This window comes from Thermobia domestica, chromosome 8, assembly GCF_964235325.1.
Source record: "Thermobia domestica chromosome 8, izTheDome1.hap1.1, whole genome shotgun sequence".
Taxonomy (NCBI): Eukaryota; Metazoa; Arthropoda; class Insecta; order Zygentoma; family Lepismatidae; genus Thermobia; species Thermobia domestica.
In genome coordinates this window covers 110165555-110296757 of record NC_137461.1, presented here as the reverse complement: position 1 = coordinate 110296757, position 131203 = coordinate 110165555, and the positions used below count along the sequence as shown (strand labels likewise).

The window sequence follows — 131203 nt, the reverse complement described above, 5'->3', positions numbered from 1 at the left end:
AATCGAACCCGGGTCTCCCACGCCAAAGGCGTGTACGCTAACTGCTTAGCCACGAAGGAGTTCCCTCCTCCTTCGAAACAAAAACACAATGTCAAGCACATAGTGTCCGTGAGATTTGTTGCTTGTAATTGTAAATTGCAAGCTAAATTTTAAATGTTGCTTTATTAAAAATTTCGTAGTTTATTTCTGTCAGCAGCATTCGCCTCCCTTTTCACGTTATCTCAGGTTCGAAACCGGTGACCAGTGTTGCCAACCCACGGATTCAAATCTCAGTACCAAGCGCTCAAAAACTTAAGTAGATATGTTTAAAAATTAGTAAAACATCGACCAAGCAATCTGTAGACATATTAAAGAATTTCGGAGCTATTTAATTAAATAAATTCCCACGATTCCCACTGCATCAACTTGTATATTTAATTCTAAACTAAAAACTATACATTTTTCTTTTTCTTTTCTTTCTTTCTCTTTTTCTTTTTTCTTTTTTTTTTTTTTTTTTTGTTAGTGGGTGGTAAAGGTTTTAAGAAAGATGGAGTACCTTATTTACCTCTGTTATTCATACCACCCATCTCTCCCATTTATTCTTCACCGTTGCAGCAAAGGGCGCCTATTTTCCTGTAACTTTCGGGGCAGGGACGTACGCAGGGGGTGGGTCCTGGGGGTCCGGATCCCCCACCCCGAAATTTCGATTTTTGTGTAAATTTAGCCTAAATTTAGGGGCAATTTTAGGAATTTTAATATAAAATACCCTGATATTGAGTTTGGACCCCTCCCGAAATAAATTTCTGGCTATGTTATTGTTTCGGGAGGAGGTACTCAGGGATGTTAGGATTTAGATTTCTGGGCTGTCGGCATCTATGGCCATTTAGCCCGTCATGTATGGGGGATGACGTCACTCGGCAAGCACACTATCCGGAGAAAGGGAAGGAAGGAAGCGGCCTGGGACCTATAAGTTAGGTACCACTCCGGCATTTGCCTGGTGTGAATGACGAAAACCTCATTCAGGATGGCTAGCCTGAAAAAGTTTTCTAAACTTTTTCCGAGTGCTCCCACCGATAATCGAATGGGCCCATTCAGATATGTGTTTGGTTGCAGACAAGAGACAAAGACAAATTGAATTCAAATTATGCCAAGTATTGAATATTCATAAAAAAAATACATATAAAAATAAAAAATACTTACAAAAATAAATATTCATAAAAATACATGGGGTCCACATGAGTGTTGGGGGGCTAGCCCCCCAGGATCGGCGCTCTTTAGGCTTTCTTTCTCATCCTTTTTCTCAATGTACAGTTCTACACTTTTCTAATTGAATTTGTAACTAGAAACGAATAACATTTGGAGTTTGAAAACAGCCTCTTGCTGTGTAGTGTTTATTAGGGCGGAGGGAAGAATTTAGATTTCTGGGCTTTCGGCATCTAAGGCCCTTTAGCCCGTCACGGTTGAGGAATGACGTCCCTCGACGAACACACTATCCCGGAAAAAGAAGGAAGAAAGGATTGGGGACGGAAGGAAGCGGCCTGGAACCTATAAGTTAGGTACCACCCCGGCATTTGCCTCGTGTGAATGAGGAAAAATCATTCAGGGTGGCTGGCCTGAAAAAGCGTTTTACACTTTTTCGACCGAGTGCCCCCTAGTGTTTATTAGGATCACGTTAGTGGACCTTATTAGGATTTTAACATTAGTATGTCCATCTGTCCGTTACTCATACGAAAACCCTTGAATGAAAGCAAATTTTTGAGTTCTGTTTCTTACAAAGATAACTAAAGCGATTATCTCGACTGTCTTCACGAATATTGATGACTAACGGACGTGTGTAAAGTTGCCCCAAGTACTTTCTTCGAATCGAAATATTTTTCACACTAGGAATTAGTCCCAAACTACTGCTAATTGGTGCCCGAGTCCCAAATTTAGTTCTGATTCCGTTGAGAAGTTAGGACCCAACAAAGTTGACTGAGCCAACTTCTCGCTGACCACTTTCTCCGAACCCAAAAATATTCATCCCACGAAATAATACCGAACTAGTGCCCGATTCCCAGCATTAGTGTTAGCCTCGTCGAGAAGTTAGGGCTGAACAAACGTAAGGCCAACTTCATGCTGTCCAAACCATTTTCACTGACTAGGGAAGTACATGAAGTGGTACACAAGGATCTACATGAGTTATATATCGTTATAAAGGTCACACCGAGTATACCTCACATGTGAAATATCTCGCTTGAATGGGGCCTGTAAGGGGCGTGGCGACCATTTGAAGATCAAAACAAGGCACGTTCCGAAACACAACAAAACGTGGACAAAATAGAAAGCTATGATGTAATTGTTTTCAGACATGGTATATATAGATTTGATAGGTAGCTGAATACGAATCTCACATCAAATGTTTACAAATCAAAATGGCGTATCCAACATGGCAGACAAAAATTACAAGAAACAAGCAATGGATCTGAAATTGGATATATAGAGACACTCGACGTCGCTATGTATGAATCAGATACCAAAATGTAAAATTAAAAATGGCGGATCCAATATGGCGGAGAAAATGCGAAACACTGCTATGAAACTGAAAGCAGATATGTATAGGCTTTGGTGTTCGCGGAGTACGAATTTAATGTTGAAAATGCAAAATGCAATATGACGCATCCAATATGGTGGACAAAAGGTGCAAAAGTACTTAATGGACGTATGTGTATCTAGACAAGCCTGGGCTCCGTCTCGGTTTGGAAAAGCACATTAGAGATGAGACCGAGAAAAGATCGAAACCTTTCTTCCTTCCTTCCTCCTTTCTTCCTTCTTTTTCCGGGATAGTGTGTTCGTCGAGGGACGTCATCCCTCAACCGTGACGGGCTAAATGGCCTTAGATGCCGAAAGCCCAAAAATCTAAATTCTCCCCTCCACCCTAATAAACACTACACAGCAAGAGGCTGTTTTCAAACTCCAACTGTTATTCGTTTCTAGTTACAAGTTCAATTAGAAAAGTGTAGAACTGTATGACAATGAGAAAAAGGAGGAGAAAGAAGGACTAAAGAGCGCCGATTCTGGGGCTCGTCCCCCCCTAACATTCATGTGGACCCCATATATTTTTATGAATATTTATTTTTATAAGTATTTTTATTATTATATGTATTTTTTCCAAAAAGATGAAGTAGAGTGATAACAATATAAGAAATGAATGACAATATAAGTATTCAGTACTGGATAATAAAAGGGTTCAGCGAGGACTCTAAACTTGGGGGCCCCAAAAATCGGGAAAAAATATTACTAAAAATGACGGCAATTTTAAAATTGACAATTATTTTCTCTCGCACTTAAGAAATGAGTAATAAAATATAAGTTCAGTAGCCTACTGAGTAATTAACGGGCTCGGCGGGGCCCCGGTGCGTTGCACCGCTTGCATCGCCCATTGTTACGGCACTGCTGCTGTTCATGATTTTACTGTTTTCAAAACAGTGAAAATGTAAGAATTTACTACCTCAAACAATAGGATACATTAATACAATAATTTCCATTCTAATGTAAGTAAGTAGTTACATAAAAACACGGCGTTTAAAATATGTATGGCTGGTTCAGGGGCGTCATTTAGGGAGGGCAGGAGGGGGCAATTGCCCCCCCCCCCAAGGGTTTGAAGAATACATATGCTTTAATCGATGTCTACTAATATACTAGTACAAAACGTGAAAGTCTAATGTCGATGGTGCTCTTGTCCCCCTCAAGCGAAGTCTGAAATGACGCCCCTGGGCTGGTTGATTTAGGTGGAAGCAGAAAAATACTTACACACACACACAAAATCAAAAGTGAGCAAAGTGCCTCGTTGAAATTTGCAGCTTATATCATGATGCTAGGTATTTTAGGAATTTGCTTATTACATACGAAGGCAGAGCCCACAGAATGTCATACTTTAGAATCAAGCTTATATGCATACTGCTATGTTAGGTTTTCACAGACAGACTAATGAAAACATTCCATTAAAAGTAAACTGAACTTATTCTATTTATTATAATAGATAAACAATCTTATATATAAAAGAGAACGCACAAATCCTTTGTTACCTCATCACGCTAATACGGCTGAACCAATTTCTTTTATTTTTGGGGGGTTATTAGGATTTGGACCCTAGATGGTTTTTATCATATCACTTTAATTTTTAATTACCAGTGTCTTGAGATAATTGACCATTCAAGTGTCCATAACGTACAAATCCTTTGTTAGTTCATCATAGGTAAAAATAAACGTATTTATATGCAACCCGCATGACCGTGTCACTCGGCGGGTTAACATAAATGACAGGCGATATAATGTTAACATTTACTGCAATCTACTATGGTTTTTATCATATCACTTGAAAGCGAAAAAGTAAAAATTATCTAAGTAACAAAGTTTATTGCGTTCCGGGGTGACCGCAGCGAAGCGGGGCGGGTTAACATAAATGACAGGCGATATAATGTTAACATTTACTGCAATCTTCTATGGTTTTTATCATATCACTTGAAAGCGAAAAAGTAAAAATTATCTAAGTAACAAAGTTTATTGCGTTCCGGGGTGACCGCAGCGAAGCGGGGTGAACGCTGCTAGTACTTAATAGCTATCTTAATGAAGATGAAATCAATGCTAATCTGTAGAAATTATTTTAACCTAAATGATTTTCTTCACTCTCACAAAAAAAAAAAAAAAAAAAGTAACACTTCAAACACTTATAATCTACACACTTTCATTACCTTTGTAAAATTTTAATACACAAGTATTATAATTATTATGTGACAATGGAAAGTATTTTGTGTTGTGAAAACAGTAGAACGGCCAGTATTATTTCAGAAAAGGTGGAAGATTATAAATTTCAGTAACAGCGCTTCGTCTATAGTATCCTGCTAATATAAACTAATTTCATTTAGGTGCTTGACAGCTGTAACACATAGAAGGATTGATCAGCAGCAGTTTGCAAATATAAATCTGCGATTAAATTGGGTTCCATGAACTCACTGAATGGAATCTATGGACCAGTCCCACAAACTTCTGATATCTCTCTGATTATTAAACATGAGATAACATAACGGGATGACAAAACCTGGTCACGGGAGTAACTACCACTTTTACACAAAATAACATTACTGTCACGACTAAGTTGTATCATCTCGGTATCTTACTTGATGGTTAGTAATCAGGAGATTGTAATACTGGCTCTGTAATAGACTTTGGAATTTCTCAATGTAGTAGTATTTTAAGGATTAAGCTACGGTTGAAATCTTTAAAGGAAAATACTTCTGAACCATTTATTTACAAAGAATCGCTTATTTTTACTGGATTTCCCCAGGTTTTAGTTACTAGTACAGATCCAATCAAACGCTGACTGTTTTCCTGGAGGTCGCTAGTATCGCTTGTTAACATCGTAGCAGAAGGTTTCTACCAGCGCTAGTAAACTAGGCGTAGACTAGAGACAAAATCAGAATGTAATAGAGAGGGAGAACTAGTATCGGTAGCAAATAGCAAGTATTGGTAGTATTCAGTATCTTATTTTTCTCAAACAATCGAGATATTAACAATATTAACAAGAGAGAATGATCACTTCAGAAATAATGAAAACTGCTCTCTTCTTTTACTATATATTAAACAAGACGGCTCGATATTAAGATGCTTTGATAATAATAATAATAATAATAATAATAATAATAATAATAATAATAATAATAATAATAATAATAATACCAAATTATTTAATGGATGCTATGCATTTGTTCTATGTCACTATAATCAATGGGAATTAATTACTTAGGGTACGAATTATAATAAAAGGAAACTTCTTTCGTCCAACGCAAGTGTAATGTTTTACTGCAGTGTGTGTTATTTGTAAGTAAGCATATCATATTTTAGTATGACATTCAACATTGAAGCGAATGAGTGGTTCTTTGTCGAAAACAAATTAGATAACTAGATAAGGGACAGAGGTTAAAAGGAATGTTCAGGTGGTGAGCTCAATGCATATGCACCCCACAGATTTCGGTGAATTAGATCTTGCTGTACTACAAAACGAGTGAAACTATTTACTCGGAACGCAGACTATTGCAACATATAGTATTCTGCAGTTGGTAACTGTTGTCGAGAGATGTTTTGGTAGTAGTTTAACTCGTGACCACGACCCACTCACCGTTTGTCGACCTATAGCAATATCACTCTCTGGGGGGCACTAGGGGTGACAAAAATTTGAGCAAGGGGGCCTGGCCCCCCTTGGACCTCCCTTGGCTTCGCCACTGTTTTGAGAGAGTGATTCCAAACTGCCGTTAGTAGAGAAAATATTTTAGGCTGTAGACTCTAATGCTAATATACTGTAGTAATGTTCCAATTTTATTAGTGTTTAAGAAGTCAACAGAAATGATTTCTTATCAAACTCCATGGGCGGTATTCAGAGAGAATTCGTTAGTCTAAGGTTAGTCTCAGACTAGTTAGTATGCATACTAACAATTTACTAAGGGAGGTGCACGTTATGGTATTCAGAGTCTACTTTGAGTACAACTAAAATGTTGATTTGGGTATGATTAACATATATAACCCTAATGCATCGGGTGAGAAAAATAAATGTGGCAACTACGGAGAAGTAGATGAGCACATGCGTAGTCTGTAAAAATGATAATATATGAAATACGAAATATGAAATGTTGTGTCGCACGCTAAACCGTGGGTAAAAGATTAGCCTCTGCTCTAGATTAATTAGTCACATGTGATTAACTTCGTCAAATACTACGTCCTAATCAGACTCTCTGGGCGGTATTCAGAGAGAATTCGTTAATCGACAGTTAGTCAAGGACTAGTTAGTAAGCATAGTAACTCTTTACTAAGGAAGATGCATTTTTTGGTATTCAGAGTCTACATTGAGAACAACTAAAAAACATGATTTGGGTATGATTAACTTACACAACCCCAATGCATTGATGAAAAAATAAATGTGGCAACTACGGAAAAGTAGATGAGCGCATGCGTAGTCTTTAAAAATGAAAATAGATGAATTACGAAGTCCGAAATGTTGTGTCGTACGCTAAACCGTGGGTAAAAGATTAGCCTCTCCTCTAGATTAATTAGTCACATGTGATTAACTTCGTCAAATACTACGTCCTAATCAGAGACTCCGAATACAATTTTGATAACCATCCTTTAGTCAAACCCGTAGTATGTCTTTAATCAGACTTCAAAAGACTGCATAAAGCCCTCTGAATACAATTTTTATAACCACTCTTTAGTCAACCATGTAGTATAGCGTTAATCGAACTTCAAAACGACTCTGCATAAGGGCCCGTATGTTTTGAAATATGACTAGCCTCATACTAAAGGCAGACTACTGCAGGAAACATATGTTAGACGAACTCTTTAGTATGGTACTAATCACGCGTCAGAACAACTCTACGTAAGGTCCTCTATGTTTTCAAAACGTTACTTTCTTTTTCCTCACCTCCATAATTGGATGGTTACTTAATGTTCTTCGTTATATATCATGGAAACTAATCCACGAAATTAGACTGTTATTTTACGCAATAAAATTAAGCTTATTATAATTTATTCATTCATTTGCATGTATCATTCATGAAAATTAAATTCCTCATAATTTTGAAAATGGAATCGTTTTCAATATAAACAGTCGCTGCTTTAAAGCACGGGCGTCGTTAGCGCGGGATCGGGGGGAATGCGTCCCTCCCAGATTTTATTCAAATATATTTAATGGAACTATACTACTTTGTATATATAATTTTTGTCGGAAAGAGGATTTTGTTTTTGATTCATCCCACCCTCCAGACTTAAAAAGCTAACGACGCCAGTGTTTAAAGGCACATGTACTATTCATTGCAAAAATTTTCAGACTGTAGAAAATAAAGAAAGCTAAATAATACTTGGTTATAGATACGCATACACAACTTTACATTCCGTGGGGAAGGAGTTTCCAGACTCCAGACCAAAAGGGCAGTCCAGACTCCAGACCAACTCAGTATTCATAAAGCACTTAAGCGTCATTCTTCGGGTGGGCCCTTGTACTCCCAGTTCGCCTCTGGTCGAACGCCGCTGCAGCGGGGCCGAAGATATGCCAGGCCTTTGGTGAGTGTGTCGAGACTTCGCGCACAGTACAGCGGTGGTTTAACAACTTTAAGAACGATGACGAAACACTCGAAGACGCACCACGTGCCGGAAGAACAACAGATGTACAAAATGAAGTTCTTCAGTCACCAATTTAGGCGAACAGTGGTCAGACATTGAAGAACTGGGATTACAATTCAGTGTAAGTGGGGAAACCCTTTGGCAGCACATCCATCAACTTGGGAAGCACCACAAGTTGGGTCGATGGGTCTGACATGATTTAACTCCGGGGCAGAAGACAACGCGAGCAGACACCTGTGTTTCATTGCTGTCTCGTCTGAGGAAGAAGTCCTTTCTGGATAGGGTGTTGACATGTGATAAGAAGTGGAACCTGTACGAAGCTTCACGGCGCCGTCATCATTGGTTAGAATCCCATGAACCGGTTGGTTCCAAGACATCCGAAACCAGCACTGCACCAGAAGAAAGTCCACCTGTGTCTGGTGGACTGCTCGCGGCATCGCGCATCATATTATCAGCTGATCAGAGCATTAATGCAACTGTGTACTGTCAATGTCAGCAGTTGAGCCGTATTCCATAAAAACTCAAAACTCTGGAGCCAGCACTTCTGAATCGCAAAGGGGTCCTCCTGTTAGAGGATAACGCTAAGCTCCACGTTGCTAGGATGACGCGGGACACCAGTCTACGTCTATGAATTTCCGACAAAATTGTACATGAATTTGATATATATCACTTGCACCTATTCCCGTTTGAAAAACCGAAAGTTGAAATCAATATGGTGAATCCAAGATGGCGGCCGCGGTGGGTGACATGTGTCAGAGAAGCACTAATTTGTTTAGCATTTGCCCACATTCATGTCCAGTTACATCTAAAGAAACTAAAAGCAATTTTGTGTCGGAGCGTTATAGTAGTGTATGATTGAATTCCGGACATATGAAGGCCCATAAATATGCAAATTTCTGTTATGGAGCGCTAAAATTAGTACAATATACATTGGGCCGCATAGAACTTTGCATTTAAATCAATTTTACACGAATCCTGAGGGGACAGTTCGCGAATGTACCTGAGTAAGAAACGTGAATATCCATTGAATTTTGAGATCGATTTTTTTCGCAATAACAGAAGTTTCCCCACTCGTATTGTCTTTTGAAAGTAAATATATAACACACAAGAAAAAGATAAATATGTCTGCAAACTCAATTTATACGTAAGGGAAACTGTTATCTAATAAAATAAATATTCTACGTATCAGCATAATCAATCAGTAGTTCCTTCTGTAAACTTAGTAAATTAAATAGTGACTGTGAACACCTCTATTCGTTCAGTGCTCCAACTTACTGACTTTTTCCCGTTCACTCTGGCTGCGAATATATTTCGAATTTTTAAGTCATTTGGAGACTAATATTGCAAAAATACTAAATAATTGTAGTAATATGATTGCAGTCCTATTCTCAAAGTGTACAGTAAAGGATGTGTAAATGAGCTCCTCCGTGGTAAAGCGTTTAGCGTGCGCGCCTTTTCCGGCGAGAGCTCGTGTGGTTCGGATTCCACGTTAGTCAGTAGGTCCATGTCTCATATAGCCTCGCTGCTGAACGGGACGTTAAATTGAACTCTACAAAACAAGGATGTGTAAACTACCGACTTAATTACAGATTATGAGCTTTGAAACCATTGGGATTTTTTGTTTCGAAATATGCTATATTTCTATCCATAATATATTGGTTGGGATATTGATAGTCTGCATGTTACGGTACTGGAAATAATGAATAGTTATCGTTGTTGTAGCTACTGCCTTAAATAATAAAAATACAGTTGACTTTACAAGCTCCAGCTGCGCTTCGATAAATAGGACCGCTTTAAAACGGTATAGTAGCACCGGAAATAGCAGAATAGGCAAGGGAAAAATAAAGTAGGATCAGATTAGCTTAGGTTTAGGGAAGTTTGTACCAATTTTACCAAAATTAATCGAGTGCTGTTCCAGTTTACGGTTCACGGTTTTGTAAATTTTACGGATGACAAGTGAAATATGATTTCGAAAGAGGAATATAAGAAATCCGAATATATGTGAATCTTACCTGTATTATGCGTAAAACGCAAGAATTTCTAATACAAAATATCACTTGTAAGCACATAAGAACGTACTGTTAAACATGGCAGTGATAATTGGCAGTATTGTAAGTAGTGATCCTTAATGACCAAAGTAGTCGAAAGAAGTCCAAAAAGTGTACGACTCATTACAGTGAGCTGTCTGAAATAACGTACTGGCAGTGATGATAGTGTCCGAGAAGAGTATTAAGGTATGATACAGCGGAACTGACTGATATCATGTTCAAAATCATAGAAAATTAAAACAGCAATTTGAATTACTTGACGTGATAAAGGATAAAACATCAGAACTTCAAGGAATTCCTAATCTTCGATTCCTCATATCCCTAGGCTGTAGGGAAAAGACCATAGTTAAAGTGAACAGTGAAAGATGAGTAGAAAATTTCCAGCTTTCTGAGCGATACATACAACTGATCTATAAATTATCGTTCCTTATAATTACAACATAATCCCTCTATTGTCGCTAATATTAATTGAATTCTACTTGTGCCCCCGTAAATACATATCTCAGAAATGAATACGTTGATTATTCAATTCCATAAATATTTATAAGTTGTTTTCATGTCAAATCGCAAAGAAAACATTTCGAATCTCGTTTTTTTTTATATATTTTTATTTTTACAAACTACGTATGCGCCGTCAAGATTTTCGTAGTTGCTGCATTCATTTTTCTCACTTGAGGTATTGAACTTATATTTGTTAATTATATCCAAATAAACCTATTAGCTGAACTCCAAGCATACTCTGAATACAAAAAGTACATCATTCTTAGTACAGAGCTAATATGATACTAATTGTGTGACTAATATTTGATTAATAAATACTCTCTGAATACCGCCCTCTGCTCATTTTACCTATGTTTGGCCCCCGAATGCAGAATTATCCCGAAAATAACAGTTATCTTCCATATGCACTCATTTATTTTAAGTCATAAAGCAGTTTTAATGATTTTACACTAGTAAAACTATGCTTGTAAACATGAAATACAATTGCATTAATTATTTAATTCTGCTATTTGGTCCTTATTAACGTGACTTAGTATTGAATTTTACTTGTAAATTTTGCATAATGTAGTGTGCCTAAACTTGACCAGCATCCTCAATACTCTTATGATTATGTAAGAATTGTTTCAATTTCATTGGAGACTCTTGTTCAAGTGTCTTGAACAATATACCTTTGTACGTGTAAATTTGAGGGATTGAATGGTCTTGCTCAAATTTTCTTAGACTGTGTAGAAACCGCATTACTCAAGTGTGATGTCATGTGTCAGAAATGCGACGTGAAATAAGAGAAGGAAATTGTGAGTGAAAAAATACAGAGAAAAGAAAGAATTAGTAAAAATTCCAATAAATTAGTTGCGTTGTCACATAAAGTTTACGCGCATACTCAGCCTCGCTGACCCATCTGCTTCCTACAGATGAACCCCTACACTATTGATCAGGACCTCCGGCTGTGTTCCTGCTCCGACTCGGTTAAATAGCAAGAATGCATATTAGCTGCACCTAGTACCAGGAGGGCGATCGGGGCGATCGCCCCCCCCCCCCAGAAGAGGAAACTATTTTATTTTATATATATAAATAAAACCCATCCCAGATTTTGGAGCCCTTAAAAGTAGCAGTATGACAACCCACCGTTCCCCCAGAAGTCGGTCCTGAATCCGCCCCTGCCTAGTATAAAATGATTTGTGTTTTTAAGTTGCTTCATGCTTTATAACTCACCCTCCTAAAGTAAATCTGCATCTATCATTGCAACTGCTTCGTTAAGAAATACTATCTAAGCTGTAAAAGAACAATTCCTGTTAAGAGACGTTCATATTTAATTAATATAAGTATGCTCCCATAATATGAGATATCACGTTAAATCGAGTGTAATTTCTTCTGTTTGCGTAAGAATACCAACTGTTGCGGGCATTGTAGTTCAACCAAATTTTTATTATTTTAGTATCGTTTCACCTAAATTTCCTTTATTTTGCAACCTTTATCCATAGCTCGATGGAAATAAAATTACACACTGCTGGTAACACTGATGCACAGTGTATTGTTGATTTCATGAGTGACGGTGGTGTAATAGAATTTCTGTTGTCTGTTCCCTTTAAAATATGTTATACGTATAAAAGTATATGAAGTATACACATGTTGGTTAATTTGAGTTAATGTCTATATAGATATTAATTACAAATTACGAATATTAGTGTAAGTGCTTAAATGAAAGATTTCACCATTAACAATGAATGTATCTTCTGATGGAAATCACATTTCGTATAGTATTCGTAATATGTAAAGACAGCATGTCGAAAGAACTTACTACCCCAAAGGCTGGTGAAGGTGCCTTAATCGCTCATAAAGCGAACGATGTTGACATCTTCAAGCAGCCTGGATTACCAGCGCCGAAGCGTTTCAAGCACGAAAAGAAAGTATTGGATGAGGATTCATATATACAGGTAAGTATTAAGATGCCGTAGTTTCTCTTGGTACTACATTATCTACATTTTTGACAGTTTTGGGCCTAAGTTCCGTTAACAATTGCCAGGCTAGGTAGGTTTAGGGGTTCAGTTTTACTATACGGATCCATAGATTTATAGAATTTCTAAGAATATTTTAATAAAGTAGTGTATAAGTAATGGAAATATGGTGTGCACTTACCTCTTGAGATGCGTATTTACGTGAAAATATAGAAATTAAAGTCGAATCTGAAATGCACGTAATCATCAATAAGCTGCCATAAACTTTTGAAAAGTCTGTGATTTCCCCATTTTATGTCGAGAACAGAACCCAATGAACCCCTGCGGGGCTTCTAACCCGTTTCTTCTAATGCCACTATTACGACACCTACTCTTTCTCTTACTACTAAAGGAGGCGCGGTGGCTCAGTGGTAGAGCGTTCACCTCCGGTGCTTGGGGTCCCTGGTTCGTTTCCAGCTTGCGCCGGGTGGACTGTGGTGGACAAATACCATGCTCGTGGGTTTTCTTGGGGTTCTCCTGTTTCCTCCCACTTTCTTCATACCACCATTTCATTCATTTCATTTTACTACTATTACTACTAACTTCTACTACTACTGCGGTTAGCGTACGCGCCTTTGACGGGAGACCCGGGTTCGATTCGCGGCGGGAGCTCATGTTCGGATTCCACGTTAACCGTCCCGTAGGTCCCGTCTCGTATAGCCTCGCTGCTGAAAGAAACGATAAACTCAAAATCAATCTTACTACTACACCTATTCCTACTCCTGCTACCACATACTATGTATCTTTAGGGTTAAATTCCAAAGTTGGGCGTCCATTTCCAGCGAAATTTTTAAAATTTACAGGAAAGATATGGATAATTTGATCGTTTGTGTGCTTGATAATATATAAGAGTCTAGAAAAATCTGTTTATTTGTTATATATAAGCGGTTATAAACATGGGACTATTCGGCGAGCGAAGGGAACTACTTGGGGCATTTATTCCGAAGTTTGGCGTCCGCTTTCGTCACGTTTCTTCGCTGTTATCTCCTTTCCACACTTTCTGCAATTTGGTATTAGGTTCATTAATCCGTGCTCTTCACAAACTTTTAAAAGATTTTGCTCGTTATCAACGTATTGCTTCACAAATGTTAAAACTGCTAGTTCATTGCCCTTGTACATTCACCATGTTGATAACATAAATGCTCTTTTCTTTCCCACAATGCAACTGTTCGGTTACCTTGCGCCAAGTAGGGGTTAAGTTCCAAAGTTGGTCGTCCGTTTGTAGCATGAAAATTTACCGGGAAGAAAGGGATAATTTGCTCGTTTGTCTGCTTGATAATATGTAAGTAAAGCGGAAGTTGTATTTATTTTTCTTATAAGCGGATATAAACATGAAACTATTTGGCAAGCGAAGAGATCTACTTCGCACAAGGTTACCGCCTGGTTGGATTGTCGGGAAGTAACGAGCATTTGTATTCCGAACATGGCTGCTGGTGTACAGAGACGTTGTACTTGATGTCCTTATGCAGAGACGAAAAATTACACACTATTAATTTCGACCAATTGGGTCCAAAATTCCCTAATCCTATCCTATTTATCCTCTACCCTACCCTACTGTATTATACCCTTTTAAGGCAGTCTTAAAAATTAATGATTTTAAAATTTTCCTGGCTGTTATTACGTTTTCTGTCAAAGACCAGGCAGAAGACCAACTTCGGAATAAATGTCCTTAGTTGTTTCTTAGGGTGTGCAGATTCACTTCACTAAGACTTTTCCATGTGAGTATAAATGCGCGTACGAACGTATACCATTCACACGATTGTGCAGGAAACAAACCGACTTGTGCTAGATCCCCACTAAAAGCGAAAATGCCATCCGAGTCAAAGCATGAGAGCAGCATGGGGGACCCTTCTGTAGCATAGGAGTAGGCGCGTCAACGATGAAGCGCATGCGCCCAAACGAGGATAATACAAGGAAACACTTGATGTTACATACCTATTAGTATAGGTTTGTTCAGATACGTTTAAGTTTAGTTCTGTTTGGTTTACAGTGACATAAGTAATCGTGGTGAGATTTAACAGAATTCAACACCAGTATTGTATGATTTTGGACTGAAAACAAATCTGGCCTCAAGTTGTTAAAATGTGCATTAAAGCCATTTGAAGTACTGTACTCTTCATGGTATAAGGTTAGGATTGGTGCATACCGTTTTCTTGCTTACATTTAACGCGAACTCATTTTTCTTTGTGACAGTGTGAATATGGTCCCGGTGCATTCGACACAGTAAATTTTCTTACGCTCATGTATATTTCGATTTTTAATACGGATGCACAGCAGTAGTGGATGTAAATTTTTCCTTTTTAATGCTCTTTTTTTAACTTTCTCCTAATGACGTATATTTCACTTGAGATTTTACATTCACATGGTAATCGCTATAGTTTTGCAGATCTAATGTTTAGAGATAAGAAATGGGTTAACTTTACACCGTCCTGCTTCGCACTTCCTTGACGCGGATTAGATGGAGTGCTATCTAGCAGTAACCATCTAGCACATTTTGATGGTCTTTTTCACACAGTTTCACCAAACATGTTTTATCTGTAATGATCCAATTCTATCTTATCTAACGGCATCTATCTTTACACTTCGAAATCAGTCTTGCTTTTCTTCTCTGCGTAAGGATGCCAACTGGAGCGTGTAATGTAAAGTTAACAACAGAAACACTAGGATACAAAGTTACTACTGATAGATTTGAAACCTTATCCCGTTAACAGTTTGATTTTAATACTTTAAACATATCGTGGAAAGTGCCCCCCCCCCAAAAAAAAAAGAAAAGAAAGAAAAGGGGGGAATTTAGTTTCTTCCTATTAACTCGAAATTTATACATTTTTTGAAGAAAATATTTGTGAGGAAATTCGTAGCTTTTAAAATTCTACACAAGAAAGGTTCTTAGTGTTTTTTTGAATCAATCTCTCCAAAGATATAGACTGAACAAAAATAGGATGAAATTTTGAACCTGAGACTGCAGAATATCTGGGAAAATAAGCATTGGACCTAAAAAAAAAAAAAAAAAAAAAAAAGTTTGATATAAAAAGTTAATATTTGACAAGAGGAAATTTATCTGTAATAAAAATTAACCCACTCCCACCCGTCTTGAGAGAGGGATAACTTTGAAAACTCAAGTGGGAATCCATATTTTTATTGCAGATCTGAATTCTGCGAGGAAAAATAAGTAAATTCTATTTGAAACATTTCTTCTCGATTCGTGATACATGGCGCTGTAATCAGTGAAAATTCGTTTCACGAAGATTTATTTCAATTGGAAACCCCACGTTTCATTCCAGAACATATCTCAGGTAAAGAGTATCAATCTTTTGTCTTATACTTTTTCATGGCTTGTGATAGATGGCGTTCCGTTCAGGAATACGTAGTTTGGTTTCATTCTTTCAATAGGAAGTTTTATTCAGTCATATCTCACAGTTGATCAAAAGTTGATGTGGCGTTATCTCAGTATATGGATGCTTGTTTTCAGTACTTCCTGTGTCTCTCATTTTCAGGTTACAGTGAGTGCATAAATTGACTACCTCCAACTTCCATGCATTTATTGATTTGCACTTCGAAGGATTATACACAACTTAAGACCAGTGTCCAGGGTTTGCCCAAGTGGTCTCAGTTCCGAAGACTACGTAACGCATACTATTTCAAGTGCTAAATTCAAACTTCCGTAGTACTGGGAGTTTCGATGTACAGTAAAGAAAGCTACATTTTTGAGAAAAACCCTTCGTGGAAGAAGTGCTCGGGGGAAATTCCCGCAATTGAACGTATAAAGCATCGGAAGTGAATACTTCAACAATAAAACTATTTATTTTACGCTGAAAGACATTAAATTCCATTTAACACATTTTGAAACATTTACTTTATAAAATATGAATTATATCTTTGTTAATTTTTTAAAATTAATTTTCTGGAAAGAACAGTCTTGCAACAAGTGCTCGGGAAATTCCCGTGATTAAACGCACAAAGTATCGGAAGTGAACTTCAACAATAAGACCATTAATTTTACGCTGGAAAATATTTATTTCATATAAGACATTTTGAAACATTTATTTTATAAATCATGAATTATATCGTTGTTTTAAATTAATACGTGTTGGTATTCATATTTGGCGAACGTCACTGAGGCTCCTGGGATGGCTCGATTTACATTTGTTCGTTTGTCTGCCGTTACTGAAAAATGAAAAATGAAATTTTTGAGTTTTACGTTCCACAGTTATGCCGGCTAGGCTAAAGGAGACGCTGATTTTACTACACACGCTACAGGGTACAACTTTCGGTCTTTTAAGTTTAAATTTTCGGGGAACAAACACGAGACACTGTAAATTTCGTGTTTGATTTGATTTTGAGTTTAACGTCCCTTTCAGCAGCAAGGTTATATGAGACGGGACCTACTGATTAACGTGGAATCCGAACCACATGAGCTCCCTCCGGGAGTCGAACCCGGGTCTTCCACGCCAAAGGCGCGTACGCCAACCGTTTAGCCACGAAGGAGCTCTGTAAATTTCCTGTATAGATTTTGGCGGCATACGTAAAATTTCAAAATGGCGACTTTTTTTTAAAATCAAAATAGCGGGTATCCACGCTGATTTTTAGTCTTTTAAGTTGAAATTTTCAGAGTAGAAGCACGAGACACTCCTAGCTGTATATATTTTGGCGGCGATCCAACGTAAAATTTCAAAATGGCGGTTTTTTTTTTTTTAATAGCGGATATCCGCGCTACTGTGTGCAATTTTCGGACTTTTAAGTTGAAATTTTGAGGATAGAAGCACGAGACATTCTAGATTTGCTGTATAGATTTTCTCGGTGATCCAGTGAGAAATTTCAAAATGGCTGTCATCTTTTCAAAACAGCAGTGAATAGAGAATTGTTGCAGGTTGTGACAATAACAGTCTTTAAATATAAATCACATTTTAACACTTTTACCCCAAAGGCATTGAAATATTTGGAAAAAAAACAATTAAACCCGAAAAAACTCCTATGGACCCAGGTGGGTTGGGTTTTTTCAAACCCTGCCAGTGTTGCACATTGACCAGATTCAGGACAACCAAGCTGAGGCAGAGGGAGACAGTAGAGGCTGGGGAGGGGGAGTGGACCGTGTGTATCAATCACTACACTAGAGAGGCCTTTGTCTTGGACCTGTTCGAGTGAATGTGCAGTACGAGCCTTTGCTGTATTGCTCACAGCTCTAAATATCGCCTCGGCTGTCCTGTCCTCTGGTCAAGGTGTAGCCGGCCTAAAAGTGTGTACAGAGTAATTCGCTCCATCACGAGTTTTTTAGTCACCTGGTAAACTATCTTTTAGGAAAACCCACTTAAAGAAATCTTATAATGTAAGATCCTGTCAGATTGTCAATAAATCAGAATCTTTTCAATTTTATCTTACACGAGCAGATAATCCATACTTGTGGAGTGATGACAATACAGAATATAACGAAACTAGGAAAACTAGTTCAGAAACAAGAAATGAACACAGTACAAAATAAGTTAAACAGGTCAACGAATGTAGTAAAAAGTATCCAACTGAATGTAGGTGTAAGTAGCACTCAAAATGTGAAATAACATATACTTCAAAACTAATACAACATAAATGAATGAAACTACTCATAAAGAAACCTCTAGAGCAATTAGATCATTTTCTCAATTAAATAAGTGAGTGTCAAATAAAAAATATCTCCAGTAAGCCTCTAATGTACTATCTGTTTGAACTACGGAGAGATGCAACCGATAAAATGCTTGGTAGCCAACTACGATCACTACCGCACTCTGCACCTGATTACACTGCCAAGAGAGAGACATCTGAATTCACACCGAATGCAGAGCCAGCTTTCACGCCACCTACCAAGTCGAGAAAATGTCAAAAAAAAAAAGTGATCTCTTTCATTACTGATTTATTGTGGAATCAAACATAGAGGCTCCCAATTGAAGAAACCTTAGTGCAACTAGTTTTTGCTGATTACAACATTATCTATCACGAATCGAGAAAAATCTTTCGAATAAAAGTTACTTATTTTTCCTCGTAAAATCCGAATCTGCAGTAAAAAAAAAAAAAGGAATTCTCTTTAAGTTCCCGAAGTTACCCCACAGGTCACTCCCAGTGAGAGCTGGAGAGGGCTAATTTTATCACAGGTCAGATTCCTCCTCCAACACATTAACATTTTATTTCAAATGTTTTTCCGTCCAAAGTTTTTTTTTAGATATTTTGCAGTCTCAAGGTAAAAGCCTCACTCTGTCTCTACTCAGACATAATTCAGTCTATATCTTTGAAAAAAAAAAAAAAAAAAGTCTAAGAACCTTTTTTGTGTAGAATTTTATAAGCTACAGTTTTCATCATGAACTATTTTCTTCGAAAAATTTATAATTTTCGAGATAATTGCAAGAAAAGGTATCCCTTCTCTTTGCCTTAAAAACTGCACAGCTCAAATTAAGAGTACTTTCCAGGATATGTTTAGAGCATTGAAATAAAGGTCTCCAGGAAAATCCAACAGTTTTTTTTTTCTTTCTTCGAAATCAAGTCTTATTGGGTTTCATAATATACTGGAAACTGTGGCAACGAGAGGGATAAGACATTCGAGTAGGAGACAGAGTTGTGGGTGGGATTTATTTCTTTAATTTATGATACGTCTAGACAATGGAAGAAACGTAACATGGATATATTTGTATTGTGATTTTAATTTCATATTTTTTTATTAGAGGAGGTGAATAATGTTCACATAATTTATGAGAAATTTTGAAAATGATACTTTTTCAAGCCTTGCTAGAAGCTTGCTTATTCTGTTTTTTAACATTCGGAGAAATTGAAATTAAATCCCGCCGCCAATCATGATCATAAACACAGCTTATATGTAGATGATGATGACGACGTATACGCAGTTCCGATCTTACAGGAATCCAAAATTAGTTTGTAATTTAATTCGACGTAACTTTATGTGGAAACTACCTGAAATATAGACGAGTTGACAGTATTCAAATTTGACATAAACCTATTTAATACATTTTGGCCAATTAAGAACTCACCTTAAAATAAGGATTGTAATAATAATAAGAGTTCGACATCACCTAAGTGTCTGAGTAACAATTCAATCGCAGACGTTTCAGCGATAAATTTTCTCAATCAGTGCTTTTTTTAGGAAAAAAAAAAACTTACATTGCGTGGAGAATTACAGTTTTAATAATAGTTGAAAAACTACATCTTTGATAGTAGTGACTTTAGGATTGATAACTAAATTTCTTCTCTTACCGAAAAACAATGATGGGCTAGTAAATATTCTTTCTGAGTTTCCATGTTTTATACTCTGTGTTCTCTTCGCATTTATATATATATATATATATATATATATATATATATATATATATATATATACAGTCATATGATGAATAAACTTGTATATATTACACTACTGTGTACTGAAAACTTTAAATCAGTCAACACCATTTTAGTTCTGAATGGCATATATGTAACTGTTTTCACTGTTTATGAAACATTAACTTCTGTGAAAATTTAATTGATGAGATAAAAACAGTTGAACGGCATTCAGGACTAAAGTGGTATTAGACGAGTTAATTTTTATTATTTAATAATACTTAAAATTTACTTGAATGATGTTCCTTTCATGTGTGTTTTTTAACCTAGATTTCAAGTGCTTCCTGCGGACATTTTTCATCAGGGCTTAGGCGTAAGACTATCTTCTATACAGATCTTCACATAGCTTTTGTAACTACAGTAGTGTGTATATATAGTATAATGTGGTTAGATGCATCATGTTGTAATACATAATTATACTCAACCGAAGATTACAGGATAAGATTCCTAAAAATTACAAGAAACAAGTTTTAACTAGGCGTTAATGCACTAACCACATTACGCGTATGTATGTACACACTACTGTAGTTACAAAATCTATATGAAAACCTACATAGAAGGATATATTAAAGCTAAACAGTAATGAAAAGTGTCTGCGAGAACCACTTGAAATATAGGGTAAAAAACACATAAAAAGGAACATTATTCAAGTGACATCATCATCATCATTATTATTATTATTATTATTATTATTATTATTATTATTATTATTATTATTATTATTATTATTATTATTATTATTACTATTAGTGTGTGTGTCATATGCTTAATTACCAATTTATTTATTTTCGCAAACCCTGGGTACAAGAAATGGGAGCACAAGTTATAAGGCAAGAAAACTTAACAGATATGATTCACTAACCTATAACCGTTATTTCTACAGAGATGATGATTTATCAAAACTGAAGTTCTTAGACCTACGTAATTTAAAACACGCACTTCTGGTGAAAGCGTTGAAAAGTTAGCGATTGAATTGTTACTTGGATGCTTAGGTGAGTGTTGAACTTTTGTTGTTGTTGTTATGAAACACTGGTGTATAATAAAGTAAAATAAAATATTTACGTTCGTGCATTGCTTTTTTGTTTCCTCACCCGATATCTCAATAACCATTTGGCTGTTACTTTTTTCAAGGGACGTGAATTTGAAGAAGACGTGAAATACGGGGTGAGGAAATTTAAAAAATAGCAGTGTACGAAGGTAAATATTTTATTTTACTTTATTATACATTAATATACAAGTGTGTAAAAAGACTAATGTAGTTTATAATTCGTATAACGTGCTACTGTGTATTACATGTATATTCCCTCAAATATACCAGTGCACCTTCAATTCAGTTTTCTCACCATGTACACCAAAAGCATCTAAATATGTGGAATTTCATTAAACAAACTTTACTTAATGTAGGTCATTCAAGTTAATAAAAATAGACTAAAAGTCACTATTTGTAATCACACTTTCTCCTTATAAATTTTCATGGTTACATAGAATTTTTCATCTTCTAATGTATGATCTCATCTGTATTAATTTCAGTTGTGTTTAAAGTGTCCAAGATTGCATTATTACTCTTTTCTTTACTAAAATAATAATTGACCTTCATTTAATTCTGAATTTTTCTGCCTGTAAATATTTCCAGTGTAATAACAAGAAAATATAACAGTGAATTAATTAATACAACGCATATAAAAGTAAATCGTTTTATTATTTAAATGTGTTGTTTATTTGAATTCATCCTGAATCAGTGTTTTTCTCGAGTTTTTTCTTTAATCGGATGTGAAGGTGAGGAAAGTATACGCATTTACATACCCTGAGAAGAAGTTACCTTAAGAAACCAGTCCCCTTATGTCCATACCTGACTCCAGAAAACATCATAAGTGCTCGAAGCTTTCGACAAATTAAAATTAAGAGCAGAGAGCGTAGCAGAATACATTTAGGAATTTAAAATAATCTCTGCATATCAGTTACGTGACATTAGTGGATTTTAGTTAATATTTTTGTAAGTTAATAGTTAACGAATTATATTCTTCTATTTGCAGGAAATGGGAAAAATCATTCAGCGAGACTTTTTCCCAGACCTGGAGAAGTTAAAGGCTCAAAATGAGTACTTAGAAGCTGTTGAGAAGAACGATATCCAGAAACTACGTGAATTATACACAAAATACAGTTCAGGATCAAGGCCTCCAACAGAGAGATGTAAGGCATCTGAACATTATTTTACATGAGATAATTTTAAGAATTTGCCATGCCAATGACAACATATATATTGTTTTTATAAATAAAAGTTTGTTAAGATTGTATATTTTGCTCGATAAGATTCAGTGATACTTAGTCTTAATTGATTTTGTCTCTATCGCAATACAAACTGTTAATTTTTGTTAACGCATAATCTGGACAAATGACAGAAAATAAAGTTGTAATGTTCTTTAAAGGATTGAATCTGGTTCCAGTTGATGGTCAGAAGGTAATAATATTGTTTGATCGCATGCTATGACGAATACTTTATGCTAAAGGTTTAAGGAAATCTTTTAAAGTTCTATGTTGATTTGCTAACGAATAGTTGATGAATGGCTAATTGATGAAGGTATTCTGATTGGTTAATTTGTTCAGAAGTCTTTTTCAAAAGAAATCATTGTTTTAATATGATGTCATAAAAAATAAGTTCTTTCTTGTTTGTCTTAGAGCGATCACTACTAATACTCCTGATCACTATTTGTCAGGGGGAGTCCATACATTTCACATCTTTATGATTTATATTTACTTGCATCATTTGTTGCTTGTTTTGTGCACTTTACAATTTCATTTTCATCTTCCTTTTTCAGATGCTAGTCCAGCAACTTTCGAAACGCCAATCGATACTCGACAAGGTGAAGAAGAGAACTTGACTGATAATTCAGGGAATGACAAAACAGAAACAGCCGATGACGGTAAAAAAGAGGGAACGAAAGGTAAGAAGCGCAGTGGAAGACGAGAATAAGTTACATACAGGATGGTCCGGAAGTGGGCGTACTCCCCCTTTAGTTTCAACAGTATAGTGCTAATTATGGTAGAATGCCTGTACATAGTTACCTTGAAGTCTTAAGAATCATAAACATCGGTATGATCATCATCCATATCGTAACAGAGCTGAATTCTGCGCCAAGTTTTCGCAGATGTTTTGCAGAGATACTTCGGAGTCACGAGGGTGAAGGCGTATTCCACAGCTGTTCGAAATTCCTTCATTGTGTGATATCGAGGGTTTCTTACTTGTTGCTTTATGAAACCCCAGAGAGAATTTGTCTGGTGTCGTCAGATCGGGACTTCTTGGACGCCAGGCAAAGGAGGCTGCTGAAGATGCACAACCTCTTCCAATCCAGCGGGCTGGAAACATCTGATTCAGGTAATTGCGCCCGTGAATGGCGAAGTGCGCTGGTGCTCCATCCTGCTGTATCACAATAGTGCCTTTGATACCATTGCCAAACAATGCCAAGCAATGTTACCAGACAAATGTGGGTAAAACCTAAAACCGTCAGAAAACACCAATTAGTTGTACGTCTACTTCCGGACCACGCTGTGTAAGTAGAAAGTATAATAATGTGAAAAATATACATATGAAAATTCAACAAGGATAAAATATCGCACATTTATATTCAAATCAAACAACCCTCTCCTCTTTCATGTTCCTAGAAAGCGTTTGCTTAGAATAATTTCAACAGTTTTTTTTTTTATTTTTTTACCGTCTTTGTCGATAAAAAATTAATTAAAAAATATATTTATTATAAATGTTATATTTTCCTCTTAAGTGTAAATAGCAATTTTGCTCAGCTCCTTCCCAGAATCATCCAGGGAAAGAATAAACCTAATAGCCGTCTAAAATAGACCTGTACAAAGAATCATACACGTACAAAAAGAATGTAGAAATTGCATTATTTCTCGGGAACTACATTATATATTTATGAAGTTAAATGTAAGAAATATCTTTGTATTTATTATTCTTTGATGCGTTCTTCTCTTAAGTAATGTACACTAAGATCGTCATTAATCTTATCAAACCATCCATTCATTTAACAGAGCAGTCAGTTTCAATTCCTGAAAAGGATTCATTCTGTCCCCAACTACCCAACTAGGTAAATCTAATGATCTGTCTTTGCCGTAAGCTTACTTGAATAGACGATTTAAAAAAAAAAAAAAAAAAAAAAAAACACTACACACCGAGAGAACTAAATCGATCCCAAGTTGTAAAGAATATATATCTATTTATCTCCAACCTTTAAATCGGCAGCTTATTCTGCTGGATTAAGAAATCAAATCTAGAAGATGATTCATTCGATTCTCGGTTGGTTAAAGAAAATCCACAGCTATACATCATTTAGATAGCTAAGTATAAAATAAAAATAATCTAAAGAAGTATCTCCTGAGTCGACATCATTCAGCCAACTAAACAAACAAACAAAAACAAAAAAGTTGCGTCCTCTCAATTTAGAGACAAATGTTATTAAAATCCATAGCTGGCGTCATTTAGCCAATTTAATGAACCAGGCATTGTTAAAAGCAAATAAGAATAACGTCCTCTCACTCAGTACACAGTTCTTGAAAAAAGTATCTATCTGGTTCGTCGTATAGGGACCGCCATCACCTACCAAATTAAGTTATAGGTGAGATTTCTGTATCCAATTTTCTCCTGCCCTAAATTAATCCAAAAGAATAATTATCATTATTCAAATAAATAGACAAAACTGTATCTATCATTCAAAAGAACTGTATCAAATTTTACACAAATAAAAATAGACGTCCATCACTCAAGAACAATCTTATCAAAATATATGAATCCACTTTCTTCATTCCACCATTTCATTTATATCTCATCATCACCGTCTCCTTTAGCCTAACCGGCATAACCGGGGAACGTAAAATTCAAAGATTTCATTTCCAAATAAAAGTAGGTTCCATTATTATGGGAATCTACTATATATATATAAAAATTATAATTTTTTAGCTAATTTTTATAATGCGATTTAAACTAAAAAATAAAGTAGATTTGATTTTGATATTTAGTGTTCCCTCAGAGCTGGTTATTTATTCTGTCCGAGAGAAAGTGTATTGATTCATCCCTGCGACCCTTCACTATGGTGACGAAGCTGAATAAGGTTCTTTGGGAGATGTTTAAAACGCAGTTTTCAGGAAGAGAGTGATTCCTCCTTCCCAAGCAAGAACCGGTTTTATATGTTCTGCCATCTTCCCGACCAACCCACAATGTGTCCCAGAGCATGACAAGGGAAGGAAGAAACCGTTCCCATGCCACTCTTGTTTCTAAAACTTCTGCTAAACTTCAGACTATAAGAAAAAAAGAAGTTAAGTACAAAGCAAAAGTATGAAATTAATTATTTAGAATTTTCAGTAAACAATAACTTCACCGTTACTGACTTTATTAAAATATATAAAGTTACAATTATTCAGATCCATTATTAAATATACATATACGTTTGATTATCGAAATGATGAACATCTCCATCAAGAATTCACATGTTATACTCGTATAAACCCTCTTGTAACAAAACAGTAAAATTCTTAGTAATTGTTGTAACTTGCAGGTCAAATCTTCAAATTCTAACAAACACAATCGAAATAAATATTGATACAGACAGAAAAATAATATTTACAATATGAAACTATGTACAGAACTCTTCAATCTGCCCCCTCCACTTTCGCTTTTTTAGTGGCTAGTGTACATGTCTTTTGTGGACGAAGTCCCATGTTCAATTTTCCATACAAGTGCATTGGAACATAACACATAATTGGATGCCCACTTAAACTGTACGTCCACTAGATAATTAATCACTTATATATATAAGCCTTTGGCTAGCTGGGCGCTCCGCCCCAGTCCCCCGCGTTTGCTCGGCCTACGGCCTCGCATCTCTTACGTATTAACCTTTGCATCAACAGTGAATTTCCTGCATTTGCTCTTCATATTTCCTGAATTGAAATTCTTCATCCCCCCTTTAAAGCCCCTAAAATTTAAAAATATTAACTTTTGGCAATTTTCCTGACGGTTACTTCCGGAAAGCTACAATTATGTCAAATTTCAACTTTCCACGTCAACCGGAAATACCCTTTTAATTTATATCAGTTAATGTAGTTTTATATATAGTGAGGATTATACTCTTTAGACTAAGATAGATGGTGAAAGTGAATGATTGTAAAATGAATTAGTGTAATAAGAATGTGGGAGGAGAAAGGAGAACCCTAGAAAAACTGTGGACAGGATATTGTGCACCACGAACTTAAGTGATCTGATTAAACCAGGGACTACTTTCATCAGAAAGGGACGCTCTGCCACTAAGCCACCGTGCCCCGGATATTTCTTGAATTATATTTTGATTCTTTCTTGTATGTCTCTTGTCTTTCCTTAGCAGATTGTGCTAAGGATAAGGATTGACACCTGCCATTTAATCAGAACTTTAATTGTATTTATGGATGTCATTATGCAAGACCTTATGCGCATAATGAACATTCGGCTAACACCTTATCCCTATGCTAAACGACGCATGCTACGAGAGATACTCGTGTTGAAGGAGCCGAACATTGCTGTCTTCGACCATGCCTACACTGTTTTGGGTTTCTTTAGCTACATCCACTGTTCGCTTGGATTTTCCAAGCAGTTTCCTCACGGTACCATGGTTAGTGGGGCTCTGTCGAGTTGAAAGAGCTTGAAATACCCTCGTGCTACACTCTTATGCCATTAACATTTCTCCTCTTATGCCATTAACATTTCTCCACTCCTTGTCAGTATCAGTATCACTTGGAAGTACGTTGCCTACGACAAAAGAAGGGAAATTACAGCCTCACTACGATCGATTTGGTTAGTTGTGTGGAACCCGAATCACCAAAATGCGTTCAAATTTCAATGTTCTCTCATAGTGAAACGCACCCAAGACCCTATGCACCAAAGGTGTGCAGTCGACATTAGAGTTAAAACAAGTATAGCATTGAGCTCATGACAGAATTTCCTATCGAAGTGAGGTTCATAATCTGTGGTGAGATTTAAAAATTCACTTAAATTTCAGATGATGAACTTCAAGACAACACCCCTGTTTCTCGATATCTATGAGCCTATTACAAATACAAGGTGGTGCAGGGAAATAAGAAGTTTTCAATCTAGGGTTATCAAGACTAACGTCAACATTTGTTTGGAACAGATGAGACATCATTGAGAAGGCTTTGCTATTTAATAATAACAGAACATTGGTGTTATGTGCAAGGTGTGTTTACTTTAAAAGCATTTGACAAGAACGGTGATACTCCATGGGCTCCGAGATTCCCTGAGCTCAGTAAGCACAGCGTTTTCCTGTTAGAGTATCTCAAAGACAAAGTGGGAGGCACATGTCTTGTAACCATCGCTGAACTGAGACGGAGGCTTGAAAAAGAAATGGCTCCCATTCCTTGAAACATGATATGCCGAGCATTTTAGAGGTTTCCGTACTCTGAAATGGGACGTATCATTCCGATGTTACCGTCGACAAATAAAGTCACATGTAACTGCGATACTTAATGCCAATTTAAATGGCATACTCTGTAGTGTATTTCCGTCTTTAAATGCATTTTTCCTGTCTTTATATATGCAGTTTACGTCCATTGAAATTTTCGAGTTTCCCTGCTCCACCCTGTACATACGTGGGGTCTTTATTAAAGATGTTCTCTAATCCACTTACCGTTGACTGGGATAAACGAACTTTGGTACAGACATTAGTCCTTCTCTCCAATATCCACATACTCTTCCAATCGCTTTATGCACTTGTGGAAACCTTGTTTGTAGAAGTCCGCAGATTATTCCAGAATTCTTACTCAACCGCAGAAATCAACGTTTCATCGTATTTGAAATGCTTTCCCTTCAAAAATGACTTCATGATGAGGAAGATGAAAGTCAGATGGTGCAAGGTCAGGGAAGTACGGAAAATGGGGAAGGATTTCATTCCTGCAAGATCATGCTTCTGTCTGGGCAACATACGAGTTTAAACTGGAGCGTTGTCTTGAAGGATATGGACACCTTTGGTCAGCATTCTACGCCTTTTGATTTTAATAGAATCCCATAATTTCTGCAGCAGTAAAGAATACATGTCCCTGTAATTATGGTACCCCTTGCCAGGAAATCCATCATCACTACCTCATGTTGGTCCCAAACAATTTTTCAGCATGATCTTGCCCAGTGATTGTAGATACAGGCTTTCTTTGGAGTTGGTGACTAAGTATGGTTCCAATGCTTTGACTAAGTCTTAATCTCTGGTTCATAATGATAGATCCACATTTCATCCTGAGTTATTAATCTGTCAAAAAAGTCCTCCTGGTTTTCGTAGTTAAAAGTTCTTGGGAGAAAGTGACTCGTTTGTGATTTTGAAAAAGTGTCAGTAGTCAGAGAACCCATTGGGCAGACATAGATTTGTAAATGCGCATGGATTATTTTTTCCACATACTCCTCAGTTATCTTGTCATCTTCAGCTAGTTGGCGAATATATAAGCGGCTATCCTTCAAGATGGCAACTTCCTTTTGCTCAATGGTATCTTCCATTTGTCCAATGGTGTTTTCATTAATGGTGAACTGAGGTCGCCTGTAGTGGGAGCTGTTTCTACGGAAACCTGACGAACTTGAAGATGCCAGTGATTCACATCGTATGATGGGGTTTCCTTTCCATAAGGCACTTTTATGTCCTCAAATGTTTCCTTTGATGTGCGGCCTCTCAATTTCAGAAACTTGAACACCACTCGGGATTCAATTGGACTCACACTTTCGCTCAGTTTGGTGCCTGTAACACAGAAGATATTGGGAGTTAAAAATGAAATATTCTTCATAACTTAGAGAGATTTATTTCAATAAAACTGTGAAATTTCATTATTCTACACTAAGTACAAGTAGATCAGGGGAAATCTTTTATTCATGTCCCATATACTGTCAGATTTGCTCATTTGTGTTTCTTTATTATTATTTTGAATTTATGTATCGCCACATTTTCGGACTACTATTCTTATATTTAAAGAGAATGTCTGAAGTTAAATTTTTCTCCATTCCGAAAGTGAGATCTTGAAAATATTTCATTCTATGCGGTTAAGGGTACTGTAAATTCTGGATAAATATGTTGCAGGAGCTTTTAACCCTTATAGGATTTCCACTTTTTGAGGTAAATTTTAGACTTTACACTCAAACAGCTACTGCTTCCTTACTATTGATCATAGCATCATGGTTCATACTTTTTTTTTTTTTTTTTTTTTTTTTTTGTAAGGATAGATTATGTTTCAACGGCACCACACACTTGTTCCTATTATACACAAAAAACGGGAAAAACCGGGAGAATTTTCGAAAAATAATTTTCGAACTCTTTGCGCCCCTCTGGCCCGAGCCTGGGTTCACGTAGGGATATGATTTTTGTTAAAACAATACGTTCTTGTGTATATAATACGTGTGCAAAATTTCAATCATATATCTTAAAAACTGAGGTCGGGAGAAATTTTTGAAAGTCTGAAGGTGACCCATTTTTCATATATACTAAAAAAATGTACTGAGTCATTACTATTTAACCTAGAGTCATGGTTCAAACGCCTTTTTCTTCAGTAGAAAGAGCCCTCTCCAACGGCATCACTCATACACCTAAACCGGAAAATTCGGGAAAAGCCCAGAATGTTTTTTTGAAAATCCTCCAGAACAGTTTGCCCCTCTGGCCCGGGCCTGAGTTCACGTAGGGATATGAATTTTATTTTTTTAAAAATTGTTATGTACATAATACGTGTGCAAAATAAAGGACGGAAAAAAAATTGTTGAAAGTGAATTTAGGTCCTATATACATAAACATATTATAAAAATTTACTGCGTCATTACTATTTGGGCTAGAGTCATGGTTCAAATGTCATTTTCTTTAGTATAACGAGCCCTTTCCAACGGTACTATTCACATGTCCGTATATTACACCTAAACCGAAAAAACCGGAAATTTTTCTTAAGAAAAATCACCTCCTCGGTACGCTTGCGCCTCTCGGGCCCGGCCCCGGTTACACGTAGGGATTTCAAAATAAAAATTGAGAAATACCCAAAGGTACTCACAATCCGTATGCAGTTTCAATTTGATATCGAAAGCTGAAGGCGTGAAAAATTTTTGAAATTTGCCTTAAGAAAAAATAAAAGAGTCACCCCCCTCCGCCCACACTTGGCGCCGCCAAGTTGATCATCCAGTTCCAAAACGCATCTGGGGTGCCCTTTGGTCCATCCTTAACTTGACCAATAAAAAAGGCTTAAATACCTGCTATAGAACATAAATAAGCGGTCAAAGACGATACTACGCCAAGGTAACAAAAGTTACCAAAAATCCTAAAAGGGTTAAATGTTTTGAATAAGTCAGTGTCGTCTTCTGATTTATGTTTCTGGGTTGATGTTTAATATTCTGTTTCTTTCAAAAATCAGAAGTAGATATTAGCGTATTTACCTTGTTCAGGAAATTCTGATTTCACATCCTAACTTCCAAGTTAGTATATACTTCCACTTTTCAATATAAGTTTGTCACCTTTAATTCTTGTAATATCCATAACTCATAATGTGCTTACAACGTCTGTAGACACCTTGTGCACCTGAAAAGAAAACGACAAATTATTATTTATTGTTGGAAACAAATTTAGAAGGTTGGTGCAGGCAGATGTTAGTTTAAGGCCTCATAACCTCGTCAAGGTCTCCACCGTCTGTGAGGGCCTGCTTTTGACTGGAGAGGGATGTAAGATCATATGGATCATACAATCTTACGTTGGAGAGCCAGATTGTAGCAAATTCATTGATATTTCACTGAGCAAACCCTTTGGAATTCCTTGATATTTCACTGAGCAAACCCTTTGGAATTCCTTTAATGCCAAAGGTTTTGCTGCAATACTTCATCAAGTAACTTGCTAGTGAATGATGACGAGATGAAGAGTGGGAAGAATTCTAACAAATTTCCTTGGTATTTCACGACGCAAGCGCCTTAGTATTCTTTCAATCCCAAAGGTTTTGCTGCGATACTCTGCCAAAGAATTAATATTAAAACAATAAAAAGAGAAGGACAGAGTAGGTGAAATAGAGAATGCTAATGTGTGTGTAGAAAAATAGTGATAATGAAGAAATAAGGAAATTTCGAAGAAAATGTTCTATGTGATAAATTAAGAAAGTAGAAAGAAATGAATGAAATGTTGCTATGGTTATAGAGGAATATTGTTGCAACAATTCTCTTATTTCCTAACATTAAATATTCTTTTCTCATTATTGTTGATATATTTTCCATAATCGACATCAAACACCTCAATGATTTAATTAAAACATGTTTAAAATTTTGAACAACTGTTGGTTTATGTTTGTGTTAGTAGCAAAACTGAAGCAAACATCACTCAAATAGGCGATCAATACTGCTTTCGAAGAAAACTCTTCCGAGCTAAACGAAACATTCTCATCTCTAATGAAGGTGATCTCCATGTGTCATATCCGGCCTCACAGAAATACGTGAACAAAAATATTACAAAGAAATAAACCAATAACAAAATTGCAAGATATGTTACTTTTTATATAGTATACTAGCTTTGGCTAGCTGGGGTTCAGCCCCCAGGCCTCCGCGTATGCTCGGCCTACGGCCTCGCATCTTACGTATCAACCTTCGCATCAACAGTGAATTGCGTGCATTTGCTCGTAATATTTCCTGAATTTTTCTGTCGGTTAGTCCCAAAAAGCTACAATCATGTCAAATTTAATCATAGTAGCCCTACGGAAGTAAATAATTTTGGGGTGTAAAAGATGTCCCGTATAAATAACCTAGGAAAGATTTTTCAGTTTTCCATAAAACCACTATAAAGTTAGAAATTTTTATTTTTACTGATTTACTTTGGTATGCTAATGAAAACGTACAATCATACCGAATATGAAGTTTTTATTATAATTCCAAGTACCTAAAATATGAGATTATAGGTCCAGAAAAAGACTCACTTAAATAACATGGGGAAATCCTTCATCCCCCCTTTAAACCCTCTAAAAATTAAAAATATTAACTTTTGGCAATTTTCCTGTCGGTTAGTTCCGGAAAGCTACAATCCTGTCAAATTTCAACTTTCCACGTCAACCGGAAGTACCCTTTTAATCTATGTCAGTTCATGTAGTTTTATATATAGTTAGGATTATATATATATATATATATATATATATATATATATATAATACTTTTATTTATTTATTTTAATGTGCCTCGGAGCCTAAACGGAAAATTAAAATACTACTTAGAATAAAACTAACAAACTATTAATGGCAGTCACAATTGTTGAGGCTGCCTTCATCCACAATTTAACGTTGAATGTTTAGTTCTAATGTAGTGAGTCATAGGTTACTCAAGCGATCGTGAATCCCAGGACCTTTAATTATTTATTATGCTTCTTTTCCAGCTTACAGTACCGTAGAAGTACCCCACTATTCAGCCCAACATAATCAAACGGGCCTGTCTACTTATTTTTCATTCCAGCTTATAATACCGTGGGCAAGAAACTCACTGCTCTGCTCAGCGCATTTAATTAAACAAGAATAGCTACAGCATTCAAATCTCGGTGAAACCCATCTCATCTACTTGGGCCTTTTGCCCTGGTCTCCTACTTATAATACTATGCTGGTTGGGGATACAAGAATAAACTCACGTTCAATAAATACTTCTGCTAGTCACAGCTCCCTGTAGGCCTTCACAGAAAAGCCCCTCTTTCCGACTTTCATCCAAGCACTATTATACTCGCGAAGTGAGGACTGAGAAATTCTTCTGCTCGGGAAAGAGGAAAGAAAATCAAAAAAGGTCCCTTGATTTCTACAGACAAAAATAGGGGAGTAAGCTCACAAGGCAACACATGCCAAAGATTACTCGGAAATGTACAAGAATATACAACCAGCTATTTTCAGTGTTATAACGACTGTTAGTTACAAAAATTTGCACTCAGCATTTAAGAAAGAACACCATAATCGCTTTCACTAAATACAGTAAGCACAGTTTGTCCTAACCAAAACAACTTTACATGCTTTTCCACACACAATTTATTGTGGGGTACCCGAAACAACAAATTCTCCTCTGCCCATCACCACTCAACCTTTCCTGTAGCTTCAATTACTAGACATTTACCTAGTATGAATCCACAGCCAACCAGCACTTGGAACTATTTCTACCGTCTCTAAACAAGTGCTCAGACTAATAGTCCTTCTCCAGTTATACTGTCACCTTCCTTGATATGGATGTCAGACTTCAGGATTTCGTTTGAATCAACTAGCAGTATGGAATATTTCCACGTGAAAAACTACCACTCATACAAAAACTCCTTATTCTGTGCTTTGGTCATTCGGTTGTAGTCATCGTCCGTTTACTAACTTCATTAACAGTGTCTATCGGTCACGAAATCAGAAAACGGTCATGAAAGTAAAGAAATTTAGCTTTTGGGTCACGATTTTTTTTTTTTTTTTTTTTTTTTTTTTATTTATTTATTTATTTTAATCTGTGCAAATATAAGTGTAGAAGGGAAAATTTTGTTCTATAAAACGTTAAAATTCACCACAAAAAATGCCTCTTGTCGGCTTTAGATGCTACCAAATCACAATCAAACCACGCTTCTATCGCATGCATGAAAATTCGCACCCAAATTTGCTCTTGAAAATGTTACTAAATTTTATGGTTTGGAAAGAAAAAGGTCACGAAATTTCATTTTGGAATTTTAGTAGACACCCTGATTAAGATTCACTCGTTGGCATTATCCGAATGAAAACACTCTTCAATAATCAAATAATTCCACAGAGCAAAAAGTCCACCGAAAACAAAATATTGTGATAGCCTTGTTGATCCCGGCTTTCCAAACCTACCTCAAAATGATGTACCAAAGGCGTCTCAATCTTCATATCCTTATTTTGAAAACTAGCTCTTTGAAACATTCCGTACCCATCAAAGAAATGCCCAGATGTAAAACTTGTCTTATATTTTACCTTACTCTGGTTTTCAACATTCTGCCAGGTATATAACATACGTACATTGCCTCTTTCGTGCTGTATCGACAATCACTGGTGCTCCTGCAGTGTCCCAGAACACACAGCTTATCGTAACACTACATTAAATCACACCTTTCACGTAAGTAGCTTGTAAAATACTTCCCCCAGATTTTTCAGGTTCCGCAGAAATTAATAGGTAAGCATTTAATTACCATGCATTTATGAACCATTCCCAGTCTTAACCGCCAATACCTCTCTTACGACACTCACATAGCTTACCACGTTTCTACTTTGATCTTTATTAATTCTATTTCCCCGTCTTTCGTACACTGTTTTATTTTGTACGTATCTCATTATTACTTATTTTTATGATTATTTATTATGCAGTAATAATAAAAAGTAATAAAAATAAGCAATTATACTGCATAATATACATATTTTTGTTAATTTAAATTATGTTTTTCATTCAATTTACATTTTCCAAATGTATTATTTTATTTTACCTTAACGCACAATAAATTTGTCCATTCATTTTATCTTTCCTTCTACTTTGAGTGTCCTTACCGATGATTCATTCGTTCCATAACTTTTTATCTTTCTTCACTGAACTTTCATCACTTTCACCCTGGTAGAATTGTTGCATAATTGCATTTCAATGTGGCGCGCAACTAGAAGCTGCGCTGCTTCTTTTATGTTCTTAATCTTTCTCTTGTTCCTTACTCCCCCCCCCCCCTTTATATCTGATGAGGTATTTAGCGAAAGCTCTAATACAGTGGCTCCCTCCGAATAGTGGACATGATTATTAAGTCCTAAATGAGAGATGTCGGTTACAGAGGAGTTACGCAAATCTAGATTACTCAGAGCTCATGCAGCAAATATGTAGTTATAGGCTAATATCAAAATGCTGTATTCGATGTTGGAGCTGATGAGGTAGGAAATGCCTTCTTGTAAAAATACAAAAATATCACTGGAAAATGTGTTTGTATGGGTATGTACTAGGGATGGGCAAAACCGGTTTTATAAAAACCGAAAACCGGTTTCTATAAAAACCGACACTTCGGTTTTCTCCAAACCCGGTTCGGTTTTCACCGAAACTGGTTTCGGTGAAAACTGTTCGAAAACACACAAAACTATTTCTGTGGAAATGGATTCGGTTTCCGGAGAACAACGACACACTATTCTGGTCAGAAATAGAACAAATTTTGAAAAAAAAACGGAATCGGTTTTGAAGAAAACCGAAACCGGATCAGGTGGAAAACCGAACCGGTTTTGAAGAAACCCGATAACCGGTTTCGAAGAAAACCGAACCGGTTTTTTTGAAAATTTTCAAAAACCGGTTTCGGTTTTTCTAAAAACCGAAAACCGAAAAACCGGTTTTTGTGCCCACCACTAGTATGTACTACATGCTGCATGTATTTGTGGTATTTTTTTTCTCAGGTACATGTCATTCTGTTGTAAAAGTTTCTTAATTCGCATACTGACTACGTAAGTAAAAGCGGTGCAGTAAGGACATGCAGCATTATTATTACTAAAAATATAGATAAAACTCGCCAATCATAACGATTTATGGATTTCTTGGGAATAGCTTTACAATACTTGCCTTAAGTGTACATCTTGTGAACACTAGTTTCTGCTTAATATTACAGTAGCCTATACTACCATCTGTAGTATATCACAGATTTATTTTTAAGTTGCGGAAAGTATTTTATGTTCTGCACATGAATTAAGAATAGTTCCTGTCCGTTATGAAATGTTGGGGCAAAGAAGACTTTCTGTGTCCGTAGAAGAGTTCTGTCTTCTAATAACCCATATATGTTTTAGCGGAACAATAAAAAAAATCACTATAGTATATAGAGGTGCTCGTTAATAGAGGTTTCATTCTATATAATACTTTCTTGAGCATTGTGTGATAATAGTTTTACTATTTTCTGGTTATATATTTGATACATATTATATGTGTGTGAGAAGTGAGTGATAGATGCTAATTTCTTATCGAAGTATTTTATTATGTAAATTTCACTATGAACAATTTATCGTTTCAGAAAACAAAAGAAGCCTTGATGAATATTTGGGGATGCATACGAGTGAAGACAACCAGAGTTTTGAAGAGATAATGGAACAGTCTGATTTTAAACATAGACACAAGGTATGTATGTTTAACGAACACAACTAAATATCTGCTTGAAATATTTAGAATTTCGGAATCCACAGAACTGAAATTCAGAAATAGTTGAGAACAAGTGGATCGTACTACCTATATTCATTAGGTTAACAGCAGCAGTAAAAAGTTATATTCAGTTCAATATTACTATAATCGTAATGGAAAATAACAGGTCTCTGTGGTTAAATACAATTGGTAGAAAGGCTATATAGGTACAATCAATTGAAATCTTAAAGTACAGGAGAATATTTTCGGGATCCAGTAGTAAAGTACTAGTTCCAGGTTTGCGGAGACACATAAAATGAGCATAAGACAATGTTGAAATTCAAATGATTTATAGATACTAACAAATGTATAGATACTAATGCAAGATGAAATAAATGTGTCTTCTTGTAAAACGTTCGTGCCAAAGGGTGTGGAAGTTTTTTAAGGCTCTTACAGAGTTTTAATCGTTAATCATGTTCTGAAAGAAAACTCGCCGCAATCTGGCAAAGTATTACTCTTTATTGTTATTTGTTTATTATCTTAGAAGGTAATACGTAACAGGTATCGATAACTGTACACTTCGAAAGTGGACGAAGTATTAAACATTTTTTTTTTTTTTTAATCGATTTGTTCTCAAATTACGTATATTTATTTATTTATTTATTTTTCTTTTTTTTAAGAAGGAAATAAGGTATTAGTGTGTGCAAGGTAATTTTGTGTTCGGTTTTAGTTTCGTTTTATTCCAAGTCGAAAAAAAAAATAATAATTTGTGTCACCTTCTGTACAACAACGATCCAACCATGAAAGAGAAGGAATGAAATATCAATAGTATTTCGCGATATGATCAATTAAGTTGTGTGAGAGATTCTGTCTTTAGCCCCAATATGAAGCTGGTGGTTATCTCGAGAGACTGTATATGATGCTCCAGGCATCCTACAAGTGCTCAGTAGAGTTGTGGAATCTGAGCAGTTTGGGTGCCATGAAAGATGCGGGAAATCCAGTTGACCAATATTATATTGCATAGGATTGTGTGATGGCTAGATACGTTACTGTCCTAGAAGATAACATCGACATGGAGGAAAATGTAACGTGATGGAGTGAACACAGTCTGACAGGAAATTTTCATCAACGAGGGACACTAGGAAAATTTGGAGATGTGGACAACTGAAACGCAGGAAGTGAAACATTTTTTCTTTGAAAGGAATTCCCCTCCTTTACCAGTCACAATCATGCCACTCGTTAGGAAGAGCAGTGTTCCAAGTTGCTGCTTTGTCGTTAGTTGAGCTTCAGCCATGAAGTTGGAAAAGTGAGCTTTTCGTGCAATGATTTTGTACGAAAAAATAAATAAATAAATAAAAAATAAAAATAAATGAATCACAGTGCCTTGAACGTTTGTCTGCTGCATTTAGGGATAGTGTATCATCACGTGCAACAGTTTTTCGCTGGTATGCTGAATTCGAACGGGGCCGGGCCTAGTGTTGTGAAGGCCTGAAAAAAAATGGAAATTTTGGGTAATTTTTTTTTTTTTTTTTTTTTTTTTTTATTTACCGAGCTTGGATAAAACCTTAAAGTTTGGGAAAAATTGAAATTTTCTAATATTTTACTGTATTATGCTTTTAAAATGAACACTATTTTATATTTACTAGTTTACAGTTAAGATTACTGAGTACTTATGTCTCTTGTATTAGATTAGAGAAATTTCGGGCAACAAATTTATGTGTACCACTCATCCAAACACTTCAAAAATAGCACCATGATAGAGTGGAATTATGGCTACAAGAGAAACTAAAATATAATTCTAGTTAGATTAATATAGACGCATTTAAATTATCTTAAGCAATCTTATGAAGTTCCCGCTTGATAGCAAGGAAGCGTTAAAATAACGGGTCTAGAATCATTTTAGTTAATATGTTAAATCAAACATATTTTATAGAGATATCTTCCTTGTGATATGCAAAATTTCCGGAAATTTTGAACCGATTAGAAAAAAATAATTTGTTCCGAAATATTGGCAAAAACCGGAAAATTAATTTAAAACTATTTCTTCACCTGGTGCTAGAGACTTTCTATTTCAAGTGTGCCCCTGCTGGCATTGCTGTCGATGAATGTTTTCCCATATCTCCCTCGAAAGAGGAGGGACAAGTTGCTATGGCCGAGATTTTTCAATAGTTGAATGCGGACAGGATTCTTTCACCAAATCAAAATGAAGGTTTCCTCCGTAGAAGGTCGGCAGGGGTGAGGCCGAAGAATGTTTCACTTTTTTCCGAGGGCACACTTGAAATAGAAAGGCTCTATCTTACTTGATGTAACCTGTGTGCAGCGAATATACAACGTATTTCGCTAAAAGGAAAAAATACTTAAAGCAACAGGTTTTAATTTTATTTTTTAGTTTTCTGATTTCTGGTAAAGTCTCTCTTTATTATTTGTATATTTTTCGAATAACTCAAAAAGAAGAGCTTATTTACACATACACACATATACCCCACAGGTGAGTAAATTTGAGCAGCGAGAAATATATATTAAGAAGCCTCATCCCGGCGAAATTAAAATACCGCTAATTTTACAGTAATTATGTGATATCTTCAAATAGATAAAAGATAATTAAAATGTGAAACAAGAGCGCCCTAGACAATATTATTTTGTGTGAGGTACCGTTATTACAAGTCACTTAGTGGCTTTCCGTTTTCAGCCGTTTACAAACGCGAAAATAAATGCCGATTTTCAAAAGACTCGAAATCGAAAGCAGAAAAGTGAGTCGTGATAACGGTATTTCATGTAAAATGATATTGTCTAGGGTGCTCTTGTTCAACATTTCGATTATCTTTTATCTATTTGAAGATATCACATAATTACTATAAGATTAGCGGTAGTTTAATTTCGCCGGGATGAGGCCTCTTAAAGGGTTGAATGTGTGAAACTTCTGTTCGTTATTATTACAGACTAGCAGAATACTCGTTTTTCGCACGGGGAGAATACGTTTTATTTTGGACATAAAGGGCACCAAAAAACTGCTACCAATCAACTTATGGACCCCCAAAACTATGAATTAGACACTACAGTATGCGGCAAAACAAACAGTACTGAAATTCGCGTACGGATGGCGCGCAGATGCAACATGGTATAAGCTGTGAGCGCCACACGTGTGCTCAGTTGTGTGCGTAGTGTGTAGTTGGCGCAAAGATAATATTACTTACAACAGAGGAGAAGGTGTTTATTGACGAGCACTATTTCCGCTCATACGATGTGGAGCAACATCTCACTGCAGAAGATGAGCGCGCACGTCTACTGTATTGCTCTGGAGCTATGGCATATGAACATGAAGTCTTCATTAGTAACATATAGTTCAGTGATAAAAGCCATGTTTACCTTGATCGCTACATCGATCGCCAGTTGATTATTGAGCCATTCTTGCATCTTTTGCGAGGTTTCCGCCGCACCAAAAATCTGTCGTTACAATAACAATGGATGCAGAAAGAAGGAGCTACCGCCCTCATTGGAACTGGGTCACTTGTTCTTCTGTCGACGAGAGTTTGGACATCACTTGATTTCCCGCAAAATGAATTTTCCATATCCTTCCCACTCCCCTGGCCTCAGGGCTCCAGACGCCTGCATATGGGGTATGCTGAAAGAAGCAATTTTCCGAACAGATATCCCCTACCAGTATACCATAGTTCAAAGAGAAGATTCGCTCATTATTCTGTCATTCCAGCAACTCGTGTTCACTAACATGTCCATCGATCTATAGGACCACTATGAAGAGTGTGCGCGATGTAATGGTCAACATTTTGAACACATGATATGCAGGCATGAGTCTTCTTAAATTTACAGTATGGGTTGAGTAACGTTTAGTTGACATCCATTTGACATTTCTTATGTTTCATTATGTTGTACAAACAAATAAATACATAAATAAATAAATGCCAATGATGTGATTTTAGTACTGTTTGTTTTGCCGCATACTGTAATATCGGTCATTCTCAGTTATCTTTACATATCACCATTCCTCCCCTTAGCAGTAGCCCTAATAATGGGGCTAAATTTGGATATAAACGGCATCGGCTGTTCATTTCAGCGGGATTCAACACTAATATCGGTCATTTTCGATATAGCTCTCTCTTCCCTTTCCTCAAGTTGCACCTTCAAAGTGAAATAATAAAAAAACATCCCGAACCTCATGTATGTTGAAAATTTTATCGAGTTCGATCGCGAGGTTCACGAGTTATTAAATTACAAACGTAGCCACTTTCATTTTGATATATATACAGATAACTTGTCGCACTAGAAAATAGGAATTGGTTTACATACAGGATTTTGTACATAAGTTTATATAAAAATCTAGTTTAGAATATTAAATAATAGTAATTATATGTTTTAGTGCATGAGTATTAGTGAAATTTGTCTACTGCTCTTTCATTTAAGAAGTAATTTGGCTAAAATTAACAAAGCTCAACCAGATCAAAGAGGGGCGTCATTTAGGTAGGGGAGGAAGAAGCAATTGCCCCGCCCCCCTTCCCCGAAGAGTTTGAGGAATACATATACGTACAGTACTTGAATTGGTTGTCTGCTAATATGCTAGTACAAAACGTGAAAATCTTATGTCGGTAGTGCTCTTGCCCCTCCGAAGCGAAGTCTGAAATGATGCCCCTGGATCAGAGAGCATATTACGAACTCAGTTTCATTCAAGAAACCTATTTGTTGCAACAGAGACGCTTCATTATGGTAAGCTTGTATGTAACTATAAAAGTTCTGTAACTAATGCACATCCACGAATAAATGACTAAAAAGCACATAACTGAAAAGAGTGCAGACTATTAATTTTCAAAAATAATTGCAAGAGTTTTATTTTCGATTTTTTTTTTTTTTAATCCGCAATATTGAAATTTCTGAACTTATAGTTTTCACGCGTTCGAAAAAAAAAAAAAAAAACGGTCTCATTACTAGTGAAATTAATCCTAATACAAAGATTTTTATTTTTTTCCATTTTCCGGAATGAAACCGGAAAAAAACTGTTTTTTACCAACAGGTTCAAAATTTCCGGAAATTTTACAACACTAGCCCGGGCCTCGGTCGATGATGAGGGGCGCAGTGGCAGGCCGTCCACAACTGTCACAGAAATAAACATTGATGCTGTGGAGATGATCAGAAAAGAGGCGCGTGTAACCTATAATGACATGGAGTGTGCCTTTGCTATTAGTTCGCGGGAGTGTTTCAAACAGTTTACACAAACGCCTGCGTGTGAGGAAGGTTTCGTCATGTTGGATGTCCCACAACTTGACAGATGCTCAGAAGTAGACTCATGTCGAATGGTGTCAAGACATGCTCCAGAAATTTAACAATGGCAGGGCTCATAGCGAGTCACTTTCTAAACTAAAAGTTACTTTTTTTTTTCAAGTTGGTCACTAAAAGTTACTTTTTTTTTCAAATTTGTCACTAAAAGTTACTTTTTTGGGAAGTAATGTGACGTTTTCGTGTGATTTATGTTTTGCATTGGCAGTTTTCTAAGAAAAATATAAAAATAAATGGAAAAAGGCAGAAACTTGTTACTCATTACTCTTCTGAAAGCTTCAGTACTTGCTGCCACATGTGAAACAGTCAGCTTTATTCTCACTTCAGCTTTTATTCTTTCTAAAGCACAGTGGATGGTTGGTGGATGCTTAAGCTCTCAAGGTGGGGTTGAGAACCCTTCTGTGTCTATTCTTTCTTCTATCATAATAGTCTTTTAGTTTTCTCTCGTAATAATTAACGGTCCGCTCAACGTTGTGTGTATGTGTTTGTGTGATTCATCATGTTTGTCGTGTGTTATGTTTCTTGTATGGTCTTCTTAAGACTAGATGATGAATTTGAATATTTCACAGCTTTGAGAACTCTCAATGCTAAGTTAAATATAATGTCTGGGATTAAGAAATTCGGAAATAGGCCAGAACTGGTTCCATTTACTCAGAAGCTTCTTACTTTCTGCTAAGTCTGCTTACCGTAACTACAAAGCATACTTAGAAAATCTAAGAAAGGAGGAAGCTCAAAAAGAAGAAATAAATAAGAAAAGATGAAACAAAACAACAGAGAGACGATGGAGAAATTGACAAAGGAAAAAGGGGCATGATGAGAGTTTGGTCACTTTTTCGTGTGTGCTTTTGGTCACTTTTCATTAATTTACAAGAGACCAGACCACTATGAGCCCTGCAATGGTGATTCTAGGAGGGTATCAAACATAGTTACTGGTGACGAAACATGGATATATATATCAATTTGATCCTGAAAGAAAGCGCCAATCGTCTGTGTGGTTGTTTCCTGGTAAAGAAGCACCCGTAAAAGTCAAAAGATCAAGAAGTGTTGGAAGGAAAATGGTAGCAACATTTTTCTCACCATGTGGCCACAATTCCTTTGGAAAATCAACGAACAGTTACAGCAAAATGATACATAAATGTTTGTGTTCCGGAAAATCCATGAGATACGTCCAAGAACTGGCCTGCGAGACCATGACAATGTATCTCCTCACTCAGCGAACATCACAGTTTAATTCATTGAAGACATCCGTGTTGAAACTTCTTAGCCACCCACCCTACAGTCCTGACCTGGCACCATGTGACTTTTTCTTGTTTCGTACGATGAAGGATAAACTTCATGGACGTAGATTTCTTTCCCCTGAAGATGCTGTCACTGCTTACACAGAGCAGTTAAGTGCAGTACCTGGAGCAGACTGGCGCCAATGCTTCCAGAATTGGTTTAGAAGGATAAGACTTTATGTGGATTGTCATGAAGAATAGTTTGATAAAATGTAATAGCTATAATAAAGTTTTGCATACCCAGAGACCCATGTCTCAAAACTTTCTTAGTGTCCCTCATATAATCATCAGGGGGATTCAGTTCTTGTTATACCAATATGCCCTGCACCATACACTGGCGTGAACTTTTAACGCCGTTCGCGAGAGCTCCAGTGCCTCGGGAAATTCCCGCCAAGTATATTCATGCCCACCCATTCGCGGAGTGCGTAAATATAATGACTCATAAGATAACCAGGCTGTCTTCTACTTTTCAGTCGTCTAATTCTAATGGTGGTTGCATGAGGTGAGTCTGTGACATCGCTGAATCCAAGTAAGGAACGAGCACGAGTCTTTATTTCGTGGCTTAAGTCTTATCTATTACTAATTCTGTTTCATTAAATTTCTTACTAATAGATAAGTAGTATCCTTCACAGGTGTCAGATGCAGGAAATTTGATACTTGCCGCCAAATCTCTGCGCAACAATGAATAATTACACGGAAAATGCACTTCAAACAAAGCGACTCTGACCGACTTTCAGTCGTCCCTAATAGGTCGTGATAACAATATTGTATTGTCATCGTAACGACCATACAGCATCTACAATCATACCATAGTGATAAAAGCATTCATGTTGAAGAAATTATGTCTATTTATAAACCGTCAAAATCGAAGTACTGAGACGTGAAAAAAGAAAGAAAAGAAAACGTACTTTGAAAAGTCTTAAACGTCACTTTGCAGCCACGCTCAGAAATGATGTTCCCTTCATCATTTGTTTGTTAATACTAAATGAATTGAATGATTAGAAAACAAGTTGAACGATCGTAAAGCTAACCCTTATGTATTTCTAATAGCTTAAAGCTAATCCTTTTGTATTTCTAGTAGTTTAAAACTAACCATTTTGTATTTCTAGTATCTGACATAATCTTTCATATTTCGGATACTATGGCGAGTGTCGGTTTTCAAGGACTAGAGAGGTTTAAATTATGTTACACAGTAAGTTCTTCATATGGTTTTAACTTCAATATCAGAAGAAATTTTAAATTTATATACGAAGAAACGTATTTAAAAGTGACATATTCACTGACATTAACTCCAATTTAAACTTTATACATTCATATTTTCGTAATGCTTTTTGTATTTAGCCGTTGTTTATATTTACGAATAGAACGGGAATACATTTTACAAGAGAAGAAATATACTAACCTTTTCTTATATTTCTGGCAGCTGAAATCATTTCCTATTTTACTGCATAATATGATTTAAGCCTCTGTGGTCCTTGAAAATGGATACTCGCTAAAGTATCAGAAATTTCGAAGATCATTTCAGCCACTAGAAGTAGAAAGAGGTATACATCTTTTTACTTTAAAGCAGTAAACTGAAAAGGTACTTACTTTACTCCTCCGAATTACCATAGGTTGTTTAAAGACTTGCATGAAACGTCTAATTTTACTTACATGAAAGTACGGAAATTTGTTTAGACTGATAAATAAAGACATCTTGCTGTTTCACAGAAAACATACCTTAAATCTGTGTGAATTGTTCTTGTTCATTGGTTGATAACGACGGGGAAGATGTGAATGACATTATTCCAACTTCTGTGCAAATTGTTATCGCATACAGCGTACCTTCCATTGTGAAAAATTTGACATTTAGTATGATTTCTTTTAAACAATTTATGATCATTTGAAAAAAAATAAAGTAAATACCTTTTTTTTTTTTTTTTTTGAGTTTCTTGATACTATTCACAGCTTGCTTTATAATTTTTTTAAACAGATAAGATTATAATTTTGTCCTGAATTCAATTTTTTTTAAACGTCTCACGTTATGCAGCGAGACTAAGTGATGGTGATGAAGAGATACGTGAGAATGGCAGAATGGCGAAAATGGGAGGAAAGGAGAGAATCCCGAGAAAACCCACGCACACAGTGTTTGCCAGCCACAAAACCCACTTACCGGGACGTACTAAAATTATTAAGGGGGGGGGGCATGTTCTACTAATAGTCAAGATGAGTACTTTTTGAATGTGTCAGTACATTAGCATTTAATGCTTCGTTTATTGATAATTCAAGAATTGAGTTGTTAGATTACAGGTAATGTTTTCATTCTTAATTCTCTCTCTTCCAGTATGCCTGGTTGTATGAGGCAGAAGAGAAATGCAATGAGGAACGGAAGAAGTTACTTGAATTGCCGTCATTAGAGGAACAAGCGAACGGAATTGAGAGGCCTTTGAGTTTAGATACGTGGGGATATAAAAATAGAAACTACATTATGTATGTGCCAGATGGTAAGTAGCATAATTTTTAAAATTAATTTCTCTGTAAACTGATTGTTACGTATATGGCTATCTTGTAAACTAATAATACACACTTCTTCAGTACGTTTCGTTCGAATGACACCACAAAATCAACTGAAAACATAGAATTGTACTCAACATTCGTGTTGCACTAAACACACAACGTTTCAAAACTTACTTGTAAGACGTCCTCAGACACAAAAAGGAATGGGATGGGAAGAATACTACAGGGAGAATGTGCGTTGTTCAGTCTCACGTGTAGACGAATTTTGAAGCCAATTCCAACGGAGACCTTGCCTAGATGAACTTACATTATTTCGTGACAACCCTGTTATTTGGCGTCAATTTTCGTTACCACGTTCTGAACTAATCGCAGCTTCGTACATTCAGAAAATTAAAATAATAATAATAATAATAAATAAAGTATTCAATTGCAGTAGTTTCTAATTGGTTTCTGTCCAAATCCCGAAGTCGTAGTTTTAATAATAATAATAATAATAATAATAATAAACGACTTCACATTACCGACATTTTCGTAAATCTATTATTTATTTTTTATTTGTGTCTTGTTCCTTTTTAAAGTTGCGTCACCCAGTATTTCACAATCATTTATTAAGCAACTGTGTAGTGTAACTGATCTTTCTCCCGATTCTATACAAAAAGAAGAAGAAAAAAAAAGTTATATTTTATACATTGGTTATTGCAAATACATTTTGAATTTGAGCATCCTCAGTAACTGAAATTAAAGTAGATTTTTTTTTCTTAAGGGCTTTGTTGTTCGTTATGCCAGGAAAAGTAAATACAAAGTAAAGATATTAAATATATCTTTGAAATCACGAACATAGGTTTACCATATTTTCAAGCTTAATACTTTAAAAAAGTGTTTAAATGGCTCGATTTAAATGTAACTGTAAATGGCTCGATTTAAATGTAAACCAGAAATAACGTAGTAAACTCCTAACCAAAAAGTATTTTTCGAATATCAAATTGAGAAATCTGAGACTCACCATTCAAATATATACATAAGTTCTACTCGACTACATTTTTCAGAACACATCGAACTCTGTATTCAGGTGCAAAAATTAAAGGAGTGGTTAAAATAGTTAAATAAATTACGAAGGATCCTTATCGTGACCTGATAATCTTAAAAGGAAAACCTGTACCTTGTATAAGCAGAGGCACCTCTAAAACTATGCTGTCTTCTGTACATTGGTACTCGTATTTCTTTTTGTAGGGTGTATTGCCTTATTTTGAGTTCTAATGTGTGCGCTGGGGTTCCCGTATAAAGCTGTAATGCATTCCAACCCTTGTCCAAAACTGGGTAAGCGTATTACCGAACTCACATTATTATTATTATTATTATTATTATTATTATTATTATTATTACTAAAAATTGTGAAGTAAATATGAAAGTGAAACCAGAGTATGCACATAGAAAATCGTTTAATCCAATAGAAGTTATCTGACGGAGCGGAAGTAATAAAACCCATTTGCACATGTAATGAATCTTACATTAATAAAGTAAAACAAATATCAACACAATAGTAAGATAATATATAGAGATAGTAGTAGTAATACTTCCAGCAGTATCCGAACATTCAAAAAGTATTGACCGGCGTGACGTAAAATAAATTGTACAAAAATTAGAGTAACATTGAAAAAAGAAAATATTGCGAGATGCTTCTTATAAAAACAAAATTCTTAAACTTGGACTCGGGTAATTTGGACAAGGATTGGAACCCAGTTATAATTTATACGGAAAATCCGGTACACATTACACACCCAAGAAAGCCTTTGCAATTGATGTTAATATATAAGAACAAGAAGCACATAGTTATTAGAGATAAAATGATATATCAATCACCTGTGGAGGACAGAATGTAGAATTTTATTTCAGAAAAGGTCATGCACTTCTGATTGTTATAAATTAATATGGTTTGCGAGGTTTTCTCGGGATTATTTCGTATATCCACTTTTTTTTTTTTTCTATTACCAGTTTTCAGTTGTCTGCCTCAAAGCATATACGACAGAACCATTCGCATTAAAATAAAATACTCCGAAAGAAAGCACTCTTTATTTTTGTCTATTTCTTTGATTATTATTGTTATTATTTACAATTATTTATCCTACAAACTTTTCATCCTGTAATACCTTCTTTTTTTATGAAATTTTATTTAATTAAAGGAGCTCAGTTTATCAACTGAAACTCTGTTATATATTTGTTCGTCTGGGAAGAACAAAAAATCTCAAGAACTACCTGACCAATAACCCATCAATTTTGTTCAGGATGTAAAGGGTTAAAAGTTAGGAATCGAGATCGTGTCCATCGATCCATCCAGTAATCCGTCCAGTTGATCCGAAGATACGCTCTTCCGTATATTTCCATAGGAGGTTATTACAAATTGATTGTCCCTTGATAATATGCAACCTAGTTGTACCTACCATCAGTTACTCTCAATATTCTAACCAAACTCCTTGACGTGGGGTACACCTGACACTGCTACTTGTTTATTACTTATTTATTTATATTGATTTCTTCATTACTTTATTATATAGAGTATCTAATATCTCATTCGGGTTACTCGTATTTTTATTTTGCAATCTCCTTTTCCTGTATTATACACACGTGTCCAAAACTTAAGCATAATACAGAAAGTTGCATATAAATGGCGGGAAGGTCATCGCGAGCACAGAAGTTTTGGTGAGTGGCGTGTATTGCTTGTGAGGAGCATTAAACCGGCTATGGCGAACGTTCGCCAGGCCCCCTATGGGAAAAAAATCGAAAACTAGTACTTGGATGCAAAATAGGTGCCTTCCGTGTGTGCAGTGAGTGCAGTGTTGTAGTGAGCGGAAGGTACTGCTGAGTTGAATGTAGCAAGATATTAATGAAATATGGCACAAAGACGTCAGTTGGATGCGTTTACCAAAGGTCGAATCATTGGGCGCTGGGAAAAAGGTGACACACAGATAGCAGTAACACGAGCCATCAATGTGCCACAAAGTGTGGTGTCTTGGTTGTGGAAACAGTTTTTGCCACACCGGAGACTGCCGCCGTAGGCCCGGTGGGGGACGTCAAAGGATTACAACTCCACAACAGGACCGCTACTTAACCACAACTGCGCGTCGGAACTGGACCCTGCCTGCAAGACAACTCTGCCGTGTCGTGACAAAACGCTGTAACTTTGGCGAAGAAGTTTTGCGAAAATGAGCCTTAAAGTTTTCATCCGAAAATGTGATCTGTATCGTGTAGAAATAGTGTATCTTGACTTTGGAAACACGTGGTTACATGTAATGTTACGTAAATGCCTGTTGTGTGATTAAATTTGGTGAAAATTGATTGGTTGACCATTATTGCCTAGTTACACTGGTTCTACACGATACAGATCACACTTTCGGATGAAAACTTTAAGGCTCATTTTCGCAAAACTTCTTCGCCAAAGTTACAGTGTTTTGTCATGACACGGCAGAACTGTCAGTGGAGCTTGCAGCCGCCTGAGGGGTGCGAGTGTCACGCCAAACTGTGTACCGGAGACTGCGTGCCAGTGGTCTGTATGCTCGACAACCACCAATATGTCTTCCACTGACGCAGGCACACAAAAGATCCCATTTACAGTGGTGTCGGGAACATCACCAGTGGACCTCCAACGAATGGAGCCGCGTACTGTTCACTGTTGAATCCCGATACAGTTCCCAGAGCGATTCCCATCGCAGTCTGATCTGGCGCGAACAGGGAACTCGCTTACATCCCACGAACATTGTGGAACGACATCGATATGGTGGTAGTGGAGTACTGTTCTGGACAGGCATTACGATGAATGGTCGTACTGACCCGTACATCTTCGATGGTGGGTCTATCAATAGTCAGAGGTACAGAGGCGAGGTTCTGCAAGCCCATGTGCGTCCGTTCAGGGGCGCAGTGGGCCCACAGTTTCTGCTCATGGAAAACAATGCCCGTCCCCATAGGGCCAAACTGGTGGAAGAATACCTAGAGACGGAAGACATCCCACGTATTGAGTGGCCAGCACGTTCTCCAGATTTCAACCCAATTGATCATGCGTGGGACGCATTAGGAAGACGTGTTGCAAGCCGCCAACCGCTCTCCAGGACACGCCAGGAGCTCTGTACTGCTCTTTGTGAGGAGTGGAATCAGCTACCCCAAGAGCTCTTCAACAACCTAATTTTGAGCATGGAACGTCGCTGCCAGACATGTATGGCTGTTCGGGGCGACCATATCCCATAGTAACCTGTTTTTGATGCCGCCAGTGTGTCTCACAGTGTTTTTTTGATATGCCTATTATGGTATCACGTTGTGAGTTCGTGTTTCGTGACCCCTTCTAGCGAGTTTTCTTTCCAATTTGGCCTGTTCCGTGTTCGTGTGGCCTTTACGTGTCATACGTTGGCTATGGTGGTTCCATTTGGTGTGCCTTCTTGACGTTCTTCGTCCCCTATGTACTTAAACAGTCATTATGCTTAAGTTTTGGACACCTGTGTATAACGTGACACTATATTGCAACATGGTGCTTATCTAGACGCTTCACACTTCTAGGTGATTCTGTGCTTTTTTGTCTTTTCTTTTCTCACACACTATCTTATAAAGTATTTAGAGGAAGCGCTTGTAGCTCACTTTTTTAGTGTATGTGATTGTTTTTACAGCTTCCTAGATTATATATATACAAGAGGCTCGACAAATTACATTACCTTGATTAATATGGTGTAGGACAGCATGTAGTCTTTTTCGAATGGATACTTAGAGATCCTGTATGTTTATCAACGAAGTGTTATCCTATTCTTACAGCAAAGCGTTGTCCAGTTCCGGTTATAAATAATGATGGAGGTGAATGTGAAGACCATGGCAGATGAGACACTTTTCCTTCGTGCTCAGAAAACTTACCCTGGATTATGTAAGCTATGTGTACAGAGGTTTTGTCGTCTTGGAAAGCAACATAGCTCTTGGGTAATGAAGTTAACACTATTCGATGGATCTGGTTGCTCAGAATGGTCATATGCCAGATGATAGTGACATGACCTTACAGAATAATAATAAATTCGACAAAATAGTGCAGTATGGCTGCCCAGACCGTCATTGAACCCCAGCCATGTTTCACTCTTGGGGGAAGCAGTCCAGATTGTACACTTGAGATGTCGATCTGCACATAAATTTGACGCTCTCGCCTTTGGTGCAAGCGGTCCTGGGTTCGATTCCCGGTAGAGATATTCGGTCGAAAATGCGTAACAGCTTTCTTACGTCAGCCAACCTGAGTGAGGTTTTTCTAAGGCTTTCTTCATTCACACTAGGCAGATGCCGAGATGGTACCTAATATAAGGCCCCAAGCCACTTCATTCCCTTCGTCCCCCTTTCCCGGATAATGTGCCCACCAAAGGACGTTATCTCTCATACATGACGGGCTTAAGGTCACAGGTGCCGTTAATGCCTAGAAATATACCTAAAATTAAAAAAATGTAAATTTGGCCACAAGTTGCTAACATAGTAGAAGTTGACTCATCTGACCAAATGACCGTTTTCTATTTTCCATACTTCAGGTTTTATGACTTTGACATCGACATCACTGTCTCCTCTTAGTAACATTTCTATCATGTTATGAGTTTTGATCGAATAATAAGTGTTTTTTGCATTGCAGCTCGTCCATAAATATCCTGCTTATGGAGTGTTCTTTGTACTATTTTGATGCTTGTAGGATTTATGAACACAGAATTTACTTCAGTAGTCCTTTTGTAACTTTAGTCTTTTCATTTCTGTCACAATCCTGCACGATGTTCGTCTGTTTCTATCTCTCAGCACTCATTTCCGTCCATGTTGGTATTTCACAATGCAGTGTTTCAAGTCGTGTTGTATGGGTTTATAATCTTTGATACTGTGCCTCACTATACACCTATTTCCGGTGGGAGCTCATGTGGTTCGGATCCCACGTTAAGCTGTAGGTCCATGTCTCATATAGCCTCGCTGCTGAAAAGGATGCTAAACTGAAAATCAAACTCAAACTGTACACCTTACACATCCATTACCTTGGTAACAGAGACACCCACCATACAGATAGCAGTAATCTGCTCCCACCTGACTTCTGTCAAGTTCTGACATGACTTATTGATAATGCAAAGAACGCTCTCACTACAAATGAAGTTTGTCATGTGTTGAGGTTGTATCGGTTGTTGAAGTGAGTAAAAAATGGCAACGTCACCTGCATAAAGTTACTCCGTTATAATAAACATGTGAAATCTTCGCAAGATGTTTCAATCTTTGTGTCCATTTCCTGTATCCTTTTCTCCATCAAAAGCTTACTCAACTCGTCTGACTCATTATGCCATAATAGCACGGCTAGGGATGTTTCAAAATAATAAATTTGGAAAGAAAACGTGTAATTCACAATTATAAGTTTAACCAACTTTGTAACTAAGCTAATTTTCTTTGTTCATGAACTTGAAATTCTTGTACTCTGATAGTCCCACAATGAGCATGTAGGAAAATCTTACAAGAGAAATCTTATTCACGACCAAATAATTCGAGAACGTTTATAGAAAATATATCTTTAATACAAAATTACTTGGTTCTTTTTAATAAACTCTTTACTTGCAAATACAGAGATTGTATATTGCTCTCAAATACTAATAACAATATTAATAATACACTATACTATCAAATTCCGAACTCGTAGTTCTCTGTTCTAAAGTTAAGCGTTTTAACGCAAATCGACTATGGCTCCATCTTCATATATTTCTTATACTAATTGAATGATAGATCGGATATCCCCAAAACACATAGTGCCGAATTTTATGTTAAATATTTTGTGTTCGTAGTTATTATAAATAAATATAGTTTCCATAGTTACTCACTTTTCAATTGCTATTATTTCTATTTTGTGTGCTTCAGATACTAAACTAAAAATTAATAAAAGTAAATCTAGATTTTACGTATTACTAAGAATTACTAATTCCTCTTGTATTTCAGGTGTACCTTATACACCAGAAGAAGAAGTGGAAATGGCAAAGAAGAAACGTGAAATTGTGCATTCAAACACGCGTTTTACAATATGTCCATTTAATGAACAACAAAACAAAGAAGTGATCCAAGAACTAGCTCAGTCTCAGGCCAGGACAAAAGAAGGCAGAATAGGGGTTGATGGAAAAGAATTGACATCTACACCCAAAGTTAATGGTTATAAATTCGTAAAAACTCCTTCCCCCGCACCAGGTAAGTCAGAGCAAATAAGATTCGTTTTCCAGAGTTTTATCGTGCAGCAATAGCGTGTGATTCAAATATTTTAATATGGTTTTGTTTTTGTTTGTGGATTCGTTCACTTCTCCATTTAAGATTATTATGTGATTAGATATGGGATGTTTCGGCACAAAACATGAAAAATAGACAGGCAAATAGCCACTTAAGATTAAATAAATAGGCAGTAAAATGACTAAAATTCAATTCAAAATATTGAACAAAAATTGAAATTAAATAGCGAATAACGTTCGAAGGATCAAGAAACGTGATCCTGATCGTTGTTTGTAAAGAACGTGAAAAATGAAGTTCTTTCCGTGTACAGAGGGCCGCGGTGACTCAATGGTAGACCATTCACCTCTGGTACGTGGGGTCCCTGGTTGGATTCCATCTCGCGCCAAGTGGACTTCGTGGTGGACAAACACCGTGCGTGAGTTTTTCTCGGAATTCTGATCTCTCGTACTCCTTTCATTTCATTCAGTCGCATCATCACCGTCTCCTTTAGCCAAGATGACATAACAGCAGGACGTAAAACTGAAATATTTCATTTCATTTCTTTCCATGTACATCTAATTAAAAGTCCGTTAAACTTTATACAACAATCGAAAGTTTTTTCAGTACGTTTCACAAAACAGTTATAAAATACATTTTCATTCAGTACATTTTAGCTGTTTGTTACAAGAGATATAATTAATTGCAATTGTACATAACAGGATACTTTTCCAAATTGCTCATTCCAGAAGGTGCCCACGATAAGATAATGGACTTCCACCCCCCAACGACATTTAATTGCCGTTTTATCCCGGTACATTACTGGTTACATTGGGGCCTAGCCTTGATAACAGCATCAGTTGAGCCAGTCCATGAAATGATAAAGGTAACAGTAATAAATTTCTGGAAGGCGTTCATTTGTGGACCATCGTAGCCAACCAGCAATACTGAAACGATGCGAAGAAGGTTTAACATACAACGGTTCCTTAATTATTGAGCCATTAAAACACACCAATTACCTTTTACACACGTGGTTTAATAATTATATAAGAGATGCGTACAGATTACTTACAACACACCTTTTCAAGGTGTCTGTTTTTATCAACTGAATAATTCTATTTATTATATGTTGTCATGACGACGACCTCGAGATTAGATTACATAACAACATTTGAATATCTTCATATATTAACATTATAACCATATTATTTCTTTCTCTTCTTCTAATAACAGAATCAGCCTAGTACATATTTAAAATACATCATGGCCCAAAATTACAAGCAAATAATAATTTACAAGTGAAATAACAAGTAAAAATATACAACATACTGTTGTAAACAAAGCTGGCGTGGATTTCATCATCCAACTATGTCCCAAACAGGCTTCTGAGGTAGGTAATCGACCAGAAATTGGGAGAACACAGCCACAGTCTACTCCAACTTCCAACACAGTATGTGCCATGAGGACCGTAGAGAGAGGAGAACGCTCCAACTCTGAGAAGTTGGACTATATGACGTTGTATCTCAAAGGTATAGTTTCCAACATCCAGAGAAACCTCGCATTGGAAGCTCTAACCTCTCCTCACAGAGAACCTCATCCAGGAAAGGTTCACAAACGCCAGAAAACTGAATGAAACATACCCCCGCAGAGGACAAATGAAAATGCGTTTGTACCCGGGATGAGTGGTTACTGTACCTAGATGAAATTAACAAGAGTTCAATCCATTTTCTATCATCAAACAGACAAAAAAAAGATTTTGAGGTGTAATACAAGGGAAAATGTTCTAAGAGGTGGGTAGATGGAGCGGTGGTGGTGGGATATTGCAGTCCCAATCGAAGTACCGCTCGTCGAAGTGCATTCTAATACCAAAGACAACGTAGCTTACTTCCAGGAAAATGCACATCCTCATTCGTACGTTGACGAAATAACGAATATATAGGCAAGGCCTCCAGTCATACTGCTTGATCACCCCATGCATTCTACACAAGGAAGGCAAAATACACGAGAATTCAAATAATTCCATTTTCGTCCTTTCCTGTGAAATTTTCTGAATCCTTGCTATTGCATTGTTGTGTGTAGAACACCTCAAGTACTTGGTCGACGCCATTCCTGAACCTTGCACGGTCTTTGAAAGTTACTAAAGCGATATGGGGAGACATTTCCCTTCCCATTCTACGCTGACTGGGGATCATTTGAACCGGCGGCCTTCACATTGAACACAATCGATGGTGGAAAAAGGGGATTTATTAGCCAGATAAGTGATTCAAAGTCGACTTTTTTTTCGTGGGCAACCTTCTGAATGCTTTTGAATTACGTCTTGTCCAGTGTCTTGTTGTACAACACGTTAATATATATATATATATATATATATATATATATATATATATATATATATATATATATATATATAATCTGCTTCTATATATCCAGGAATGTAATCGAGGCATATTTAAAGCAAGGAAAACATTCAGATCAAATTCAGTTGGTATATATTCACCTTTGAGAAAAGTAGTTCGTTCTTGGTAGTCTCAACAGTTCACTCGCATTTTTTGCTGCGACATTGTTTTACATGTACCAGGATCTTATCACAGTTACTTGGTATCATTGTTTTGGAACCGGATATGTATATGCAGATGTATATGTTTCCGAAACTTATTACCCCGAATTGTCTCGACGTTAGAACTTTTTTTTTTATTATTATTATTATTTTGAATAATGGAACGAAATTTCCGAGATCTCTTCAAATAATATATGCTAAAACTTTTAATTGAGGGACTATTTCTGTCGCTACTTCTATAATTTTGCTTCATTTATTCATTTTCCGTACAAACTTTATTATTATTGCTTGCTTTGTGGCTTTCTTTTAAAGGCTCAATTTTTGTACGTACAGTCTAAACAAGCTTTATCGTGATATGTGTTACAACTAACAAATGTTAATCCAGCGAGGATTAGATATTTACTGGGTAGCAACCAAAAGTACTTTTTTTTTTTCTAGTAATACTGAAGAAACTATGTGCTTACTTAATATGTTACATTGTTTGAATAGTAAATGTAATCGCTAGTGATCTTCTTTACGACATCTTCGAGATAGCAGGTAGGCATTAGAGCCGGTAGTAATTTATACGTATCCACTAGGAGATAGTAAAACACTATCACAAAACTTAAGTGAAAGAAGTGAATTATAAGCTTTCGCTCTCTAGGCGTCAATATGTCGTCAATACGGCCATTACTTTTCTGTAACTGCTTCTTTCCTTTAATATTCCTTTGTGCCCCGTCCCTTTCCTGTCTCCTGAAATGTTTAGCGACAGCGTGCCACACTACCACCACCACTTCAAACTTGTCATAGCAGTTGACGAGGTTTATCTTCATCCCCTTTTTCCCGATGAGTTCATTCCTTCATATTTCCATGGTGTTTTTTTTTTTTTTCTTCATTTCATTTCATAAATTTCTTTCTTTTGATTGGGTCTCATCATTGTCTATTAAATGTTTTGGTTTCTATGTGTGCATTTGACACTGAAAAGTAATGGCCGTATTGAATTTTATCATACTAGTGTATTTCGGTGTAAGTTATCATAAATCGTTGGTTTGCCTGAGAGCTTCTATTCCTTAGCAACAGCATTACTGATTTGAACAGTGTTTTAAAAGTAGTTGACTATCCGTCCAGATGGCGAAGAAGTTTAATAAAAATCAGTCAAGGTAAAAGCCCAAAACTGAGAAATGTCAATATGATCCTAGAAATAATATTAATTACCCGTGAGCTAAGGAACAGAAGTGCAAAACCCAAGTGCAAAGTACTAGACCCGAAGTGACCATGGTCGTAGATACTAGTGCACTGGCCACCTTAGCATGCACCGTGTGTTTATTCGTATAGCGAATATTACTCTTGAACGGACTGCTCACGGAATCTCAATCTTTGAGACTCGAGCAACAAACATACAAATAAAAAGAACGATTTTATATGCAGAAAGTGAACAAATGCACGACTGAAACGAGATTCGAACCGGGTCTTGGTTAATGCTTTAGTCACTAGAGTATCTTGTTCGCTTCCTAAATAGTTATTCACTCTTCCATTTGGGTACTCAGCCAGTCAGACCACTAGACTGTACGATACTTGAGCACTGACATCAAGATTAGAAAAATGTTTAATTGTTCAGGGAGCGGAATGGGTAGCATAGTGATTAACACATTGGCACGGTAAGCCGGAGACCGGGTTCGAATCGCGGTCCAGTCGTGTAATTTTTCACTTTTTGTATATAATTGAATTCGCTTTTATAAAGGAATTCGTGTAATATAAAATGAATTATTTCCTCCATTTCTCTGATATAATAAAAATAGAAATAATTCTCTTTATTGCGACAATAAAGAATTAATGTTTGTCATAAATGCTGTAAATCTAGAAATTAGATCAGAATTTTGTGTTATGATAAGCGAAAGTGAGTGCGATCCCGGCATTAAATTCCATATTTTCAACCAAGCATATACGTGGGTTAAACTTGAATAGTGGCAACACTGTTAAGTGCCGAGTCTTACCCCATACACAGATGAAATTATTGAAGAATATCAGTGCAGATTAAGGAGAAATAGATCAGCAATTGACCAGATGTTTACTATTTGCCAAATACTCGGAAAAGAAGTGGCAATACAACACTATGTTACATCAGTTATTTATTGCTTTCAGAAAGGCTTATTACTCGGTCAGAGGAAAACATAGTACAGTATTCTCACCAAATCTGGTATACCAAAAAACTAGTTAGATTGATTAAAATGTGTTTAAATGAAACCAAAGTTGTGAAAGATTTTTTTTCTCTCTCTCTAAGAAACCCAGTCCAGTGGATTTTGCTGGGCAACATTTGGGATTTATTAAATTTTGTACGTATTGCATTCAGGATTTGAATCCCTAAGCCAGTCGTTCTTACAGAAGATTCCATCAGTTTCCCTCCAAACACGCCAGGCAAATACGGGAATAATACCTCAAGGTCAAGAGTCAGAGATGAGAAAAAGCCACTTTATTAAATGGACGTTTAAATAAATAAATATGTCAGCTTTTCTGGACAAACTGAAATATGAATAGCCTTTTTTAAAAATATTCTCATTTCCAGTTGCCAATGTGCTTTCTTGCAATAGGTTTTACTATAAAAAGACCTTCGCAACATTAGATAATTGTAGTATGCGACACATACTTCACCAGATACTTAAGAAGAAATCGGGAATTTTCGGATCTCCTTTTTAATTCCATTCGCTTTTTTATGTGTATAGTTGTTCAACTATAGTGTTGAGAAAATAGAGATAGATCTTTAGTAATTTTATGTGTTAAATGAAGCCTTTCTAGTATTTTTTATTCAAATTAGAAATTTAAAAAAAGTAATATGTGCATCTGTAATTATCATAAGGGGTTTTTGTTTCCTTTTTAATCCAGCTCCTTTTCGTTTGTATGTGTGTAATTATTCAAGTGTAGTGTTGAGAGGTATGTCTTCAGTAATTTCCTTATTTTATTGAAGCGCTCTTGATTTGTACTTGGCAGACACATGTAGAAAGACATTTTATTACAGTGGAGTCTCGTTAATTCGAACTTGGATAATTCGAAATATTGGATAATTCGAACAGAAGTCCATTCCCCTTGAAAACTGTATTGAAAACAATAGTGAAAAATCGTGGATAAATCGAACTTTTGAACCTAAGTTTTGGATAATTCGAAGTAAATAACAAGTTGAAAATTTTTAATGTTAAACAGATAAAAACAGAAAAATGCAGTTTTAACGTGTTTTCAGTTATCCAGATGCAGCCATAGGGAAGAGTAATACAAAAGATAAATAGAAAATCTATGTAATGATGTAGAAGGTGAGTTGGGAAGAAGTAAAGATAGAGAACGTGTGCCAATCTCATCTTCTTTCAGAATTTGTTGAAAATTTAACCCTTAACAGTTCACTACCTTTGAAAATTATCAAAAAATTATGATATTTGCAGTATGTCGTCTATTTGGTTTGTATATCATTTGAAAGTAGTTTTCTAAATTTTCCCGCCAATAGTTTTCGAGAACTGAGTTGTGTCCAAATGGTTACATTGCACAGTTTTCCGCAAAGTGATTTTTGAGTACTTTAGCCGTATAGTAATAAAGAAAATTAGTCTTATAAGAAAGGAGAAATAAATGAAACATTGTAAGAGTTGTTTACTTTATAGAATTTAATATCTAAATCTCGAATATTAATTTATAAGAAAATGTAGAAGTCCACATAGAAAAAATAATAATATTTACATTTCGCTGAAAATACAGATTGAATAAATATGATATTCGAATATATGCGTAGTTTTATAGAATATTCTTCTTTTTTATTTCATTTTTTATATTTTTAAATTGAATATATCAACGTAGTGTAACAGTGACTTAGGGTCTAGAAAAGATATCAATTACCAAGTGACAAAATCATTCCTTATCGTGATACATATACACAGATGGAACTGCATAAAGGAATTATTTAGTGAGCTTGTTACTCCCGACTTACAAAAACGACATCTTCCCTTAGATGTGTGGGCTGGCCAGTGAACAACAAACTCTTTCCTTGTATTATCACATGGTCACGTAGCAACAGGTCGACATATATTCACATGAGGTTCGCCCAAGCTTTCTAAAGATGGTCTCTCTTGTTTAGGCTTTCTGCATGATACTAGTGCAGATGCAGTATCAGCCCGAAACACTTTAAGATGTCTGGATGATTTCCCAAGTGCGTTACACTTTCTTTTGTAAGGTAACCAGCTGTTTACAACAACTAAATCTAACATGTACCCAAAAATTCAAAGACACCATCGTTTTGATTTCATTGGTGTACTGCAGAGTTCTATGAACATGTTTGACTTGTCTACACTTCTCATGTGTTTGCCTCAGAAGATAAGAAAAAAAAAACTTCTGCCTCGTAAACGATTTTATCTCATTATTGGAAGAGTTGAGATTTTCATTACATCCTTCAAATATTGCATTAATTTCATACTTGTAAAAAGTTATCAATGTACACGACTAAAAACTCAGACTCCTCTATCTTGAATGAGGACGGTGATTTCCCATAATTTTTCAGCAAGACGGAGTTCCACCTCACTATGCCTTATGTTCACGCCAATGGCTCGATAGACCATTTCCGGGACATTGGAATGGGCGACGGAGACAGATAGAGTGGTCCAGATTTTACGCTACTAGCTCTTCCTCTGCTATCATCTGAGGAACCTTACCTATCAAGAACCCATCCATGATATCCACCATCTGACGCAGAGATGTTTGCAATGTTGTGAAACCTTTGACATGCTGTTGCGAATCCATGCGGATTGACAGAGGCGCTTTGCAGTTTGTCTTGCTCAAGAAGGATAGCACATAGAGCAAATAATGTTGTAATGCCAAATTTTCACACTTTGTGACAAAATAACTTCTGAACCAATAACGGTAGGTGAAGTAGTCTGTATCACTGTTTCCCTGAAATTGAGGTCATATCAAATGATACCCCACATATCCCCTTCCATTTTAAAAATCCAAAGTTGGATCCAAGATTACGGCTTCCAAGATGGCCGCCAGGGCAACCATGTCAAGCAATATGGTCCATTACCCACCCGAAAAACATATACCATGAACCAAATGTGAATGCTAAGATGCTCCTGTGTTACAGGAGTCTTAACTGACTGATGCCTCACTCTGTACTGTATCTCCGGTATATAATCTGGATCTGAATCACTGAAAGTAAGATCAGGTTCTGAATCCGAGGTTCCAAAATCCGATAGATTAGAAGAGAAAGAGACCACTACTGTTGGCCTTATGTTTAGTTTCCTTCCATAGGATATATCAACGGAGGTAAGTTCTTCATCCATGTTTGACGAAACACAGTCACCTGCAAAAATATAAATAGCCTATCACAATATTTTTCCTTTGCATCTGACATGAGATTTCACAGTAAAACTTATTTATACACACGTATAGATTTACATATATATATATATATATATATATATATATATATATATATATATATATATATTCCATACTGAGCCTCTGTATGAAATTTAAAATTTGACTAATAAACAGAGTACTATGTATCTTTTTCACGTTAGATTTTCTATAAAAATATCAAATGATACGTCAATATAAGCTAGTCCAATATATTGCACTTTTTCCTGTACAAAGTATACGTTTGATCCGTTACCGGACAATGTAACCAAATGGTTACGTAGTATATTTTTATCGTAAATAGTAATCAATTTTTGACATTATGCCGTTTTCATAATTGCACATTGTTGGGCAATGACTTACAAACAAGAACATATCGAGAAAAATAAAAAAATAAACTGCTTACCTTCAGTATTTAATATTTTCTGTCTGCTTCCAGCACTGCTTGCAAAATAACAACATATCCGCACACTACTTCCCGCATAAAATTCACCAGAGCTGTCACAAGGGGTCAATAGCTGCTCTCCCATCGCAGAAAGTATGTACACAAATAACTACAACGAACAATACGGAAATATAACACTCTTCAACCCAATAGGCAAAATCAAAGCATGTGTAACCAAATGGTTACGAAAACTCGTTAAGGGTTAAGATGAATTATTGATAAAGTCAACCAAATGTTATTAATACCGTATTCCACGCAATACATGAAATTCAAGATTTATTGACCGTACAGAAACAATCAAATTTAAGCAAATGAGGTTTACGACTTCTTAAAAGTGAGAACAGAATATTCAAATTGTTACTGGTATTTAATTGTTTGGGCTATTCAATGTATGTTGTAGTGTTGTACATAAATATATTTTCCATTGTACACGTAGTTCGAATTATGTGGAGTCAATGTCGTTTGTTAGTTTGCGGTATTCGATCGCGCAAATAATAAGCTGCTTTAAAGGTAAAGTCTACACCATATGAATATGTTTTTGATGCTCAGTACTTTGGTTTGTTTGTTGTAATTATAACCGCTACCAGGTTATAGAAGTATTTTTTGTGGACACTCTGTATATTTCGTCAAGACAGTGATCATTATTTTCAATTTATACTTTATTCTGCAACGCACATAAGTTCTTTCTTTGGTGGGAATTGCTTCTTTCCCACACAATTGGACAAAGAAGTCTTTCATCATTTTTTCATATATATATTTAAAACATTGATTTTGCTGAGAACATTTCAGTTAGTGACTAACCATTTCAGTGTTTCTCCCTGACTTATTATATGCACAGTATATATTCTACAGTTGTTTGGAACTGAATTAAGTGCTTTCGTTAATCGCTTATGGAAACATTACAATAGATTAGAGAAATACGGGCTGACCAGATGTCCCAGTAGCCAAAGTGGCACCAGCCTCACAATTTTCGTAGCCCGTTATCTGTACTTTCTCACGCCAGTGTTATCGCCGTGTCTAGTGCATTATAGGCAGTTGACTAAAATTAACATAAATTGTTTTCTATATTCTGTTTGTATGTGCATACAGGTGAGTTAACGGAGTGATTTTTGAAATGAACTGCCAACACTTTTCCGTTGATCATTGCAACCCGTAGCTTGAGCTTGGATGCTCAGGGAGTTTGATTCCAGGCCTGGAAGATGCAACCACGCATCTCGCGTTGAACTTCAAACATAAGTTGTGTTAAGGGGCACAAGCTATTTAGCCGGTGAAGGACGATTTCTTACGGCTAGCCCCAATCAGTGAAATCCCAGGTCCTCAGACCTTGTGCGTTTAAAATGTTATATACGCGCCCTCCAATATCTGTATTCCATTGTGGAGATCTTCTTTTGTGTGTTTGCTGAAGATTCACCTTTACGCTGCAGGACTATTCAGCGTAACAACTGGATTCATCGTGGGACGATCCAGACAACTTTTCCCCAGCGCGAATCCCCCAAGTGTGTTAATGGTGTGAGCAAAGTATTTATAGTGATATCTGAATTATAATCATATATATATAAAGGGCTATGTTTCCCGAAAAGGACCAAGCGTAATTTCAGCGGCAAAATTTATTAGTGTCCAGTGGTGTATTCATTTCTCTTCGTTATTTTTTTTTTAAATAGTGTTCTAATAAATAAGTATAGTGTCAATTAATCCAGTGTGTTTTCGTTGTTTGTATGAGTGATGTTTGTGTGCGTTATGGTCTGGATGACCGTCTGATCGTCCGTAAGGTTTTCGAGACGAGACACCCGAACCTCTCGGCGCCTAATGCTCATCTCATTATTGAGACCGACGAGCTGTTTGGGAAACAGTTTGTAACCTTTCTTGGAGAGGTCTTCGTCGTCCTGTCCAGGTAAGCTAAAGTATCAGGAGTATACTTATTGGTAATACCACGAGCCGAGGACAGCGAACAGAACTACAGGCGGTTACAAATAAATGGCGCCCGAACAGGGACCACGAACTTGAGATTGGTTACATAATATATGTGAAAATGAATGTTGTTGGATAATTCGAAGTTTTTTCGTGTCCCCTTGGACTTCGAATTAAAAAGAGTCCACTGTATTTATTTCTGTACTAATACACGAGTAGGTATTTAAAAATAAAAGGAATGTAGACGCGTTGCTTTTTCTTCAGGATTACAGTTGAACACCGCTACAGCGAATTTGATCGAGCGCAAACAAAATTCGTTACGCATGATTTCTTTACGTTAGATATTTCTAGTATTCTATTCTGGAAGTCTCTTGATAAATATACAGCAATTATAATTATATTAAGGATATCGACATTTCAATTCAAGTTTTGATGTATACTTTTAGAATTGGGTTCTTTGGATTTTATTAAATTTAACCCCTCCTCCCCCTCCCCCTTAAAAAACTGGGTGTTTTTGGACTGGAGAAGATTCGAACAACGCTGAATGGAACTCAAAGTAAAATCCGAGTAGGGAAACTTTTGTCCGCGAGCTTTCACGTTGTTAATGGCCTGAAATAGTGAGATACGTTGTCGCTGTTATTATTCATTTTGTACTAAAATAAGCTGTAAGGAGAATTGATAGTACCTAGGGCCTAGAGCCGAATGATTTTCATGATAGAGGATGATACGAGGACAATAGAAAGAAATGCATAAGTTCTATTAAACGCACACAGGGACTTTAATTTGAAAGTAAAGCGAAAAAAAAATAAATAATAATAATAATAGAAAATGACCGTGACAGTAATATTGCAAATTGTGGATACGTTAGATATCAAGAAATGCTTTCGACAAGGTGGACACTTTAAAATACCTAGGATCAGCATTAAAAGATCAAAAACATATCAACGAAGAAATTAAATATCGACTGAAGAGAGGGAATTAGTGCTACTATTCAGTTCAAGCTCTTTTGTTTTCACGAATTTTGTCGAAGAATTTGAAGTTTAAAATATATAAAACTATAATAATGCCTGTTATGCTGTATGGTTGCAAAATATTGTCCTTACTCTGAGGGAAGAACGCAGACTAAAAGTATTTGAAAACAAAATACTAGGCGAATATTCGGACCCAGAAGGGACGGGAATGGCGGAAACTTCATAATTTATACCGTTTATCAAACATGGTTAGGGTCATCAAGTCTAAAAGACTCAGGTGGGAAGGTCAGGTAGGTAGAATGGATAAAAGTAGGATCGCTTTCAAAACTTTAACTGGAAACTCAAAGAAACAATATTAAGATGAATCTCGCAGAAATAGGAGTACAAAGTAGAAACTGGACCCAGTTGGATAATAACAAACTTAAGAGACCGTTTGTGAATATGACATTGAATCTCCGGGTTCTATATGCCATAGAATGAATGAGTAATTAATTTCAATTTTTCGGTAATTTATTTCTACCACAGTAATTTTTGTATATATTCACCCTTCTGTTGCATTTATGTATATCCTGTCTGTGCTATACTTATCCTTAAAAATAAGGATAAGGAAAAACCTATAATAATTTTAGGTTATTGAAGAAATTGTAAATCCGGAGAAAAGTTTTTGAAATGACTGCATAGGGAATCACGAAGGATTCTCATTTGAGTGGATATTAGTTCCTCCTCCTGATTTTTGAAATACCATATTTCTTCATATTAAGAACCTCTCCAAGTACGCTTTATTACATTTTGACTTTATCAAAGTAAGGTAAAAGAAAACACTCTAAAGAACTTGCGTCGCAGAATTCGGAAAGAATCATGACATAAAATTTAAGTTTGGTCATGTTATTTCTAAGTTGTTAATAAATACAAAAACAAAAACTTCTTCCATTCTACATATTTGATATTACTTTCTAAATTTTTTAGAACATTATGTTCTGTAAATTTTAATTTTGTCTTTTGTTTCACAAAAGAAACAGAAACTATCCATAGAGAACCATTGATTAAATTGTAATGTGATGTGGGGAGGATCGACCGAATGTTGCCCAAAATTATTCCCAGAAGAGAGATTGCTTGCAAATCAGAAATGGTGCTGGAAGAAAGAGAGGACAAACAGAAGAAAGCAACCATTATCTTATGCCAGTAGCAATAGGAAGTTTTGCTACTGGCATATAATTTGAAGTTCTTACCAACTGCGTCTCTAAAAATTTTTGCGGAAGTACTGCAGGATTCTGAAACATGGGACATACTAGTTCCATTTGGATAGGGCACATATTTGTTCCTAAATGAAGTCTTGACCCGACTACGGTAGGTTGGAACTATGGACCTTTAAAGTTTTTCATGTTTTCGGCAACCTATAAATCCGAAATGACGGATTTCTGCACCCAGATTGGTCTATAGTTTTTGTCTTATCTTGGTGTCAGGAGTCACCTCCCAAACGTTGTTGGTGTTGTAAAACACCTTAAATTTTTGGACACCTTTTTTTCTTTTTTCGGTGAAGGCTAATAATATAGAATATGGAAACAACGTACTTAATGTAGTGTATTTTACGGAAAACTTATCTTACCCAGCCACTCAGTTGATAGAGTCTACTGAATAAATAGTAACTTTAATTTTTAGCAAGAAATTATTTTTCTTCTTCTTTCTCTTCTTTCTTAGGATAGTGTGTGTTGTTAAGAATTAAGTTTCTTCTTTCAATGGAGCTGATCTCTTGGAATTTGGTAAGAAGCTACTTGTGAAAAAAAGTACAGTAACTTGTTTCTATTTTAGTATTGATGTGTTTTTATGTTCAAATAAAATATTTTAAGTATTCATATTCTTCTACACGAATTTGTAAACGTAACAAACTGTTTTTTACCGTAGGTGTCAATGAGTCTCCGTTGATGACGTGGGGTGAAATTGAGGGTACACCTTTCAGATTAGATGGTGGAGACACTCCATTTCTGGACACCCCAGGACCATCCTTCAAAATCCCCGATCTTCCGAAAAGAGAGAAACTTGCCCTTGAGCTGGCGGAGAAAGTCAGTCAAAAACATAGAGAACTTAAAATGAAAGCTATGCAGGTCGCACGCCAGCAGCTTGCAACGTAAGTATATTTTATTTTATCTGTTGCTCCGTAACAATTCTATATTGTATGAACAGTTTTGTGGATAACATTGTGAACTAGCGATTCTGCTTTTTGTAAAAGTTCGGAATATTACGACGAGAATCGGTCAGGTGAAACTTACAAACGGCAAATTGCCAGGAAATTTGGAGTATGCTCTTACTTGGGCAAGTCAGGAAATTTGTTCCGAAATCTAGAAATTAATGGTGCATTGAGAAAGCTGTTCTCCGCTTTAATAAGTTCCCTTAACTGTGCATCCAAATGCTTTTGATTCTGGATCGCATGTACAAAAGAACAGTGCATAATTTTCTTGCGAGATTCAGGTCTTAAGATAATTTTATACGCTACACTGTAATTATGCGACATGGTAAGATTTAACCAGTTCCGTTTTTAAACATATATCACGCACGGAAAATCGTTGTTAACAACGTATTGAACTCTAAATCTCGTGGATTCATTTATGTTATTGGCCAAAGTATTATAAGTACTTCGTAATTATAGTGAGATTTGGAGAAAAACATTAGTGAAATAGATTCAGTAGCTCTCGAGTCAAAGCTAGACGTACATACATTAGGTAGTGCTTAATTACGTGTATGATTCAAAAAGTAATGCCTCCAAGGTGATACTTTTATTTGTATTTGACAGATAACACCGATACAGAGCTTGTAATGTCAGCTACAAATGATAGCATCATTTTTCAACATAGTCCCTATTACGGGCAACACACTTGCGCCAATGCGAAAGAAGATTTTTCACGCCATCAGCGAAGAATTGTGGTGGCTGCTGGTGACACCATGGCCGAACTGTTGCTTCCACCTCCGCTAACGTTACAGCAGACGTCAAATTTCAGTTCGAGTCACACTGCTGTATTAACTCCGTAGCATAACAAATTTACTGCTCATTTGCATCGGTTTTTCACCTATCACAGTGCACCTTGAAATATAGCAAGCCCCCTATATGGACAGAAAATGTGAAAGAAGTGTTCCATTGTCTTCATACCTAAATTATACATAATTTTCACGTAGACGTTTATAATGAAATAAATAAAACTTTTCAAGTTTTATTGTATTAGAACTGGCATTTCAAAAGCAAATCAACTGCCTCTATCTTCAGAATTGCACTAATTTAGAGAGTAATTGTATAACCTGTAACAATCAATCACTGTTACAATTTTCGGTTTAATTCAGATTTATAATATTAACAATTTTCTTAATTAGTAGCAGGTTCATATTTTGTTTGCTTTTTTAAAATATTTTTTTGTTTCACCGATGGATATAAGTATCTTAGAAAATCTTACTTAAATATATTAAATATGTTTGTTTTGCAGATGATGCTATGATAATTTACAAGACTGAAGGACAATTAAAAACACGTTAGGCCAACTAGAACAAATAATTGGTAATATCAAATTTCAGTGGCAGGGTTGGCTGGTTAAAAAAAAAAAAATGCTTTAAATCGTGTGAACTTAATGGTGACGTTTCCACATATCAAACCATCTGCATTACGTTTATCTACTTTTTACCTTGTAATCAAGGGGTCCCGTGTTCAATTCTCGGTCGAACCACAACCCATCTTTCAAGTGTAAACCAAGTAGCGATTCGAGGTGTGCCTTTAAACGAAAGTCTTTCTCCGTGATAACCTTGGTATTTCATAAGGATGTTAAGCCTAAACATACGAAATGAAACCAAATTATATATTTCTGCTTGAATGAATGCCTATTGTTTTATAAAGAAGCCAAGTTTGCCTCTTATTGATAGAAATTGGCAAAAATTATCAACTGCCTACGTAGCTTCCAACATCAACTTGGATTTGACTTCGTTTTAATTTTATTGAATGATTTCTACATACCAAATTTGTAATTTAATACCTCAGTTTTAGCGTAGTGATTATGATACGTTAACCTTAAAATTTTACATGTAAACACATTTAAAGTAATAACAGGATTTTCCCAATGGCTAAGGCGGGAGTTTCCCGACTTATATATAATTCTACTTGTGTAACTGTTTATCTTTTTGTCCTTTTGAAATGACTCTTGACAATTATATTAACAAGTACGCCTATGTAAAGATCAGTACAACGTATTTTTATCAGGAGTCCTTCGTGAGTGAGTCGGCAATCGCATTTATGACCAATTAGTCCCGGTTTCGTGTCCAAATGGACAGTTTCTCTTGGATGTAAGTCGAGAAGCAGTTTGGATTCCGCTTTAAGCTTATGTGATCCCTTCCAGCATAACCTTGTTGTTGCATAATAACGCCAAGGTGAAACAAACTAATTTCTGTCCATATCTAATATAAATACATAGAGTAAATTATTTAAACAAAAAGAAAACGGGTTTAAACCCAAAAAAAAAAAAAAACTTTTTTTTTTTTTTCAATAAAAACCATGGTTTTTGCCAACTCTGTTCAGTGGGAAAGGAAGAAAATAACCTATAAAATTTCTTGAATCTTACTTTATACATGTTTTATAACAAATTTCAGGCAATTTTTTTTTAGGAAACCTATTGCCAATGTACGTAGAAAATAGGGACATCCATGGAAAGTCAAAGCAAACTTCTGGATTAATATGTTCATTAGAACATACAAATTGATAAACTTATCAAGGATCTAAATGAAAAAAAAAAAAAAAAAAAAAGGGAACACGTCATTGATTTAGATCTAATTATTTATTATAATAGGCACATCATGGGAGGGTGGCAGCTATAGATATTCAATATTGTGGAGAATTTGAATAATGGAAAAAATAAAACAGGATTTTTAAAAAAAAAAAATGGGTTTTCTTTCCACTTATCCAAAGCTTGCCATTTCGACGACGCAAATAGCTTTAAAATACAATTTGAAAGTAAGACTATCAAAAAATTTGAAAAGGCCCCTGAGCTAATATAAAAGTTATTTATTTCATTGATAAGAATTCTGAGTGTATTTATGAAATTTTCTACTCGTGCCAAGGTATTTATATTGGAATGTCAAAAAGGAGTATTAACACTAGGCTGAAGGAGCACTTACGGAAGTTGAGAGATAATAAGGAAGGGGTTTCGGAATTGCCTAAACATTTACAGAAGAACTAAACATAATGTGAAAGACATAAAAGTTTTACATCGTGCAACATCAGCAATAGAAAAGAACGTTTTTGAAACCTGTTTCATCAGAATGTGGAAACCATAACTTAACACCAAAAAGAGAAACCTGGATTGAAAATTGGATACCATCATTACAGATTTCATCAACAAAAATTAAATATTATCCCTACTTGTACATATATTTTTTTATTTCTCCAAATTTTTTTTACGAAATCTAATTGTATATATAATATACAGGGTGTCTATCGGGTCACGAAAGTCATGAAATCAGAAAACGGTCATGAAAATGTCACGAAATTTAGCTTTTAGGTGACTTTTATGTGTACAAATATAAGTGCAGACAGGAAAATTTTGTTCTATAAAACATCAAAATTCACCACCAAAAATGTCTGTGGTCGGCTTTAGACGCTACCAAATCGCAACCAAAGTATGCTTATATCGCATGTATGAAAATTTGGCCTAATTCGCACTTGAGAATGTTACGAAATTTTATGGTTTGGTAAATAAAAAGTCACGAAATTTAGTTTTGAAATTGTAGTAGGTACCCTGGTATAACAACTTGTAAGTGGTCTAGGATGCATATTTAGCATAGAAAAAACTCACCTTGCATCCAGTAGTTGTTGTATCCCTGTTAAAACTTGATCGTCAGTATTTCAGCCCGAACTGGAGCCATAATCGCGAACACTCCCACCGCAAACTGGAAGAAATCACTGAGACATTATGTAGCTTTTTAGTCCTGAATAATGAAACACTTCAAGTGTCCACAAAGCACTTAAAATATTTAATACTTAACATTTCGATCTTGTCCATTCATTTTTAAGGTTTAAAATGTATTCTTGGAAAGGATTAAAATGTAACTATCTGTCTGCCTCTGTTGCAATAGCTTTCTTCAACTCTAAACCACCACGGTAACCACGAAAACGTTTTCCTTGTTGAAATGTAGTAAAACAGTAAGGACCTATATAATATGATTCTTATAGCATTAAGATAAAGAGAGTTGTAGCAGTGGTGTATGGTGACCAATTGCTAATATGTACAGTAAATGGTAGAAAACATGTAAAGGACTTAGTGGGATACGGATTTATTTAAAAGGCATTAAAAGCTTTTTGGTGTATATTTGTAGCCGTAGTATAATAGCATGGAGATTCACTCTTTCATAATACGTATACCGACAAATTTTCAGTGTGTACAATTACGAATGGAAAAAATGTATAGGCACCAATAGAACATGCACTTTCAAAGCACTGGGAGCCAAGTTTTTAAAATAAGAAGAGCCATAATTGTAGTTATAATATGGTGGCCTGTATATTCTGTCTGCGCGTGATTTATTTGTAATTTGAATTGATGTAGTAGTTAAACTCCTAATGTTTCTGCTCTAAAATAATAATATAATAATCCTGCTGATATTTATCAAAAATATTTGTAATGTTAGAACATTATAGATTGTTTTTAATATATTTTAAACTAGGAGAATAGGTCTTGTTAACACGTTATTTTTGTGTATAGTAAGTATTTTATTTATTTTGTCACTTTCCTTTCAGTAGTCCACTAATTTTATTTGTACTTTGCAGTAAGAAACTGCAATATGAAAGGATTCCCTAAAGCTTTCAGTACGGCTCAGAGAGGGGAACTGATATATGATGTCACGCGAAATAGCTTGTTTGTGGCCGTGACGTAGGCAGCGCTATTTTTGTATTGTTTGAAACTTTGTATCTCCGTAATTAAGAAATATTTTTCTGAGATTTTTGGTGTGTGTTATATTGAAGAATATTTCTACACGATGGTATCATTAAATTACAGCTTTTGGTCAGAAAGAAAGTGTCTATTATGGACAAAAGAACTGGTGATTTTGATTTGTATGATTCTTTGTCATCTCATCTTAGCTGTTCTGAAACTCTCTTAAGATAAATAGTAATAATTTTAATATCTAAAATATTTGAATAGTGCGGTAATATAGTGGTTAGATTTTATTGAGAGGATGAGTATTACCACCTGCCATTGACTTAACAAGTTATTGGATGGCCTTTAAATTAAAGGACCAGTGTTTCTATTTTTTTCAAATTGCCGAAAATGCAATGTTTTATTTACAGATAATTACAGAAGTCAATTTAATGATTACATAATATAAAATGAGATAGCCACAAAATTTGACGCTTAACTTTATTGCAAGGAAACCAAACTTAAAACTTGGGTTACCAAAATAACAGCGTTTTTTACAAGAAAAATACAACTTACATAAAACAGAATTTGAGTTCAGTTCTCCGTCGTCCACTCATTCTTTGAGTTATAATTATTGGGAGTTTTTAAGTTTTAATGTGAACCTGCATCCCCACTGTCCTTTCGTGTACCTTTTATATTAGAAAAATTGCATCATTCTGGACCCTGAGATACACTATAATTACTTTGTTTTTTCTCCTAATGATTTTAAATGACACGAGAGAATACGTGATCGCCTAAAACTAATTGGTTTAACATTCTTTTGTTACATTTAAATTTCCATTACCTAATATTCACATTTTTAAGTTGCCACAAAAAAATAACAATACAAAAATAATATTTTCAATTTCAGTCTTTTTTTAACACTAGGGAAAAAAATTCATGTATTCTATAATATATATATATATATATTTTTTAAACTCTGTTCTTAGATTTTCATTACAAAAAGTAGTCAAAAATAAATTAACGTTTATGCTAATTAACGTTGCATTATTACAAATAAGGTGTACCATCAAGGAGTGTACACAATGATCGGCGCTGACTGTTGGGTGACAATTTTTGTCATGGCGCAGTGAGGGCCACTGAACATAATTCTTGAAAGTTACAATAGGTATATTGAAAGTTTATCAATTCTATGTAGTGCATATTTGTGTAATTGTAATGGGTAAATCATAATGGATACTTCTTTTATTCTTTAGGCCATCTCCACGTCCAGGATCAGCTAGTTTGGATCGTTTGAATTCAATTTCGCCAGCTGCTCGAAGACTTGCCACAACCCAGTTGCGTACTTTACGAACGGATAAAGCGTTGCGAGCTTCCTATAGTCCTAGTCCTCGACTGTCTATTTTGCAAGGAAATACACCAAATCGAGGATCTGGTTCGGCCAGATCCTTCCGTTCACCAGCTGCAAGCGATGGTTCCACAACTCCTGGACAATTACGTGGACGAAAAGCTTCAGAATCTATAAGTTTGACTGATAATCTATTAAATCTTCCCAAAAGGCCTCGGGCATCTGACTTCTTTTAAAATCTGTTGTGTGTGCGTATTGTGTGAGAAAGTTGAATTTTTATTGTAAAATACTTTTGTAAATTGATGATGTAAATATATATATTTTATACAAATACTTACATGCCTTGTGTTAATGTTTTTTGATTGTTTGGTTCGTAATGCCAAGCATAGAAATACCCAATGAATGTGTTTCTTCTAATGTGCTTGTAAAGTAATTTAGGTAAGGTAAGAAGTCATGTAGATTTGTAGTGCCAGCCACTGGTTAATTGCAAACGTAAATGAATTGGACACCTGCAATTTGTAGTTTAACCCCACCTAATAACAGTGCAATTGTACGTGGGTGTCTCTCCGAGATATGCAGTACAAAGTAGAAGCTAAGTTATCATAAAAGAAGGATCTTTTTAAATCAATTTCGTTTTGTGGTATTTTACATGTATCAGTGATAACTGCATGAAAAGATGCATATCCCGAAAGCTGTAGATCTCTAGAAGTTTAGAATTGTTTTGATCAAATGGCATGTTAGTACCACGATAACGCTGTTGTATTCAAATAACGCCATTGCTAAAAGCAACCAAATAAGAGGTTGTCTAGTCACCGTTAAAAAAAAAAAAAAAAAAAAAAAAAAAAAAAACTAGGTTTCGTTATGAGTTGCGGAGGGTCTGGTAAGTGTTACACTTAATACATTGGCTGAAGCATTCTGCAAAGTTCAAAATGCCAGATTTTTTTTCTCGTATTTGATAGAAAATCTTCATTTACATCCAAATAAAGGGGCAAAAAGAGAGAATGATCCTGTACAATATCGTACTCTGTCCCAAGCAATATGACACATGAATGATACCAATGAACAAGTCCGTATTTTATGCACTGCAACTAAATAACTGGAATAAAAAAGTCCCTTAAGTCTTTTTTAAGGATAAAATCATTAACTTAAGAGGAAGAGATTTTGGTCAGATTTTTAACAAGGTGTGGCGTAGTTCATGATACCAAACAACACGAGTCAATTTTATAGAAATCGTATATCCTTTCGTTCTATGAATCATTGCAGAGGAGACGTACGCTTTCTTTTGGCATTCATCAAAGTATGTCTATAGCGTCAGTGGCATACTTGTAGCTAACTGTAGAAAAGACGCCTCTGATATTTCAAGGGTCAGTTTCATAAAGGTAATAATCATAATTATCAGGGGTGCTTGTCCTTTTTAATATCTTCAGGCGCACAATGAGGCTTATAAAACTATTTTGTGAAGTCCTAAACAGGAAATCCGTCATCCGTTTAGGTAATAGGTCATATGTACAGGGCGGAAGACCCGGGTTCGATTCCCGGCAGGAGCTCATGTGGTTCGGATTCCACGTTAATCAGTAGGTCCTCGTCTCATATAGCCTCACTGCTGAAGAGGGACGTTAAACTAAAATCAACTCAACTCATATGTACAGGGATTTCTGTAAGCAATCCCTACAACACTTGACAAAATGGATATTCCTACTATCTCACATCTCCTAAGCCTAGACAGTCATTGAAATTTTGGGTACTTATAAACTTGCTTAAGCGTCTTAAGAAAGAAGAAATCTCCCAAGAAAACATTCAAGATTAAGGAAGGCAAAAATGTAGATGGAACTTAAAACATTAAAATACGCGATTAAATGTACGGGAGAACAATCAGATGCAAGCGAAGCAAGTTAGATGACCACACGAGTAAAGAAAAGTACATTGAAAATTGTTAATAGTATAGTATTTACAAGATAAGTATGGTGGAGGTTTTTTTTAACATATTTAGACCAATAATTGTCTAGATTATTTAAATGATTAGTGAGCTAGTGACACCTATGATCAAGAATAATGGTTTTCAATTTATTATTATTTCATAAATCATATTGTATCAAAATTGTGTGTTTTCAGTAGAAGTTAGTTACATCAGTAATGTTTTTTTTTTTTTTCGCATTTTTATTATTTCCAATTTCAAATACTTTTTGAAACCTATGTTCGTGGAATACTGATAGATAGTGTGCGACTGCGCATTATTATAATTCAGAACTTCAAATTGTGATTTTTGTTTCATCTCAGTGTTTGGTTGTTTCTAGAGAAGAAAATTTTCTGCAAAATTTTAGCAAAATCTATTAATATTTAGAGGTCGCTCAACAAGCATAAATTATGCATATTGGAACATTGTGTTTTATTGGCACAAAACGTTTGAGATTGCTGCGATTAACTTTTATCAGTCTTGAATCGATTTTAATGTCTTGTTTGTATCTGAGGTTTTTGTGATTCCTTAGGTCATATGTAGTAACTTCTACTCCTCATGTGTCTGGCAACAATGCTGAGTACGTAAGCATGTGTGGAAGAAGACGTTAAAGGGGTGATGTATGTATATAAATAAGTTTCTGATATCGACATGAATTCAGCGTGAAAAGTGGAAGTCAGAAAATCGTTCTGTCGGGTCTATCGTTGTGATGGATTCGACCTTGAGCTTGATATGAATGAATCTGTGGATCCTACTGTTCCACTTAAAAAGTACCTTTCAAAAATTATGTGGCCTAGCGATAGATACTGGCGGAGCTGGATCATTGTCAATAATAACACCAAAACTAGCTGCCACTATCAAGAACCCACATCAATAACCAAGAAATATTTGTGATAATAGTATCCGTAGAAGGCATAGGAAACGTTATTAATTATTCTGTAAGGTTATCCAAGAGGAGAGAGAACAAATCCGCTCCGCTATTTCAGAAATGTGCATCAGCAGTTTCAGCATCAGGTGCCTATAATTATACATTGGAATGGAAAGTTATTGGAAGACATATCTGGAAAAGTAATGATCGATCGCCTCCCAGGTATGGATCCCGGCCATAAATTTCAGAATCATCTTTTGGGAGATCCAAAGTAAAATTCAGGTCAGAAGCTGCTACAGCATTTGCAATTTTAGAACTCATAAATAAGTGTAGCCTAGCAGGTGTTCTTCGTGGAATATGCTTCGACGCAACAGCTAGCACTACAGGGACAAAAACTGGTGCTTGCATTACATTTAAAATACAAGGAATTGTTGTACTTTCCTTGCAGATAGCACATTTTTGAACTTTTAATTGCTGCTGTATTCTCCCTTTGCATGGGGTACTGTCTAGCGGACCGGACATCAGGATTTTTAAATTGTTGCAAGATTCATAAGCACAGATAAACCAAAGTATGAAATAGGTTGTGTGGAATCCGCTCTCAGCCATTAAGGACGTTAAAATATGCATGAATTTTGTTAAGAACACCAATAACAAGATTATATTCCTAAGGAGTAGGAGAAAATTATTGTAAAATAGAAATTAAAGAATTATGTTCTGTGGCATCAACTATATTCTTGAAATACATCTGATTTTACTTAATAATTACGCGAGCGTGGGTGTCCATTCAGTGTAAACAAACGTTGCTGAAATTTTCCATAAATTACTAGAACATACATTGCAACAAACTGAGGTGTCAGGGTTACGCAAAATCTGAAGTTGAAAATCTCTCATATAAATAGAAATCACCCTATTGTGCGTATTCCATATAATTAGATATGTATTGAATTTGTATAATTTAGGTGTCCGATTAACCTGAATCGCTTTCGAAGGCCTTGAAAATGAAAAGTGCAATATTTGGTTATTCAAAGTAGTCACAGACTCATCAGATTATATTAGTCTCTTCCAGTCATCCCTGGGGGGGGGGGCAGTTACGTCCCATGATTATTAATCGAGACTCCTTCGTGGCTAAGCGGTTAGCGTACGCGCCTCTGGTGTGGGAGATCCGGGTTCAATTCCCAGGAGTTCATGTGGTTCAGATTACACGTTAAACTGTAAGTCCACGTCTCATATAGCCTCGCTGCTGAAAGGGACGCTAAACTAAAATCAGATCAAATTGTTAATTGAGGCTAAGGGAGACGGTAATGATGGATCATAATGGTGGATGATTTGAAGAACCCTGAGAAAATCCCATGCATACAATGTTTGCTCACTTCAAAGCTTATCTACTCGGCGAGAGTTAGGATCGAACCAGGGATTCACACGCCAGAAATGAGTGCTGTACCACTGAACCATCGCGGTTTCAATGGAGATTTTTATGTTTTCAGCATTATCTTTTTGGGCTGCCACATTGCCGGCGGTAGTCGACAGTTTCGGAAACGCAACATGATTGCGAGTATGGAAGTTATCGCAAGTCTGATTGCAGAAACATATTCCAAATATACTGATTTGGTTTTGCAGTCAGTTGCGCTGCATCAGTTCTATGGTTCTTTGTGACAACCCTATTCAATGTTCGATTAGCACTCTCGCCTAGGCATGATTTACGTTCACTATTGCTTTTCTCTGATACCCTCTATCGATCATATGTAGCACCTATGCTACATCTGGATTTTATTTATTTATTAGGGTGTCCCTTACTTTGGGTAATTTCGTGTTGCGATACGCACACCCGTGACCATAAACACGCATTAGTGAAATAGCAGCTCTCTACGAGGACGTTAACCCATGCCGACTTCACGACAGTCATGAAATGGCGTTTTCACATTATAATATAATTTAGAATTTCCAACCGTGATAACGGAGAAACTAAAAGAGACAGAGAAACGAAACTTTGCACGAAGCAACTAGAGAAAGGGCGACATCTGTTCGTGTATTTACAAACAGCACCGGATGAATAGTGTTGCCAACCCAAGACAATGTGTTTTTGTAAATGGAATGACCTAAATTGAATATCATTGGAAGCAGCAATGAAAATAAAGACAAAAGAGATGTGTTGGTGCACACAGGGAGTGAGGCACTAACGTTTTGTACACCTTAAATCAGATATTGACAAGAATTGTTTGCGTTGACTCTAAGTCTAGAAGCATCCGCTGAACGGTGTTGCCATCAACAGAAGGGAGAAATTGAGTTTGGAAGAGATATAATAACTCGGAAAAGGTCACTCCAAATGGATGGATTTAAATATTGCAATATGAAAGAGTGTAAAATTACGATACTATTATTAACTAGAATATGTAAACACTTGAAAATATCATCATTATGACCCATTGTAGCACACGCTACATGACATCAGAAGCCACTAATACAAATATTTTGAAAAAATAAATATTTTGTGTGGGGGGAAGGGCGTGTGTGTGTATTCAACCTCAAAGTAAAATGTTTGCAATCATCAGTGGCGTATTTACGATTTTGTTTCGGGGAAGGGGCTTTGCCTGGAAATGTGAAAATTCTGCAAGATATTTCATTTACTGTACTATAGTAAGGAAGATTTCGGGGGAGCTTCAGCCCGGAAGCCCCCCTCTAAATACGCCACTGGCAATCATCATTTTCGATCTTGCTCTTGAAATACTTAACACTGCCAGTTCTTGACACACTTGCTCGAACTGACAGTGTAGGCTACTTATAATATGCCCTGTTTAAAAATCGAAGAGGTCTAATTTTCTACCACCAACGTCTTGCCTACTGCAGGTGGAATTCGTGCTACACTGCCTCGCGTATCCTATCAATGCGGTTCATAAAATTTCATATTTTCTTTGTTCTACACAGTTTTCAATGCTACTGGTCATATTGTTCAGTAATTCTGTATCTGTTCACAATCCTAATTATCTTGATTCGATTATTTTCTGGGAACAAAAAATAAAATTACACTTCAGTATTTTCATTGTTTAGTTTTAGTATACCTTACTATTTTTTTAAAAAAAGAATTTTATCTACTACCTATATATAGTTAGATATAAAGATTCTCTGTTTCAGTTCAAATCAGTTCAACTTACAAAGAGTAGTAACATTGAATTCATTTTAATATTTTAATGTGAAGAATTGGTCTGAATTTTACACGTTTCTCGATATGTAGCATTTTTCTTTTCTTGCAGGACATTTCAGATAAACAGAACAGATCAGTGTCACCTCCTGCCATAATAATGTAACAGGTATATTCCTGTTCCAACATAAATTGGTGTCCCTGAAAACAGAACAGTTTCAAATGGCAAATGGGCCGGTAGAAAATCTGATCACTTCATATTTTGCCTGTCTAGAATGCTTGTTGTCAATGTTTGATATATAGATGAAAGTAAGGAGTGGTCGCTTAACAGAAGGTACGCGATGGACATGGTGGAAGGGGGGTATTAAATAGGGGTTCAAAATACATATATACCTTACATCGGTTTCTAAGAAAAAATGGATGCTGAGCTGTGAGTATATCAAATCAGATGGTATCCCGGATGACCTGGATAGAAGTCGTGACACAGGACCCATTCCATTACTGGTATGTATGACGTTCAACCAGCATCATGAGGACAATTGGGCAACTACCTGAATGACAGAAATGGACTTTGTCCAAGAACAGCAATAGGAATCATTATGTGCAAATCACACATCCCCAACTTCAAATCGTAAGATGGTCGACATCTCCTGCGGAGTTTCGTACCAGGAAGTTTAGACCTATATAATATACATGAATTTCAATTTTCACAAATTTGACGGAAGTTCACCTCAATTTGAAAGACTCGTGTTTAAAAGCGCTTTTGCCCACATTCAAGGAACGCGAAAACATCCAGTTTCCCCTTTTTCTTTTCTTTTTTTATCTCATCATCGTGTTTGCAGCCTCCACTCTTCTGCTTTCCACCAGCATTCCTAATTGAATCTTGTAGTAGGCGTCGACTAATTATAGGATTTCTTGATATAACATAGCATAGCATATTTACGAAGTGAAGCATACATCTAAATAACACGTCACAGCCATTGTTTCCATAAACTTCTCTGTGTCACATTTATATAAACTTTTGTGTCTCAATAACTGATGGAAAAAACAAACAGATTTTTCGCTTATTTGAAGGATCTCAGCACGTAGGCATAGTTTCTGAGATATTAATATCAACGTGTTTTCTTAACCCACGTATTAATGCATCACACTGCCTCTTTTCCAATAAGACATTAAGAGAGGTTATGTTCAACGTTTTGCGCGTTTCTTGTGAAACAATGTCTTGCCACGACACAATATACCATATAAAGTGTTTATAAGAAATATTCGAAACAATAGAGTACTTGAAAATATTTTTAAAGCTCAAAATTTGTTTAACAATTTGTACAGAAGAAAGAAAATATAAAGAGTGCTTCTCAGTTCACAATATGAAACCTCCGAATTCGTTTCTCGGTATCATCGTCATTGCATGATTATTTTCCCCTTAGTTATTGTCCTTCATCAAACATATGCTAGAACGACAATTACATTTTCGGATATTTGAATTTCATTAATTGATTGTGGATTGACTTGGGGTTTCATACGAGGTGCTATTTACCCTCTTCATCAGTGTGCTAATGACCGGGTGATAGAATAAAAACCCGTCCAGACAGTATATTCTCCTCTGTAACGTATAAAAAGTAATTTTAGGTAGACACCTTGTTAACTGATAATACCATAATTATGATGATTTTGTGCACAGTGGCGTACGCCAAAGTTCGTCAAGGATGGCTTCAAGTTCTCAAGTTCATATAATTTCAAGTGCTCCTATACATAACTTAATATGGTAAATGCTTATTCTTGCATAATATCTTACATAAGGGGAGGGGGTTTAAATTCCGTAATCCCTCTTGTGTACGCCACTGTTCGTGTGCATTTTTTTTAAAGTATACTAGAATCACACTAATCTGAAATTCGGATAATTCAAACCGATTGGTAAATGAAGAACATAGAACAGGCATCCTTTTAAAAGTATATAAAGCACTTAATAATACAGTATACGGTAGTAAGTTTTAAGAAATGCTGTTTACTGAGTTTTATTGAGAAGATACAATTTAAATCCATTGTGTATGTTGCACATTTTAGCATTTATTGTTAAGAACACTAAATGGAATACAATAGGTCTTTGCATCAATTTTATTGTTTAAAACTCATAGGCGTCTCTGGCATGTCAAAATTGAGAGTGACGAGTAGAATGTTGGCATACTCCAACTAAATTTACCTCAAAATCACAAGTAAATGGGAAGCTACTTGAATTTTTCTTTCATCACTGGTAGGTCCCTTGCTACATATTTGGAAGTCATTACATACTATGATCCTTAGGGAACTTCGTCTTGACGTAGGAATTAAATCTTTAATACTTATCTTACTTCATGTTCCTTCACCTCATTGTTTTCCTTCTACCACGTCACTCAAGATACATTTTCGTCTTCAATAATGTTCTAATATCTGTTTAATTGCCTTCAAATATATTTTTTCATCACCATTATTCCCATTTTTTTAAAAAGAAGTTTTTACAAATTCTTCAACGTACAAATTCCCAAGAGCTCTAGTATTTTTTGTTGTCTCCTCGTAATGCCTACGTTTCTGCTCCAAACAATGCAATGCTCCTCATATGACTCCTTTTTGTAATTCATTATTCGGCAATTCACATGGAACGCTTTTCATGATTATCATTACAATCATCTTAAAGATCTTTCACCAGTTCTCGCGATGCTTTTTATTTATCATTCGCATTTTATATCTTCGTTAACAACATTACCTAGGTATTGAAAAAGCGGTACTTATTCTACTTTCGTGCATAAACGTTTATAATCACAGCCTCAATCATCCCAGTAACCATTGCTTTTATCTTTTTCATATTTATTTTCATCTCATCTTATTTTCAGTGTATTTTCCTTATATTTTCTGTCATCATGTTAATTTTCGATTCGGATTTTGCAATAAGTCATACCATCTGAAATGAAAATATAGTACCTTCTACCACCTGTCAAATTATCCGTTTCCTAATTAAACGCTTCTTCGCTACTCTTCTACATGGTAACTATGATGCCACTTTTTACCGAACACTTCTTCTAATTTTACCATCTTATATTATTTTGCATTCCAGCTTTCAATAGTTCGTTCATAGGTAAGTTTCTTCCGAATCTTTAATCTTTCATCCCAAGCTTTTTTAGTATCTTCATCGAGATCAACCAGTTCATGCAGTTCGAAGTCTTCGAAATCCAAGAACACTAGACACTTCCTTTCCTCCTTTTGCCTAAAGCGATTTCTCCTACTTTACCCGATAGAAGCTAGTTTCATCTTTGTGCTATTTGTCTTCCCAAAATAAAAGTGTTTAATTTTTTCGCTGCTTTGTTAACCTTTTGTCACTCGCGCCAAATTTAGTAACATAACTACTCGCGCGTTTGCTTTTTTCCAACATTGACATTTTGAGATAAAAACAATATATTTAGTAACATTTATTCGAAGTAATGCATGCAATTGTTGAGTAAATTACTTAGAACATTTCGAATTGCTGCTACACTGCTGTCAAAATGTCTTGATCCGTGGCAAAAATGCAAATTAAAGCTCAAACCATCGACACACCCATGCGTTGAGCCAATAAGGGTTCAGCTGTTGCTAAACGAGAGAGACTTGGCGAAAGGGAGTGGATTCCTTCCGCCGATAGCATCGCTTGGAACAGAAGACTAGGTGCCAAATCAATGCGGTATATCTATAGCTTGTCAATACCTCTTCTCTGACGTCGGGTTTCGAAATAATTGAATATAATGCCCTGAGTACCAGTAAAAAGCTCGTGTAACTCATTGCTGCTCTTATGATTGGAATTCCTGTTCCGTCACATGCCCACAGTGATCTTACGTCATCACGTGTTCCCTTCTTTGTGGCAATCAAATAAAGACGTCGAAATAAAGCCATTAATTTCGCTCTTGAAGTTGATGTACAGTTGCAGTGCGTTCTTCTTCGAAACTTGTTCGTAATTTGTCCAAATACTTGTTAGTACATTTTACAATTTCATCAATCACGGCTATATCGATAAATTAAAAAAAAAGAATCAATTTACTCAGTGATACCCGTAGCAGTAAGTTTTGGTCCTAGCATCTTTTTCAGAATGTTTTTACAGTTTGTCTTTCCCGATGATGCCAGTTACTTTTTCCATTGTGTTTTTCTGTCTTTCCCAATGAAACAATCTTCACTATTTTCACTGTAACTGTAACTCACATCTATATCGTTTGCATCTGGTCTGCTTCTACATTGTTCTTATTTGCTTCACGATTTTCATTACTTAAATCCGCATCACTTTCAGCAGCCACTAATTTTCGATAGTTAACACCAGGCTCATCATTAATATTATCAAGCCACTTCTGTATCTCACTTGTATTCAAGAAGCGGGACATTGCTTAGAAAAAAAAAGACTTCACTCATAAACAGTAATTATCACATTAACGATCGCGCGTTGGAAAATTTCAAAATCCACAAAAATATGTGGTTGCTACTTTTATCACGGAACTACTCGCGCGTTTGAAAAAAGCAAACACAGACGAAACTATTTCCTCAACCTGTACTGGAAGCTACTACAATTGCAGCACGTCGGCGAGCTTTTAGGTGGAAGAGGGGGAGGAACCACTTGAGGAATAGCAGTGAGGGTGACTCCGCTAATGCGACCGTTCGTAAAATTCATTAGTTTTTATTCACCTGTTTGCTTTTTTTCCAACAGCGCGAGTGACAAAAGGTTAATTGAATCTCTTTCATGTTTCAAGCTGAATATATGCTGTGTGCGATGTGAACCTAATACATTGTTGGAAATGCATGTTAGACCGCTCTAATACATCGCTTGATTCGAGGGATAATTCGCACACTAGCCACTGTAAACGCAAGTTGGTCAAGTATCTGCAAAGGGCATGTGCTAGTAGTCTGAAAGTAATCCGACAACAAGACGAGCGTAGTTAAGTGTTGATCACATTGTGAATCTGCATTCCCAGGACGATGCCAGCAAACGCCTATTATACAATAAGTGTCTTTGGCCGTTGCCGTATGCTGAGGCTACGAGATGATTAGGTGGGTTTCTGTTGAAGAGTAGTCCATTGGTGGTAGGCAGAGGATTTTCACTACTGATGAGAGACACGGGCAAGAAAGAATTGTTCCATCTCGGTAATGAAATAATATGAAACAGGAGAGGGGCCAAAATACTTCCTGAAGACAATCATGATACCGATGGCTAAGAAATCGAACCCAAAGAGATGTGAGGATTATAGAACTATTAGTCCCATATCTTACTCACCAAAAATTTTGCTTCGAATTCTAAACAGAAGATTCTACAGAAGAACAAATGAAAAAAGTTAAGGAGGAACTATTCGGGTTCAGGAGAGGTAAGTACACAAGAGATACAAGTAGATTGTTAAAAAAAATCGGTGAAAGGTTTATAGAAAAACGGAAAGAGATGTATGTAGCTTTTATTGGTCTAGAGAAGGTTTTTGACCGCGTGAATTGGGCATTGCTGTTGGCAGTTATGAAAAAGGTGGGTTGGAATGGAAAGATCGAAACTTGTAATGTGAACCAACAAGTAAGCGTTAGAATAGGGGATGAAATGACAGACTAGAGTGTGATTGGAAGGAAAGTTCAACAGGGATGCTGTCTCTCGCCAACAATATTTAATATCTATCTAGAAGAGATACTGAAAACGAGCGTACATAATGAAGACAGCATTTCAATAGGAGGTAGAATTATTAGGTGTATACTGTTTGCAGATGATATGGCGCTTGTTGCGGAATTTGAAGAGGAAATCAATAAGATGTTAGGAAACTTGAGGAAGATTTGTGAAGAATATGGAATAAAAATAAATGTGAGAAAGACAAAGCCACGGTGATTGGAACAAAGCAGTCGGTGTCAAATACAGAAGTAGGAGGGGAGAAAAAAACAGGTGTCTAAAGTTTATTCAACGAACCTTCTGATCCAGATGCAAACATTGCAGAATGGTATTATTCCGCCAGTCATCGGATAATTGGCTATCGGTCAGCCCTTCTTTCGAGAAGCACATGCTTGTTTGTATCATGCCCGTCTTTTACATACTTCCCTCACGCGGCCATATTGGAAACTGTGATTCGCGCGTAAGATGGGTCAAAGCCACCTTCTACGCATGCGCATTCTCTTTTATTGCATTAATTCAATTTAGTTCTTAGATATAATGTTGTTTCTGTTATTTAACTGTAAGGAAATTGCATTTCTGATAATGAGCCTTATAAGCAACAGAAACATTGAAAAACAGTTTACTTGACAATGGACTATTTTCTTCTGCCGCATGGACGTTCCAAGGCTCTTTAACCAATAAAATGAAACAATCACACGTGTATTTGTTTACATGAGGTACTGAACGTTCCTTGAATAAACTTTAGTTTTCGATACTTTTGTAGTATTATTAGTGATGATATGAAGTGTGAAGGTGAAATAAAAGCAAGGATAGGAATGGCGAAAGAAGCCTTTAGGAGGACAAAAATACTATTTTGTGGGATCTTTAATAGAGAGTTGAGAAAAAGACTGATAAAATGCTTCGTGTGGAGTATTATACTGTATGGGTCAGAAACATGGACATTACACAAAAATGATGAAAAACGACTGTAAGCTTTTGAAATGTGGATGTAGAAAAGAATGAAGAGAATTAGCTGGGTCGAGCGGGAAGGAGTGAGATGATGTTAGAAATGATGGAGGAGAAAAGAACAATTTTAGATATTATTAAGAAGAGAAAGAGAAACTGGTTGAGATACTGGCTAAGAAAGAACTGTATCGTGAGGGATGTGCTGCAGGGTATGGTGGTGGGAAAGAGGGGGAGAGATCGAAGGAAACTACAATTAATGGACAATATTAAAACAGAAAACTCGTACGCGAAGACGAAGAGGTTAGCGGAAGACCGTGGAGCTTGGAAGCTTCTCAGCTGAGGCAAGTGACTTGCCAATAATGGTAGAATACCTATGATGATGGTGTACCTTTCAATGCTCCCCTGACGTACCAAAGTTCTCCTGGAAAGAAAGATCGTTCGAGCTGCACTAACTGAAAGAACGGCAGCCGTCAGTACTACCAAGCTACAAGATTACAATCTAAGCTACAATAGATCACAATGGAAGCGCATGAACACTAAACAATCGATTGTTGGGTATTGATCTAATATCCTGTGTTCCTCTCACACAAGTACTCCTTACGCTGCTAATCGCCAAGAGCATTCTTGGTGTTGTCAAGACAGACTGCAGTGACAAGGCAAATGAGGATGGTGATATAATAAAAGTAGTTTTTATCTTGAATAAAGTGACGGTTCTGTGTACGTATGTAAACTTGCATGTGAGCGGAAAATCCAGCGTGTTCTGATTTGTCATACAGGTGTTACTGTTTGGTATTTGGCAAGGAGCGAGGGACAATAAGCTACCTATCACTCATGCCTATGTTCTTCAACCAGGAGAGTATCAGTAGTATCTCGTACCCTCGTGATGTCAATCCTATCCTCCATCCGAGCATACCTGGTCACCTTATCTTTCACACCGTCAGATGAACCCATCTCCTTGTATCTGGTAAATGTCCTCTACCTTGGCGTGCTAGGTCACCGAATCTAAGCCTTATCAAGTACTGGATCATGGTGAGACGGCAGCTGAATAACAGCTTGACAATGACCATCTCCCAGACAGACATACAGCATCTCGCGAGAACTTCGTAATCTAGGTTGAAGATACCCCGTACGTGCTAGGCCTGGAGGGATTCATCACCATTCTTAACTTTATTTAACAACTATTGTACTATTTGCTCTTTTACGTAGGGGGCGCGGTGGCTCAGTGGTAGAGCGTTCACCTCCGGTGCTTGGGGTCCCTGGTTCGATCCCAGCTCGCACCGTGTGGACTTTGTGGTGGACAAACACCGCGCTCGTGGGTTTTCTCGGGGTTCTCCCGTTTCCTCCCACTTTCTTCATTCCACCATTTAACTCATTTCTCATTATCACCGTCTCCTTTAGCCTAACCGGCAGAACCGTGGGACGTTGAACTTAAAGATTTCATTTTTTCTCTTTTACGTAGCACATACGTACCGAATCACTGGCATATTTGTATTGCCCTTTCACTAGTTTTGTTTCAAGTTTAAAACATAGAGGCCCATATAATACTGTCATTTGATTTACTCTAGCTTACACCTTAATTGCGGTGACCACAGTCAGCAGGCTACAAAAGATAACAACTCACTAACATGTTACTGGTATTCACTTTTTTGTTTCTCATCTCGATATGAAGCACGCCCAATGTCTCTAAGTGGGCACATGCCAGAATATTTTTGGGTATCGAATATTAATTATTACAATTCAGTATAATAGTTATAGAGGTTTGCTGTGTCATGCTTCTGTTAAGTGAAGTTAGTAGCCGAAGCACCTTCAGTTTTGAAATGTTGCATATTTGGTACCAGTTTTCAACTGTAAGATTTTATAAAAAGACTTCCATGTGAAAATTATGAATTAATTTTAAAATTCAGTAGACCAAAAATACCCCATAAATGCGCAATCACGCTGGCATGCAAGGCCAAATTCTGTTTTTTTTTTTTTTTTTTTTTTTTTTTTTTTTTTTTTTTTTTAAGTAGGAAATTCTGTTTTGACTTCTTACATGAAAAGTTTGTAAGAGAATTTGAAATGGAAAATAAAGCAACATGATCGAGTATTTTTGTTTGATCAATGTTTTTTTTTTTTTTTTTTTTTTTTTTGGCATTTTACAAGGGCGAAATGGTGTCCACCATACGAGTTGGCGGTTGAAGCATGCTTTGTTTTAAACCTGATTTACGAAAATAATCAAACAGTCAGCTGAGGAAAGGCCGTGATCCATCTTGTGCGGCCGTGTGTTTAGTCTGTGCTTTCCCTATAAGCTCCAACTTTCTTCTTGCTTTATTGAGAGGAGGGAGAGAAAGAACAGAAGAAGAAGAAGACGTCAGCAACAAAATCTGAGCTGAATCAACAAAACACAATTATTATTTATGCGCTTGATGTTACCTTATTGTAAGGTAAGATGCTTTGATTGAGTAAACATACATAAATTTACACGCTTTTAGCCGTCTTACAGTTCTCTCATTTACAAGTATACAACTTTTGAAGTCGTTCAAGAAAACATGAATAAATAAACATGAGCATGAACAACGCATTGTTGTGTAAAATAGACACATTGCAATTTATTATATAGATATGTAAAAGAAAAAAGATTTAAATGGTTCAAGGCTGTATCCAGAAATTGCTTTGATTGGAGATTTTATATTACCATTAAGTAACTACAATAACTAGAGAGGGGATTTTAAGGTGCAACACCTTTTCTAAAAATGTAATTTTAGTTGTAATAACCAAAGTTCAAAATATGTATTTCCTGGCATAAAAAGCTGAAATGAACGCACTTCGTTGCACCTTTTTAGTGACTGTTGCACCTTTTTTGTTAGATTCATAAAATTTCTTTTTTTAAAACTTTTTTTAGCCTTCAGCACCTTTATTGTCCCTTTTTTTTAAAAAAATGGACAGAACAATATGTTTTATTTTCAATCTAGTTTACACATACGAGGGTGGGCTGATAAGTTCTCGGCCCGACCCAGAAGGACTTGAGCTTCAGGCATGAAAGTGTGAGGGTATTCAACATAGTCCCCTCGAAGGTCAACACACTTGGCACTTCGATGCTGCAACTTCTCCATCCCCTCCGAAAAAGAAAATTCTCAAGATCTGCAAAAAACTGTTCCGCAACTGCTATCACCTATTCATCACTGTGAAATTTGTCCTTTCAGTGCTGTTTTCAGTTTTGGAAACAGATAATAATCAGAAGGGGCAAGATCTGGCGAGTAAGATGAATGGTCAATGCATTGAAACCCTAGGTCTCTCAGAAAATCTATTGTTCTGCCAGCCTTGTTGACGGGAGCATTGTCCTGCAAGAACAAGACAACTCGTGTCAACTTTCCCCGGAGCTTTTCTTTAATAGCGTCCTTTACCTTAGCCAGCAGACTGCAGTAATACTCTGCAGTTATGGTTTGGCCCTTTGGAAGGTAGTTTGAGAGCAAAACCACCGTCGTTAACCCAGTATATTGAGGCAAGCACCTTCCCTGCGGACTTTTGTGCTTTGAATTTTTTGGGCCTTGAAGATCCGGAGTGGCGCCACTCGCATGACTGCTGTTTGGTTTCCGGATCAAAGTAATGCAATCACGTTTCATCCTGGGTAACAAGCCGATTCAAAAAATCGTCCTTGGAGTTCGCAAAATGCCGTAAAATCACCTGCGATGATCTCACACGTTCGCGTTTCTGATCCGCGTTCAAACATTTCGGAATCCATTTCTCAGAAAGTTTGCGCATGTCCAACTGATCATGGATTATTGACCTAACACGTTCTTTGGATATGTGGACTTTGTCAGCTATCTCCTGAAGCGAAATCCGTCTGTTGCTCAAAATCAGGTCATGAATCTGGTCCACTTTTTCCGGAGTTGACACTGACACTGCCCTGCCACACCTGTCACCATCTTCTGTTGAAAATTCACCACGCTTGAAGTTCGCAAACCATTTCTTCACAGTGAAGTATGAAGGGCACTGTCCACCCAATGTGTCTAGCATGCAACCATGGATTTCCTCGGGCGACTTCTGTTGCAGGAAGAAGAACTTCATTACACCTCGTAACTCCTCTTTGGTGAATTTGACATCTGGCTCCGCCATGGTTCATTCAATTACCTGTAAAATAAAAACCGTTCATGGTAGAATCGTGAAATTTGGTACTTAAACATATAAAAGATCAACATTTCACACGACATCAATTACATCAGGGTAGTACATTCGGAACGGGGTCGGGCCGAGAACTTATCAGCCGACCCTCGTAACATTCCATAAATTTAGACGCAATCTTTACGGATTTGCTAGGGATAAATTTGAACTGAATTTGCGAATAATACGGACATAGGGGCTTTTGCAACGTCAACTGAACTTCTGTCCATTTGCTTACAACATATAAACCACTGGTTTCCGTTTATGTCGAGCGAATTTTCTCGATATACAAGAATCTCCTGAGGTCCTAGCGACAGAAACGAACATTCGAAAACAGAAATGTTGTGCATAATCAAGTATAACCAGTTTCTGAAAACCCAGTAGTATGTAAGGGTTTCTCAAGCCACAATATTGCTAAATTAAAGTTTTCTTTTTTAAAATATCGAGTTGGTTTTAACCACAATTTTATTACAAGGATGTTGAATGTTGTACAAGTTTGATTAAATAAAACAATTTTCCAATTTATGTGAAATGCTTAAAGCCAAGATTTTAACAATATTTGCTGGTGTAATGAACAAAGAATGTTCATGTAACTGTATAGGCCTACTATAGCACTTAATAAAGATAGCCTATTAGCACCTTTTTTGCACCTTTTTGAATGATTTTTCATCCCCTTTTATTCCCTTTTTCCTACCACATTTTTGCACCTTAAAATCCGGTCCCTAATAATAACGAATTAACTCTATGGTCTATAGAACCCAGAGGTTAAATGTCGCGTTGACTTCCCATTGACTTCTATCCTTAATCAACTGGATCCAGTTTCTACTTTTTATTATTCCTAGTTCTGCGAGATCTCTCTCAATAGTATCCCTCCATCTGCGCCTAGGTCTTCCTAATGGTCGTTTTCCGATTGGATTTTAAGTTAAAACTTTAAAAGCATTCCTATTCTTCCAATCTGGCTACATGACCTACCCACCTGAGTCTCCTAGATTTGATTACCCCAACAATGTCTGGTAAACGGTATAAATTATGTAGTTCCTCGCTATGTCATTTCCGTTCCTAACATAAGTACTCCATAAGTAATTTCTCAATAGTGGTAGATTGCTTAAGCGGAACGAAGAAGTATGGTGACGCTGGATCAGTGGTACAGTGCTAATCTCTAATCCAAAAGATTTGTGTGCGATGCCATGAAAGTTTCTAATGGACTACATCATGTTTCGTGTGGTTTCTCGAGATACTTTCCGTCTTCACTATTTTCATTCAACAAGTTGTCTATTATTGACTACCATTTATCATCGTCTTCAGTAGTTTGTAGGATGTAACCGTTGCACGTAAAACTCAAGATAGGTTTCATTTTAGAATTCTCCTAATTTTTTGTAAACCCATTCATTTGTTTTTTTCTTTTTACTTCCTCCTGTTACATTTCTAAAAAAGAAAAAAGTTCATTTTTATCATATCAGAACTAGATTATTTTCCTCATTTCAATTATATCCACGACTTCTTTCCCTTTCCGCTTCATCTAACACTTTATTCTTAATTTCTTATCCTATTAAGCACATTCCGTATATTCCTCAGTAATCTTGCACTTTAGTATCCTGAATTAAAATCTAGTGATTTCAGAGTTGCAACATATTAATAATGAAAAGGGGCCCATACACATACACACACACACACACACAAGCATAGAGAAACAGTTCAACTTGCATAAAAACTGATAAAACCACAAGCAAGTTGATCGTGTGTGGCCTCGTTCAGGCATGTTGAAAGTTTTCAAAATCTTCTGTAAACTTGCATGATGATTTTACCGTTCTTCATACAAGTTTATTATGTATGTGCTCGTTCATGTTGGTTGGTTGTTGGTTGTTTTATATTTAGGTCTGCCGATCGCGAGAGCGGAAGAAATCACGTGACTCTTTTCTCAAACTAAAATCCGATTCATTCTTCTAGTAAGTAGGACAGCAAATTGGTACGTGTGTGGATAAAACATTCTTCCAACATGCAAGTTGGTCCTGCAAGTGTGTGCGTCTATGGCACCCTAAAGTCCCTGACCCAGCCAGAAAAAAATGTTGCCAGTACTCAAAACTAAATATTCAATCTGCGGTTATTGTTGAGTTGAGTTGAGGTGATTTTGAATTTAACGTCCCGTTCAGCAGCGAGGCTATATGAGGCGTGGACCTACAGATTAACGTCGAATCCGAACCACATGGGTTTAACGTCCGGCCGGGAATCGAACCCGGGCCTCCTACTCCAAAGGCGCGCACGTGTTCGAATAGATGTTTACACATTAATGGGGCTACCCACGATTAATCTCGAACGTGGCCAGTTACGAGTTTTGCGCAGGATGTCCAAGATGTTAGCAGAAGTGAGATTTTTTAAACAAAAATAAGATTATAGTAAACTACTTTAATAAGATGAAATAAAATGGAGCAACATTCCTAAGTAATAAAATAAATGTATATACAGTGCAGTATTAATTTTCGGAAATATTTTTGAGCAACTTGTTCAAAAAAATTAAGTGATATATATATATTCCCTAGTAGCAAAATCGATTGGCCCAACGTTGGGAAAATGGTGGTAATGCGACATACAAACGGTGGTCCAACGTCATGTTTGGCCGCTTTGGCAACCGATTCCCACCCAAACCATTACCCACTTATTCCCCAACCAAAAGAAGGGTGGGCCTTCGTTTACCCAACCAATTCCCAACCATCTCCCAACGTTGGGCCAACTAAACCCCAACAACCTTGAGAATGTTGGGCCTTCATTCACCCAACCAAATCCCACCAGTTTCCCTACGTTACCCCAACTAAACCTCGACGTTGAATGGTGGTTCACCATCCAAACGCTGACGTTTACCCAACCAAATCTAGCATTATTCCCTGACGCTCCCCGACGTGTCCTTGCGACGGATGGGGTAGGGTGGTGATGCATTCGGTTTGGCACCTTTGACTTTTTATATGGTATTCCTGAGATATTCGGATGTTATTTATTTACACAGTTATTATTCATATATAATGACGCAGATATTATCGACTGTATTTGCGTTATTACCATATAAATAATAACTCATTCCTAAATAAATAACAGATCTGAGTATCAGGAATACCATGTAAAAAGTAAAATGTGTCGAACCGAATGCATCTCCACCCTACCTCATCCACAGCGAAGACACGTTAGGGAACGTCAGGGAATTATGCTACATTTGATTGCGCACACGACAGCATTGGATGATGAACTACCATTCAACGGAGAGGTTTGACTGAGCTAACTTGGGAAGACTGAAAATATAGATTATTGAATGTGTGAAGCAGTCTGCGATTCGACTCGCTCAGCATTTGTGTTGTGTGTTGGTCTCACGATAAATTTCGAACAATTGAACCGACTCAAATGAAACTTTCAATGATTATTTATTCGTTCAAAGTACATGCCAAGTGCATTGGAGAGGAAAATTGGGCAAGAGTGAGGGGGTAAAGCCCCCTAAATGTGCAAAAAATATAGGAAAACACTAAAGATGAATACTTACATGTTGGGTCAGGATGCGACGTCTTCCGATTGTACATTTATACTAGTACTAAACAATAAACTCCATGGTTCTGGATAATCAATAACCATTAGAACGCTCTAGAAAACCATTAACCATTAAACAACCATCAGATGATAAGATCTGCTGTCAACAGTCTTTTCTCAATGTTTGCGTCTGATAAAGAGAACGTTAGGTTCTTGAAACTGTAATGTATAGTTATTAATATAATTCATTTTGTTCTGATCAGAACTGCGTTTTAATGGATACTAGTACTAACCAAGCATATTATTGAAAAATAAAAATCAATAGACAAACAGCCAAATAACAAACACGCATTATACCCATTAGAGATTGAGGAACTTTTCCTTGCTATCTTATACACCAATCCACAATACTACTGCAATAACAAAGTAATTGAAAAGAGATCAGTATTAATTAATGAAATAAATTAAACACTGTTCTTAAGTTTCCACTACATAATTTTTATTATAATTGCAAGTTGCAAAATCATTTGTTTTACAAGATTACAATCTTCTTAAATGTAAAAAAAATACAATAACAAAGAAAAATAGTAAATATTTTTGAAGTTGCAAACAAAATAGTGGTAACTGTTCATTGTAAACAACAATGAGATATGCATATTAAATCTGGATCCATGTTGAAATACCAGCATTATTTCACATATGTGTACGAGCATATGAAAGGGGACCAGCCGGTGGTTAATGATAGAAGTAAATCTGTGCATGAAAATGGCATATTTTGAAGCACTATACAGTAAACAGTTTTACATAATGGAAATTCTTATTTTGTTAATGTTACAATTATACTCAGATAGCGTAGATCAGTTATTACTTCTACTACATATGAAGAAATTTTACAGCACCATTGCCTCATATACGTATAAAATAGACTTTTTTGAATGCGATTATATATATACACACACACACACGTCTGAGTGTCCACTTTCTAAATGCATGCACCCATACATATGTTGTAACATTACAAGAAAAACGTTGAGATGTGTAACCGGCTAGTAAACCTATATATTTCATAATTTCTTAACATACACAACTTAATATTCTGATCAGATAAAACAAGTAAATGCCTTTTTATCTTATAAATCCAAGAAAGCAAATAAATAAAAAAAACGCTACATCATAGGAAAAGACAAGTAGACCCAACAGTGCGAATGAAAATTCAAAGAGTCATTAAACGTACGATTCGATTTTATAAGGCACAGGATGATGATTTGGATAAAACATACCTACTGTTTCCCTTACCCCCGCCATGTGTACGTACAGCTTAAAGTTAATAACGTTGCTTTCTTTCTAAAATTAAGAGGCCCCGTCACGGCGAAATCAAAATATCGCTGGTTTTACAGTAATTATGATATCTTCAAACAGATAAAAGTAATCGAAAAGTGGAACAAGAGCTCACTAGACAATATTATTTTACATGAGATACCGTTATCACGACTCACTTATCTGCTTTCGATTTCTAGTCATTTAAAGAATCGGCACTTATTTTTGCGTTTACAAATGGCTGCAAACGCAAAGCTACTAGGTGATTCGTGATAACGGTATCTCATGCAAAATGATATTGTCTAGGGCGCTCTTGTTCCACATTTCGATTCTTTTATCTATTTGAAGATATCACATAATTACTGTAAAATTAGCGGTATTTTAATTTCGCTGTGATTAGCCCTCTTAAAAGTATACTTCATCACAAAGTCAACACTCGAAAAGTAGGGACTATAGAAAATAAAAATATCTCAATAAAGAAATTAGGGCGACTTCCGATTTTTACACCAAGCCTCCGCAAGTGCAGACATTATAATTTTGAAGTAGAAAATGTGTGATTGGACCAATAATCGAACCTGAGACCTTAGGCTCATCATGCTTATGTGCTAACTCACTGCGTCACCCAGTCGATCTAACTCCCAACCACACAATTTCAACTATTGAGGACGGTGTTGTCTTTCTTTCAGACCACATGGAGTGTACTACAACTTCGTTGAGTTTGGACTGCCCCAGTGTCTGCTGGGAAGTCCAATCACAACAGAAAGTTGTGGTATCCTGACTCTCCATATAGTCTGAAAAAAAAGAACACCGTACTCAAAAGTGTAAATTGTGTGACTGGAAAATGGATCGACTGGGTGGCGAAGTTGGTTAGCACACAGGCGCGATAAACCTAAGGACCTGGGTTTGATCTCGAGTCCTGTCACACACTTTTCACTTTTTAAAATTATTAATAATGTCCACTTGAAAAACTGGTGTTTAATCACTGGCTGATCCACAATTCCCATTAAAGGCCAAAAACATTTGGTTGAATTCGAATGTAAAGGTAAACCATCCACATTAATTGTAATAGTTACCAAACATGTTCCCTCATTTTCTACCAACAACTTGGAATTTACAAATGGATAAACACATGGAATCAAACCTGATGACCTTTTCTTCACAATATTATGTTCTACGCCAAAGTATTTAAATAGACCCCCTGCACGTGTATCTACATTGGAGCAATTGTATGTAATAGAGTTCGTGCGTCTAAAGGAAGTTGAGGGAAACATTGGTTTAAAATATGTAACAGATTGGTAGTGGCTGTATTAGTTATGTTATATTCCTTTGCCCACTGCATCAACTTCACTTCCAAAGAATCAGGAACTTCACTATCACTCCACACTCCAAAATCACTAGAATTATCATATTCACTAGATACCTCTGAAATGTCGAGGTCACTGACACGTGGAACTTGATCATCATTTCTGCACGAAGTTTCATTCGCATTGTTATCTGAATCTAGTTTATTAGTTTTCTTTGTTTCTTGTCCTATTACTTCTGCAGAGAGAAATTTGTATTCATTAACAATTTCTTCATACTCCTTTTGAATCTTGCGGCGCTTAGATCTGGCAGAATCTCCAAAGCTTTCTTTTTCCACTGTTTCCTCCATTTTTCAACTATTTAGCTGTCCTTTTAAAATCGAAGAATTGGATGTAGGTTCAGTAGCTGGCCTCTCATCTCAACCAGAACTGCAAATAAAAGTTAAGTAGCTTATTAGCACAAACAATCCCCTCAAATGCAACGTAATATATATTTCATATGTACAAAGTGAAAACAGCCGAACTTAATTTATAAAATATAATTTAAATACATTTGCAGTTCGCGATTTTCTAAAGTAAACAAATAAAGGTCCATTCTACCACTGGTTTAGCATTTGCAAATTCTGCGCTTCGCGAATGTCAATACTGGGTAGAAATTTTCATGTACACCTCAGATGAATACTGGAATAAAACTTTCAAAACAGACCCTACCAGAGCCCTTTGTCCTTCCGACTTGTGCCATATACACTTAACACCTTAAAACTTATCGAAATAAATAATGAAGTGGAAAAAATATTTTTAAAACTTCATTTGGCAGTTCTTTTATTTCAATCTTTTTTAAATAACATTTTTCTCTTGTAATAAGTGTTGCGAACCAGGGTTGGCAAAAAGCGTTTTCTTACAAAAAATAAAAAGTCAACCTGTTTCTGTGATTGATTAACAAAAAAATACGTATGGACAGAAATAAATTAACTTGGCCTTCACGTATTTCCAGCAATGGGGTTATAAAGGACAAAATCTACAACTCCTATACGAAGTATATTCGGGAATCGAAATAGTACTTTGCGTATAGAGTTGTGCGGTTCTATTTGTGTATTTTTTAGACCAGGAAATTCCCGTCATAATCATGCCTGCGTTATTATTTATCAACAATATTAACAAGTATGTAACGTCATTTTAGTGACATTGTATTGTAATCAATACGCTAGAAATGACGTTTATAAAAGTAATGAATGGTTGAATTTTAAAATAAGAATTTAACCCAACACAGGGTTCTTACAAAATTACTTTTATCATTTTCCCTGATTTCCAGGTGCAAGATCACCTATTTTCCCTGACCCGCGACATTTAATAACATAATGGTGTACTGATGATGAATGCCCGTAAAAGCTAAATAAAGACTTGGGGCAGTGATTCTCAACCTGTGTGCTGCCAAAGATCAGCAACTTTCCGTTTGTAACACTATACAGTAGACACAGAGCCATACAAAAGGCTAATAATAGTAGACCAGTGTAAGTTATCGAAGGAATTGCCATTTGAGCTAGTGAAGAGACTTTATAAGACATCTTCAAATAATATTATACACTAACGTTAAATTTCTTTATATAAAACACTAAAAGATTAGCCATCCTTCTGCACAACAAGCAGCTGTAACTGAAGAATTCTTAAAAAAAATGGCAACAAAGTGATTCTATAAATTTCGAAAAAAAATAAGCGCTCCTAAAAGTTTAGTAAACAAACAAAAGAAAACCGATACTTTAATGGAATTTCTCAATATTTCTTTGAATTCAATAAAATGAAAAATAAAACAATGAGAAACTTTTCAAAATAATGTGTAAATGTATATGCAACTATGAGAATGCAAACCCTCAAACGCAAAAATATTTGAAAGTTTAACATAATGAAAGTTATGACGAGCGAACATTACAGCTGCCCATACCAATTCCTACCGATTTTTTTTCAGTTATTGCAATAGATCCTACTTGGTATCACAACAAAACAAATTTATTGTTATACATATTATTAAAAGATAACGAGAATTTTAGGAATGACCCCCCCCCCCAAAAAAAAAATGCATCAAAAGATTGCGATCTTGGCCGATAATTAGTTTTCGGATCAGGAGCTACAAAATTTTTGAACGGCACCTAAATGATTTTTTTTTTTTTTTTACGGAATAAGCTCATACAGAGTTAAGTGATAATTTTCTCTTTCTTTTCCCGTTTCTTCCAAAGCCGAATTGTCTTTTTCTCGCACATTTTACAGAAGTTCAGAGTTCTGAAGTTCCGCGTGCGTAGGCCAATCTACCAGTTGTCGTTGGGCTAATGAAGAAGCCACTTACAAGTTGTCTACCAATAACTTTTCTTAATAGAAATACCAGACTCTACACTTGAATTTCTATGTGAAATAATCAATGTCACTCTCACAAGACTCCACAAGTGTTAGAATTCACTTTTCCCACTTAGAACTGATTTATAAAACTCATCAAGATTTGAATTAAAATAAGACGCTTTTAGACGGTTGAAAAAAAAAAGGTTCGAACTCTTTCTCAACTACCTCTGTTTTAACATCATCGAGACGAAACGACTGATGGAGTATTACCAAGCACTTCGTCATCCTTATCCGGGCAATTTTAGGTTTATACAAGAATACCTCAGGATCAAAGCATGAAATGGCACGAGTAAGAGGATATTTTTCGAGTATTTCTTTCAGTAGTGCCTATCAAAAATTTTCGACAATCAGTGAAGAAACTGCACTTGTTTACTTCCTTGACATCTTTAAGCTTCCCAATGCAATTTTTTTCTCCCGAATCCTATATCTACATTCTTTGGGGCTTTCAAGTTACTTTTAACTTCTAGAGCTTGCCCGATATGTGAATTTTGGACATCGTTTAAAATTTATTTCAAATTTTTTGACATTTAAATAAAATAAAATAAATAAATAAATAAAAATAAAAAAATATAAAAAGAAAATTGAAAATTCTCTGTATTGGGGGAAAGAAAAATTCTTATAAAGCTAAATAATAATAGTAATAACAGTAAAATTAACTATTTTTTTTAAATTGTTCATTGTAAAAATTCTACATGTATGCAGGCCGAGGCAAAAGTCTGGACATGTCATATTTTCAACATTGCTGGAGAAATCGGGCAATACCTTACGATGGAGTAATAATAACATGAGGACCGAACGCCTTATGACGATCATGTTGAAGGTAGTCACCGTACGTTTTGTCTACACTTTTAATAAATAGTTATATAATAATTAGCTTGGGACCAGTTTGTCCTAATATGGCGTAGAAAACAAATTTTATGTCAGCTGCGAGCAAATTTGATTCATTAAGTTTTACTATGAAAGCTAGAAAGTAGCTGTGTAAGATTACGTTATTTTGCATGTAATCCAGCTAGGCACTCTCATTGCATGACCGCACAGAAACTGTCTTGGTAAGTACTAGTAGCAACAACTGAGTGATAAGCCAGATAAATGAAAGAGCATTTATTTAGTTCTTGCCCAAGATACCGACAGGTCAAATATTAGAAAATCTAAGCAGTGACAAAAGCCAACGAGGAAACTATAACGAAATTTAGGCCGTCATTTCGAAGTGGGGCATCTTGACTTTTCCCAAGTTTACAGGAGAGCGATTTAAAGTTCTACGGGAAATTTGATTTTTAAATCTTTATATCGCCGGAACTATAATGAAGTGAGATACTGCATTTTAACAGTTGATAGAACACGTGGAAGTCATAATAGAAAAACGCACTTTTTTTCAAGTTACGCCCCTTTGCGTTTTCACCCCTGAATTTGTAAAGCATACAAGTTGTGTTTCGCGCATATTATCGGAGGAAACGAGCATCAATGAATAGTAAGTAAATCCTATAGGTCTGTTATCCACGAATGGAACCTACACAAGATTCAGTCACAACAATAACGCACATATGAACCTCAGATCGCGGGAGGAAGGAGGGGAAGGTGGCATTTTGCTCAATGTACTTGATAGGAGTGGTGACTGTCCAAAATTTGTCCTCAAACAAAGTGCATATTAGACAGGAGTTTCCAATCAAAGCATACCTTTCAGTATTTGCATTATTCTCAGGGTTCTTAGTGCTTCTTTACCCTTTCTACCGGTCCAGTTGAATTTCTTTGCTGCGTCGTTACTGAATACTTTTTCTAACATTCGTCTCACTAATTTCTCAACACTTTTACCACCCAAGGTACTCAAAGCTATTTGCTGTAAGCAAATATAATAAAAGCAGTTATAATTATACATATTACCAATACACTAGTTGTTACTAACGAATAGCAGGACACAATGAACTAAAAATATCAATTTATTTCCTTGCCTAGCATAGAAACGAAGAAAACTAGAAGTAATCGATGAAAGGGTTCCCGCTCGTTTGGCAAAATCAAATTTCCTGACTTTTACAGGTTCTTAAATACCACTACTTAGAGATGTTTAGATAGCATATATTTGTACCAGTGCACAGAGCAATACAATTTGCACACGAAAGAACGGAAACAGAACATTTTTAATATGAAACATCCCGTAACAACTAGCCGGATAAGGCAAACAGTAAAATATGTTATTATTTCCAAACATGAAAATAATGACGAACCGAATTTAAAAAGGATAATGAAGCATAAAGAACATACTGTGCAAATAACGAATAATTTTCGGAAAGTGGAATGCCCCTTTAACTGAAAGTGACATACCGTTTAATAATTCTTGTACCCAAGATTTACAATGAAAAATACTTAAAATGTGTAGCAAATATACAATGAAAAACTTATTTCTCTTTAATCATTTCGCCAACACTGAATAAATAATTGTTTTCTTATGATACAAAAACAAAGGAAGCAGGGATGCTACTTCAGGGATATTTCCATTGCATTGTGTATAACATTTTGTTTATAATCTAGATACAACACACACGTTACATAACAGCTTAAGATGCGGGAAAATGTTTAAGTCATGACCATTTTCTATAGGCATATTCTTAAAATTCTCCTGGTGGGAAAACCCTGAAAGTCCCTGTTAGAATGGCGGAGCCGAACTTGAGCCCAAAATACAACGAACGCAAATCCAAGTCTCTATAAAATAAGATATGCCCTATAGGCTTCATTAGGTTATGTATACTGGAACGAAGTTATTCATAATCGCTTCCGCGGTTGTGAATATTCATATTACAACAACTGAGACATTCATAGAAACAGATGCCGAATGTTTCTACCACACACGCCCCAACATGACACGTTAAGGTCGTTGACTGCTCTGTAGCGGCTTAATATATGAACAATTTATGTGGCATGTTATATAGATTCATACTAGGAGAGACGCCAATTGCTGGTATGAACAAGTTTATTTCTATCATAGTTGCTGCATTATCAATGTTCAAAACTACAAAGGAAATTATGACCCACTTTGTTTATTCAGTTTAAACTTGCCACGTGTCATTGAACAAATGTAAGATACCTAATGGGAAGTATCACCCCGTATAATATAAAAATACGGAAATTACGGTCTAAAATACTACAGTGAGCTCAAAACCTACCAAACTTGTAGCATTATTTTCATTGTGTGCCCATTCTTCCAGTGATTTAACCGACGATACCGTTTCACAGGGTAGAGTCAGACCGTCGGGTAATACCAGTGGTTGCGAAATTCCCGGTGAACGTAAATTTCCGTGGACGTATCCCAGTATGCGTGACTGGGTTTCTTCTATGCGTTCCAGACGTCCCTTAATGTTCGCCAAATGCTTAGCAATAACCGTGAAACCTGCGGGAAAAATGAAGTATAACCTGTATTGCATATATAATAACTTTTAAGAAATACAAAAAAAAAAAAAAAAAATATATATATATATAAAAGGAAAATAACTTTAAACTTTTTTTCTTTTTTTTTGTAACATTACGATTTCGAATGCTCATAATTTCGGCATTTTTTGTTTAAGAATGTTAACCCTTGTGTACTACCAAGAACACTTTTACACAGGAATTACATAGGGTCTTCTAGAATCCCACCTAAATTATGTTCTTTACGCAGAACCATCAAAGAGACAACTTAAATATTTAGCATGCATCTTTAGCATAAACTCGAGATAGTCTGCAAGAAAAGATGAACTGTAATCTCACTTGTTTAACAGCTGTAACATGAGAAAGAAATCTGGGGTTCCAAAAGACCCCATGGTGGTACACAAGAGTTAAAAATAGTACTAGACTACTAATAATTTCTGAACTTTGTTTTCAGAATTTTATTCATTTATTAATAAATATTTGCACCAGTTCAGTTTCATAGAGGGTACAAAACCAACCAACCATTTCTGCTTTCAAAGATATAATAGTTAATGGGTGAAGGAGTTTACTTCTGCCAGCCTCAAATGCATTCATTGCAACATATTTTGAATGTACAATTCTAGGATATACTAATTTATATGCCTGCTTTCAAAACCCGATATTATGATACTGATCTTACAGTTTGGGTATTCTAATTCTCCTCTCAGCCGTTCAGTCCAGCTTATCTACTGACCGCAAACATGCTCTGCACCACGCGGGAGTCTGGTGCAGGGTGGAAAATACTAACAGTGAGTTTTTTCTTTTAAACAGTGTTATCTTTAATTTAATAATTTCTTTCGCTTTGGATAATACATCTCGAGACCTGAGAAAAACATTGGGAATTAGAGTTAAATGTTAATTAGCTATGAATTTTCATAGCAAATTTCCTAATTGGGATTAAATTTCGAATTGATTCCCAATCTTTTACTGATTGCAATCCCAAACACTTTTTCATATGCATTGAGGAAAAAGTATATCAACATTCAACAAAATGATACATATATATATATATATATATGTGTGTGTGTGTGTGTGTAAAATCGGCCGGTTCAGAACTAGTTTACGGCATGAAATGCATAAATTTCGACTCAAGTTATGTAAAATGCACAGGGTTTTCAACCTTGGGTGCAGATGGGGGGGGGGAGGAGAAACACCCGAAATACGTCCCTGAAGTCTGCATTGGTCTCCTCTTTCTACTTTTAACAAAAATTGTTGTGTTCAGTACTCTATATCTTTGGCGAAGTTTGAACAATGCAGACTCGTTTAAAAAAAAAAAAAAAAAAAAACAATAGTAGGCGTATTTCCGCCATTAAATAAAAAAAAGTGTGCCTTTGCGCCAAATATCATAGTTCCTTCCACGTACAGATACAGTGCTACTTAAAAACACAATAAATAGCCAACAACCAGGCCTAGCATATATTTCGCGGTTCCACTCGAGCAGAATGTTTTACCAAAAAGAAAATTTATAGCTAAATACGATGTGAAATATCTTTTGTGAAAGAATGGAAGTGTGAATGTAAGAAATTACTGTCAGTGCACAGCATATTTAAATGAATTTTGAGTGAGTGAAAGTGTGCGTCTCCACTATCCTCGTTTATGCGTACACCCTCCGTCGCTGACGCGCCTGCACCATACGGACGCACCCCGTCGCTTTCGCTCGCGCCTCCCTGCTCTGACTCAGACAGCATTCGTGTTTCTTAGTGGCCACCTAGTACAAGTTAGTTCGTGTTTTATGCATTGTAGTTTGTGTGCCATACGTCCATACTGTATTTATACTGAGCCCCAGGGTTGGCAAAAACCATGGCTTTTATTGAAAAAACCAAAAAACCAGTTTTTTTGGTTTAAACCCGTTTTTTTTTTTTTTTTGGTTTAAATAATTTGCTCTATGTATTAATATCGCATATGGACAGAAATAAGCTTTTTTCGCCTTGGTGTTAGTATGCAACAACCGGGTTATGCTGGAAGGGGGTCACATAAGCTTAAAGCGGAATCCAAACTGCTTCTCGGCTTACATCCAAGAGAAATTGTCCTCTATTTGAACTCGAAACCGGGACTAATTGGCCACAAATGCGATACGCCTGCCGACTCACTCACGAAGGACTCCTGGTAAAAATACGTTGACTAATCTTTACATATTTGTCAATATAATCATCAAGAGTCATTAGGACAGAAGGACAAAAAGATAAACAATTGCACAATGGAACCATTATACAGAATTACATATGGACAATTTCAAAGTACTACAGAGTACAGAAGAACTAATATAGTCCAAGTCAGCTCACTACGACTTTTATTAGTCCAAGTTAAAGAAATAGGCATTTATTCCGAAGTTGGGCGTCCGCTTTCACTACGTTTTTTTTCGCTGTTATCTCCTTTGCACACTTTCTGCAACGTGTTACTGGGTTCATTAATCCGTGCTCTTCACAAACTTTTAAAAGATTTTGTTCGTTATCAACGTATTTGCTTCACAAATGTTAAAACTGTGAGTTCATTGCCCTTGTACATTCGCCATGTTAATAACATAAATGCTCGTTTCTTTCCCACAATACAACTGTTTGGTTACCTTGCGCCAAGTAGTTCCCTCCGCTCGCCATATTGTTCCATGTTTATAACCTCTTATATAAAACAAATAAAGAGATTTTTCCAGACTTGTGTATTGTCAAGCACACAAACGATCAAATTACCCATATCTTTCCTGTAAATTATAAATAATTTGCTGGAAACGGACGCCAACTTTGGAACTTAACCCAAGAAATATAACTATTTAATTTGCATATCAGTAAGAAAAATGAATAAAGATACGAATTATTTGAGTCCACTTAGGCTCTGACCAATTTATACAAAAATAGTTACCAAAGATTCTTGTTATTTCAATAATTGCCTCCAGTGGGGTTTGTATGACCCTACTCCCGAAAAAAGTACGGTACTTCGATGTATTTTATCAATAGTAAACGTTATTAAAACGAAACAATTTTTAGAATTTTCCTTTGGTTGCATAACAATAGTAACAAACTATAAAAAAATCACAAAAGAAACATCCATAAAGTTACATAAAAAAAAGTTGCTTTTGTAATATAATATCTTTGAGTAAAGAATGGGGAATTTAGGTCTAAATATAGTACGAATAATATATGGGAGTGAAACGTGATAGCCCACAAATATGTGTTCATCAAAATTTTACGAATAGTTACACTTTTACGAACATTTTTTGTTTTTTGGTTTAAAGCAGATGTTTTTTCTTTCTTTTTTCTTTTTTGAAAAAACCAGCTGGTTTAAACCAAGGTTTTAATCATGGTTTAAACCAGGCAACCCTGCCGAGCCCGCCTGAAGTCAATCTGCAAGTAGTAATGGAGCTCCTCCAGGGTTTGAAAGAAACCGGGTCTTTTTGAAAAAGCACAACCCACCTGGGCCCATATGGGTATTTTCCGGTTTAATTGGGTTTTTTCGAAATATTTCAATGTCTCTTGATTTGTAGTGTCAACACCTGCTATTTTGAACAAAATGACCGCGATTTTGAAATTTTACATTGGTATGCAGCCAAAGTCTGTACAGGAAATTTACAGAAAATCTCCTGATTGTGCCCTGAAAATTTAAGCTTAAAAGACTGAAAGTAGTACCGTGTAGTATGTGTGGTACAGGCAGACGAACGAATAAATGTAGATAGAATCATCCCGGGAGCCTCAATGACGTTCGCCAAAAATATTAATTTAAAACAAATACACAACTCATGTTTTATAAAATAAATAGTTTTATCGGTGAAGTTCACTTCCGATACTTTGTGTTCAATTATGGGAATTTCCCGAGCATTTCTTTCGCGATGTTTTCTTTCTTTTTTTTTTCTTTCTAAAATCCAAGCTTTTTTTACTGTACATCGAAACTTCTAGTAGTATGGAAGTTTGAATTCAGCACTTGAAATAATAAGCGTCACACGGTTTTCGGAACTCTGAGCATTACGATTCTTAAATTTGACAAGAATTTTTACGCTATTGCTGCTGTTGATTCTACAGAATGCTTATTGAGGAGGAGCAACAAATAACTGGACTAAACAGCTGTTGTTGGAAAACCAAATTTTACTTAAGAATACTTGTGCTACCATCAAAGGTAACCAAAAATAAATAAAATAATAATAATAATAATAATAATAATAATAATAATAATAATAAGGGTTAAGTTCCGTAGCACCGGACCAATTTTAGGAAATTTACCCGGTCAATTGAAGAATTTATTTAAGTTTGCGAGTAAGAATGAGTGAAAGTGGGGTAAGTAAACTAGTAAAAGTGAAGAAAGCTGTTTTTGTTCGTTGTTTTTGATTTTGTAAGCGGCACAGTATGTTGAGGCGGAAGGACTATTTCGCGGAGAGGTACATTTGTTATGATATTGTAGCGCGAAAGGCAAGGTGTTGGGGAAGAAGGAAGAGCATTTCGAGGGCTATTTAGCGGACTATTTATTTAAGGAAACGAAACCCCAGGAAACTGTTGTGCACGATTTTCTTCTTGAAATCGGAAAAGTTTACAAGCCTCAGTTTTGATAAGTGACTTCCAAGTGAACGGGAACGTTGTCACTACCATACCCATCTGCTCCCTTCGGACGCAACCCCTTGCTCCGCTCGGGTCTCCCTGCCCTGACTCGGTTCGACAGCATTCGTGCTTTTTAATGGCCACCTAGCACAGGTTGGTTTGTGTTTCTGTGCTGTAGTAGTTTTTATGCCCCTAACGTAAAGTAACATAATTTGATGTAATCCAACAAAATATAACCGAATGCAGTGCATTTTGGTGCTTTTTCCAGTTTTCAAATTGGTCCGGCGTTACGGCACTAATGCCAAAAATAATACTAGTATTTTCACTAATGCAGTACATATTTACTGATAGTACCGGCACTCTGTGAGGGATAACGTTCCTCGGTGTCGCATTTGGCGAGCACAGTATTCACGGAAAGTATCTTCTAAAATATAAAATTGCATATTTTATTTCAAACAGGCTATAAGCATATTCTGCACTTTAATTTGTTCTATAATTATCTCAAGCTAAGAGAAGGTTTTTTCTTTTTATCCATTCAGTGCATTCTAAAGTTTATAAATGTCTTATGTTGAATGCTGTTGAGTACCTTAACGTGAAAGCATCTGATTCGCCCAATGAAAGTTCAAAATCTGATAAAAATCACTTTCAATATGATCGCCTTAGTTGTACCAATAAAAATACTAACAAAAAGCTCAAAAACCCAGATGGTTTTTTTCAAGTGGGTCCAACCCGAAAAAACCCGGTGGGTTTTATCGGGCAGGGCCCACTTGGGCAAACCCTGCTCTCCTCACTTAATGCATGCTCTGCTAAAAGGAATACAAAGCCCTAACATAACTTGAAAATATAGGAAACGTGTCAAAATTTGGTAGAATTGTGTGCTCGAGTAATGCCCATTCCAGTACATAAAAAACAAAAATCTCCTAACTGATACACACTGTTCCTCTGAAAACCAAAACTAGGCCTAATTGTTCAATATATTCGGCAAAGTTTCTGAAATTGGTTGGGACTTTGGCAATTCACTCAAAATCTAAGTACAAGGGGCATATGTCTTAAAGTTTATTGCATGCTGTTTTCAGTACATTTTGGCACTATTTCCCTTTTTTCAAGTGACTGGAGAATCGTTACTAATGCATAAACTTATACAAAGTCAAAGCATTATGTCACACTTGGGTGGAAGAGCAGAATTAACCTAACCTAATGTGCATGCGCAGGAACAATGCATTGTAGCCAAAGATAATCGGCCAAACTGAACCCAGAAATATTTATTAACTCTTAATTTCCATGCAGACATCTGCTGTACTGTAACCCAGTGAAGAGTGTAACTAGCTCACGTAAACTAATTTTGCCTTCTTAAAATGGATATTAATCATTTCAATGTTATTCTACATTAGCACTCCATGCACAATCATAACCTGTTCACCCACATGTTTCCATAAAAAAAAAGTATGGAAATTATTTTATATAGAATGATTATATAACCTACTTACCTTTCTTGTCTTGTCTTGTCTTGTGTTCTTCACTTATGAATAGTGCTGGTTTTTTGCATCAGGTCTAAATCTTTTTACAAAAGCACTTAAGTTTGATCACACTCTTTTTTCTGTAAGTAGAGAGACAACGCAATGACCACAACACTTCTAATATGGCGGTGAAGAACTGCGCATGATCAGTAACGCACTCTACCAACATCAAGTATGTTGGAGTTAGCGACCTTTACCCAACGATAAAAATCAGTGGTCGTGGGGTGGGAAAAAATGCTTTTCGTAGAGCGATTCCCCGTTATTTAGCCAACGCTAAAGTAACGTATTTCTTGGTTGGGAAAACAGTCAACTCGAGTATAGTTGCGTTAAGGTCGGGAGAATAGTTGGTTGGCCAACCATACATTTAACCAACGGTGGGCCAACGTACGTTTCTCCACTATAGGCTTGTACCGACCATCACCCACTGTTTTGACCAAATCCCACTCAATCCCCAACGGTGGGCCAACCAACCTTGCTACTAGGGTTGGTAATACACATTCTTCAAGAATTCAGAAAACTATTGCTTATAATTATTTCACTCATATCATAAAAATAACACAATAACAAGTGATACCTATCGCTTCTGCAAGACCGAGTAGCACCAGCAACAGCTTTTTTTTTTTTTTCGGAAACGTGTTCGCTGCAATAGCAGGTAAAAATTGTTTATAATAGAGTGAATGGAAAACTTTTTGTGGCTGATACCTACGGATATTTTCACATTCTTCTAGATTCCAGAAAACAATGTCTCATAATTCATTTCACTAATCGAGTAAGCACAGGTGCGCAACCAGAATTTTTGGTTGGGAGGAGTCCAAACTTTGAAGGCTCCAATACTGTAAGCCAAAGTGAGACGGTATGCGGTGGTATGCCATACCGCCTCTGCTTTTTCATAAATGAGGACATGCCGTCTCTGGTTTTTCAGTAATCAAGACAATATTTAAATAGCCGGTATGTTGAGTCAAAATCATCATAAAACATACCGCCTCTGCTTGTTTTCCGCTTCGAACACTGATTGAACGGGTATTATTCTACACCTTAAAAGACGATAAGTAGGCCTAATTGTAAAATATTTCCACCTATATTTTCATTAAAAAATGATAGAACTAGATCGTTTTTTATAAGAGAAAGAATACAGATGAAGTGTAAGATCAAATTTTCATGCTACATCAATCATTTCCCTGTTAAACATGTATAGTTTTATTGAGAAAGTATATAAATGTATGTTGAGTTAGGAAGTTTTGGGGATGTCCGGACCCACTGAACCACCGTGGCTTCGCCCCTCCTGGTTTCATCTCAGGCTATATGAGTTTATGGTTTATAATATCGCGTCCTTTGAAGGGAGGGGAGTTCTCATTTTCTCCAACATTATCGTTCCACCAGTATAATCATTCACTGACATTAATTATTCATTTCCTTTAATGTGAAGAACATAAACTCTGTGATGGTAACATTTTTTTTTTATTTTATAGAATTCCTGTAAGAATTTTCTCTCTCTCTCTCTCTTTTAACATCTGACGATCATGGTTCAAGGCTAAGAGAGGCGGTGATGATAGTAATGAAGGAAATGATGAAAATTGAAGGAAATGGGAGGGGTTCGAGAAAACCCACCATAGGTACGCCTGAAATATTTTTTTCCAAGGGGGGAGACGGCAGACAAGGACAGTCATCAATATACACACATCTTGATACACGTATGTGCATAATACTTCATGTAAAACAATATAATTATTCACAAAAATTACGCTGTATTAGCTACAATGAATGTAAATATAATACTTCATGTGAAACAATAATTATTCACAAAAACTACGATTTATTAACTACAGTGAACGTAAGGATATTACTATAGTACATATTTATAATAAATACTATGGCGTAAGATTAAGCAAATTTAGTATATTTTGACTGGTATTCCGAAGAATGAGCCTACTTTGAAAATCCAAGGAGGAGTAAATGATCCCATGGGAGGGATTCAATGGGTCCCGCTATGGAAGACTATGTCCACACACGGTCTACTTAGTGGAAGCTGGAATCGAACCAAGGAACCCACGCACCAGAGTTGAGCACTCTACCACTAAGTTACCGCAGTCTCCAATACCTCAAACATGACTAAGTAACTTTAAGCTTTAAAAAAAATAACAAAAATGGACCCTATCCCTAGAATTTCTGTCTACGCCACTGAAAACAAAAATAGGATGTAGTTTGGTTTATAACAGGAAAATATATATATAAACATCCCAAGTGCTGAGCCCACTCAATTAGTGGAGGTTTCATCGTGATTGTGACACCCTTTGCTTCTGCTTTGTGTCTTTTCGACCTCCCTTGAGCTGTAGATCTACACAAGATGGTGGCGTCTGTACAAAACAGTTGAAGGGTCGAGACCAAGAGCAAAAAGATAGACCAAAAACCTTTCGACTATACGTGTGACCAGGGACTCGCGAGTTATTTATTAGCCAAGCTGAATGTTTCTACTCAAGAAATACAAACAAAACCAGGAACAACCACCACATCTAACCAAAAGGGACAAGCTGAAAAGAAAGCACGAAGTCTCATGCAGTTGCAGTACTCTTGTTATGACAAGTAAATATATTAGATTCCCCCCTTTCCTTACAAGAAAAAGAAACTTGCTGTGTCTTGTGTTAGAGTTCCTGCCACTAGACAAAAGATAAACTTGTCTATTGGAATTCTTTTATAACCTTATGATGTTAGGACACAAGGAAAGCTGTAAATATCAGAGTAAGTACAGGCGTTCCGCGACCAAGTTTTAAAAATGACGAACGGCAACAGGGAAAGTTCACAACATGATCTTTCTCATGAACTTTCAATGCCAACATGTATTTGTTTTTTTTACTGATTATATATTTGATTTGTTTTCTAAGTAAGAAATTTAAAGTGGAAAATAGAGGGCGGGGAATAAGGAGCTGTTTTCTTGTTTCAATATCATTGGTTAAGTATTCACCTTAACTCTTTTTTCCTATTTTATACTTATTCAGTAAGGAACACATTTAATTACAGTTCGTTCTTCGAATGTCTTCGATAACTTCTAAAAGTAGCAATTTTGTACCTGGCTTGAAGTATTTATAGTGACTGACAGTGACGATACCATCTTTAATTCCTTGGAGAAGAAGTGAACTGGGAGACAGAAAAGACTTAGTAGGGGGGAGTAGCTATTGTTTTGTATGCCGGAAAGGGAAGTTTTATATTCATTCACTTATATTACAACATGTTTGGAGGGGGCAGTCGTAGCTACGGGACGATTTCCCCCACTTTCTTTCCTCTGGCGTCGTCGTTGATGACTGATCACAGTATGGCACTTTTGTATATTACTATACTTCTATTTTGTATATTACTATAGTTCTGATTAGTGGTAGTCGAAAAATGCTTGTCTTGGATGGATGTAGCCGTGAAATCAGTTTCTGATATTTTTAAATGACAATTGTTAGATTTGGTCTTTAGCATCCTTTTCAGCATTGAGACTATGTGAGATGTGAAACAACATCTTAACGTGGAACCAAACCATACCAGCTCTTACCGATAATCGAACCCAGGAAAAGACGCGAAGACGAATCTGAACCGCTGTACTCCCAAACAGGATTTTATTCTGCTGCCATATCCATGAAAACGAGTTTTCTCACTTGAAACTAGAGGAGATAACCGTGTTACATTACAGATATGTTAATATCACAATTCTTATTTTAAGATTTTCTAGTTTGAAAATGTTTGCACTCATTGAAAAGCATTTGAAAATTTTTAATTAAAATTCTTAATTTGAAAAAAAAAATTGTTTAAAATTTTACACTTATTGAGTGACATTAAACAACATCGACATGATCGACATTATTTTCCCACTTTGAACTTCATAGTTACAACTCATAGTCTAATTGTCACTGATGAAAAGTTATCCTTGGTGCAATTTGATTGGCTAATCACTTTCAAATCTTTAAAAATTTTCGGTCACCGTTTATTTCAATTTTTATTTGAAAATTTTTGTTTATTTTTTTTTCACATCAAGTACATCTTTCATGGTTTGAGTCCTGGGTCCCTCTCAAAATTCAGGAACCAAATTTTATAGATGTGAAATTAGCAGACACTGTATTTGATTGAAAACATCTTAGATGTTAAAAAAATGTAACATAAGGTCAAATAAAGTAGAAACATGGACACAATACCAAAAATTGAGCTTCTTAAAAAATATAGATATCTTCGTAAAAATTGTGTGGAATATATGTCTTAGATAGATGTTATTAATTTTGAACATTTTTAACCAGGCGCGCACACAGAAATTTTTGTTGATAGGAGTCCAAATTTTGGAAGGTCCTATACTAAAAGAGACTCTCTATACGTAGTATCGAGCCGGCGTTATTCTACATCTGAAAAGACGATAAGTAATTAAGTACTACTGCTTGTATTTTCAGAAAAAAATTATAGAATTAAATTTACAAAAGAGAGTACAAAAAATGAAGTGTAAAATCAAATCTTTATGCCACACCACTCATTTTTGTGCCAAATTAGTATAGTTTTATTAAGATAGTTTACAAATATCCGTTAAAGTAAGAAATTTTTAGGAGGTTCGGACCCTCCCTTGCCCTCCACTGCGATCGCCTATGCCCTCATGGGTATATCTTTAGCTTACTCATCTTCGATGCAGGGGGTCTGGCTTTAATTTTATTAATCGTACGTCTTCTTTAGTGTACAGGGCATTGCGCAGAATGAAAAGCAGAAGACCACTTCGCAGAACCTAAAAAAATGATAGAATTCTCAAAAGAGGATGACAATTAATACCCACCTCTTCAACAATATACTATACAACATAAGTTATAAAACGCTAAGAAGAACGTAACTAACTCTAGCATCTTTCTTTTGTTTATCTCTTTTTATATATAAGACAGAACTGGTTGGACTGATGGCAGCAGTGCCCCCCTTTTCATCGCACGTGTGTATATACCAGAGATTCCAACCACTTCACATCAAGTTGAAGAGGAAAGAACAACACAAACAATGAGATCTCATGTTGAAGTGCTAGAGACTGGGAAAATGGCTGGGAATCGGAACTTGTAATGTAAACCATTACAAAAAGCTAATTGTAGAACATTCCATCAACGGCTATGAATTCCAGATTATCACTACATAATGAAAATAAGTTGCCTACTGTATACATCTACACATATTATAATATCTTTAAAAAAAATGTCTTCCTCGTTCCTTCCTACTCAAGAAAAAATATTTTTTAAAAAATGGTGAGCTCTTGTGTGGTAAGGGTGAGCTGATAATTGAGGTGCATTTTCTGAAAATTTACTCTTTGCACACTTACAATTTTGATATAGGGTGTGTAGCCTGTTTTCAAATATTTGTTATGAAGTCGTATTAGGTGAAATAATTATTACATGCAGTTAATATTTAATGTGTATATACAAGAGGGTATCATAAACTTTTAATTAGCATAGTTAAAAATTAGGATAAAGGGATTGTTGTGTTTTGTACTTGTTAACCCCTCTCTATGCAGTCACCACCCAGATTTATACATTTCTCCCGGCGTTTCTTCACTTTATTACACTGAGAAAAATCCATTATCCGGACAGCGGTATATTGTACAAATACAAGGATTAGTTATGTTTACTAAGGAAATCTGTACGGAGTGTACTTTATCCATATACTACACAGGTACTGCCTTTTACCCGCTTAGATATTACATCATTTCGCTGCAGAATGTCTGACATCTAACAATCTTCTGTATTTTACATACATATACGTATGTTAAGTACTTCAGTTATACGTTATATACGTCCATCTGTACGTGAGATCCAGACCGCTTATAGACACTCTTTCTTTCGCCATGGCTGACGTCATTGAACTACCGTCTTTTGCTTGCGAAACGAGGTTGTTACAATCGGAAAAGAACAGAGGAAGGAAACAAAAACCTGGGTAAGTGCACTAGTTAACTATTACTTTAGTTAAATATTCCATTAATTATATATTCTTTTAGTGTAACTTGCTTTAGTATAGTACTAAGTAAGTAATATAGTTTATGACTACAACTCGTTAATGATTGAGGAGAATGGAATGGGTGAATCTGAATTTTGAGAAATCTTTGAATATTAATGTTTTGAAACATTTTACGTTACAAGGTAGCAAAATGAATGTTATGTGTTTATTCATCCCGTTTTATATGTGACGATTTATTACGTGGTGCAGAGTTACTACAGGACTGCTTAACATAATTGCTAAGAAACCGTTTTCAGCGCGAAAATTCCCTTGTGTAGTGAAGATTTAGGCTTTAGGTCTCTGGGCTTTCGGCATCAATGGCCTTGTTAGCCCGTCACATATGAGGGATGACGTCCCTCGATGAGCACACTATCCGGGTAAAGGAAGGGAAGAAAGGATTGGGGAAGGAAGAAAACGGCCTGGGACCTATATGTTAGGTACCACTCCGGCATTTTCCTGCTGTGAATGAGGAAAACCCAAGGAAATCTCATTCAGGATGGCTGGACTTAAAATCTTTTGATACTTTTTCGACTGAGGAAATCGATCCCCAACGGGATCGAACCCGGGACCGTTCGCACCGAAGGCGAGAGCGTTAGCAACTACGCTACGCGGGGCCACTTGTGTAGTCTAGAAAACTCATTTTTATTAGGATATTTGCATTTTTTTGTTTTTTTACTTTTAGTTTAACGCCCCATGATTGTACATAAACGTAAGTGAGAAGGTGACGATGAGATACATGATAATGGTGGAATCAAGAAAATGTAAGGAAACTGGAAAGTCTTAAGAATAACCACACCTACAGTGTTCACCAAAAGGCTATTTGTCGGGAGCAGGAATCGAACCAGGGACCTAACAGGTCAGAGGTAAGCGCTCTACTACAGAGCTTTCTTTTGTTTAAAGAACTTGTTTACATTGAAATATATATATTTGACGAAGATATTGATATATTTTACAGCCTCACTGAAATTTTAAAAAAAAGTAGTCAGGGAGAGCTTACTTGTCAGGTTTTTATTTTTTAAATTTAATTTGATTTGATTTCTATTTATTTATTTTTGCTTGTTATGTTCCCTAGTTAATTAATGTTTGGGTTACTGAGAATTAAAACCTTTTTAGTATTATTGTTATGGCATCACTTTGGAACCAAAAAGTTTGAATTTTTTTTTTCTTGTGTTTTCATATAGGAAGTTGGTAAGTTTGTGCCTTAGCATTGGTTTGGTCTCTACTGTAGAACGTAATTGAAGGTCATGTTGAGTTGAGTCTTGGCGGGTTTGAGTTCGTGAAGTGTCAGGCACTGATTGTGCCCCTGTCTTCTGTCTGTGATGTTTCCTGGTTTTGGGCAGTGACGTATTTATGTTGAGGAGTACCAACGCAGGCCGCGTAACTACAACACAGCTTCAACAGCTACGAGTGCCAGGCGTTTGAATTTCACCCTTCGTTCCGGCGTGACTAATGCAGTATAGTACTAGGTTCAAATTCTATGGCTGGTAAAAACGGTATGGTAAGAAACACAACGTAATAGTTATTAGTTTAATTAGTGTTTCTTCATAGTATTGTTTCACTATTTCTAGAAGGAATTAGAGCTCCTCTGTGGCTAAGCGGTTAGCGTACGCGCCTTTGGCGTGGGAGACCCGGGTTCGATTCCCGGCGGGAGCTCATGTGGTTCGGATTCCACGTTAATCAGTAGGTCCACGTCTCATATAGCCTCGCTGCTGAAAGGGACGCTAAACTAAAATCAATCAAATCTAGAAGGAATTAACTATTAACGAAGTAATGAATAAGCAAAAACACACTTTGATTGACGTTTACGATTTCTCATACTCCATTGAGGATGTTTTGATCCTCAGTTGCGCAAACATCCAGTGTGCGTTTTTTTTTTTTAATTTTTTGTTGCTTACACTGCCTTACAGATGAGGGTTATAGTTAAGGAGCCGTACTTCCCATTTAGGGAAGGACGAGAAACGCCATACTTTCAGGAATTATTCATTGACTATCTAGGACAGCGTTTCCCAACTGGTGTGCCGTGAATGGGCCGCTAGTGTGCCGCGAGGAAGTCGAAGCAAATTATTAATTCTATAGCAATCAAATTGCAAGACGAAGGAAAAATGTATATTTTTATTTCACATTACTATGAACCTCTACTATGAATCTACAACTTTAAGTTTCATACCGTGTTACTTTTCTGTACATTTTTAATGTTGAAAATATATATTGGTTATCATTGTTGTAACTATTATTGCTTCTTTATTGTTGCAGACTATTTTGTAACTTGAAAATTTAAAATAACATTCAATCCTTTCGACAAATTAAATACATTTGTATTTTAAAAGTAAAAAAGATTTGTTTGTTCGTTCGTTATTTAGTGATCTTACTTCTTAGTGAAAGGTTGGATACAGTTTTCGAACAAGAAAGCTTAGTTTTAAAAACCTGAGTCCAATATTTCATTGCAATTGTTTTATATTTTTAAATTAGAATGAAAAATAAGCATAATAATTTACCACGGGAAAAAAAACAGTGATTGAGCTTTCTTCTCTGTGAGAAGGAGATCAATAATCGCAGAAAAAATACTAGTTTTATATTTACAAATAATAATATCTATGAGTGCGCCGCGAGAATTCAAGTTACATCCGTAGTGTGCCGCAAGTTGAAAAAGGTTAGGAAACGCTGATCTAGGATGTTAAAAAGCAGGTAATAGACTGAGTTCTTGCCCTTGTACTTAGGGTGTTTAGGTAGTGCAACAATAAGATGTATCCTCGTGCACGGGAGATGAGAAGTACCTGTTCTTAACTATTACCCAGATGGGTTCCCTCGTGGCTAAGTGGTTAGTGTACACGCCTTTGGCGTGGGACACCCGGGTTCGATTCCCGGCCGGAGCTTATGTGGTTCGGATTTCACGTTAATCTGTAAGTCCATGTCTCATACAGCCTTGCTGCTGAAAGGAACGTTAAAATCAACTCAGCACTGCTTTACAGATGCAATTGTTCGATTCCGAGTTTGAATGGAGCTTTTTACGGGCAGGGGGTGACTTTTATATATATACAATCCAAGCATTTTAGTTATCAGTCAGTGATGTAATATATATATACAGTAATATATACTGTAATATATATATACAGTATATATATATATATTACAAAATTGAAAGTGACTAAGTTTATGACTCTCAATCTCTTAGGGCCGCGGTGGCTCAATGGTAGAGCGTTCACCTCTGGTGCTTGGGGTCCCGGGTTCGATCCCAGCTCCCGCCAAATGAACTTTGTGGTGAACAAACACTGCGTGCGTGGGTTTCCTCGGGATTTTCCCGTTTCCTCCCACTTTCTTCATTCCACCATTTCATTCATTGCTCATCATCACCGTCTCCTTTAGCCTAACCGGCATAACCGTGAGACATAAAACTCAAAGATTTCATTTCATTTTCATTTCCATTGTAGCTCTCCCCGCAACCAGTGTTGCCAAAATGTTGACAATAAGTTTGCGAAACGAGAGGTGGCGACTCGAATTTTGGGTGAAAAGTCGCTATAAAAAATAATCGAGAAATTCATTGTCTATAAGCATTGTTTTAAAGTTGTAGATGTAAACTAAACAATATGTTCTACTCACTGCCGCAAATCCCGGGGGGGATGACGGATACATGTCCCCTCCAATCTTGGAACTGAGGGGGAGTTTTCCCCAATAATCCGATTTGAAATGTGTTTTTTGGGAGAAATTTGATGATTTTTGTCCAATTGCTACAAAGGAACGTGAGATAAAATAGACGTCTCCCAGAATAAGCCTCAAATCTGCAGCTTCCCAATGCTGAAGACAACTCTGATACTCCACAACATTGTTTTTCAACTTCATAACTATTTTGGACATCGCAAAATAAAAAGTATGGTAACGGTCTTACCCTTCCCCCCCAATGTTGAAGACAGATTTGCGCCGCTGGTTCTACTCACATCTTTGTAAACAGGGCGCAACCAATCCTTGAATTCAGGGATCATTTCAGATTGTTTCGGGTACTTTTGTTCATATTGTGGAGTCAAAATAGTTCCGAAATAATTAACACTACAGTACTTACGTTAAGCAATTTTTTGTAAAAGAAAAACTGCAGAATAATTAAAAGACCCCAAAGAACAAATATAACAAACATCCACATCGCCTTTATTCACGCATCTATAGCTAATCTTTTTGCTATCGGTAAAGATGTATTACGTGTGTCTCTCAACGGAAACTGCGAACTAAAGGACATCAAGTTTGTAGTTCTTCTTCGTTAGAGGACAAGGGCAACATAACAATGCAGGATTGTGGGCCAGTGGGTACGCTGTATTTCCAAACTCTTCATCACTTGCGCTGATTAAAACAAACAAACAGAAAAAAGAACAAACATAAGCATTATTAGTTCAAAAACTGTTTTGAACTAATAATGCTTCTCTACAGATGAAAATTTTGTTTGCAGCAAAAAGTCGCTAAATGTATAAGTAGCTGAATCGTCATTTAAAAATCACCCATAAAAGTCTCCAATCGGAAAAATTATTCGTAGGGCGACCATACGTCCCGTTTTGACCGGGACAGTCCCGTTTTAGGGGCGTTTCCCGGCCTTCCCGTCAGTAGATGGAAAAAAGTAGTATTCGTCCCATTTTATGTAAATGAAAGAAGTAAATAACAAACCCAGTACCTTTACTCCTTTTAAAAGTATTAATAACAACAAAGAGGCAAAAATTGAACTGAAATTCCCTATATTAAACATACTCTATAGTTCGTAGTACTGCTCGAAAGACAGCAGAGATTTAGCAGTTGGTTGTGTGTTGAACAAACTTCAACGTGTCTTTCCTTTTTCATAAGTACCCGCTCAGTAACAAAGAGAGAGAGAGGGGGAACTCTGATATCAAGGCACTGATAAATGAAATGAAATGAAATTTTTGAGTTTTACGTCCCACGGTTATGCCGATTAGGCTAAAGGAGACGGTGATGATGAGAGATGAATGAAATGGTGGAATGAAGAAAGTGGGAGGAAACGGGAGAACCCCGAGAAAACCCACGCACACGGTGTTTGTACACCACAAAGTTCACTTGGCGGGAGCAGGGTTTGAACCCGGAACCCCAAGCACCAGAGGTGAACGCTCTACCACTGAGCCACCGCGGCCCCAAGGTACTGGTAAGAACAAAGGTAGATCTAAAAGCCAGAACCTATCCCGTTATTAACTGAAAATTTTATGGTCACCCTATGCTATCGTTGAGGTCGAATTCCCCTGATTTAGTGACTTTTCCCAAAATTGGCAACATTGACCCCCACCGAACAACACCAAGTCATCTGTAGCCTAGCAAGCATAATAGTGGGACGTAAAACTTAAAGATTTTATTTCATTTCGAACAACACCCCCAGAAACCTACTGTTATACCATTCCCAAAACACCCTTTTGTACAATTCTCCCTATTCGAAAAAAATTGTAAATAGCAGGGTTCATACATAAATATGGAACTCAATTTCCCTGAATTTTCCAGGTTTTCCAGGTATTAATTTTGCAATTTCCAGGTCTAGTGGAAGAAACTAATAATACGAGAAGACATAAATTTTAAGAATACTATATTTATATATTTGAGAATGGCCACCCTTCTCCCCAATGAACGATTGCAATTAAATATTGAGTCACAAGAAAATAAATAATCAAAACAAATAAAATTTAAGTTGAAAAATATTAAGTTGAGAAGCCTACTAAGGGAATTAATTAAACACTTTTGTTCCATACTTGAATACATTCAAAATATATAAAAATATTGGGTTGGGAAAGAAAAAAGGGCCCGCGAGATTTTAACTGATTCTTGTAGTACTCGACGACAGAAATCGATTACTGAAAGAATTTTCAAAATCGGCGCAGGCAAATATGGAGAAAATCATATTTTCATGTACCTGTTCAAAATGGGGAAGGAAAAAGGGCCCGCGAGGTTTTAACTGATTCTTGTAGTACTCAACGAGAGAAATCGACTAGTGAGGGAATTTTCAAAATCGGCGCAGGCAAGCATGAAGAAAAACCCATTTTCATGTACCGGATCAAAATGGGGAAGAAAAAGGGCCGCGAAATTTTAACTGATTCTTGTAGTACTCAACGAGAGAAATCGACTAGTGAAGAAATTTTCAAAATCGGCGCAGGCAAGCATGAAGAAAAACGCATTTTCATGTACCGGTTCAAAATGGGGAAGAAAAAAGGGCCCGTGCGATTTTAACTGATTCTTGTAGTACTCGTCGAGAGAAATCGATTAGTGAAGGAATTTTCAAAATCGGCGCAGGCAAACATAGAGAAAATGGCATTTTCATGTACCGGTTCAAAATGGGGAAGGAAAAAGGGCCCGCGAGTTTGAACCGTTACGATGTATGTTCACGAATGTGCTCGTCTTCTCAAATTTAGTTAATTACTGTAGCACTGAAACATGTGACACAGAGTCACATTGTGGATGACTCTGCAATCGGCAACCACTGCACATATACTCCTCCAGTCCCACAGTTTTATTATTTCGATCCATTCCTCACGTGCTAACGGCATGGTTTAACATCTGCAAGAAAGAGGTAAATGTAACTTTCAATTGGCAATAGCTTTTCACCAAATTAAGCTGCATGAAATCTGATTGCATTTTTGACATACTGAGAAAATTCTAGCCCGTGGCCATATGTATCACATATCCCACCAGTTCATAATAAAAATTTTGAACACAAAATTACGGTCGTCCGTGTGATGTACTCCCAAAAGGCCTAATGTGTATCACCCACCTCACATTCAATGAAACCACATCCGTGTAGAATTTAGAAAGGAACTTCTTATGATGTATACAGTATGTCTCAAAAGTTCCCTGACATAGGGTAACTCTGTTATTATCAGAGTTACAGCAAAATGTAAGAGGAAAAATCATATCGAAATATGACGTTTTCAATCTAAAGTGAACACTTTTTTTTTTTTCAAAAAAAATCGGACGAGATATTTGTGCTGTATACTCTTTATGCACCCAAATTTAAATGAAAATGCAACGTTGTCATTTACCTGGACCCACAACATAAGTGAATGAAGTTCCTGTTTGAAACGGGGGCTGGCCATCGAAATGTTAGCGCAAAAGAAAGTAACTTCATTCACTTATGTTGTAGGTCCAGGTAAATGGCAACGTTGCATTTTCATTTCACATTAGGCGCATAAAGAGTGTACAGCGCAAACGAGTCATCCGATTTTAAAAATTCCTTCACTTTAGATTGAAAACATCATATTTGGAGATGCTTTCCTCTCCTACATTTTGTTGTAACTCTGATAGTAACAGAGTTACCCTATGTCAGGGGACTTTTGAGACACCCTGTATACCTGATTTAATGTATGTTTTATGTCACTATAACTGTAGTATAATTTAGTTTGTTTAAATTTACAATTTAATATAAGTAGATTCGGATTTACATGCGTAGGATTTTGTATGCATCTAACTAATGAATTCTTTTATATTCATGCTTCACTTAGTGACTTGGCTTTGGACTGCAACTGATTATTGTAACCCATTATTGCTTGAGAAGAAACAAGATATCCGAATCTTCATTTGAAGAAATCAAAGGTCTATTGGAAAGCTGGGGATTACAATCATTAATTTCTACATTTCAAGGTGCGTAAATTATATATTCTGTGTTTCTTGTTAAATTACTATTACTATTATTGGGTTTAGAATCAATCAAGCACTTCATGATATTTTATGGGGATCAAGATGGGTGCCGGATAGATAAGTATTTAAGCGTCAGGTTCTTAATTCTTTTCAATTTAATATTTAATCAATGATTATTTTCTCCCTCGTTATTCGGCCAAATCGTATTCCAAGATCATCAATTTTCATTACTCAATTCTGACCGTCAACCTACATAGCATATTCGTAGGACGTAAAACAAAGATTTCCTGTTATTTTTTTTTTGTTTCTATCTCTTTCCTCCATAGCTGTGAAAAATAACGCCTTCAGCATCATAAATTTGTATGCTACTTGCGCCTTCAGTCGTCTACTCTTCGGTGGCTCAGTGGTAGAGCGTTCACCTCCGGTGCAGGGGGTCCCTGGTTCGATCCCAGCTCGCGCCGTGTGGACTTTGTGGTGGACAAACACCGTGCTCGTGGGTTTTCTCGGGGTTCTCCCATTTCCTGCCACTTTCTTTATTCCACCATTTCAGTCATTTCTCATTATCACCGTCTCCTTTAGCCTAACCAGCATAACCGTGGGACGTTAAAGATTTCATTTTTTATTAATCTCAGTATTTTATAGTGTATTCTTAAGCTTAAGGTGATGTATAATTAAATTTTGAATTCAGTTAACTTATTTTATTTCTCAGATTGTTTTTAAAATGAATGTACAAACGTTTATTTTCATTCTTGAGTGTTTAAAGTGATGTATAGTTATTAAACATAGTATTTAATATTGTACTCTTAACGTGAAAGTGATATACAGTTAACTTTTGAATTCAGTTAACATTTTTCTTTCTGAAATTGCTTTAAAAAGTATGTAAAAACGTTTCTATTTTCTTTCTTGAGTGCTAAAAGTGATGCAAAGTTATTAAGCTTACTACTTTATATTGTATTCTTAACCCTAAACTGATACACAGTGCGTTTTTGAATAAATTATATCAAGTTATTTGAGTGACGAATACTGGTAGAAAATCCTGACTACTACTGGAACATTTTGATTTTAAGGTGACGACTACTGGTGCAAGGATTTTAAAATATTGTTTTTCCTTCAACGGCTACTCCTTTTTGAATTCTGACTATATGGTCATTATAGGAAGGATCAGTGAGTCCTTCCAACTATGGTACAGCTCCGACAGATTCACGATGCTCAGAGAAGAGACAAAATAGTATGTTTTCAACCTTAAAGTGAGAACCATTGGCGTTTTTACCCTGCTATGCAAAAGTAAGTGAGTACTCCAATGGGGTTCCAATGCGGTACCTAATTTCTGCATTTTAGATATTTGGAAATACATGTCTCTAAAATGTAAACAACTGATTTTTTTTTTTTTTTAACTGAAAACTGCAACTCGGTAAGCCTTATGGATACCGAGATATGGGAAAATAAAGAGCGATACTATAGGTATGTGGGACTTGCATACTTGACGCTAGAATTCGGAAATTGAATTAAAATATGACTAACGGCTATCAAGATGTTGTCAAATAAAGGGAGGACCAACACAGTTAAGGGGTTTTAGTGTTAGATACTAAAATTTCCGAAATCGGTCATAGAAAGTTAATAAACATCAGTAGCAATTTCATCTTAAAGTAATTAGATATCTTCAGGGGGTGTTAGAACATCATGGAGTCTACCAAAATTAAATTTTAAAAGCTTTTGAAAATATAATCTGACATTTGTAAACAATATTTGAAATATGTGTTTACCCAAAACTTCCAGCTAGTACATCTAACATCTGGAGAAACACTGAAATAAAAGCGTATGAGATCTTGAAATTTCGGAAACAATTATTGGTCGCAACAAAATTAAATCAGATGGGTACTTCTATGGGTTAAATGAGTACCTTAGTACAATTTCGATCGAAAATTTAGTTCAGTCCTAGGTTTTCTTCAGGCAATTCCAAGGGTTCATCGAGCTGTGCAAAAGAATGAAAAGTCGCTGTCAATATCTAAGATAGTCGAGAAGATATAAGGAATTATATATTTTATGACGTAAAAATAGATCTTTATGGATTTGTACTTTTGGGTCTTTCCCATAAGAAAAAAATTCAGGAAACTACTGTATATACCTTAATAGACAATTCAATGGACGGGGATACAGTAGCTTAGTGGTAGGGTTTTTTACTAGTCTTCTTTTGCAGAAACTATTGGAGTTTTCACTTATCCCATAGAGATACGATCATACTTAACTCCCTATTTCATTTTAAAATTAAATAAAAGGAAATATTTCAGTGTAGCGACCCACGATTATGCATTTTAGTCTCAGGGAGATTACGATTAAAGCAAGTGAATGTTGTTGACAGAATTGATGGAATGCAAAGGTGGGAGGAGAGGTAGTACCCCTAGAAAACCCACGAATACGATGTCCACTACAAACTGACGGCCGCGGATCGAACCACGAACCCAATACACCAGAGGTAAGCACTCTACCACTAAGCCACCGTGCTCCCGCCCATTTAATTTTCTATTAAGGTATATACGGTTGTTTTCTGAAATTTCTTCTTACAGCAAAGACTCAAAAGTACAAATCCATGTGGGTCTCTATTTTTACGACGTCATAAAATAATTTCTTATATCTCGCTTGCTATATTAGATATTGACAAAAAATGTTCACTTATTTCAGAGCCCGATGAACGCTTGGAATTGTCCAAAGAAAATTTAGAGCTGAATTAATCTTTCGATCGAAATTGTACTGACAAGTCTGAGGTAGTCACTTAACCCATAGAAGTACCATCTTATTTAACTTTTGTTAGGATCAATAATTGTTTTCTGAAATTTCAAGATCTAATACGCTTTTATTGTATGGTGTCTCTCTAGCTGCTAGATGTACTAGCTGGAAATTTTAGGTAAATACATATTTCTAATACTCTTTACAAATGTCAAAATATATTTTCCAAAGCTTTTAAAATTTAACCTTGGTAGACCCCATGATGTTATTAAACTCCATGGAAGTACCTAATTACTTTAAGATGAAATTGCTACTGATGCTTATTAACTTTCCATGACCCGTTTCGGAAACTTTACCACCTAACACGAAAATCCCATAACTGTATGGATCCTCCCTTTATTTGACAATATCTTGATAGTCATATTTTAATTAATTTTCTAAATTGTACTGTCTAATATGCAAGCTCCACGTACCTATGGTGTCGCTTTTTATTTCACCATATTTCGGTAACTGTTAGGCGTACCGACTTGCAGTTTCGGCAAACACACACCTCTAACGTTCTTTAAAACGTTATTAAGACATATTTTAGAATATTTAGAAATGAGAGTTCTGCGAATATCATGGTACCCGAAAAGCCCCATCAGGGCGTGTGTGTAGTGTATTTAATTGAAATTACTTTTGAGGTTGTTGTAAGCCCTCGTAATTACATTTCCGAAACTGCACCATCTAGTACTCAAACCCCACACTTCTATGGTGTCGCTCTTTATTTTCCCATATCTCAATATCCATAAGGCTTACCGAGTTGAGGTTTTCGGTAAACAGATGTCAGTTCCTTACATTTTAGAGACATACATTTCCATATATCTAAAAAAATACAGACATTAGATACCCCATGGTACCCCGAACACCATTGGGGTACCCACTTACTTTTGAATAGTAATACATTTTGAGTTGTTATTCAGCATCAATAAACACTTCGTAATTTTTCTATGTGCAACCTAAAAGTCCATACCTGACCGAACAGATTTTGTCCATTTAATCTCAAAAATGTTAAGATACTTTGTATTGTTAAGTACAACCAAGTTGAGCACACCGAATGTAACATTTTAAATGTTTTCTGATTTTTGTTTCAGGTATTTCGTGCATCAAACCAGGATTCTGCTTGAAAGACAGTGAAAAGAAGCAGTGTAGGTTGTGGCTAAAAGTACGTCCTTTCTGAAGACAGACCCAATTGTATTTACATTCTTTTGTACGAACATATAACCCTAATAAAGATACTGTACTACAAATTATTTCTTTCTTCCATAAATTAGAATAAAATATTGTCTCTGTTTAAAGAAAATGTTTGTTACTGTTAAGTCATTTCAACTCTTTTTCTCTGTAATAAGAACATTATCTTTCGCAATATTTTTTTATCTTCGTGCTATTACGTTTGAATGAAGTAAAATTCTATACGAAGCACTATTATTTCAGACATGCATTAATAACTAATGTATTGTTCTGTATGTAAGACAATGTGTATACTGAACATGTCTAGCAAAGGTGTTGTTTTAATACAGAATCTGTAACTCAGCTTTTCAGTAGTCAACTTTATTGGGAATCCGAAGAAAGAAGTAAAAAAAAAAAAAAAAAAAGTTCGACTTACCAACGTATATGTGTTCGAATTCTGGACTAATCCAAATTATCCAGAGAAATCATATATTTTTTGTTGCAATTTCAGATGTATCCTTTATCCAAGTCGTATGAAACGGAGACTTCATACATCGCTATACTTTGTATGAACTATGTTCCGTATTTACTTAATCACTTTGTAACTTTCTCTAGTGTTGACAAGGCCGCAGGTGTCAATCGAATAGTTTAGTGTTTCACTCATGTCACCTTGTGACTAAGGTACGTCCTGTCGGTATATATATATGGTACTGGGTTCAAGTAGCGATAAAATACATTTTTAGCATTAAACAAATGCAAAAGTCTACACGAAATGAGATACCATGATCTCTGACTTACGGATAACACCATGAACTAATGGTACTGAGTGTGATTGAGTTTACTAGTTACTATCTGGCTAAAATCAGTGTTCCTTTAGCTATAGTTCTTTTCGTGCTCTGAATTGCAAAGTTTGAAATAACAGTTTTAAATTATTGTATATATATATATAATATCTTCCGAGTAATTCTGAGAATCATTGCTCTTTCTTTAAGCAATGTATGAGACTGTTAATCCGCTCGTTGCTTAAAATGTTGCACTAAGAAGGATGCACCCACGAAAATCCAAATTTGCAGAATGTCTAGAGCAGGGAAGGATAAATATGTTTAGTCGATGGCTGCACAACGCCTCCGCTGTCACCACGTTGTCGCACAGCGAATACGGCGGACGTTTAAGAGTATTCTGCACTTACTATTAGGTATCGGCGGCCTGGGAACTTTGGCGCAGCTACCCAGCCTCCTTCTTGGTGTTGCATTTTTATGGCGAGTACTGAGTAGAAATTATCTTGTGAGCGAACACGTTTTCAGCTGACACCATACTTTTAATTGTTGCGACATTAAAAAAAAAAAAAAAAAAAACATACCTGTTAATTAAAATGTACAGAGAAGTTGTTTGAGTTTGAATATAGGATTGTATATGGCTGTGCATTTTGCATTATTAGAGGAACTGTACCAAACCCGGGCCCGGGTCCATAAAGCGGGCCCCCTCAATTGCTGCTCCGGGTATTGGCGTAGAATGCTAGAAATAAGCTGAATTGTAGTTTTCCGTTACTGTTGCATGCAGCGCTAGTTCCTGTGTTGATCAGTTAATCCTTTGTTCTGCAATCGACATCTGACGAGTTTTCATACAGTGGAAAGTTTTGAAGCTCCGACGAGCAAGCATTGTTTTCCATAGTTAGTAAAGAGGTAAGTGAGCCAACTATTTATTTATTTAATCTTAATGGTAAGAGGTATGTTCGATGTAATTAGCTAGTAATTTAGACGTAGGAGTGACAGATTATTTGCAGCGAAAGTAAAAACATGTATGGTCGTAAAGTGGGCCCCCTTGTCAATCATAAAGCGAGCCCCTACTATGTTGTTCAAAAGTAAAAGATATGTTTCATACCAAATTCTCATAATTCGTGCAATTTATTTACAATTTTCAAGAGGACCAAAATGCCCAAAATAAAGCCGAAACTAATAACACAACATCGTGGTCGAGGGCATGGTAGTGTCAAGTCATTATCAGGATCCTATAATCCAGGAAAACAAAAGACACAGCTGAAGGTGAAAGGAAGAGCCAAGGAAAACGATTCTGATTGTGGCTCAATCTCTGATATAAGGAAGCATCAACAATATTCTCAACTTTAAACGTTACACCTGGGAAAACATCGTCCACGGATGACGATGCCACATGCATGTTCTGCACTGAAAATTTTTCGAGTGATACGAGAATTGAACTCTGGGTCCATTGTATCATGTGCTCTTAGTGGGCCCATGGAGATTGTGAGGAGACTGACAAAGTCAATTATATTTGTGACTTTTGCCAGCAGAAATCTTAACTTCATGAAACATTTCATTTATCACGTTTAATTTGGAAGTTTCGGTTCTGAAGTTTGAGGATTTTTTTAGATGCCGAATAAGGAGGTTGGAGAAAGAAAGAGGTTTAGATTTATTTCTACCAGTAGAATATTGGATATTTCAGTTTTGAAAGTTTCAGTCTTCAAGTTTAGTCTATATGAAAGATTGTTCTGGAGTTTAAAAAAGAAAGAAAAAAAAAGACATTTTGATTTGCTATTTCCGTCAGTAAAATGTGGAATATTTAAGTTTAGATATTTTCAGTTTATAAGTTTAATCTATTTGAAAGGTTGTGCTGGAGTTAAGAAAAAGACTTTCATATTGCATTTTGGCCACTAGAATGTATCATATTTAAGTTTTAAGTTCAATTTTAATGTGTTCTTTACTTTTCGAAATTTGTTTCAATTTCTTCCAATAAAGTCTTTTAAACATTCATATTTCATTTTATTTCAATCCCCAGTGTTTACGATGTTGTTTTTAGCTTAAATACGTAACTCATTTAAAGTAATATAGATTTTCGCTTTGGGTAATTTATCTAAATTTAAAGGGGCCCGGTTTTGGAACAGTTTTTTCGAATGCCGAAAATGCAGTCCATATGAAAATCCATTTTTTCTCAACCCATTTTTTCCTTGATTGCGATGGGAAGAAACAAGCAAAGCAATTACATATCATATTATTCTCAGCCTGGATAGCATTTTTTTCTGATCGATATTTTCTTAGATATATGGAAAAAACAAAATGGGGGCCCACTTTTGGTACAGTTCCTCTATTAAAGTGCTGGAACTAACTAACAACAAAGCATATGATAAATTCTTACAGTAATATATCACATATTGATTTACTCTGTATGAAAACGAAAATAGTTTAACATATGGTTAACCTCCTTTGTGCCCATAATTTTAAAATTAACGCTTGTGTCACTTTTCAACACTTGGCTTTGCAGTAGCTTCCCAACGAATTAGCAGGAAATCCAAACTTATAGGACACCCTGCAGGTAAATACATTTCTTTGGACACTTTCACTGCTCCAAACTAAGATTGTTAATTTTATTATTATTGGCACAAAGGAGATCAAACATATTTTAAGCTATTTAGTTTTCATCAGAGTAAAACAATATTTGACAACATTACAGTAAGAATGTATCATGCATTTTGCAGTATGTTGCAGCACTTTAATAATGGTGCACTATACGTACAATCTAGATCCTGCATATGTCCAATCCATATATTACAAGAAGGCAATACGTATGCGATACAGGTAAAATCCGTATATTTCATATGGACAACCTATTAGCTATATACATCCAATCCATACATTACATATGGCCAACCTGTACGTGACATACGTATAATCTATATGCTGCATGCATACAGTCTGTAAGCTACATATGTGCACTCTGTATGGTGCATATGGATATTCTGTATGCTGTATCTGGACAAGCTGTGTGCGACATAAGGAAAATCTGTATAATACATACGTACAATACGTATACTGTATCTAGTCGTACGTACGGGGCACAAGTACAATATAGATGCTGTCTTGGGGTTGAACGAAAGAAACATACGTAAAGAACGTATATTGCATACTTCTTGAAATTATGCTCCGTCCTGATAGTCAGTGTGTGTCGTCATTATTAACCCACATGCTACATACGATCCTGACGTCACAAAGCTAGATATCACCTCCGTATATATTTGTTACTGCAGATGACGTCACACGAATGACGTCATTGCACTTATGCAGACAGTGCGTATAATACATACTTTTTCAGCTATACGTTTGCTGCAGGATGTTATATACGGTTGTACGTTAAGTCCAGAAACTACAGGAATTACGAATGTAACCTACGTTTTTAAGTATGCCACCTACATTTTTTTTTCTCAGTGTAATACCGTCATTGTAAAAGTCTGCACGTTGTGGTTTAAGCCACTCTTCCATCTCATGAATGACGTCATCTGTTGTCAAATTTGCGACCACGCAACGGATTCTTCATTTGGGGAAACAAGAAAAAGTAACTAGGTGTGAGGTCGGGAGCATAAGGCGGATGCTGCAATACCTGGAAGAAACACGCCCTTGCTTTGTCGACAGCAACTTGAAGTGAATGACCTGGTGCTTCTGAAAAGGTGTCAGCAAACGAGGAACCCAGGTACTTAGGACATGAAGTTGGGAATAATTTTCCACACACTTCCATGACTGAGACCAGTCGTATTCATAATCGTTTGGACGGTTACACGTCTGTCTCGAGAATTAAACACTTCACTTTCGTCACACTGGCCGCATCGTGCGTCAGAGATGGTGTTCCAGGTCTTGGGCCGCCTGTAAGGGACAGATGACTAGTTTGGAATTTCCTTTTCCACTTTAAAATGATGTCATAACATGGACAATCATCGCCATGTACAGTCTTCATCTCGTCATGAATTTGTTCAAATGCAGGAACTTTATTACACTGCGAGCCCCAATTTTATCCATCTTGCAAATTGATCACTTTTGGCACACCCTGTATAAAAAAAATAATCATTAGCAGCTAATTTCCTAAACATCATGCACATAAGAATCGAACATAACACTGACAAAATTTCATCATCATATCGTAATAACTTTCTGGCGATAATTAAAACTTTACGATAACTTTTTGGCGATAATTAAAACTTTACGATAACTTTCTGGTGATAATTAAAACTTTACGATACCCCTTCCTATAAGTCTAAGCTGTATGGTTCGAATGTGTGAGTATGCGATCATTTCGACAGTATTATATACGAAAGTTTCAAAATTACCATTGTAAAATAGGAAGAAAGAGATGGTTTCGTTTATCCTTTGTAGAGTACATCTTGAGAACGTTAAAACAAATCACTTTGTGTCATCTCTTGCTACTTCTTTGTTCTGTTTCACTCAAAGCAATCACCGTCGCCACAAAGATTATGACTAGAGGTTCAAGAGGAGGTAAGCAAAGAGTCGGAATAGCACTTTCTTGTTTTCAAAGACAACAAATCGAAAATTACCCCTTTGCTTTTTAAAAAGTTACTACTATTTATAAAAAGAGAAGCTTCCACAGAACCTGCCGCCAGATGCATGCTTTGTTCTTCTTCATAGAGAAACAATACATATACACAAGTTCTTTTATTTTCCTTTGTTTTACTAGTAAATTAAAAAAACAAAAGAAAAAATCCGCAACACTAAACTTCTCTTTCCAACTGTAAATCGGTTAAGTGTGGAGCCAGGGTTTGGGTGTAAATCTCAGCGTTGCCATACATCCGAAAATTCTCGTACATAAATACATACCGTTCTGTGAGATAATTTACAAAATGCACAAAACTTTCTTTTTTTTCTTTTTCTTTTTTTTTTTAATTTCGCAAACTTAGTTTGTAGAAAATGTATTGTTCAAAATTCAGATGAGACCATAAATTGCATTTATATTATATTTTACATTAATTAGAATCTATAATAAAGAATCTAATATATAATACTATAAAACAAACATTCAAAAAATCTTGTCAATAAAAAAAAATCTTGAGCTTTATACATACAGAGGCTGATATAGACGATTTTGAAGGCCTTTTTTCGACTAGTGCTTATGTTCTATGTGACGACCAGTACTCTTGACGACTGCACGACAGCGCACTTTGCACTGCAGAAGTTTTCTTTGCATTTGTACAAAGGCTATTCTATTTTATTTCGCTTGCATTGAATACTTTCCAGAGGACAGAAACTTTACGCATTTTACGAGAAGACAGGTGATGTTTCAGAAGTCTAAAAGCACAGTAGTCTATTGGACTGGTATTGGCACCCTTCACTAGGATGTCAGTAAAGAGAAAAGCACGAATCCCACCATTAGCTTCCTTCTACCTATCTGTAAAATGCCCAAGCGATGATTTGGGGCTCCTTGTTCTGATGGACTTCCACCTGCTTGGTGTTTCCTCCTTAGCAGATACATCACATACTACTGCCTCAGTAGTGCAACTTTCACATTCCTGCTCTGTGACTAAGCCGTATCATGAGCTCTTTACATTTCTTTAAATCATAACATGTCTGCTTCTGGTGGATGGAGTCCTTGGTTCTATCCCAACTCGCTCCAAGTGAGCTTTCTGGTGGACAAGGTTCTCCCGTTTCCACCCACTTTCTTCATTCCACCATTTCATTCATTTCTCATCATTATCGTCTCCTTTAACCTAACCGCCATAAGCATGGGACGTAAAACTTAAAGATTTATTTCAGCTTCTGCACTCGTAAATGACAAAGTAACTTTTTGTACGTAACTTATAACCGTAATCAAGTCTATTAATTTATTTGGGAATTATTAGTAAACAACCACCTTGCAATGAAACTTTTTTTTTTCCTTTTGACTCTTATAAGATGAACTAGATTTAAATCTTAGGTTATAAAAGCAATGATCTGCTCGAGAATCCTCTGTTCTTTGAAACTGGAAGCACGCTATTACTTGTGTTACACGATTACGTACATTAGCTACATCTAATGACGTCGAAGCATAAATTAACTAGGAAAACAGAAACATTAATTTCCAAACTTGGTTATAGGTATTATCATATTATTTTATAACCATGGCCCGTGAAGAAAGAAGACAACTATTAAAATTAACAAAATAAAGTACCTTGTCTTATCTTGGTGTCAGAAATCACCTCCCAAACGTTGTCGCTGTTGTTTTGAAACACCCTGTATATCTAATCTAACCAAACAGATCAAATGGAAAGTTCTGAATGATTCCAAACAGTAAGAGAAATATTTAAAAGTTGTTTTGAATTGTTTATTGTGCAGGGGTAAAAGTGGATCTGTAAAGGTAGGGGGACGCATGACGTCAGGCC

At 36.2% G+C, this 131203-nt stretch overlaps 2 protein-coding genes across 4 annotated transcripts; one reads left to right on the top strand and one right to left on the bottom strand.

Annotated features, from left to right (window-relative positions):
- Positions 1 to 12200: 12200 nt before the first annotated feature.
- Positions 12201 to 72219, top strand: Es2 (ess-2 splicing factor homolog). Its single transcript, XM_081768885.1, has 8 exons — positions 12201 to 12610; positions 22057 to 22213; positions 22840 to 22965; positions 36034 to 36137; positions 45024 to 45183; positions 52157 to 52399; positions 65559 to 65781; positions 71791 to 72219. Exons 1-8 carry the CDS (start codon positions 12401 to 12403, stop codon positions 72116 to 72118), a joined length of 1551 nt encoding a protein of 516 aa, XP_081625011.1. The 5' UTR covers positions 12201 to 12400; the 3' UTR covers positions 72119 to 72219.
- A 20214-nt stretch (positions 72220 to 92433) lies between these two features.
- On the bottom strand, positions 92434 to 106953 carry LOC145693146 (uncharacterized). Of its 3 annotated transcripts, XM_081768882.1 has the most exons (4): positions 106504 to 106953; positions 100220 to 100443; positions 98739 to 98898; positions 92434 to 95105 (listed from the first exon to the last, which is right to left on the bottom strand). In XM_081768882.1, the coding sequence occupies exon 4, from the start codon at positions 95024 to 95026 to the stop codon at positions 94586 to 94588; it is 441 nt and encodes a 146-aa protein (XP_081625008.1). In that variant the 5' UTR covers positions 95027 to 95105; positions 98739 to 98898; positions 100220 to 100443; positions 106504 to 106953; the 3' UTR covers positions 92434 to 94585. The 3 variants fall into 3 exon arrangements, with proteins under 3 accessions (XP_081625008.1, XP_081625009.1, XP_081625010.1); XM_081768883.1 differs by lacking the exon at positions 98739 to 98898; XM_081768884.1 differs by lacking the exons at positions 98739 to 98898; positions 100220 to 100443.
- Between the last annotated feature and the right edge of the window lie 24250 nt (positions 106954 to 131203).

Coding starts and splice junctions, on each gene's coding strand:
- Es2 (XM_081768885.1), top strand. CDS start 12,401: ATGTATCTTCTGATGGAAATCACATTTCGTATAGTATTCGTAATATGT. Junction 36,138..45,023: donor ATTTTAAACATAGACACAAG/GTATGTATGTTT, acceptor TCTCTCTTCCAG/TATGCCTGGTTGTATGAGGC. Junction 45,184..52,156: donor CATTATGTATGTGCCAGATG/GTAAGTAGCATA, acceptor CTTGTATTTCAG/GTGTACCTTATACACCAGAA.
- LOC145693146 (XM_081768882.1), bottom strand. CDS start 95,026: ATGGAGGAAACAGTGGAAAAAGAAAGCTTTGGAGATTCTGCCAGATCT.